Source organism: Phalangium opilio, unplaced genomic scaffold (assembly GCF_054372755.1).
Source record: "Phalangium opilio isolate 3A_F unplaced genomic scaffold, DU_Popi_V2 ptg000390l_1, whole genome shotgun sequence".
Lineage (NCBI taxonomy): Eukaryota > Metazoa > Arthropoda > Arachnida > Opiliones > Phalangiidae > Phalangium > Phalangium opilio.
In genome coordinates, this window is record NW_028324234.1 from 6,360,745 (window position 1) to 6,500,147 (window position 139,403).

A 139,403-nucleotide genomic window follows, 5' to 3' on the forward strand; every position below is an offset into this window, starting at 1 on the left:
AGTTTTTAGTATATTTAGATGAAGGACAAATTGGACTATAACATATCCTAAGGAATCCCGGTATCTCTAGTAGACACAGAGTTATGGGCCTGCAAAGTATAGTCTAATGCATTTTCTATGGAGGGGTTTGTTTGTTCACGTATTGCTTAATTACTTGACCCTGTTCTTTCGATTAAAAATAAAAACATATATTTAGTGTAGCGGTTATCGCATCCGCCTCACTCCCGGAAGGCCACAGGTTCGAAACCGCGAAGTTTTTTTTTTTGCTTGGAACATGCAAAGACCTTTATAATTATCCGAACATTTGTGTCAAGGTCACATTATTTACATCCCCGTATCTCTGGTAGAACCAGAGTTACGAGCCTGCAAACTTTATTTTCAAAAATCAAAAGTAACCTTCTAACAATAAGTGAGACAAAAAATAAGTTGACGACGATATTGAGGTAGCCTCAAGTTTAAAGTATCCTTGTATGGGGAGCAAAGAGTACTATAACATATCCAAAGGAGATCCCAGTATCTCTTGTAGAACAAGAGTTATGAGCCTCCAAAGTTTAGTGCAAAAATCATAAGTAACATAATAAAAATAAGTGAGACGATACCAAAGTTGACGAACATTTTGCTTAATATCTCGGCCCCTGTTTGTCGTAGCTCAATGTTTTTAGTATGGTTAGATGGGGGACAATTTGGACTATAACATATCCTAAGGACATCCCCGTATCTCTAGTAAACACAGAGTTATGGGCCTGCAAAGCATAGTCTAATGCATTTCCTTTGGACGGGTTGTTTGTTTACGTTTAGCTAAATTACTCGGCCCCTGTTTTTCGTAGCTCAATGTTTTTAGTATGGTTAGATGAGAGACAAATTGGAATATAACATACTCAAAGGACCTCGCCGTATCTACAGTAGAAACAGAGTTACGAGCCTGCAAAGTATAGTCTAATGCATTTTCTATTGAGGGGTTTGTTTGTTCATGTATTGCTTAATTACTTGAACCTGTTCTTTCGATTAAAAATAATAACATATCTTTAGTGTAGCGGTTATCGCATCCGCCTCACTCCCGGAAGGCCACAGGTTCGAAACCGCGAAGTTTTTTTTTTGCTTGGAACATGCAAAGACCTTTATAATTATCCGAACATTTGTGTCAAGGTCACATTATTTACATCCCCGTATCTCTGGTAGAACCAGAGTTAAGAGCCTGCAAAGTTTATTTTCAAAAATCAAAAGTAACCTTCTAACAATAAGTGAGACAAAAAATAAGTTGACGACGATATTGAGGTAGCCTCAAGTTTAAAGTATCCTTGTATGGGGAGCAAAGAGTATTATAACATATCCAAAGGAGATCCCAGTATCTCTTGTAGAACAAGAGTTATGAGCCTCCAAAGTTTAGTGCAAAAATCAAAACTAACATAATAAAAATAAGTGAGACGATACCAAAGTTGACGAACATTTTGCTTAATATCTCGGCCCCTGTTTGTCTTAGCTCAATGTTTTTAGTATGGTTAGATGGGGGACAATTTGGACTATAACATATCCTAAGGACATCCCCGTATCTCTAGTAAACACAGAGTTATGGGCCTGCAAAGCATAGCCTAATGCATTTCCTTTGGACGGGTTGTTTGTTTACGTTTAGCTTAATTACTCGGCCCCTGTTTGTCGTAGCTCAATGTTTTTAGTATGGTTAGATGGGGGACAAACTGGACTATAACATATCCTAAGGACATCCCCGTATCTCCAGTAGAAACAGAGTTACGAGCCTGCAAAGTATAGTCTAATGCATTTTCTATGGAGGGGTTTGTTTGTTCATGTATTGCTTAATTACTTGAACCTGTTCTTTCGATTAAAAATAATAACATATCTTTAGTGTAGCGGTTATCGCATCCGCCTCACTCCCGGAAGGCCACAGGTTCGAAACCGCGAAGTTTTTTTTTTGCTTGGAACATGCAAAGACCTTTATAATTATCCGAACATTTGTGTCAAGGTCACATTATTTACATCCCCGTATCTCTGGTAGAACCAGAATTAAGAGCCTGCAAAGTTTATTTTCAAAAATCAAAAGTAACCTTCTAACAATAAGTGAGACAAAAAATAAGTTGACGATATTGAGGTAGCCTCAAGTTTAAAGTATCCTTGTATGGGGAGCAAAGAGTACTATAACTTATCCAAAGGAGATCCCAGTATCTCTTGTAGAACAAGAGTTATGAGCCTCCAAAGTTTAGTGCAAAAATCAAAACTAACATAATAAAAATAAGTGAGACGATACCAAAGTTGACGAACATTTTGCTTAATATCTCGGCCCCTGTTTGTCTTAGCTCAATGTTTTTAGTATGGTTAGATGGGGGACAATTTGGACTATAACATATCCTAAGGACATCCCCGTATCTCTAGTAAACACAGAGTTATGGGCCTGCAAAGCATAGCCTAATGCATTTCCTTTGGACGGGTTGTTTGTTTACGTTTAGCTTAATTACTCGACCCCTGTTTGTCGTAGCTCAATGTTTTTAGTATGGTTAGATGGGGGACAAACTGGACTATAACATATCCTAAGGACATCCCCGTATCTCCAGTAGAAACAGAGTTACGAGCCTGCAAAGTATAGTCTAATGCATTTTCTATGGAGGGGTTTGTTTGTTCATGTATTGCTTAATTACTTGAACCTGTTCTTTCGATTAAAAATAATAACATATCTTTAGTGTAGCGGTTATCGCATCCGCCTCACTCCCGGAAGGCCACAGGTTCGAAACCGCGAAGTTTTTTTTTTGCTTGGAACATGCAAAGACCTTTATAATTATCCGAACATTTGTGTCAAGGTCACATTATTTACATCCCCGTATCTCTGGTAGAACCAGAATTAAGAGCCTGCAAAGTTTATTTTCAAAAATCAAAAGTAACCTTCTAACAATAAGTGAGACAAAAAATAAGTTGACGATATTGAGGTAGCCTCAAGTTTAAAGTATCCTTGTATGGGGAGCAAAGAGTACTATAACTTATCCAAAGGAGATCCCAGTATCTCTTGTAGAACAAGAGTTATGAGCCTCCAAAGTTTAGTGCAAAAATCAAAACTAACATAATAAAAATAAGTGAGACGATACCAAAGTTGACGAACATTTTGCTTAATATCTCGGCCCCTGTTTGTCTTAGCTCAATGTTTTTAGTATGGTTAGATGGGGGACAATTTGGACTATAACATATCCTAAGGACATCCCCGTATCTCTAGTAAACACAGAGTTATGGGCCTGCAAAGCATAGCCTAATGCATTTCCTTTGGACGGGTTGTTTGTTTACGTTTAGCTTAATTACTCGGCCCCTGTTTGTCGTAGCTCAATGTTTTTAGTATGGTTAGATGGGGGACAAACTGGACTATAACATATCCTAAGGACATCCCCGTATCTCCAGTAGAAACAGAGTTACGAGCCTGCAAAGTATAGTCTAATGCATTTTCTATGGAGGGGTTTGTTTGTTCATGTATTGCTTAATTACTTGAACCTGTTCTTTCGATTAAAAATAATAACATATCTTTAGTGTAGCGGTTATCGCATCCGCCTCACTCCCGGAAGGCCACAGGTTCGAAACCGCGAAGTTTTTTTTTTGCTTGGAACATGCAAAGACCTTTATAATTATCCGAACATTTGTGTCAAGGTCACATTATTTACATCCCCGTATCTCTGGTAGAACCAGAATTAAGAGCTTGCAAAGTTTATTTTCAAAAATCAAAAGTAACCTTCTAACAATAAGTGAGACAAAAAATAAGTTGACGACGATATTGAGGTAGCCTCAAGTTTAAAGTATCCTTGTATGGGGAGCAAAGAGTACTATAACATATCCAAAGGAGATCCCAGTATCTCTTGTAGAACAAGAGTTATGAGCCTCCAAAGTTTAGTGCAAAAATCAAAACTAACATAATAAAAATAAGTGAGACGATACCAAAGTTGACGAACATTTTGCTTAATATCTCGGCCCCTGTTTGTCTTAGCTCAATGTTTTTAGTATGGTTAGATGGGGGACAATTTGGACTATAACATATCCTAAGGACATCCCCGTATCTCCAGTAGAAACAGAGTTACGAGCCTGCAAAGTATAGTCTAACTCATTTCCTATGGAGGGGGTTTGTTTCTTTACGTTTTGCTTAAGTACTCGGCCCCTGTTTGTCGTAGCCCAAAGTTTTTAGTATATTTAGATGAAGGACAAATTGGACTATAACATATCCTAAGGACATCCCGGTATCTCTAGTAGACACAGAGTTATGGGCCTGCAAAGCATAGTCTAATGCATTTCGAGCCCACCCGGGAGAGGTGTTGTAGGGTCTCAGATGTAACGTAAAAAGTCTTAACTTATCTACAGTACCTGACAACCATTTAATTTCTGAGCTTCCGTGGCTCAAAGGTTAGCGCGTTCGGCTGTTAACCAATAGGTGTGTGGTTCGAGCCCATCCGGGAGCGGTGTTGTGACGTATCAGATGTGAAGTAAAAAGTCAAGGTTTTTTCCACAACACCTGACGACCATTTAAATTCTGAGCTTCCGTGGCTCAATGGTTAGCGAATTCGGCTGTTAACAAATAGGTTGGTGGTTCGAGCCCACCCGGGAGCGGTGTTTTGGGATCTCAAATGTAACGTTGAAAGCCAAAATTTTTCCACAATACCTCACGACCATTTAATTTTTGGGCTTCCGTGGCGCAATGGTCAGCGCGTTCAGCTGTTAACCGAAAGGTTAATGTTCGAGCCCATCCGGGAGCGGTGTTGTGACGTCTCAGATGTAACGTAAAATGTCAGAGTTTTTCCACAATACCTGACGAACATTTAATTTTTGGGCTTCCTTGGCGCAATTATTAGCGCGTTCAACTGTTAATCGAAAGGCTGGTGGTTCAAGCGCACCCGGAAGAGGTGTTGTGGGGTCTCAGATGTAGCGTAAAAAGTCAAAACTTATCCACAATACGTGACAACCATTTAATTTCTGAGCTTCCGTGGCTCAAAGGTTAGCGCGTTCGGCTGTTAACCAATAGGTTTGTGGTTCGAGCCCATCCGGGAGCGGTGTTGTGACGTCTCAGATGTAACGTAAAATGTCAGAGTTTTTCCATAAAACCTGACGAACATTTAATTTTTGGGCTTCCGTGGCGCAATGATTAGCGCGTTCAGCTGTTAATCGAAAGGTTGAAGGTTCGAGCCCACCCGGGAGAGGTGTTGTGGGGTCTCAGATGTAGCGTAAAAAGCCAAAATTTTTCCACAATACCTGACGACCATTTAATTTTTGGGCTTCCGTGGCGCAATGGTCAGCGCGTTCAGCTGTTAACCGAAAGGTTAATGTTCGAGCCCAACCGGGAGCGGTGTTGTGAGGTCTCAGATGTGACGTAAAAAGTCAAGGTTTTTACACAATACCTGACGAGCATTTAACTTTGGGCTTCCGTGGCTCAATGGTTAGCGCGTTCGGCTGTTAACCAATAGGTTGGTGGTTCGAGCCCATCCGGGAGCGGTGTTGTGAGGTCTCAGATGTGACGTAAAAAGTCAAGGTTGTTACACAATACCTGACGAGCATTTAACTTTGGGCTTCCGTGGCTCAATGGTTAGCGCGTTCGGCTGTTAACCAATAGGTTGGTGGTTCGAGCCCATCCGGGAGCGGTATTGTGACGTCTCAGATGTGACGTTAAAAGTCAAGGTTTTTCCAAAATACCTGACGACCATTTAATTTTTGGGCTTCCGTGGCGCAATGGTTAGCGCGTTCAGCTGCTATTCAAAAGACTGGTGGTTTGAGCTCTCCCGGGAGCGGTGTTGTGACGTCTCAAATGTAACATAAAATGTCAGAGTTTTTCCACAATACCTGTCGAACATTGAATTTTTGGGCTTCCGTGGCGCAATGGTTAGCGCCTTCAGCTGTTAATCGAAAGGTTGGTGGTACGAGCCCACCCGGGAGAGGTGTTGTGGGGTCTCAGATGTAGCGTAAAAAGTCAAAACATTTCCACAATACGTGACAACCATTTAATTTCTGGGCTTCCGTGGCTCAATGGTTATCGCGTTCGGCTGTTAACCAATAGGTTGGTGGTTCGAGCCCATCCGGGAGCGGTGTTGTGAGGTCTCAGATGTGACGTAAAAAGTCAAGGTTTTTACACAATACCTGACGAGCATTTAACTTTGGGCTTCCGTGGCTCAATGGTTAGCGCGTTCGGCTGTTAACCAATAGGTTGGTGGTTCGAGCCCATCCGGGAGCGGTGTTGTGAGGTCTCAGATGTGACGTAAAAAGTCAAGGTTGTTACACAATACCTGACGAGCATTTAACTTTGGGCTTCCGTGGCTCAATGGTTAGCGCGTTCGGCTGTTAACCAATAGGTTGGTGGTTCGAGCCCATCCGGGAGCGTTATTGTGACGTCTCAGATGTGACGTTAAAAGTCAAGGTTTTTCCAAAATACCTGACGACCATTTAATTTTTGGGCTTCCGTGGCGCAATGGTTAGCGCGTTCAGCTGCTATTCAAAAGACTGGTGGTTTGAGCTCTCCCGGGAGCGGTGTTGTGACGTCTCAAATGTAACATAAAATGTCAGAGTTTTTCCACAATACCTGTCGAACATTGAATTTTTGGGCTTCCGTCGCGCAATGGTTAGCGAGTTCAGCTGTTAATCGAAAGGTTGGTGGTACGAGCCCACCCGGGAGAGGTGTTGTGGGCTCTCAGATGTAGCGTAAAAAGTCAAAACTTTTCCACAATACGTGACAACCATTTAATTTCTGGGCTTCCTTGGGGCAATGGTTAGCGCGTTCGGCTGTTAACCGAAAGGTTGGTGGTTCGATCCCAACCGGGAGAGGTGTTGTAGGGTATCAGATGTAACGTAATAAGTCATAACTTATCCACAATACCTGACAACCATTTAATTTCCGAGCTTCCGTGGCTCAATGGTTATCGCGTTCGGCTGTTAACCAATAGGTTTGTGGTTCGAGCCCATCCGGGATGCGGTGTTGTGAGGTCTCAGATGTAACGTAAAATGTCAGAGTTTTTCACAATACCTGACGACCATTTAATTTTTGGGCTTCCGTGGCTCAATGGTTAGCGCGTTCGGCTGTTAACCAATAGGTTGGTGGTTCGAGGCCACCCGGGAGCGGTGTTGTGGGATCTCACATCTAACGTAGAAAACCAAAGTTTTTCCACAATACCTGACGACCATTTAATTTTTGGGCTTCCGTGGCGCAATGGTTAGCGCGTTCGGCTGTTAACCGAAAGGTTGGTGGTTCAAGCCCACCCGGGAGCAGTGTTGTGGGATCACGAATGTAACGTAGAAAGCCAAAGTTTTTCCAGAATACCTGACGACCATTTAATTTTTGGGCTTCCGTGGCGCAATAATTAGCGCGTTCAGCTGTTAATCGAAAGGTAGGTGGTTCGAGCCCACCCGAGAGAGGTGTTGTGGGGTCTCAGATGTAGCGTAAAAAGTCAAAACTTTTCCACAATACGTGACAACCATTTAATTTCTGAGCTTTCGTGGCTCAATGGTTAGCGCGTTCGGCTGTTAGCCAATAGGTTGGTGGTTCGAGCCCACCTGGGAGCGGTGTTGTGGGATCTCAAATGTAACGTAGAAAGCCAAAGTTTTTCCACAATACCTGACGACCATTTAATTTTTGGGCTTCCGGGGCGCAATGGATAGCGCGTTCAGCTGTTATTCAAAAGACTGGTGGTTTGAGCCCTTTCGGGAGCGGTGTTGTGAGGTCTCAGATGTGACGTAAAAAGTCAAGGTTTTTCCACAATACCTGACGACCATTTAATTTTTGAGCTTCCGTGGCGCAATGGTTAGCGCGTTCTTCTGTTAATCGAAAGGTTGGTGGTTCGAGCCCACCCAGGAGAGGTGTTGTGGGGTCTCAGATGTAGCGTAAAAAGTCAAAACTTTTCCACAATACGTGACAACGATTTAATTTCTGAGCTTCCGTGGCTCAATGTTTAGCGCGTTCGGCTGTTAGCCAATAGGTTGGTGGTTCGAGCCCACCCGGGAGCGGTGTTGTGGGATCTCTAATGTAACGTAGAAAGCCAAAGTTTTTCCACAATACCTGACGACCATTTAATTTCTGAGCTTCCGTGGCTCAATGGTTAGCGCGTTCGGCTGTTAACCAATAGTTTGGTAGTTCGAGCCCATCCGGGAGCGGTGTTGTGAGGTCTCAGATGTGACGTAAAAAGTCAAGGTTTTTCCAAAATACCTGACGACCATTTAATTTTTGGGCTTCCGTGGCGCAATGATTAGCGCGTTCAGCTGTTAATCGGAAGGTTGAAGGTTCGAGCCCACCCGGGAGAGGTGTTGTGGGGTCTCATATGTAGCGTAAAAAGTCAAAAATTATCCACAATACGTGACAATCGTTTAATTTCTGAGCTTCCGTGGCTCAATGGTTAGCGCGTTCGGCTGTTAACCAATAGGTTGGTGGTTCGAGCTCATCCGGGAGCGGTGTTGTGAGGTCTCAGATGTGACGTAAAAAGTCTAGGTTTTTACGCAAAACCTGACGAGCATTTAATTTTTGGGCTTCCGTGGCGCAATGGTTAGCGCGTTCTGCTGTTGACCCATAGGTTGGTGGTTCGAGCCCACCCGGGAGCGGTGTTGTGGGATCTCAAATGTAACGTAGAAAGCCAAAGTTTTTTCACAATACCTGACGACCATTTAATTTCTGAGCTTCCGTGGCTCAATGGTTAGCGCGTTCAGCTGTTAATCGAAAGGTTGGTGGTTGTGGGGTCTCAAATGTAACGTAGAAAGCCAAAGTTTTTCCACAATACCTGACAACCATTTAATTTCTGAGCTTCCGTGGCTCAATGGTTAGCGCGTTCGGCTGTTAGCCATTGGTTGGTGCTTCAAGCATACCCGGGAGCGGTGTTGTGGGATCTCGAATGTAACGTAGAAAGCCAAAGTTTTTCCACAATACCTGACGACCATTTAATTTTTGGGCTTCCGTGGCGCAATGGTTAGCGCGTTTGGCTGTTAACCGAAAGGTTGGTGGTTCAAGCCCATCCGGGAGCGGTGTTGTGACGTCTCAGATGTTACGTAAAAAGTCAAGGATTTCCACAATACCTGACGACCATTTAATTTTTGGGCTTCCGTGGCTCAATGGTTAGCGCGTTCGGCTGTTAACCAATAGGTTGGTGGTTCGAGGCCACCCGGGAGCGGTGTTGTGGGATCTCACATGTAACGTAGAAAGCCAAAGTTTTTCCACAATACCTGACGACCATTTAATTTTTGGGCTTCCGTGGCGCAATGGTTAGCGCGTTCGGCTGGTAACCGAAAGGTTGGTGGTTCAAGCCCACCCGTGAGCGGTGTTGTAGGATCACGAATGTAACGTAGAAAGCCAAAGTTTTTCCAGAATACCTGACGACCATTTAACTTTTGGTCTTCCGGGGCGCAATGGTTAGCGCGTTCAGCTGTTATTCAAAAGACTGGTGGTTTGAGCCCTTTCGGGAGCGGTGTTGTGAAGTCTCAGTGTGACGTAAAAAGTCAAGGTTTTTCCACAATACCTGACGACCATTTAATTTTTGAGCTTTCGTGGCGCAATGGTTAGCGCGTTTTTCTGTTAATCGAAGGGTTGGTGGTTCGAGCCCACCCGGGAGAGGTGTTGTGGGGTCTCAGATGTAGCGTAAAAAGTCAAAACTTTTCCACAATACGTGACAACGATTTAATTTCTGAGCTTCCGTGGGTCAATGTTTAGCGCGTTCGGCTGTTAGCCGATAGGTTGGTGGTTCGAGTTCACCCGGGAGCGGTGTTGTGGGATCTCAAATGTAACGTAGAAAGCCAAAGTTTTTCCACAATACCTGACGACCATTTAATTTTTTTTCTTCCGGGGCGCAATGGTTAGCGCGTTCAGCTGTTATTCAAAAGACTGGTGGTTTGAGCCCTTTCGGGAGCGGTGTTGTGAAGTCTCAGTGTGACGTAAAAAGTCAAGGTTTTTCCACAATACCTGACGACCATTTAATTTTTGAGCTTTCGTGGCGCAATGGTTAGCGCGTTCTTCTGTTAATCGAAAGGTTGGTGGTTCGAGCCCACCCGGGAGAGGTGTTGTGGGGTCTCAGATGTAGCGTAAAAAGTCAAAACTTTTCCACAATACGTGACAACGATTTAATTTCTGAGCTTCCGTGGGTCAATGTTTAGCGCGTTCGGCTGTTAGCCGATAGGTTGGTGGTTCGAGTTCACCCGGGAGCGGTGTTGTGGGATCTCAAATGTAACGTAGAAAGCCAAAGTTTTTCCACAATACCTGACGACCATTTAATTTCTGAGCTTCCGTGGCTCAATGGTTAGCGCGTTCTGCTGTTAACCAATAGTTTGGTAGTTCGAGCCCATCCGGGAGCGGTGTTGTGAGGTCTCAGATGTGACGTAAAAAGTCAAGGTTTTTCCACAATACCTGACGACCATTTAATTTTTGAGCTTCCGTGGCGCAATGGTTAGCGCGTTCTTCTGTTAATCGAAAGGTTGGTGGTTCGAGCCCACCCGGGAGAGGTGTTGTGGGGTCTCAGATGTAGCGTAAAAAGTCAAAACTTTTCCACAATACGTGACAACGATTTAACTTCTGAGCTTCCGTGGCTCAATGTTTAGCGTGTTCGGCTGTTAACCAATAGGTTGGTGGTTCGGGCCCACCCGGGAGCGGTGTTGTGAGTTCTCAGATGTGACGTAAAATGTCAGAGTTTTTCCACAATACCTGACGAATATTTAATATTTGGGCTTCCTTGGCGCAATGGTTAGCGCGTTTGGCTTTTAACAGAAAGGTTGGTGGTTCGAGCACACACGGGAGCGGTGCTATGAGGTCTCAGATGTTACGTAAAAAGTCAAAGTTTTTCCACAATACCGGACGACCATTTAATTTCAGAGCTTCCGTGGCTCAATGGCTAGCGCGTTCGGCTGTTAACCAATAGGTTGGTGGTTCGAGCCCACCCGGGAGCGGTGGTGTGGGATCTCAAATGTAACGTAGAAAGCCAAAGTTTTGCCACAACACCTGACGACCATTTAATTTTTGGGCTTCCGTGGCGCAATGGTTAGCGCGTTCGGCTTTTAACCAATAGGTTGGTGGTTCGAGCCCATCCGGGAGCGGTGTAGTGAGTCCTCAGATGTAACGTAAAATGTCAGAGTTTTTCCACAATACCTGACGAACATTTAATTTTTGGGCTTCCGTGCCGCAATGACTAGCGCGTTCAGCTGTTAATCGAAAGGTTGAAGGTTCGAGCCCACCCGGGAGAGGTGTTGTGGGGTCTCAGATGTAGCGTAAAAAGTCAAAACTTTTCCACAATACGTGACAACCATTTAATTTCTGAGCTTCCGTGGCTCAATGGTTGGCGCGTTCGGCTGTTAACCAATAGGTTGGTGGTTCGAGCCCATCCGGGAGCGGTGTTGTGACGTCTCAGATGTGACGTAAAAAGTCAAGGTTTTTCCACAATACCGGACGACCATTTAAATTTTGGGCTTCCGTGGCGCAATCGTTAGCGCGTTCGGCTGTTAACAGAAAGGTTGGTGGTTCGAGCACACCCGGGAGCGGTGCTATGAGGTCTCAGATGTTACGTAAAAAGTCAAAGTTTTTCCACAATACCGGACGACCATTTAATTTTTGGGCTTCCGTGGCGCAATGGTTAGCGCGTTCAGCTGCTATTCAAAAGACTGGTGGTTTGAGCCTTCCCGGGAGCAGTGTTGTGACGTCTCAGATGTAACATAAAATGTCAAAGTTTTTCCACAATACCTGACGAACATTGAAATTTTGGGCTTCCGTGGCGCAATGGTTAGCGCGTTCAGCTGTTAATCGAAAGGTTGGTGGTTCGAGCCCACCCGGGAGAGGTGTTTTGGGGTCTCAGATGTAGCGTAAAAAGTCAAAACTTTTCCACAATACGTGACAACCATTTAATTTCTGAGCTTCCGTGGCTCAATGGTTAGCACGTTCGGCTGTTAACTAATAGGTTAGTGGTTCGAGCCCACCCGGGAGCGGCGTTGTGGGATCTCAAATGTAACGTAGAAAGCCAAAGTTTTTCCACAATATCTGACGATCATTTAATTTTTGGGCTTCCGTGGCGCAATGGTTAGGGCGTTCGGCTGTTAACCAATAGGTTGGTGGTTCGAGCCCACCCGGGCGCGGTGTTGTGGGATCTCAAACGTAACGTGGAAAGCCAAAGTTTTTCCACAATACCTGACGACCATTTAATTTTTGGGCTTCCGTGGCGCAATGATTAGCGCGTTCAGCTGTTAATCGAAAGGTTGAAGGTTCGAGCCCACCCGGGAGAGGTGTTGTGGGGTCTCAGATGTAGCGTAAAAAGTCAAAACTTTTCCACAATACGTGACAACCATTTAATTTCTGAGCTTCCGTGGCGCAATGGTTAGCGCGTTCAGCAGTTAACAAATAATTTAGTGGTTCGAGCCCACCCGGGAGCGGCGTTGTGGGATCTCAAACGTAACGTAGAAAACCAAAGTTTTTCCACAATACCTGACGACCATTTAATTTTTGGGCTTCCGTGGCGCAATGGTTAACGCGTTCGGCTGTTAACCAATAGGTTGGTGGTTCGAGCCCACCCGGGAGCGGTGTTGTGGGATCTCAAATGTAACGTAGAAAGCCAAAGTTTTTCCACAATACGTGACGACCATTTAATTTCTGAGCTTTCGTGGCTCAATGGTTAGCGCGTTCGGCTGTTAACCAATAGGTTGGTGGTTAGAGCCCATCCGGGAGCGGTGTTGTGAGGTCTCAGATGTAACGTAAAAAGTCAAGGTTTTTCCAAAATACCTGACGAACATTGAATTTTTGGGCTTCCGTGGCGCAATTATTAGCGCGTTCAACTGTTAATCGAAAGGCTGGTGGTTCAGGCCCACCCGGAAGAGGTGTTGTGGGGTCTCAGATGTAGCGTAAAAAGTCAAAACTTATCCACAATACGTGACAACCATTTAATTTCTGAGCTTCCGTGGCTCAATGGTTAGCGCGTTCGGCTGTTAACCAATAGGTTGGTGGTTCGAGCCCATCCGGGAGCGGTGTTGTGAGGTCTCAGATGTGACGTAAAAAGTCAAGGTTTTTCCACAATACCTGACGAACATTGAATTTTTGGGCTTCCGTGGCGCAATGGTTAGCGCGTTCAGCTGTTAATCGGAAGGTTGGTGGTTCGAGCCCAACCGGGAGAGGTGTTGTGGGGTCTCAGATGTAGCGTAAAAAGTCAAAACTTTTCCACAATACGTGACAACCATTTAATTTCTGAGCTTCCGTGGCTGAATGGTTAGCGCGTTCGGCTGTTAACCAATAGGTTGGTGGTTAGAGCCCATCCGGGAGCGGTGTTGTGAGGTCTCAGATGTAACGTAAAATGTCAGAGTTTTTCCACAATACCTGACGAACATTTAATTTTTGGGCTTCCGTGGCGCAATTATTAGCGCGTTCAACTGTTAATCGAAAGGCTGGTGGTTCAGGCCCACCCGGAAGAGGTGTTGTGGGGTCTCAGATGTAGCGTAAAAAGTCAAAACTTATCCACAATACGTGACAACCATTTAATTTCTGAGCTTCCGTGGCTCAATGGTTAGCGCGTTCGGCTGTTAACCAATAGGTTGGTGGTTCGAGCCCATCCGGGAGCGGTGTTGTGAGGTCTCAGATGTGACGTAAAAAGTCAAGGTTTTTCCACAATACCTGATGAACATTGAATTTTTGGGCTTCCGTGGCGCAATGGTTAGCGCGTTCAGCTGTTAATCGGAAGGTTGGTGGTTCGAGCCCAACCGGGAGAGGTGTTGTGGGGTCTCAGATGTAGCGTAAAAAGTCAAAACTTTTCCACAATACGTGACAACCATTTAATTTCTGAGCTTCCGTGGCTGAATGGTTAGCGCGTTCGGCTGTTAACCAATAGGTTGGTGGTTAGAGCCCATCCGGGAGCGGTGTTGTGAGGTCTCAGATGTAACGTAAAATGTCAGAGTTTTTCCACAATACCTGACGAACATTTAATTTTTGGGCTTCCGTGGCGCAATTATTAGCGCGTTCAACTGTTAATCGAAAGGCTGGTGGTTCAGGCCCACCCGGAAGAGGTGTTGTGGGGTCTCAGATGTAGCGTAAAAAGTCAAAGCTTATCCACAATACGTGCTAACCATTTAATTTCTGAGCTTCCGTGGCTCAATGGTTAGCGCGTTCGGCTGTTAACCAATAGGTTGGTGGTTCGAGCCCACCCGGGAGCGGTGGTGTGGGATCTCAAATGTAACGTAGAAAGCCAAAGTTTTGCCACAATACCTGACGACCATTAAATTTTTGGGCTTCCTTGGCGCAATGGTTAGCGCGTTCGGCTGTTAACCGAAAGGTTGGTGGTTCGAGCCCAACCGGAAGAGGTGTTGTAGGGTCTCAGATGTAACGTAAAAAGTCATAACTTATCCACAATACCTGACAACCATTTGATTTCTGAGCTTCCGTGGCTCAAAGGTTAGCGCGTTCGGCTGATAATAAATAGGTTGGTGGTTCGAGCCCATCCGGGAGCGGTGTTGTGAGGTCTCAGATGTGACGTAAAAAGTCAAGGTTTTTTCCACAACACCTGACGACCATTTAATTTTTGGGCTTCCGTGGCGCAATGGTTAGCGCGTTCGGCTGTTAACCAATAGGTTGGTGGTTCGAGCCCATCTGGGAGCGGTGTTGTGAGGTCTCAGATGTAACGTAAAATGTCAGAGTTTTTCCACAATACCTGACGAACATTTAATTTTTGGGCTTCCGTGGCGCAGTGATTAGCGCGTTCAGCTGTTAATCGAAATTTTGAAGGTTCGAGCCCACCCGGGAGAGGTATTGTGGGGTCTCAGATGTAGCGTAAAAAGTCAAAACTTTTCCACAATACGTGACAACCATTTAAGTTCAGAGCTTCCGTAGCTCAATGGTTAGCGCGTTCGGCTGTTAACCAATAGGTTGGTGGTTCGAGCCCATCCGGGAGCGGTGTTGTGAGGTCTCAGATGTGAAGTAAAAAGTCAAAGTTTTACCTCAATACCTGACGACCATTTAATATTTGGCCTCCGTTGCGCAATGGTTAGCGCGTTCGGCTGTTAACCGAAAGGTTGGTGGTTCGAGCCCACCCGGGAGCGGTGTTGTGGGATCTCTAATGTAACGTAAAAAGCCAAAGTTTTTCCACAATACCTGACGACCATTTTTTTTTTGGGCGTCCGTGGCGCAATGGTTAGCGCGTTCGGCTGTTAACCGATAGGTTGGTGGTTCGAGCCCATCCGGGAGCGGTGTTGTGACGTCTCAGATGTTACGTAAAATGTCAGAGTTTTTCCACAATACCTGACTACCATTTAATTTTTGGGCTTCCTTGGCGCAATGGTTAGCGCGTTCGGCTGTTAACCGAAAGGATGGTGGTTCGAGCCCACCTGGGAGAAGTGTTGTAGGGTCTCAGATGTAACGTAAAAAGTCATAACTTATCCACAAAACCTAACAACCATTTAATTTCTGAGCTTCTGTGGCTCAATGGTTAGCGCGTTCGGCTGTTAACCAATTGGTTGGTGGTTCGAGCCTATCCGGGAGAAGTGTTGTGACGTCTCAGATGTAACGTAAAATGTCAGAGTTTTTCCACAATACCTGACGAACATTTAATTTTTGGGCTTGCATGGCGCAATGGTTAGCGCGGTCAGCTGTTAATCGAAAGGTTGGTGGTTCGAGCCCACCCGGGAGAGGTGTTGTTGGGTCTCATATGTAGCGTAAAAAGACAAAACTTTTCCACAATACGTGACAACCATTTATTTTCTGAGCTTTCGTGGCTCAATGGTTAGCGCGTTCGGCTGTTAACCAATAGGTTGGTGGTTCGAGCCCACCCGGGAGCGGTGTTTTTGGATCTCAAATGTAACATAAATAGCCAAAGTTTTTCCACAATACCTGACGAATACCTGACGACCATTTAATTTTTGGGCGTCCGTGGCGAATGGTTAGCGCGTTCGGCTGTTAACCGAAAGGTTGGTGGTTCGAGCCCATCCGGGAGCGGTGTTGTGAGGCCTCAGATGTGAAGTAAAATGTCAGAGTTTTTCCACAATACCTGACGAACATTTAATTTTTGGGCGTCCGTGGCGAATGGTTAGCGGGTTCGGCTGTTAACCGAAAGGTTGGTGGTTCGAGCCCTCCCGGGAGCGGTGTTGTGACGTCTCAGATGTAACGTAAAATGTCAGAGTTTTTCCACAATACCTGACGAGCATTTAATATTTGGGCTTCCGTGGCGCAATGGTTAGCGCGTTCAGCTGTTAATCGAAAGGTTGGTGGTTCGAGCCCACCCGGAAGAGGTGTTGTGGGGTCTCAGATGTAGCGTAAAAAGTCAAAACTTTTCCACAATACGTGACAACCATTTAATTTCTGAGCTTCCGTGGCTCAATGGTTAGCGCGTTCGGCTGTTAACCAATAGCTTGGTGTTTCGAGCCCACCCGGGAGCGGTGTTTTTGGATCTCAAATGTAACGTAAATAGCCAAAGTTTTTCCGCAATACCTGACGACCATTTTTTTTGGGCGTCCGTGGCGCAATGGTTAGCGCGTTCGGCTGTTAACCGAAAGGTTGGTGGTTCGAGCCCTCCCGGGAGCGGTGTTGTGTCGTCTCAGATGTAACGTAAAATGTCAGAGTTTTTCCACAATACCTGACGAGCATTTAATTTTTGGGCTTCCGTGGCGCAATGGTTAGCGCGTTCAGCTGTTAATCGAAAGGTTGGTGGTTCGAGCCCACCCGGGAGAGGTGTTGTGAGGTCTCAGATGTAGCGTGAAAAGTCAAACTTTTTCCATAATACGTGATAACCATTTCTTTTCTAATCTTTCGTGGCTCAATGGTTAGCGCGTTCGGCTGTTAACCAATAGCTTGGTGGTTCGAGCCCACCCGGGAGCGGTGTTTTTGGATCTCAAATAAAACGTATATAGCCAAAGTTTTTGTACAATACCTGACGACCATTTAATTTTTGGGCTTCCGTGGCGCAATGGTTAGTGCAATCAGCTGTTAACCGAAAGGTTGGTGGTTCGAGCCCAACCGAGAGAGGATTTGTGGGGTCTCAGATGTAGCGAGAAAAGTCGTAACTTTTCCACAATACCTGACGAACATTTAATTTTTGGGCTTCCGTGGCGCAGTAATTAGCGCGTCCAGCTCTTAATCGAAAGGTTGGTGGTTCGAGCCCACACGGAAGAGGTGTTGTGGGGTCTCAGATGTTGCGTTAAAAGTCAAATCTTTTCCACAATACGTGACAACCATTTAATTTCTGATCTTCCTTGGCTCAATGGTTAGCGCGTTCGGCTGTTAACCAATAGGTTGGTGGTTCGTGCCCACCCGGGAGCGGTGTTTTTGGATCTCAAATGTAACGTAAATAGCCAAAGTTTTTCCACAATACCTGACGACCATTTAATTTTTGGGCGTCCGTGGCGAATGGTTAGCGCGTTCGGCTGTTAACCGAAAGGTTGGTGGTTCGAGCCCATCCGGGAGCGGTGTTGTGAGGTCTCAGATGTGAAGTAAAAAGTCAAGGTTTTACCTCAATACCTGACGAAAATTTAATTTTTGGGCTTCAGTGGCGCAATGGTCAGCGCGTTCAGCTGTTAACCGAAAGGTTGGTGGTTCGAGCCCTCCCGGGAGCGGTGTTGTGACGTCTCAGATGTAACGTAAAATGTCAGAGTTTTTCCACAACACCTGACGAACATTTAACTTTTGGGCTTCCGTGGCGCAATGGTTAGCGCGTTCAGCTGTTTATCGAAAGGTTGGTGGTTCGAGCCCGCCCGGAAGAGGTATTGTGTGGTCTCAGATGTAGCGTAAAAAGTCAAAACTTTTCCACAATACGTGACAACCATTTAATTTCTGAGCTTCCGTGGCTCAATGGTTAGCGCGTTCGGCTGTTAATCGAAAGGTTGGTGGTTCGAGCCCATCCGGGAACGGTGTTGTGAGGTCTCAGATGTAGCGTGAAAAGTCAAAACTTTTCCACAATACGTGACAACCATTTAATTTCTGAGCTTCCGTGGCTCAATGGTTAGCGCGTTCGGCTGTTATCCAATAGGTTGGTGGTTCGAGCCCACCCGGGAGCGGTGTTTTGGGATCTCAAATGTAACGTAAATAGCCAAAGTTTTTCCACAATACCTGACGACCATTTAATTTTTGGGCCTCAGTGGCGCAATGGTTAGCGCGTTCAGCTGTTAACCGAAAGGTTGGTGGTTCGAGCCCAAACGAGAGAGGATTTGTGGGGTCTCAGAAGTAGCGTGAAAAGTCGTAACTTTTCAACAATACCTGACAACCATTTAATTTTTGGGCGTCCGTGGCGCAATGGTTAGCGCGTTCGGCTGTTAACCGAAAGGTTGGTGGTTCGAGCCCATCCAGGAGCGGTGTTGTGACGTCTCAGATGTGACGTAAAAAGTCAAGGTTTTTACACGATACCTGACTAGCATTTAACTTTTGGGCTTCCGTGGCGCAATGGTTAGCGCGTTCGGCTGTTAACCAATAGGTTGGTGGTTCGAGCCCATCCGGGAGCGGTGTTGTGAGGTCTCAGATGTGACGTAAAAAGTCAAGGTTTTTACACAATATCTGACGAGCATATAATTTTTGGGCTTCCGTGGCGCAATGGTTAGCGCGTTCAGCTGTTAATCGAAAGGTTGGTGGTTCGAGCCCACCCGGGAGAGGTGTTGTGGGGTCTCAAATGTAACGTAGAAAGCCAAAGTTTTTCCACAATACCTGACAACAATTTAATTTCTGAGCTTCCGTGGCTCAATGGTTAGCGCGTTCGGCTGTTAACCAATAGGTTGGTGGTTCGAGCCCATCCGGGAGCGGTGTCGTGAGGTCTCAGATGTGACGTAAAAAGTCAAGGTTTTTACACAATACCTGACGAGCATTTAACTTTTGGGCTTCCGTGGCGCAATGGTTAGCGCGTTCGGCTGTTAACCAATAGGTTGGTGGTTCGAGCCCATCCGGGAGCGGTGTTGTGGGATCTGAAATGTAACGTAGAAAGCCAAAGTTTTTGCACAATAAATGACGACCATTTAATTTTTGGGCTTCCGTGGCGCAATGGTTAGCGCGTTCGACTGTTAACCAATAGGTTGGTGGTTCGACCCCATCCGGGAGCGGTGTTGTGAGGTCTCAGATGTGACGTAAAAAGTCAAGGTTTTTACATAATACCTGACGAGCATTTAACTTTTGGGCTTCCGTGGCGCAATGGTTTGCGCGTTCGGCTGTTAACCAATAGGTTGGTGGTTCGAGCCCATCCGGGAGCGGTGTTGTGAGGTCTCAGATGTGACGTAAAAAGTCAAGGTTTTTACAAAAAATCTGACGAGCATCAAATTTTTGGGCTTCCGTGGCGCAATGGTTAGCGCGTTCAGCTGTTAATCGAAAGGTTGGTGGTTCGAGCCCACCCGGGAGAGGTGTTGTGGGGTCTCAAATGTAACGTAGAAAGCCAAAGTTTTTCCACAATACCTGACAACCGTTTAATTTCTGAGCTTCCGTGGCTCAATGGTTAGCGCGTTCAGCTGTTAACCAATAGGTTGGTGGTTCGAGCCCACCCGGGAGCGGTGTTGTGTGATCTCAAATGTAACGTAGAAAGCCAAAGTTTTTCCACAATACCTGACGACCATTTAATTTTTGGGCTTCCGTGGCGCAATGGTTAGCGCGTTCGGCTGTTAACCAATAGGTTGGTGGTTCGAGCCCATCCGGGAGCGGTGTCGTGAGGTCTCAGATGTGACGTAAAAAGTCAAGGTTTTTACACAATACCTGACGAGCATTTAACTTTTGGGCTTCCGTGGCGCAATGGTTAGCGCGTTCGGCTGTTAACCAATAGGTTGGTGGTTCGAGCCCATCCGGGAGCGGTGTTGTGAGGTCTCAGATGTGACGTAAAAAGTCAATTTTTTTCACAATACCTGACAACCATTTAATTTCTGAGCTTCCGTGGCTCAATGGTTAGCGCGTTCGGCTGTTAACCAATAGGTTGGTGGTTCGAGCCCACCCGGGAGCGGTGTTGTGGGATCTGAAATGTAACGTAGAAAGCCAAAGTTTTTGCACAATAAATGACGACCATTTAATTTTTGGGCTTCCGTGGCGCAATGGTTAGCGCGTTCGGCTGTTAACCAATAGGTTGGTGGTTCGACCCCATCCGGGAGCGGTGTTGTGAGGTCTCAGATGTGACGTAAAAAGTCAAGGTTTTTGCACAATAAATGACGACCATTTAATTTTTGGGCTTCCGTGGCGCAATGGTTAGCGCGTTCGGCTGTTAACCAATAGGTTGGTGGTTCGACCCCATCCGGGAGCGGTGTTGTGAGGTCTCAGATGTGACGTAAAAAGTCAAGGTTTTTACATAATACCTGACGAGCATTTAACTTTTGGGCTTCCGTGGCGCAATGGTTAGCGCGTTCGGCTGTTAACCAATAGGTTGGTGGTTCGAGCCCATCCGGGAGCGGTGTTGTGAGGTCTCGGATGTGACGTAAAAAGTCAAGGTTTTTACACAATACCTAACAAGCATTTAACTTTTGGGCTTCCGTGGCGCAATGGTTTGCGCGTTCGGCTGTTAACCAATAGGTTGGTGGTTCGAGCCCATCCGGGAGCGGTGTTGTGAGGTCTCAGATGTGACGTAAAAAGTCAAGGTTTTTACACAATATCTGACGAGCATCTAATTTTTGGGCTTCCGTGGCGCAATGGTTAGCGCATTCAGCTGTTAATCGAAAGGTTGGTGGTTCGAGCCCACCCGGGAGAGGTGTTGTGGGGTCTCAAATGTAACGTAGAAAGCCAAAGTTTTTCCACAATACCTGACAACCGTTTAATTTCTGAGCTTCCGTGGCTCAATGGTTAGCACGTTCAGCTGTTAACCAATAGGTTGGTGGTTCGAGCCCACCCGGGAGCGGTGTTGTGTGATCTCAAATGTAACGTAGAAAGCCAAAGTTTTTCCACAATACCTGACGACCATTTAATTTTTGGGCTTCCGTGGCGCAATGGTTAGCGCGTTCGGCTGTTAACCAATAGGTTGGTGGTTCGAGCCCATCCGGGAGCGGTGTTGTGAGGTCTCAGATGTGACGTAAAAAGTCAAGGTTTTTACACAATACCTGACGAGCATTTAATTTTTGGGCTTCCGTGGCACAATGGTTAGCGCGTTCAGCTGTTAATCGAAAGGTTGGTGGTTCGAGCCCACCCGGGAGAGGTGTTGTGGGGTCTCAAATGTAACGTAGAAAGCCAAAGTTTTTCCACAATACCTGACAACAATTTAATTTCTGAGCTTCTGTGGCTCAATGGTTAGCGCGTTCGGCTGTTAACCAATAGGTTGGTGGTTCGAGCCCATCCGGGAGCGGTGTTGTGAGGTCTCAGATGTGACGTAAAAAGTCAAGGTTTTTACACAATACCTAACGAGCATTTAACTTTTGGGCTTCCGTGGCACAATGGTTAGCGCGTTCAGCTGTTAATCGAAAGGTTGGTGGTTCGAGCCCACCCGGGAGAGGTGTTGTGGGGTCTCAAATGTAACGTAGAAAGCCAAAGTTTTACCACAATACCTGACAACAATTTAATTTCTGAGCTTCCGTGGCTCAATGGTTAGCGCGTTCGGCTGTTAACCAATAGGTTGGTGGTTCGACCCCATCCGGGAGCGGTGTTGTGAGGTCTCAGATGTGACGTAAAAAGTCAAGGTTTTTTCCACAACACCTGACGACCATTTAATTTTTGGGCTTCCGTGGCGCAATGGTTAGCGCGTTCGGCTGTTAACCAATGGGTTGGTGGTTCGAGCCCATCCGGGAGCGGTGTTGTGAGGTCTCAGATGTAACGTAAAATGTCAGAGTTTTTCCACAATACCTGACGAACATTTAATTTTTGGGCTTCCGTGGCGCAATGATTAGCGCGTTCAGCTGTTAATCGAAAGGTTGAAGGTTCGAGCCCACCCGGGAGAGGTGTTGTGGGGTCTCAGATGTAGCGTAAAAAGTCAAAACTTTTCCACAATACGTGACAACCATTTAATTTCTGAGCTTCCGTGGCTCAATGGTTAGCGCGTTCGGCTGTTAACCAATAGGTTGGTGGTTCGAGCCCATCCGGGAGCGGTGTTGTGTGGTCTCGGATGTGACGTAAAAAGTCAAGGTTTTTACACAATACCTAACAAGCATTTAACTTTTGGGCTTCCGTGGCGCAATGGTTTGCGCGTTCGGCTGTTAACCAATAGGTTGGTGGTTCGAGCCCATCCGGGAGCGGTGTTGTGAGGTCTCAGATGTGACGTAAAAAGTCAAGGTTTTTACACAATACCTAACGAGCATTTAACTTTTGGGCTTCCGTGGCACAATGGTTAGCGCGTTCAGCTGTTAATCGAAAGGTTGGTGGTTCGAGCCCACCCGGGAGAGGTGTTGTGGGGTCTCAAATGTAACGTAGAAAGCCAAAGTTTTTCCACAATACCTGACAACAATTTAATTTCTGAGCTTCCGTGGCTCAATGGTTAGCGCGTTCGGCTGTTAACCAATAGGTTGGTGGTTCGAGCCCATCCGGGAGCGGTGTTGTGTGGTCTCAGATGTGACGTAAAAAGTCAAGGTTTTTACACAATACCTGACGAGCATTTAACTTTGGGCTTCCGTGGCTCAATGGTTAGCGCGTTCGGCTGTTAACCAATAGGTTGGTGGTTCGAGCCCATCCGGGAGCGGTGTTGTGAGGTCTCAGATGTAACGTAAAATGTCAGAGTTTTTCCACAATACCTGACGAACATTTAATTTTTGGGTTTCCGTGACGCAATGATTAGCGCGTTCAGCTGTTAATCGAAAGGTTGAAGGTTCGAGCCCACCCGGGAGAGGTGTTGTGGGGTCTCAGATGTAGCGTAAAAAGTCAAGGTTTTTACACAATACCTGACGAGCATTTAATTTTTGGGCTTCCGTGGCGCAATGGTTAGCGCGTTCGGCTGTTAACCAATAGGTTGGTGGTTCGGCCCCTGTTTTTCGTAGAGCCGAGATATTAAGCAAAATGTTCGTCAACTTTGGTATCGTCTCACTTATTTTTATTATGTTACTTATGATTTTTGCACTAAACTTTGGAGGCTCATAACTCTTGTTCTACAAGAGATACTGGGATCTCCTTTGGATATGTTATAGTACTCTTTGCTCCCCATACAAGGATACTTTAAACTTGAGGCTACCTCAATATCGTCGTCAACTTACTTTTTGTCTCACTTATTGTTATAAGGTTACTTTTGATTTTTGAAAATATACTTTGCAGGCTCGTAACTCTGTTTCTACTGGAGATACGGGGATGTCCTTTGAGTATGTTATAGACCAATTTGTCCCCCATCTAGCCATACTAAGAATTAGGGCTACGACAAACAGTAGTCGAGTAATTAAGCTAATCGTATACAAACAAACCCCTCCATAGGAAATACATTAGACTAAATTCTGGAGGCTCGTAACTCTGGTTCTACCAGAGATACGGGGATGTAAATAATGTGACCTTGACACAAATGTTCGGATAATTATAAAGGTCTTTGCATGTTCCAAACAAAAAAAAAACTTCGTGGTTTCGAACCTGTGGCCTTCCGAGAGTGAGGCGGATGCGATAACCGCTACACTAAAGATATGTTATTATTTATAATCGAAAGAACAGGGTCAAGTAATTAAGCAATACGTGAACAAACAAACCCCTCCAAATGTTCGGATAATTATAAAGGTCTTTGCATGTTCCAAACAAAAAAAAAACTTCGTGGTTTCGAACCTGTGGCCTTCCGAGAGTGAGGCGGATGCGATAACCGCTACACTAAAGATATGTTATTATTTATAATCGAAAGAACAGGGTCAAGTAATTAAGCAATACGTGAACAAACAAACCCCTCCATAGAAAATGCATTAGACTATACTTTGCAGGCCCATAACTCTGTGTCTACTAGAGATACGGGGATGTCCTTAGGACATGTTATAGTCCAAATTGTCCCCCATCTAACCATACTAAAAACTTTGGGCTACGACAAACAGGGGCCGAGTACTTAAGCAAAACGTAACGAAACAAACCCCCTCCATAGGAAATGCATTAGACTATAGTTTGCAGGCTCGTAACTCTGTTTCTATTGGAGATACGGGGATGTCCTTTGAGTATGTTATAGTCCAATTTGTCCCCCATCTAACCATACTAAAAACATTGAGCTACGACAAACAGGGGCCGAGTAATTAAGCTAAAGGTAAACAAACAACCCGTCCATAGCAAATGCATTAGCCTATACTTTGCAGGCCCATAACTCTGTGTCTACTACAGATACGGGGATGTCCTTAGGATATGTTATAGTCCAAATTGTCCCCCATCTAACCATACTAAAAACATTGAGCTAGGACAAACAGGGTCCTTAATTACTCGGCCCCTGTTTGTTGTAGCTCAATGTTTTTAGTATGGTTAGATGGGAGACAAATTGGACTATAACATACTCAAAGGACATCCCCGTATCTCCAGTAGAAACAGAGTTACGAGCCTGCAAATTATAGTCTAACTCATTTCCTATGGAGGGGGTTTGTTTCTTTACGTTTTGCTTAAGTACTCGGCCCCTGTTTGTCGTAACCCAAATATTTTAGTATGGTTAGATGGGGGACAAATTGGACAATACCATACTCAAAGGACATCCCCATATCTCCAGTAGAAACAGAGTTACGAGCCGGAAAAGTATAGTCTAATGCATTTCCTATGGAGGGGTTGTTTGTTTACGTTTAGCTTAATTACTCGGCCCCTGTTTGTTGTAGCTCAATGTTTTTAGTATGGTTAGATGGGAGACAAATTGGACTATAACATACTCAAAGGACATCCCCGTATCTCCAGTAGAAACAGAGTTACGAGCCTGCAAATTATAGTCTAACTCATTTCCTATGGAGGGGGTTTGTTTCTTTACGTTTTGCTTAAGTACTCGGCCCCTGTTTGTCGTAACCCAAATATTTTAGTATGGTTAGATGGGGGACAAATTGGACAATACCATACTCAAAGGACATCCCCATATCTCCAGTAGAAACAGAGTTACGAGCCGGAAAAGTATAGTCTAATGCATTTCCTATGGAGGGGTTGTTTGTTTACGTTTAGCTTAATTACTCGGCCCCTATTTGTTGTAGCTCAATGTTTTTAGTATAGTTAGATGGGGGACAAATTGGACTATAACATACTCAAAGGACATCCCCGTATCCCCAGTAGAAACAGAGTTACGAGCCTGCAAATTATAGTCTAACTCATTTCCTATGGAGGGGGTTTGTTTCTTTACGTTTTGCTTAAGTACTCGGCCCCTGTTTGTCGTAGCCCTAATTCTTAGTATGGCTAGATGTTGGACAAATTGGTCTATAACATACTCAAAGGACATCCCCGTATCTCCAGTAGAAACAGAGTTACGAGCCTGCAAAGTATAGTCTAATGCATTATCTATGGAGGGGTTTGTTTGTTCACGTATTGCTTAATTACTTGACCCTGTTCCTTCGATTAAAAATAATAACATATCTTTAGTGTAGCGGTTATCGCATCCGCCTCACTCCCGGAAGGCCACAGGTTCGAAACCGCGAAGTTTTTTTTTTTGCTTGGAACATGCAAAGACCTTTATAATTATTCGAACATTTGTGTCAAGGTCACATTATTTACATCCCCTTATCTCTGGTAGAACCAGAGTTACGAGCCTCCAGAATTTAGTCTAATGTATTTCCTATGGAGGGGTTTGTTTGTTTACGATTAGCTTAATTACTCGACTACTGTTTGTCGTAGCCCTAATTCTTAGTATGGCTAGATGGGGGACAAATTGGACTATAACATACTCAAAGGACATCCCCGTATCTCCAGTAGAAACAGAGTTACGAGCCTGCAAAGTAGAGTCTAATGCATTTTCTATGGAGGGGTTTGTTTGTTCACTTATTGCTTAATTACTTGACCCTGTTCTTTCGATTAAAAATAATAACATATCTTAAGTGTAGAGGTTATCGCATCCGCCTCACTCCCGGAAGGCCACAGGTTCGAAACCGCGAAGTTTTTTTTTTTTTGCTTGGAACATGCAAAGACCTTTATAATTATCCGAACATTTGTGTCAAGGTCACATTATTTACATCCTCGTATCTCTGGTAGAACCAGAGTTACGAGCCTGCAAAGTATATTTTCAAAAATCAAAAGTAACCTTCTAACAATAAGTGAGACAAAAAGTAAGTTGACGACGATATTGAGGTAGCCTCAAGTTTAAAGTATCATTGTATGGGGAGCAAAGAGTACTATAACATATCCAAAGGAGATCCCAGTATCTCTTGTAGAACAAGAGTTATGAGCCTCCAAAGTTTAGTGCAAAAATCATAAATAACATAATAAAAATAAGTGAGACGATACCAAAGTTGACGAACAGTTTGCTTAATATCTCGGCCCCTGTTTGTCGTAGATCAATGTTTTTAGTATTGTTAGATGGGAGACAAATTGGACTAAAACATACTCAAAGGACATCCCCGTATCTCCAGTAGAAACAGAGTTACGAGCCTGCAAAGTATAGTATAATGCATTTTCTATGGAGGGGTTTGTTTGTTCACGTATTGCTTAATTACTTGACCCTGTTCTTTCGATTAAAAATAATAACATATCTTTAGTGTAGCGGTTATCGCATCCGCCTCACTCCCGGAAGGCCACAGGTTCGAAACCGCGAAGTTTTTTTTTATAATTATCCGAACATTTGTGTCAAGGTCACATTATTTACATCCCCGTATCTCTGGTAGAACCAGAGTTACGAGCCTCCAGAATTTAGTCTAATGGATTTCCTATGGAGGGGCTTGTTTGTTTACGATTAGCTTAATTACTCGACTACTGTTTGTCGTAGCCCTAATTCTTAGTATGGCTAGATGGGGGACAAATTGGTCTATAACATACTCTAAGGACATCCCCAATCTCCAGTAGAAACAGAGTTACGAGCCTGCAAAGTATATTTTCAAAAATCAAAAGTAACCTTCTAACAATAAGTGAGACAAAAAGTAAGTTGACGACGATATTGAGGTAGCCTCAAGTTTAAAGTATCCTTGTATGGGGAGCAAAGAGTACTATAACATATCCAACGGATATCCCAGTATCTCTTGTAGAACAAGAGTTATGAGCCTCCAAAGTTTAGTGCAAAAATCATAAGTAACATAATAAAAATAAGTGAGACGATACCAAAGTTGACGAACATTTTGCTTAATATCTCGGCCCCTGTTTGTCGTAGCTCAATGTTTTTAGTATTGTTAGATGGGAGACAAATTGGACTAAAACATACTCAAAGGACATCCCCGTATCTCCAGTAGAAACAGAGTTACGAGCCTGCAAAGTATAGTATAATGCATTTTCTATGGAGGGGTTTGTTTGTTCACGTATTGCTTAATTACTTGACCCTGTTCTTTCGATTAAAAATAATAACATATCTTTAGTGTAGCGGTTATCGCATCCGCCTCACTCCCGGAAGGCCACAGGTTCGAAACCGCGAAGTTTTTTTTTATAATTATCCGAACATTTGTGTCAAGGTCACATTATTTACATCCCCGTATCTCTGGTAGAACCAGAGTTACGAGCCTCCAGAATTTAGTCTAATGGATTTCCTATGGAGGGGCTTGTTTGTTTACGATTAGCTTAATTACTCGACTACTGTTTGTCGTAGCCCTAATTCTTAGTATGGCTAGATGGGGGACAAATTGGTCTATAACATACTCTAAGGACATCCCCAATCTCCAGTAGAAACAGAGTTACGAGCCTGCAAAGTATATTTTCAAAAATCAAAAGTAACCTTCTAACAATAAGTGAGACAAAAAGTAAGTTGACGACGATATTGAGGTAGCCTCAAGTTTAAAGTATCCTTGTATGGGGAGCAAAGAGTACTATAACATATCCAACGGATATCCCAGTATCTCTTGTAGAACAAGAGTTATGAGCCTCCAAAGTTTAGTGCAAAAATCATAAGTAACATAATAAAAATAAGTGAGACGATACCAAAGTTGACGAACATTTTGCTTAATATCTCGGCCCCTGTTTGTCGTAGCTCAATGTTTTTAGTATTGTTAGATGGGAGACAAATTGGACTAAAACATACTCAAAGGACATCCCCGTATCTCCAGTAGAAACAGAGTTACGAGCCTGCAAAGTATAGTATAATGCATTTTCTATGGAGGGGTTTGTTTGTTCACGTATTGCTTAATTACTTGACCCTGTTCTTTCGATTAAAAATAATAACATATCTTTAGTGTAGCGGTTATCGCATCCGCCTCACTCCCGGAAGGCCACAGGTTCGAAACCGCGAAGTTTTTTTTTATAATTATCCGAACATTTGTGTCAAGGTCACATTATTTACATCCCCGTATCTCTGGTAGAACCAGAGTTACGAGCCTCCAGAATTTAGTCTAATGGATTTCCTATGGAGGGGTTTGTTTGTTTACGATTAGCTTAATTACTCGACTACTGTTTGTCGTAGCCCTAATTCCTAGTGTGGCTAGATGGGGGACAAATTGGTCTATAACATACTCTAAGGACATCCCCGTATCTCCAGTAGAAACAGAGTTACAAGCCTGCAAAGTTTATTTTCAAAAATCAAAAGTAACCTTCTAACAATAAGTGAGACAAAAATAAGTTGACGACGATATTGAGGTAGCCTCAAGTTTAAAGTATCCTTGTATGGGGAGCAAAGAGTACTATAACATTTCCAACGGATATCCCAGTATCTCTTGTAGAACAAGAGTTATGAGCCTCCAAAGTTTAGTGCAAAAATCATAAGTAACATAATAAAAATAAGTGAGACGATACCAAAGTTGACGAACATTTTGCTTAATATCTCGGCCCCTGTTTGTCGTAGCTCAATGTTTTTAGTATGGTTAGATGGGGGACAATTTGGACTATATCATATCGTAAGGACATCCCCGTATCTCTAGTAGACACAGAGTTATGGGCCTGCAAAATATAGTCTAATGCATTTCCAATGGACGGGTTGTTTGTTTACGTTTAGCTTAATTACTCGGCCCCTGTTTGTCGTAGCTCAATATTTTTAGTATAGTTAGATGGGGGACAAATTGGAGTATAACATACTCAAAGGACATCCCCGTATCTCCAGTGGAAACAGAGTTACGAGCCTGCAAAGTATAGTCTAACTCATTTCCTAAGGAGGGGGTTTGTTTCTTTACGTTTTGCTTAAGTACTCGGCCCCTGTTCGTCGTAGCCCAAAGTTTTTAGTATGGTTAGATGAAGGACAAATTGGACCATAACATATCCTAAGGACATCCCGGTATCTCTAGTAGACACAGAGTTATGGGCCTTGCAAAGTATAGTCTAATGCATTTTCTATGGAGGGGTTTGTTTGTTCACGTATTGCTTAATTACTTGACCCTGTTCTTTCGATTAAAAATAATAACATATCTTTAGTGTAGCGGTTATCGCATCCGCCTCACTCCCGGAAGGCCACAGGTTCGAAACCGCGAAGTTTTTTTTTTTTTGCTTGGAACATGCAAAGACCTTTATAATTATCCGAACATTTGTGTCAAGGTCACATTATTTACATCCCCGTATCTCTGGTAGAACCAGAGTTACGAGCCTCCAGAATTTAGTCTAATGTATTTCCTATGGAGGGGTTTGTTTGTTTACGATTAGCTTAATTACTCGACTACTGTTTGTCGTAGCCCTTATTCTTAGTATGGCTAGATGTTGGACAAAATGGTCTATAACATACTCAAAGGACATCCCCGTATCTCCAGTAGAAACAGAGTTACGAGACTGCAAAGTTTATTTTCAAAAATCAAAAGTAACCTTCTAACAATAAGTGAGACAAAATGTAAGTTGACGACGATATTGCGGTAGCCTCAAGTTTAAAGTATCCTTGTAAGGGGAGCAAAGAGTACTATAACATATCCAAAGGAGATCCCAGTATCTCTTGTAGAACAAGAGTTATGAGCCTCCAAAGTTTAGTGCAAAAATCATAAGTAACATAATAAAAATAAGTGAGACGATACCAAAGTTGACGAACATTTTGCTTAATATCTCGGCCCCTGTTTGTCGTAGCTCAATGTTTTTAGTATGGTTAGATGGGGGACAAATTGGAATAAAACATACTCAAAGGACATCCCCGTATCTCCAGTAGAAACAGAGTTACGAGCCTGCAAAGTATAGTATAATGCATTTTCTATGGAGGGGTTTGTTTGTTCACGTATTGCTTAATTACTTGACCCTGTTCTTTCGAATAAAAATAATAACATATCTTTAGTGTAGCGGTTATCGCATCCGCCTCACTCCCGGAAGGCCACAGGTTCGAAACCGCGAAGTTTTTTTTTATAATTATCCGAACATTTGTGTCAAGGTCACATTATTTACATCCCCGTATCTCTGGTAGAACCAGAGTTACGAGCCTCCAGAATTTAGTCTAATGGATTTCCTATGGAGGGGTTTGTTTGTTTACGATTAGCTTAATTACTCGACTACTGTTTGTCGTAGCCCTAATTCTTAGTGTGGCTAGATGGGGGACAAATTGGTCTATAACATACTCTAAGGACATCCCCGTATCTCCAGTAGAAACAGAGTTACAAGCCTGCAAAGTTTATTTTCAAAAATCAAAAGTAACCTTCTAACAATAAGTGAGACAAAAATAAGTTGACGACGATATTGAGGTAGCCTCAAGTTTAAAGTATCCTTGTATGGGGAGCAAAGAGTACTATAACATTTCCAACGGATATCCCAGTATCTCTTGTAGAACAAGAGTTATGAGCCTCCAAAGTTTAGTGCAAAAATCATAAGTAACATAATAAAAATAAGTGAGACGATACCAAAGTTGACGAACATTTTGCTTAATATCTCGGCCCCTGTTTGTCGTAGCTCAATGTTTTTAGTATGGTAAGATGGGGGACAATTTGGACTATATCATATCGTAAGGACATCCCCGTATCTCTAGTAGACACAGAGTTATGGGCCTGCAAAATATAGTCTAATGCATTTCCAATGGACGGGTTGTTTGTTTACGTTTAGCTTAATTACTCGGCCCCTGTTTGTCGTAGCTCAATATTTTTAGTATAGTTAGATGGGGGACAAATTGGAGTATAACATACTCAAAGGACATCCCCGTATCTCCAGTGGAAACAGAGTTACGAGCCTGCAAAGTATAGTCTAACTCATTTCCTAAGGAGGGGGTTTGTTTCTTTACGTTTTGCTTAAGTACTCGGCCCCTGTTCGTCGTAGCCCAAAGTTTTTAGTATGGTTAGATGAAGGACAAATTGGACCATAACATATCCTAAGGACATCCCGGTATCTCTAGTAGACACAGAGTTATGGGCCTTGCAAAGTATAGTCTAATGCATTTTCTATGGAGGGGTTTGTTTGTTCACGTATTGCTTAATTACTTGACCCTGTTCTTTCGATTAAAAATAATAACATATCTTTAGTGTAGCGGTTATCGCATCCGCCTCACTCCCGGAAGGCCACAGGTTCGAAACCGCGAAGTTTTTTTTTTTTTGCTTGGAACATGCAAAGACCTTTATAATTATCCGAACATTTGTGTCAAGGTCACATTATTTACATCCCCGTATCTCTGGTAGAACCAGAGTTACGAGCCTCCAGAATTTAGTCTAATGTATTTCCTATGGAGGGGTTTGTTTGTTTACGATTAGCTTAATTACTCGACTACTGTTTGTCGTAGCCCTTATTCTTAGTATGGCTAGATGTTGGACAAAATGGTCTATAACATACTCAAAGGACATCCCCGTATCTCCAGTAGAAACAGAGTTACGAGACTGCAAAGTTTATTTTCAAAAATCAAAAGTAACCTTCTAACAATAAGTGAGACAAAATGTAAGTTGACGACGATATTGCGGTAGCCTCAAGTTTAAAGTATCCTTGTAAGGGGAGCAAAGAGTACTATAACATATCCAAAGGAGATCCCAGTATCTCTTGTAGAACAAGAGTTATGAGCCTCCAAAGTTTAGTGCAAAAATCATAAGTAACATAATAAAAATAAGTGAGACGATACCAAAGTTGACGAACATTTTGCTTAATATCTCGGCCCCTGTTTGTCGTAGCTCAATGTTTTTAGTATGGTTAGATGGGGGACAAATTGGAATAAAACATACTCAAAGGACATCCCCGTATCTCCAGTAGAAACAGAGTTACGAGCCTGCAAAGTATAGTATAATGCATTTTCTATGGAGGGGTTTGTTTGTTCACGTATTGCTTAATTACTTGACCCTGTTCTTTCGAATAAAAATAATAACATATCTTTAGTGTAGCGGTTATCGCATCCGCCTCACTCCCGGAAGGCCACAGGTTCGAAACCGCGAAGTTTTTTTTTATAATTATCCGAACATTTGTGTCAAGGTCACATTATTTACATCCCCGTATCTCTGGTAGAACCAGAGTTACGAGCCTCCAGAATTTAGTCTAATGGATTTCCTATGGAGGGGCTTGTTTGTTTACGATTAGCTTAATTACTCGACTACTGTTTGTCGTAGCCCTAATTCTTAGTATGGCTAGATGGGGGACAAATTGGTCTATAACATACTCTAAGGACATCCCCAATCTCGAGTAGAAACAGAGTTACGAGCCTGCAAAGTATATTTTCAAAAATCAAAAGTAACCTTCTAACAATAAGTGAGACAAAAAGTAAGTTGACGACGATATTGAGGTAGCCTCAAGTTTAAAGTATCCTTGTATGGGGAGCAAAGAGTACTATAACATATCCAACGGATATCCCAGTATCTCTTGTAGAACAAGAGTTATGAGCCTCCAAAGTTTAGTGCAAAAATCATAAGTAACATAATAAAAATAAGTGAGACGATACCAAAGTTGACGAACATTTTGCTTAATATCTCGGCCCCTGTTTGTCGTAGCTCAATGTTTTTAGTATTGTTAGATGGGAGACAAATTGGACTAAAACATACTCAAAGGACATCCCCGTATCTCCAGTAGAAACAGAGTTACGAGCCTGCAAAGTATAGTATAATGCATTTTCTATGGAGGGGTTTGTTTGTTCACGTATTGCTTAATTACTTGACCCTGTTCTTTCGATTAAAAATAATAACATATCTTTAGTGTAGCGGTTATCGCATCCGCCTCACTCCCGGAAGGCCACAGGTTCGAAACCGCGAAGTTTTTTTTTATAATTATCCGAACATTTGTGTCAAGGTCACATTATTTACATCCCCGTATCTCTGGTAGAACCAGAGTTACGAGCCTCCAGAATTTAGTCTAATGGATTTCCTATGGAGGGGTTTGTTTGTTTACGATTAGCTTAATTACTCGACTACTGTTTGTCGTAGCCCTAATTCTTAGTGTGGCTAGATGGGGGACAAATTGGTCTATAACATACTCTAAGGACATCCCCGTATCTCCAGTAGAAACAGAGTTACGAGCCTGCAAAGTTTATTTTCAAAAATCAAAAGTAACCTTCTAACAATAAGTGAGACAAAAATAAGTTGACGACGATATTGAGGTAGCCTCAAGTTTAAAGTATCCTTGTATGGGGAGCAAAGAGTACTATAACATTTCCAACGGATATCCCAGTATCTCTTGTAGAACAAGAGTTATGAGCCTCCAAAGTTTAGTGCAAAAATCATAAGTAACATAATAAAAATAAGTGAGACGATACCAAAGTTGACGAACATTTTGCTTAATATCTCGGCCCCTGTTTGTCGTAGCTCAATGTTTTTAGTATGGTAAGATGGGGGACAATTTGGACTATATCATATCGTAAGGACATCCCCGTATCTCTAGTAGACACAGAGTTATGGGCCTGCAAAATATAGTCTAATGCATTTCCAATGGACGGGTTGTTTGTTTACGTTTAGCTTAATTACTCGGCCCCTGTTTGTCGTAGCTCAATATTTTTAGTATAGTTAGATGGGGGACAAATTGGAGTATAACATACTCAAAGGACATCCCCGTATCTCCAGTGGAAACAGAGTTACGAGCCTGCAAAGTATAGTCTAACTCATTTCCTAAGGAGGGGGTTTGTTTCTTTACGTTTTGCTTAAGTACTCGGCCCCTGTTCGTCGTAGCCCAAAGTTTTTAGTATGGTTAGATGAAGGACAAATTGGACCATAACATATCCTAAGGACATCCCGGTATCTCTAGTAGACACAGAGTTATGGGCCTTGCAAAGTATAGTCTAATGCATTTTCTATGGAGGGGTTTGTTTGTTCACGTATTGCTTAATTACTTGACCCTGTTCTTTCGATTAAAAATAATAACATATCTTTAGTGTAGCGGTTATCGCATCCGCCTCACTCCCGGAAGGCCACAGGTTCGAAACCGCGAAGTTTTTTTTTTTTTGCTTGGAACATGCAAAGACCTTTATAATTATCCGAACATTTGTGTCAAGGTCACATTATTTACATCCCCGTATCTCTGGTAGAACCAGAGTTACGAGCCTCCAGAATTTAGTCTAATGTATTTCCTATGGAGGGGTTTGTTTGTTTACGATTAGCTTAATTACTCGACTACTGTTTGTCGTAGCCCTTATTCTTAGTATGGCTAGATGTTGGACAAAATGGTCTATAACATACTCAAAGGACATCCCCGTATCTCCAGTAGAAACAGAGTTACGAGACTGCAAAGTTTATTTTCAAAAATCAAAAGTAACCTTCTAACAATAAGTGAGACAAAATGTAAGTTGACGACGATATTGCGGTAGCCTCAAGTTTAAAGTATCCTTGTAAGGGGAGCAAAGAGTACTATAACATATCCAAAGGAGATCCCAGTATCTCTTGTAGAACAAGAGTTATGAGCCTCCAAAGTTTAGTGCAAAAATCATAAGTAACATAATAAAAATAAGTGAGACGATACCAAAGTTGACGAACATTTTGCTTAATATCTCGGCCCCTGTTTGTCGTAGCTCAATGTTTTTAGTATGGTTAGATGGGGGACAAATTGGAATAAAACATACTCAAAGGACATCCCCGTATCTCCAGTAGAAACAGAGTTACGAGCCTGCAAAGTATAGTATAATGCATTTTCTATGGAGGGGTTTGTTTGTTCACGTATTGCTTAATTACTTGACCCTGTTCTTTCGAATAAAAATAATAACATATCTTTAGTGTAGCGGTTATCGCATCCGCCTCACTCCCGGAAGGCCACAGGTTCGAAACCGCGAAGTTTTTTTTTATAATTATCCGAACATTTGTGTCAAGGTCACATTATTTACATCCCCGTATCTCTGGTAGAACCAGAGTTACGAGCCTCCAGAATTTAGTCTAATGGATTTCCTATGGAGGGGCTTGTTTGTTTACGATTAGCTTAATTACTCGACTACTGTTTGTCGTAGCCCTAATTCTTAGTATGGCTAGATGGGGGACAAATTGGTCTATAACATACTCTAAGGACATCCCCAATCTCGAGTAGAAACAGAGTTACGAGCCTGCAAAGTATATTTTCAAAAATCAAAAGTAACCTTCTAACAATAAGTGAGACAAAAAGTAAGTTGACGACGATATTGAGGTAGCCTCAAGTTTAAAGTATCCTTGTATGGGGAGCAAAGAGTACTATAACATATCCAACGGATATCCCAGTATCTCTTGTAGAACAAGAGTTATGAGCCTCCAAAGTTTAGTGCAAAAATCATAAGTAACATAATAAAAATAAGTGAGACGATACCAAAGTTGACGAACATTTTGCTTAATATCTCGGCCCCTGTTTGTCGTAGCTCAATGTTTTTAGTATTGTTAGATGGGAGACAAATTGGACTAAAACATACTCAAAGGACATCCCCGTATCTCCAGTAGAAACAGAGTTACGAGCCTGCAAAGTATAGTATAATGCATTTTCTATGGAGGGGTTTGTTTGTTCACGTATTGCTTAATTACTTGACCCTGTTCTTTCGATTAAAAATAATAACATATCTTTAGTGTAGCGGTTATCGCATCCGCCTCACTCCCGGAAGGCCACAGGTTCGAAACCGCGAAGTTTTTTTTTATAATTATCCGAACATTTGTGTCAAGGTCACATTATTTACATCCCCGTATCTCTGGTAGAACCAGAGTTACGAGCCTCCAGAATTTAGTCTAATGGATTTCCTATGGAGGGGTTTGTTTGTTTACGATTAGCTTAATTACTCGACTACTGTTTGTCGTAGCCCTAATTCTTAGTGTGGCTAGATGGGGGACAAATTGGTCTATAACATACTCTAAGGACATCCCCGTATCTCCAGTAGAAACAGAGTTACAAGCCTGCAAAGTTTATTTTCAAAAATCAAAAGTAACCTTCTAACAATAAGTGAGACAAAAATAAGTTGACGACGATATTGAGGTAGCCTCAAGTTTAAAGTATCCTTGTATGGGGAGCAAAGAGTACTATAACATTTCCAACGGATATCCCAGTATCTCTTGTAGAACAAGAGTTATGAGCCTCCAAAGTTTAGTGCAAAAATCATAAGTAACATAATAAAAATAAGTGAGACGATACCAAAGTTGACGAACATTTTGCTTAATATCTCGGCCCCTGTTTGTCGTAGCTCAATGTTTTTAGTATGGTAAGATGGGGGACAATTTGGACTATATCATATCGTAAGGACATCCCCGTATCTCTAGTAGACACAGAGTTATGGGCCTGCAAAATATAGTCTAATGCATTTCCAATGGACGGGTTGTTTGTTTACGTTTAGCTTAATTACTCGGCCCCTGTTTGTCGTAGCTCAATATTTTTAGTATAGTTAGATGGGGGACAAATTGGAGTATAACATACTCAAAGGACATCCCCGTATCTCCAGTGGAAACAGAGTTACGAGCCTGCAAAGTATAGTCTAACTCATTTCCTAAGGAGGGGGTTTGTTTCTTTACGTTTTGCTTAAGTACTCGGCCCCTGTTCGTCGTAGCCCAAAGTTTTTAGTATGGTTAGATGAAGGACAAATTGGACCATAACATATCCTAAGGACATCCCGGTATCTCTAGTAGACACAGAGTTATGGGCCTTGCAAAGTATAGTCTAATGCATTTTCTATGGAGGGGTTTGTTTGTTCACGTATTGCTTAATTACTTGACCCTGTTCTTTCGATTAAAAATAATAACATATCTTTAGTGTAGCGGTTATCGCATCCGCCTCACTCCCGGAAGGCCACAGGTTCGAAACCGCGAAGTTTTTTTTTTTTTGCTTGGAACATGCAAAGACCTTTATAATTATCCGAACATTTGTGTCAAGGTCACATTATTTACATCCCCGTATCTCTGGTAGAACCAGAGTTACGAGCCTCCAGAATTTAGTCTAATGTATTTCCTATGGAGGGGTTTGTTTGTTTACGATTAGCTTAATTACTCGACTACTGTTTGTCGTAGCCCTTATTCTTAGTATGGCTAGATGTTGGACAAAATGGTCTATAACATACTCAAAGGACATCCCCGTATCTCCAGTAGAAACAGAGTTACGAGACTGCAAAGTTTATTTTCAAAAATCAAAAGTAACCTTCTAACAATAAGTGAGACAAAATGTAAGTTGACGACGATATTGCGGTAGCCTCAAGTTTAAAGTATCCTTGTAAGGGGAGCAAAGAGTACTATAACATATCCAAAGGAGATCCCAGTATCTCTTGTAGAACAAGAGTTATGAGCCTCCAAAGTTTAGTGCAAAAATCATAAGTAACATAATAAAAATAAGTGAGACGATACCAAAGTTGACGAACATTTTGCTTAATATCTCGGCCCCTGTTTGTCGTAGCTCAATGTTTTTAGTATGGTTAGATGGGGGACAAATTGGAATAAAACATACTCAAAGGACATCCCCGTATCTCCAGTAGAAACAGAGTTACGAGCCTGCAAAGTATAGTCTAATGCATTTCCTATGGAGGGGTTGTTTGTTTACGTTTAGCTTAATTACTCGGCCCCTGTTTGTCGTAGCCCAAAGTTTTTAGTATGGTTAGATGGGAAACAAATTGGACTATAACATATCCTAAGGACATCCCCGTATATCAAGTAGACACAGAGTAATGGGCCTGCAAAGTATAGTCTAATGCATTTCCTATGGAGGGGTTTGTTTGTTTACGATTAGCTTAATTACTCGACTACTGTTTGTCGTAGCCCTAATTCTTAGTATGGCTAGATGGGGGACAAATTGGTCTATAACATACTCAAAGGACATCCCCGTATCTCCAGTAGAAACAGAGTTACGAGCCTGCAAAGTTTTTTTTTCAAAAATCAAAAGTAACCTTCTAACAATAAGTGAGACAAAAAATAAGTTGACGACGATATTGAGGTAGCCTCAAGTTTAAAGTATCCTTGTATGGGGAGCGAAGAGTACTATAACATATCCAAAGGATATCCCAGTATCTCTTGTAGAACAAGAGTTATGAGCCTCCAAAGTTTAGTGCAAAAATCATAAGTAACATAATAAAAATAAGTGAGACGATACCAAAGTTGACGAACATTTTGCTTAATATCTCGGCCCCTGTTTGTCGTAGCTCAATGTTTTTAGTATGGTTAGATGAGGGACAATTTGGACTATAACATATCCTAAGGACATCCCCGTATCTCTAGTAGACACAGAGTTATGGGCCTACAAAGTATAGTCTTATGCATTTCCTATGGACGGGTTGTTTGTTTACGTTTAGCTTAATTACTCGGCCCCTGTTTGTCGTAGCTCATTGTTTTTAGTATGATTAGATGGGGGACAAATTGGACTATAACATACTCAAAGGACATCGCCGTATCTCCAGTAAAAACAGAGTTACGAGCCTGCAAAGTATAGTCTAAGGCATTTTCTATGGAGGGGTTTGTTTGTTCACGTATTGCTTAACTTCGGTGATCGGACGTGAACCGGTGTATTCAGCGTGATATGGCCGTTGCCGAGAGTGCTAGTTAATAATTTGAATTTAATTAACTATCATCTTTATAAAACAATAACAAAAAGAAGATATGTTTGCTTTTTTCATATCTGGTGGAATTTGAAAGAGCAAACAAAAGTGAAAAAACAAACGGCACGCAGTATTCCCAAGTACTGTATGCGCTCGACCCTACTTAACTTCGGTGATCGGACGTGAACCGGTGTTTTCAGCGTGATATGGCCGTTGCCGAGAGTGCTAGTTAATAATTCGAATTTAAATTAAGTGAGACAAATTAACCTTCATCATTTTAAAACTATAACAAAAAGAAAACATGTTTGCTTTTTTCATATCTATTAAAATTTAAAAGAGGAAAAAAAGTGAAAAAGCCAACGGCACGCAGTGTTCCTAAGTGGTCTCTCTCCCAAGTAGTGACTGCGCTCGACGCTGCTTAACTTCGGTTATCGGACGGGAATCGGTGTATTCAGCGTGATATGGCCGTTGCCGAGAGTGCTAGTTAATAATTTGAATTTAATTAACTTTCATCTTTATAAAACAATAACAAAAAGAAGATATGTTTGCTTTTTTCATATCTGGTGGAATTTGAAAGAGGAAACAAAAGTGAAAAAGCAAACGGCACGCAGAATTCCCAAGTACTGACTGCGCTCGACGCTGCTAACGTCGGCGATCGGACGAGAACCGGTGTTCTCAGCGTGATATGGCCGTTGCCGAGAGTGCTAGATAATAATTCGAATTTAAATTAAGTGAGACAAATTAACCTTCATATTTTTCAAACAATAACAAAAAGAAAATATGTTTGCTTTTTTCATATCTATTGGAATTTAAAAGAGGAAAAAAAAGTGAAAAAGCCAACGGCACGCAGTGTTCCTAAGTGGTCGCCCTCCCAAGTACTGACTGCGCTCGACGCTGCTTAACTTCGGTTATCGGACGAGATCCGGTGTATTCAGCGTGATATGGCCGTTACCGAGAGTGCTAGTTAATAATTCGAATTTAAATTAAGTGAGACAAATTAACCTTCATCATTTTAAAACAATAACAAAAAGAAAACATGTTTGCTTTTTTCATATCTATTAAAATTTAAAAGAGGAAAAAAAAGTGAAAAAGCCAACGGCACGCAGTGTTCCTAAGTGGTCTCCCTCCAGTCGCGCCGCCAGCAGTAGGCACGGGTAGGCACGTGCCTACGTTGGAAAATTTTGGCCTACTTGGAGGGCCTCCAAATTTTTAAAAACGTGCCAATAGAGGCCTTCAAATAAAATTTTAATTCTTACTTTCACAGTTTATATTTCTATCTGTAAAAATCTAACACAACATAACACACCTGTTTGACATATTCGCTACACTATGCTTTTGTAATGTACAAGAGAGCATTTTCAAAACCCGTTTTCTTTATATTCTAAATAACAAGATCCCCCGCTAAAGTGTTGACCTTTGAACTCCAGGTTAAACCTCTCTTGCATAGAAAATAGAAAGGGCACGAGTCGGAAATTCCTCTCCCTACCTGAAAACGGTAGGCGGCGTGCGTAGAGGAGAGGAGAGGAATAAAATTTCTCAACTCTAATCAGTCGAGGAAGCTTCACACGAAGCTGCGACTCGTTGTTACGTTTGTGAAGAATCCTTCACGGCTACTATAATCAAAACATGCGACCATGACCACTACACTGGAAAATATAGAGGGGGTGCCTGTCAAAGCTGCAATTTGAAATTAAAAGCACCCAAATTCATTCCAGTCGTGATGCACAATCTCACAGGTAATTTAAATAGTCATGTCTAATTAGACTTGATTATTAACTATCAGTAGTATCAAGAACACCCAAGATTTTCCGAGAGTAACTTTTTTTTTGGGTGTACCTTGTATGAGCAGTTCCCGGTAGAGCAGTTCTCGAAATACCAACCGCAATTCCAAAAAACAGCGGCATTGTTCAAAACTGCTGTTTTAGAAATAGCGGTGGTTGTGCCGAGTTTCGAGCATTTCTTAACAATACAGTTATATTCGTTGGTTTCAAAAACTACCTTTTTCTGCGATCATTTAATCAGTAATGTGACCTACTAACCGATCGTGTTTTTGAATTTTTTTGAAGTAAACTTAAATATTGAACTATTCTTCAGGCTGTATCAGTTTACATTTCTCATACCAGGTTAGAAAAATAATTCGTGAAAGCTTATTTTATTTCCAAAGTAGATAATTGTAAACAGTAAACAGTAATTTTTTGGAAAAGGCATATTATTATTTGTGAAGTAAGTCAATGAAGATTAACAACAATACTTTGGAAAAGGCGTACCATTGTTGCACTATTTCCAAAATATTACTAACCTATGTCTAACCAAACGAAACAAAACGTAAAAACCCAACCTAACCTGATTTAATACTGTTTAGTTGAAATAATGAACTTTAACCTAACCAAATTATCCATATCTATACTAGTTCTATTTGAGTTCATTTAACCCAGCTGGGCCAGCTAAGCTTACACCATAATAAACAACTATCGTTTTTCGCATATCTGTTTTACTGCTCTTTAAAGAACTGCTGTAACGGTACGCTGCGTTTACGAGAACTGCTGTAACGGTACGCTGCGATTACGAGAACTGCTGTAACGGTACGCTGCGATTACGAGAACTGCTGTAACGGTACGCTGCGTTTACGAGAACCGCTGTATCGGCAATTGTTGTAACGGGTAAACTGCCATTTCGGGAAACCGCTATTTATTGAACTGCTGTTATGAGGACCGCTATTATGAAATCCACTCATACGGGAATCGCTCATGTGAGAGCTTCCAGTTACGAGTATTTATTGCCAATGAAAGATGGCTTTCGAGATCTAGTAAAATATTATATTGTTGTTTTGAGTATTCCCGTAGCCAATACAGTTTAAGAAAGATGTTTCAGTTCCCTGAATAGAATTGGAATACGATTACGTACTACAATGGGGGAGGAAAGGTTATCAGACCTGGCCATACTTTTATAATTAACCGAGATAAATCTAACTAAATAAGATGGTCCATGAATTCGGAAAAGCTTCGAATAGAAAAATTTCATTCTTTGACTAAATTTATAAAAAGGGCCGCTAGGACACGTTAGCCAAAAACTCCGTACTCTTAATAATCTCACAAAAAAAAGGAAATACTGAAATATAATCCATAAATCTGGAGATATTCGTCAAAATCCTGAAATATATTCCAAAATTATGCATGATAAATTTTCAAAACAAAAGGGAGGGGGCCTCTAGATCATGCTGTGCCTACGCGAGAAATTATCCTGGCGGCGCTACTGTCTCCCTCCCAAGTAGTGACTGCGCTCGACGCTGCTTAACTTCGGTTATCGAACGAGAAACGGTGTATTCAGCGTGATATGGCCGTTGCCGAGAGTGCTAGTTAATAATTTGAATTTAATTAACTTTCATCACTATAAAACAATAACAAAAAAGAAGATATGTTTGCTTTTTTCATATCTGGTGGAATTTGAAAGAGGAAACAAAAGTGAAAAGCCAACGGCACGCAGTATTCCCAAGTACTGTATGCGCTCGACGCTGCTTAACTTCGGTGATAGGACGTGAACAGGTGTTTTCAGCGTGATATGGCCGTTGGCGAGAATGCTAGTTAATAATTTGAATTTAATTAACTTTCTTCTTTGTAAAACAATAACAAAAAGAAGATAAGTTTGCTTTTTTCATATCTGGTGGAATTTGAAAGAGGAAACAAAAGTGAAAACGCCAACGGCACGCAGTATTCCCAAGTACTGTATGCGCTCGACGCTGCTTAACTTCGGTGATCGGACGTGAACCGGTGTTTTCAGCGTGATATGGCCGTTGCCGAGAATGCTAGTTAATAATTTGAATTTAATTAACTTTCTTCTTTGTAAAACAATAACAAAAAGAAGATAAGTTTGCTTTTTTCATATCTGGTGGAATTTGAAAGAGGAAACAAAAGTGAAAACGCCAACGGCACGAAGTATTCCCAAGTACTGTATGCGCTCGACGCTGCTTAACTTCGGTGATCGGACGTGAACCGGTGTTTTCAGCGTGATATGGCCGTTGCCGAGAGTGCTAGTTAATAATTCGAATTTAAATTAAGTGAGACAAATTAACCTTCATCATTTTAAAACAATAACAAAAAGAAAACCTGTTTGCTTTTTACATATCTATTAAAATTTAAAAGAGGAAAAAAAAGTGAAAAAGCCATCGGCACGCAGTGTTCCTAAGTGGTCTCCCTCCCAAGTAATGACCGCGCTCGACGCTGCTTAACTTCGGTTATCGGACGAGAACCGGTGTATTCAGCGTGATATGGCCGTTGCCGAGAATGCTAGTTAATAATTTGAATTTAATTAACTTTCTTCTTTGTAAAACAATAACAAAAAGAAGATAAGTTTGCTTTTTTCATATCTGGTGGAATTTGAAAGAGGAAACAAAAGTGAAAACGCCAACGGCACGCAGTATTCCCAAGTACTGTATGCGCTCGACACTGCTTAACTTCGGTGATCGGACGTGAACCGGTGTTTTCAGCGTGATATGGCCGTTGCCGAGAGTGCTAGTTAATAATTCGAATTTAAATTAAGTGAGACAAATTAACCTTCATCATTTTAAAACAATAACAAAAAGAAAACCTGTTTGCTTTTTACATATCTATTAAAATTTAAAAGAGGAAAAAAAAGTGAAAAAGCCATCGGCACGCAGTGTTCCTAAGTGGTCTCCCTCCCAAGTAATGACCGCGCTCGACGCTGCTTAACTTCGGTTATCGGACGAGAACCGGTGTATTCAGCGTGATATGGCCGTTGCCGAGAGTGCTAGTTAATAATTTGAATTTAATTAACTTTCATCTTTATAAAACAATAACAAAAAGAAGATATGTTTGCTTTTTTCATATCTGGTGGAATTTGAAAGAGGAAACAAAAGTGAAAAAGCAAACGGCACGCAGTATTCCCAAGTACTGACTGCGCTCGACGCTGCTAACGTCGGCGATCGGACGAGAACCGGTGTTCTCAGCGTGATATGGCCGTTGCCGAGAGTGCTATTTAATAATTCGGATTTAAATTAAGTGAGACAAATTAACCTTCATCATTTTAAAACAATAACAAAAAGAAAACCTGTTTGCTTTTTACATATCTATTAAAATTTAAAAGAGGAAAAAAATGTGAAAAAGCCAACGGCACGCAGTGTTCCTAAGTGGTCTCCCTCCCAAGTAATGACTGCGCTGGACGCTGCTTAACTTCGGTTATCGGACGAGAACCGGTGTATTCAGCGTGATATGGCCGTTGCCGAGAGTGCTAGTTAATAATTCGAATTTAAATTAAGTGAGACAAATTAACCTTCATCATTTTAAAACAATAACAAAAAGAAAACATGTTTGCTTTTTTCATATCTATTAAAATTTAAAAGAGGAAAAAAAAGTGAAAAAGCCAACGGCACGCAGTGTTCCTAAGTGGTCTCCCTCCCAAGTAAAGACTGCGCTCGACGCTGCTTAACTTCGGTTATCGGACGAGAATCGGTGTATTCAGCGTGATATGGCCGTTGCCGAGAGTGCTAGTTAATAATTTGAATTTAATTAACTTTCATCTTTATAAAACAATAACTAAAAGAAGATTTGTTTGCTTTTTTCATATCTGGTGGAATTTGAAAGAGGAAACTAAAGTGAAAAAAGCAAACGGCACGCAGTATTCCCAAGTACTGACTGCGCTCGACGCTGCTAACGTCGGCGATCGGACGAGAACCGGTGTTCTCAGCGTGATATGGCCGTTGCCGAGAGTGCTAGATAATAATTCGAATTTAAATTAAGTGAGACAAATTAACCTTCATCTTTTTCAAACAATAACAAAAAGAAAATATGTCTGCTTTTTTCATATCTATTGGAATTTAAAAGAGGAAAAAAAGTGAAAAAGCAAACGGCACGCAGTATTCCCAAGTACTGACTGCGCTCGACGCTGCTAACGTCGGCGATCGGACGAGAACCGGTGTTCTCAGCGTGATATGGCCGTTGCCGAGAGTGCTAGATAATAATTCGAATTTAAATTAAGTGAGACAAATTAACCTTCATCTTTATCAAACAATAACAAAAAGAAAATATGTTTGCTTTTTTCATATCTATTGGAATTTAAAAGAGAAAAAAAAAGTGAAAAAGCTAACGGCACGCAGTGTTCCTAAGTGGTCGCCCTCCCAAGTACTGACTGCGCTCGAAGCTGCTTAACTTCGGTTAACGGACGAGAACCGGTGTGTTCAGCGTGATATGGCCGTTGCCGAGAGTGCTAGTTAATAATTCGAATTTAAATTAAGTGAGACAAATTAACCTTCATCATTTTAAAACAATAACAAAAAGAAAACATGTTTGCTTTTTTCATATCTATTAAAATTTAAAAGAGGAAAAAAAAGTGAAAAAGCCAACGGCACGCAGTGTTCCTAAGTGATCTCCCTCCCAAGTAGTGACTGCGCTCGACGCTGCTTAACTTCGGTTATCTGACGAGAACCGGTGTATTCAGCGTGATATGGCCGTTGCCGAGAGTGCTAGTTAATAATTTGAATTTAATTAACTTTCATCTTTATAAAACAATAACTAAAAGAAGATTTGTTTGCTTTTTTCATATCTGGTGGAATTTGAAAGAGGAAACAAAAGTGAAAAAAGCAAACGGCACGCAGTATTCCCAAGTACTGACTGCGCTCGACGCTGCTAACGTCGGCGATCGGACGAGATCCGGTGTTCTCAGCGTGATATGGCCGTTGCCGAGAGTGCTAGATAATAATTCGAATTTAAATTAAGTGAGACAAATTAACCTTCATCTTTTTCAAACAATAACAAAAAGAAAATATGTTTGCTTTTTTCATATCTATTGGAATTTAAAAGAGAAAAAAAAAGTGAAAAAGCTAACGGCACGCAGTGTTCCTAAGTGGTCGCCCTCCCAAGTACTGACTGCGCTCGACGCTGCTTAACTTCGGTTATCGGACGAGAACCGGTGTATTCAGCGTGATATGGCCGTTGCCGAGAGTGCTAGTTAATAATTTGAATTTAATTAACTTTCATCTTTATCAAACAATAACAAAAAGAAAATATGTTTGCTTTTTTCATATCTATTGGAATTTAAAAGAGAAAAAAAAAGTGAAAAAGCTAACGGCACGCAGTGTTCCTAAGTGGTCGCCCTCCCAAGTACTGACTGCGCTCGAAGCTGCTTAACTTCGGTTATCGGACGAGAACCGGTGTGTTCAGCGTGATATGGCCGTTGCCGAGAGTGCTAGTTAATAATTCGAATTTAAATTAAGTGAGACAAATTAACCTTCATCATTTTAAAACAATAACAAAAAGAAAACATGTTTGCTTTTTTCATATCTATTAAAATTTAAAAGAGGAAAAAAAAGTTAAAAAGCCAACGGCACGCAGTGTTCCTAAGTGATCTCCCTCCCAAGTAGTGACTGCGCTCGACGCTGCTTAACTTCGGTTATCTGACGAGAACCGGTGTATTCAGCGTGATATGGCCGTTGCCGAGAGTGCTAGTTAATAATTTGAATTTAATTAACTTTCATCTTTATAAAACAATAACTAAAAGAAGATTTGTTTGCTTTTTTCATATCTGGTGGAATTTGAAAGAGGAAACAAAAGTGAAAAAAGCAAACGGCACGCAGTATTCCCAAGTACTGACTGCGCTCGACGCTGCTAACGTCGGCGATCGGACGAGATCCGGTGTTCTCAGCGTGATATGGCCGTTGCCGAGAGTGCTAGATAATAATTCGAATTTAAATTAAGTGAGACAAATTAACCTTCATCTTTTTCAAACAATAACAAAAAGAAAATATGTTTGCTTTTTTCATATCTATTGGAATTTAAAAGAGAAAAAAAAAGTGAAAAAGCTAACGGCACGCAGTGTTCCTAAGTGGTCGCCATCCCAAGTACTGACTGCGCTCGACGCTGCTTAACTTCGGTTATCGGACGAGAACCGGTGTATTCAGCGTGATATGGCGGTTGCCGAGAGTGCTAGTTAATAATTCGAATTTAAATTAAGTGAGACAAATTAACCTTCATCATTTTAAAACAATAACAAAAAGAAAACATGTTTGCTTTTTTCATATCTATTAAAATTTAAAAGAGGAAAAAAAAGTGAAAAAGCCAACGGCACGCAGTGTTCCTAAGTGATCTCCCTCCCAAGTAGTGACTGCGCTCGACGCTGCTTAACTTCGGTTATCTGACGAGAACCGGTGTATTCAGCGTGATATGGCCGTTGCCGAGAGTGCTAGTTAATAATTTGAATTTAATTAACTTTCATCTTTATAAAACAATAACTAAAAGAAGATTTGTTTGCTTTTTTCATATCTGGTGGAATTTGAAAGAGGAAACTAAAGTGAAAAAAGCAAACGGCACGCAGTATTCCCAAGTACTGACTGCGCTCGACGCTGCTAACGTCGGCGATCGGACGAGAACCGGTGTTCTCAGCGTGATATGGCCGTTGCCGAGAGTGCTAGATAATAATTCGAATTTAAATTAAGTGAGACAAATTAACCTTCATCTTTTTCAAACAATAACAAAAAGAAAATATGTTTGCTTTTTTCATATCTATTGGAATTTAAAAGAGAAAAAAAAAGTGAAAAAGCTAACGGCACGCAGTGTTCCTAAGTGGTCGCCATCCCAAGTACTGACTGCGCTCGACGCTGCTTAACTTCGGTTATCGGACGAGAACCGGTGTATTCAGCGTGATATGGCGGTTGCCGAGAGTGCTAGTTAATAATTCGAATTTAAATTAAGTGAGACAAATTAACCTTCATCATTTTAAAACAATAACAAAAAGAAAACATGTTTGCTTTTTTCATATCTATTAAAATTTAAAAGAGGAAAAAAAAGTGAAAAAGCCAACGGCACGCAGTGTTCCTAAGTGATCTCCCTCCCAAGTAGTGACTGCGCTCGACGCTGCTTAACTTCGGTTATCTGACGAGAACCGGTGTATTCAGCGTGATATGGCCGTTGCCGAGAGTGCTAGTTAATAATTTGAATTTAATTAACTTTCATCTTTATAAAACAATAACTAAAAGAAGATTTGTTTGCTTTTTTCATATCTGGTGGAATTTGAAAGAGGAAACTAAAGTGAAAAAAGCAAACGGCACGCAGTATTCCCAAGTACTGACTGCGCTCGACGCTGCTAACGTCGGCGATCGGACGAGAACCGGTGTTCTCAGCGTGATATGGCCGTTGCCGAGAGTGCTAGATAATAATTCGAATTTAAATTAAGTGAGACAAATTAACCTTCATCTTTTTCAAACAATAACAAAAAGAAAATATGTTTGCTTTTTTCATATCTATTGGAATTTAAAAGAGGAAAAAAAGTGAAAAAGCAAACGGCACGCAGTATTCCCAAGTAATGACTGCGCTGGACGCTGCTTAACTTCGGTTATCGGACGAGAACCGGTGTATTCAGCGTGATATGGCCGTTGCCGAGAGTGCTAGTTAATAATTTGAATTTAATTAACTTTCATCTTTATAAAACAATAACTAAAAGAAGATTTGTTTGCTTTTTTCATATCTGGTGGAATTTGAAAGAGGAAACTAAAGTGAAAAAAGCAAACGGCACGCAGTATTCCCAAGTACTGACTGCGCTCGACGCTGCTAACGTCGGCGATCGGACGAGAACCGGTGTTCTCAGCGTGATATGGCCGTTGCCGAGAGTGCTAGATAATAATTCGAATTTAAATTAAGTGAGACAAATTAACCTTCATCTTTTTCAAACAATAACAAAAAAGAAAATATATTTGCTTTTTTCATATCTATTAAAATTTAAAAGAGGAAAAAAAAGTGAAAAAGCCAACGGCACGCAGTGTTCCTAAGTGGTCTCCCTCCCAAGTAATGACTGCGCTCGACGCTGCTTAACTTCGGTTATCGGACGAGAACCGGTGTATTCAGCGTGATATGGCCGTTGCCGAGAGTGCTAGATAATAATTCGAATTTAAATTAAGTGAGACAAATTAACCTTCATCTTTTTCAAACAATAACAAAAAAGAAAATATGTTTGCTTTTTTCATATCTATTGGAATTTAAAAGAGGAAAAAAAAGTGAAAAAGTTAACGGCACGCAGTGTTCCTAAGTGGTCGCCCTCCCAAGTACTGACTGCGCTCGACGCTGCTTAACTTCGGTTATCGGAAGAGAACCGGTGTATTCAGCGTGATATGGCCGTTGCCGAGAGAGCTAGTTAATAATTTGAATTTAATTAACCTTCATCTTTATAAAACAATAACAAAAAGAAGATATGTTTGCTTTTTTCATATCTGGTGGAATTTAAAAGAGGAAACAAAAGTGAAAAAGCAAACGGCACGCAGTATTCCCAAGTACTGTATGCGCTCGACGCTGCTTTACTTCGGTGATCGGACGTGAACCGGTGTTTTCAGCGTGATATGGCCGTTGCCGAGAGTGCTAGTTAATAATTCGAATTTAAATTAAGTGAGACAAATTAACCTTCATCATTTTAAAACAATAACAAAAAGAAAACGTGTTTGCTTTTTTCATATCTATTAAAATTTAAAAGAGGAAAAAAAAGTGAAAAAGCCAACGGCACGCAGTGTTGCTAAGTGGTCTCCCTCCCAAGTAATGACTGCGCTGGACGCTGCTTAACTTCGGTTATCGGACGAGAACCGGTGTATTCAGCGTGATATGGCCGTTGCCGAGAGTGCTAGTTAATAATTCGAATTTAAATTAAGTGAGACAAATTAACCTTCATCATTTTAAAACAATAACAAAAAGAAAACATGTTTGCTTTTTTCATATCTATTAAAATTTAAAAGAGGAAAAAAAAGGGAAAAGCCAACGGCACGCAGTGTTCCTAAGTGGTCTCCCTCCCAAGTAATGACTGCGCTCGACGCTGCTTAACTTCGGTTATCGGACGAGAATCGGTGTATTCAGCGTGATATGGCCGTTGCCGAGAGTGCTAGTTAATAATTTGAATTTAATTAACTTTCATCTTTATAAAACAATAACTAAAAGAAGATTTGTTTGCTTTTTTCATATCTGGTGGAATTTGAAAGAGGAAACTAAAGTGAAAAAAGCAAACGGCACGCAGTATTCCCAAGTACTGACTGCGCTCGACGCTGCTAACGTCGGCGATCGGACGAGAACCGGTGTTCTCAGCGTGATATGGCCGTTGCCGAGAGTGCTAGATAATAATTCGAATTTAAATTAAGTGAGACAAATTAACCTTCATCTTTTTCAAACAATAACAAAAAGAAAATATGTCTGCTTTTTTCATATCTATTGGAATTTAAAAGAGGAAAAAAAGTGAAAAAGCAAACGGCACGCAGTATTCCCAAGTACTGACTGCGCTCGACGCTGCTAACGTCGGCGATCGGACGAGAACCGGTGTTCTCAGCGTGATATGGCCGTTGCCGAGAGTGCTAGATAATAATTCGAATTTAAATTAAGTGAGACAAATTAACCTTCATCTTTATCAAACAATAACAAAAAGAAAATATGTTTGCTTTTTTCATATCTATTGGAATTTAAAAGAGAAAAAAAAAGTGAAAATGCTAACGGCACGCAGTGTTCCTAAGTGGTCGCCCTCCCAAGTACTGACTGCGCTCGAAGCTGCTTAACTTCGGTTATCGGACGAGAACCGGTGTGTTCAGCGTGATATGGCCGTTGCCGAGAGTGCTAGTTAATAATTCGAATTTAAATTAAGTGAGACAAATTAACCTTCATCATTTTAAAACAATAACAAAAAGAAAACATGTTTGCTTTTTTCATATCTATTAAAATTTAAAAGAGGAAAAAAAAGTGAAAAAGCCAACGGCACGCAGTGTTCCTAAGTGATCTCCCTCCCAAGTAGTGACTGCGCTCGACGCTGCTTAACTTCGGTTATCTGACGAGAACCGGTGTATTCAGCGTGATATGGCCGTTGCCGAGAGTGCTAGATAATAATTCGAATTTAAATTAAGTGAGACAAATTAACCTTCATCTTTTTCAAACAATAACAAAAAGAAAATATGTTTGCTTTTTTCATATCTATTGGAATTTAAAAGAGGAAAAAAAGTGAAAAAGCAAACGGCACGCAGTATTCCCAAGTAATGACTGCGCTGGACGCTGCTTAACTTCGGTTATCGGACGAGAACCGGTGTATTCAGCGTGATATGGCCGTTGCCGAGAGTGCTAGATAATAATTCGAATTTAAATTAAGTGAGACAAATTAACCTTCATCTTTTTCAAACAATAACAAAAAAGAAAATATATTTGCTTTTTTCATATCTATTAAAATTTAAAAGAGGAAAAAAAAGTGAAAAAGCCAACGGCACGCAGTGTTCCTAAGTGGTCTCCCTCCCAAGTAATGACTGCGCTCGACGCTGCTTAACTTCGGTTATCGGACGAGAACCGGTGTATTCAGCGTGATATGGCCGTTGCCGAGAGTGCTAGATAATAATTCGAATTTAAATTAAGTGAGACAAATTAACCTTCATCTTTTTCAAAAAATAACAAAAAAGAAAATATGTTTGCTTTTTTCATATCTATTGGAATTTAAAAGAGAAAAAAAAAGTGAAAAAGCTAACGGCACGCAGTGTTCCTAAGTGGTCGCCATCCCAAGTACTGACTGCGCTCGACGCTGCTTAACTTCGGTTATCGGACGAGAACCGGTGTATTCAGCGTGATATGGCGGTTGCCGAGAGTGCTAGTTAATAATTCGAATTTAAATTAAGTGAGACAAATTAACCTTCATCATTTTAAAACAATAACAAAAAGAAAACATGTTTGCTTTTTTCATATCTATTAAAATTTAAAAGAGGAAAAAAAAGTGAAAAAGCCAACGGCACGCAGTGTTCCTAAGTGATCTCCCTCCCAAGTAGTGACTGCGCTCGACGCTGCTTAACTTCGGTTATCTGACGAGAACCGGTGTATTCAGCGTGATATGGCCGTTGCCGAGAGTGCTAGTTAATAATTTGAATTTAATTAACTTTCATCTTTATAAAACAATAACTAAAAGAAGATTTGTTTGCTTTTTTCATATCTGGTGGAATTTGAAAGAGGAAACTAAAGTGAAAAAAGCAAACGGCACGCAGTATTCCCAAGTACTGACTGCGCTCGACGCTGCTAACGTCGGCGATCGGACGAGAACCGGTGTTCTCAGCGTGATATGGCCGTTGCCGAGAGTGCTAGATAATAATTCGAATTTAAATTAAGTGAGACAAATTAACCTTCATCTTTTTCAAACAATAACAAAAAGAAAATATGTTTGCTTTTTTCATATCTATTGGAATTTAAAAGAGAAAAAAAAAGTGAAAAAGCTAACGGCACGCAGTGTTCCTAAGTGGTCGCCATCCCAAGTACTGACTGCGCTCGACGCTGCTTAACTTCGGTTATCGGACGAGAACCGGTGTATTCAGCGTGATATGGCGGTTGCCGAGAGTGCTAGTTAATAATTCGAATTTAAATTAAGTGAGACAAATTAACCTTCATCATTTTAAAACAATAACAAAAAGAAAACATGTTTGCTTTTTTCATATCTATTAAAATTTAAAAGAGGAAAAAAAAGTGAAAAAGCCAACGGCACGCAGTGTTCCTAAGTGATCTCCCTCCCAAGTAGTGACTGCGCTCGACGCAGCTTAACTTCGGTTATCTGACGAGAACCGGTGTATTCAGCGTGATATGGCCGTTGCCGAGAGTGCTAGTTAATAATTTGAATTTAATTAACTTTCATCTTTATAAAACAATAACTAAAAGAAGATTTGTTTGCTTTTTTCATATCTGGTGGAATTTGAAAGAGGAAACTAAAGTGAAAAAAGCAAACGGCACGCAGTATTCCCAAGTACTGACTGCGCTCGACGCTGCTAACGTCGGCGATCGGACGAGAACCGGTGTTCTCAGCGTGATATGGCCGTTGCCGAGAGTGCTAGATAATAATTCGAATTTAAATTAAGTGAGACAAATTAACCTTCATCATTTTAAAACAATAACAAAAAGAAAACATGTTTGCTTTTTTCATATCTATTAAAATTTAAAAGAGGAAAAAAAAGTGAAAAAGCCAACGGCACGCAGTGTTCCTAAGTGATCTCCCTCCCAAGTAGTGACTGCGCTCGACGCTGCTTAACTTCGGTTATCTGACGAGAACCGGTGTATTCAGCGTGATATGGCCGTTGCCGAGAGTGCTAGATAATAATTCGAATTTAAATTAAGTGAGACAAATTAACCTTCATCTTTTTCAAACAATAACAAAAAGAAAATATGTTTGCTTTTTTCATATCTATTGGAATTTAAAAGAGGAAAAAAAGTGAAAAAGCAAACGGCACGCAGTATTCCCAAGTAATGACTGCGCTGGACGCTGCTTAACTTCGGTTATCGGACGAGAACCGGTGTATTCAGCGTGATATGGCCGTTGCCGAGAGTGCTAGATAATAATTCGAATTTAAATTAAGTGAGACAAATTAACCTTCATCTTTTTCAAACAATAACAAAAAAGAAAATATATTTGCTTTTTTCATATCTATTAAAATTTAAAAGAGGAAAAAAAAGTGAAAAAGCCAACGGCACGCAGTGTTCCTAAGTGGTCTCCCTCCCAAGTAATGACTGCGCTCGACGCTGCTTAACTTCGGTTATCGGACGAGAACCGGTGTATTCAGCGTGATATGGCCGTTGCCGAGAGTGCTAGATAATAATTCGAATTTAAATTAAGTGAGACAAATTAACCTTCATCTTTTTCAAAAAATAACAAAAAAGAAAATATGTTTGCTTTTTTCATATCTATTGGAATTTAAAAGAGAAAAAAAAAGTGAAAAAGCTAACGGCACGCAGTGTTCCTAAGTGGTCGCCATCCCAAGTACTGACTGCGCTCGACGCTGCTTAACTTCGGTTATCGGACGAGAACCGGTGTATTCAGCGTGATATGGCGGTTGCCGAGAGTGCTAGTTAATAATTCGAATTTAAATTAAGTGAGACAAATTAACCTTCATCATTTTAAAACAATAACAAAAAGAAAACATGTTTGCTTTTTTCATATCTATTAAAATTTAAAAGAGGAAAAAAAAGTGAAAAAGCCAACGGCACGCAGTGTTCCTAAGTGATCTCCCTCCCAAGTAGTGACTGCGCTCGACGCTGCTTAACTTCGGTTATCTGACGAGAACCGGTGTATTCAGCGTGATATGGCCGTTGCCGAGAGTGCTAGTTAATAATTTGAATTTAATTAACTTTCATCTTTATAAAACAATAACTAAAAGAAGATTTGTTTGCTTTTTTCATATCTGGTGGAATTTGAAAGAGGAAACTAAAGTGAAAAAAGCAAACGGCACGCAGTATTCCCAAGTACTGACTGCGCTCGACGCTGCTAACGTCGGCGATCGGACGAGAACCGGTGTTCTCAGCGTGATATGGCCGTTGCCGAGAGTGCTAGATAATAATTCGAATTTAAATTAAGTGAGACAAATTAACCTTCATCTTTTTCAAACAATAACAAAAAGAAAATATGTTTGCTTTTTTCATATCTATTGGAATTTAAAAGAGAAAAAAAAAGTGAAAAAGCTAACGGCACGCAGTGTTCCTAAGTGGTCGCCATCCCAAGTACTGACTGCGCTCGACGCTGCTTAACTTCGGTTATCGGACGAGAACCGGTGTATTCAGCGTGATATGGCGGTTGCCGAGAGTGCTAGTTAATAATTCGAATTTAAATTAAGTGAGACAAATTAACCTTCATCATTTTAAAACAATAACAAAAAGAAAACATGTTTGCTTTTTTCATATCTATTAAAATTTAAAAGAGGAAAAAAAAGTGAAAAAGCCAACGGCACGCAGTGTTCCTAAGTGATCTCCCTCCCAAGTAGTGACTGCGCTCGACGCTGCTTAACTTCGGTTATCTGACGAGAACCGGTGTATTCAGCGTGATATGGCCGTTGCCGAGAGTGCTAGTTAATAATTTGAATTTAATTAACTTTCATCTTTATAAAACAATAACTAAAAGAAGATTTGTTTGCTTTTTTCATATCTGGTGGAATTTGAAAGAGGAAACTAAAGTGAAAAAAGCAAACGGCACGCAGTATTCCCAAGTACTGACTGCGCTCGACGCTGCTAACGTCGGCGATCGGACGAGAACCGGTGTTCTCAGCGTGATATGGCCGTTGCCGAGAGTGCTAGATAATAATTCGAATTTAAATTAAGTGAGACAAATTAACCTTCATCTTTTTCAAACAATAACAAAAAGAAAATATGTTTGCTTTTTTCATATCTATTGGAATTTAAAAGAGGAAAAAAAGTGAAAAAGCAAACGGCACGCAGTATTCCCAAGTAATGACTGCGCTGGACGCTGCTTAACTTCGGTTATCGGACGAGAACCGGTGTATTCAGCGTGATATGGCCGTTGCCGAGAGTGCTAGTTAATAATTTGAATTTAATTAACTTTCATCTTTATAAAACAATAACTAAAAGAAGATTTGTTTGCTTTTTTCATATCTGGTGGAATTTGAAAGAGGAAACTAAAGTGAAAAAAGCAAACGGCACGCAGTATTCCCAAGTACTGACTGCGCTCGACGCTGCTAACGTCGGCGATCGGACGAGAACCGGTGTTCTCAGCGTGATATGGCCGTTGCCGAGAGTGCTAGATAATAATTCGAATTTAAATTAAGTGAGACAAATTAACCTTCATCTTTTTCAAACAATAACAAAAAAGAAAATATGTTTGCTTTTTTCATATCTATTGGAATTTAAAAGAGGAAAAAAAAGTGAAAAAGTTAACGGCACGCAGTGTTCCTAAGTGGTCGCCCTCCCAAGTACTGACTGCGCTCGACGCTGCTTAACTTCGGTTATCGGAAGAGAACCGGTGTATTCAGCGTGATATGGCCGTTGCCGAGAGAGCTAGTTAATAATTTGAATTTAATTAACCTTCATCTTTATAAAACAATAACAAAAAGAAGATATGTTTGCTTTTTTCATATCTGGTGGAATTTAAAAGAGGAAACAAAAGTGAAAAAGCAAACGGCACGCAGTATTCCCAAGTACTGTATGCGCTCGACGCTGCTTTACTTCGGTGATCGGACGTGAACCGGTGTTTTCAGCGTGATATGGCCGTTGCCGAGAGTGCTAGTTAATAATTCGAATTTAAATTAAGTGAGACAAATTAACCTTCATCATTTTAAAACAATAACAAAAAGAAAACGTGTTTGCTTTTTTCATATCTATTAAAATTTAAAAGAGGAAAAAAAAGTGAAAAAGCCAACGGCACGCAGTGTTGCTAAGTGGTCTCCCTCCCAAGTAATGACTGCGCTGGACGCTGCTTAACTTCGGTTATCGGACGAGAACCGGTGTATTCAGCGTGATATGGCCGTTGCCGAGAGTGCTAGTTAATAATTCGAATTTAAATTAAGTGAGACAAATTAACCTTCATCATTTTAAAACAATAACAAAAAGAAAACATGTTTGCTTTTTTCATATCTATTAAAATTTAAAAGAGGAAAAAAAAGGGAAAAGCCAACGGCACGCAGTGTTCCTAAGTGGTCTCCCTCCCAAGTAATGACTGCGCTCGACGCTGCTTAACTTCGGTTATCGGACGAGAATCGGTGTATTCAGCGTGATATGGCCGTTGCCGAGAGTGCTAGTTAATAATTTGAATTTAATTAACTTTCATCTTTATAAAACAATAACTAAAAGAAGATTTGTTTGCTTTTTTCATATCTGGTGGAATTTGAAAGAGGAAACTAAAGTGAAAAAAGCAAACGGCACGCAGTATTCCCAAGTACTGACTGCGCTCGACGCTGCTAACGTCGGCGATCGGACGAGAACCGGTGTTCTCAGCGTGATATGGCCGTTGCCGAGAGTGCTAGATAATAATTCGAATTTAAATTAAGTGAGACAAATTAACCTTCATCTTTTTCAAACAATAACAAAAAGAAAATATGTCTGCTTTTTTCATATCTATTGGAATTTAAAAGAGGAAAAAAAGTGAAAAAGCAAACGGCACGCAGTATTCCCAAGTACTGACTGCGCTCGACGCTGCTAACGTCGGCGATCGGACGAGAACCGGTGTTCTCAGCGTGATATGGCCGTTGCCGAGAGTGCTAGATAATAATTCGAATTTAAATTAAGTGAGACAAATTAACCTTCATCTTTATCAAACAATAACAAAAAGAAAATATGTTTGCTTTTTTCATATCTATTGGAATTTAAAAGAGAAAAAAAAAGTGAAAAAGCTAACGGCACGCAGTGTTCCTAAGTGGTCGCCCTCCCAAGTACTGACTGCGCTCGAAGCTGCTTAACTTCGGTTATCGGACGAGAACCGGTGTGTTCAGCGTGATATGGCCGTTGCCGAGAGTGCTAGTTAATAATTCGAATTTAAATTAAGTGAGACAAATTAACCTTCATCATTTTAAAACAATAACAAAAAGAAAACATGTTTGCTTTTTTCATATCTATTAAAATTTAAAAGAGGAAAAAAAAGTGAAAAAGCCAACGGCACGCAGTGTTCCTAAGTGATCTCCCTCCCAAGTAGTGACTGCGCTCGACGCTGCTTAACTTCGGTTATCTGACGAGAACCGGTGTATTCAGCGTGATATGGCCGTTGCCGAGAGTGCTAGATAATAATTCGAATTTAAATTAAGTGAGACAAATTAACCTTCATCTTTTTCAAACAATAACAAAAAGAAAATATGTTTGCTTTTTTCATATCTATTGGAATTTAAAAGAGGAAAAAAAGTGAAAAAGCAAACGGCACGCAGTATTCCCAAGTAATGACTGCGCTGGACGCTGCTTAACTTCGGTTATCGGACGAGAACCGGTGTATTCAGCGTGATATGGCCGTTGCCGAGAGTGCTAGATAATAATTCGAATTTAAATTAAGTGAGACAAATTAACCTTCATCTTTTTCAAACAATAACAAAAAAGAAAATATATTTGCTTTTTTCATATCTATTAAAATTTAAAAGAGGAAAAAAAAGTGAAAAAGCCAACGGCACGCAGTGTTCCTAAGTGGTCTCCCTCCCAAGTAATGACTGCGCTCGACGCTGCTTAACTTCGGTTATCGGACGAGAACCGGTGTATTCAGCGTGATATGGCCGTTGCCGAGAGTGCTAGATAATAATTCGAATTTAAATTAAGTGAGACAAATTAACCTTCATCTTTTTCAAACAATAACAAAAAAGAAAATATGTTTGCTTTTTTCATATCTATTGGAATTTAAAAGAGGAAAAAAAAGTGAAAAAGTTAACGGCACGCAGTGTTCCTAAGTGGTCGCCCTCCCAAGTACTGACTGCGCTCGACGCTGCTTAACTTCGGTTATAGGAAGAGAACCGGTGTATTCAGCGTGATATGGCCGTTGCCGAGAGAGCTAGTTAATAATTTGAATTTAATTAACCTTCATCTTTATAAAACAATAACAAAAAGAAGATATGTTTGCTTTTTTCATATCTGGTGGAATTTAAAAGAGGAAACAAAAGTGAAAAAGCAAACGGCACGCAGTATTCCCAAGTACTGTATGCGCTCGACGCTGCTTTACTTCGGTGATCGGACGTGAACCGGTGTTTTCAGCGTGATATGGCCGTTGCCGAGAGTGCTAGTTAATAATTCGAATTTAAATTAAGTGAGACAAATTAACCTTCATCATTTTAAAACAATAACAAAAAGAAAACGTGTTTGCTTTTTTCATATCTATTAAAATTTAAAAGAGGAAAAAAAAGTGAAAAAGCCAACGGCACGCAGTGTTCCTAAGTGGTCTCCCTCCCAAGTAATGACTGCGCTGGACGCTGCTTAACTTCGGTTATCGGACGAGAACCGGTGTATTCAGCGTGATATGGCCGTTGCCGAGAGTGCTAGTTAATAATTCGAATTTAAATTAAGTGAGACAAATTAACCTTCATCATTTTAAAACAATAACAAAAAGAAAACATGTTTGCTTTTTTCATATCTATTAAAATTTAAAAGAGGAAAAAAAAGTGAAAAAGCCAACGGCACGCAGTGTTTCTAAGTGGTCTCCCTCCCAAGTAATGACTGCGCTCGACGCTGCTTAACTTCGGTTATCGGACGAGAATCGGTGTATTCAGCGTGATATGGCCGTTGCCGAGAGTGCTAGTTAATAATTTGAATTTAATTAACTTTCATCTTTATAAAACAATAACTAAAAGAAGATTTGTTTGCTTTTTTCATATCTGGTGGAATTTGAAAGAGGAAACTAAAGTGAAAAAAGCAAACGGCACGCAGTATTCCCAAGTACTGACTGCGCTCGACGCTGCTAACGTCGGCGATCGGACGAGAACCGGTGTTCTCAGCGTGATATGGCCGTTGCCGAGAGTGCTAGATAATAATTCGAATTTAAATTAAGTGAGACAAATTAACCTTCATCTTTTTCAAACAATAACAAAAAGAAAATATGTCTGCTTTTTTCATATCTATTGGAATTTAAAAGAGGAAAAAAAGTGAAATAGCAAACGGCACGCAGTATTCCCAAGTACTGACTGCGCTCGACGCTGCTAACGTCGGCGATCGGACGAGAACCGGTGTTCTCAGCGTGATATGGCCGTTGCCGAGAGTGCTAGATAATAATTCGAATTTAAATTAAGTGAGACAAATTAACCTTCATCTTTATCAAACAATAACAAAAAGAAAATATGTTTGCTTTTTTCATATCTATTGGAATTTAAAAGAGAAAAAAAAAGTGAAAAAGCTAACGGCACGCAGTGTTCCTAAGTGGTCGCCCTCCCAAGTACTGACTGCGCTCGAAGCTGCTTAACTTCGGTTATCGGACGAGAACCGGTGTGTTCAGCGTGATATGGCCGTTGCCGAGAGTGCTAGTTAATAATTCGAATTTAAATTAAGTGAGACAAATTAACCTTCATCATTTTAAAACAATAACAAAAAGAAAACATGTTTGCTTTTTTCATATCTATTAAAATTGAAAAGAGGAAAAAAAGTGAAAAAGCCAACGGCACGCAGTGTTCCTAAGTGATCTCCCTCCCAAGTAGTGACTGCGCTCGACGCTGCTTAACTTCGGTTATCTGACGAGAACCGGTGTATTCAGCGTGATATGGCCGTTGCCGAGAGTGCTAGTTAATAATTTGAATTTAATTAACTTTCATCTTTATAAAACAATAACTAAAAGAAGATTTGTTTGCTTTTTTCATATCTGGTGGAATTTGAAAGAGGAAACAAAAGTGAAAAAAGCAAACGGCACGCAGTATTCCCAAGTACTGACTGCGCTCGACGCTGCTAACGTCGGCGATCGGACGAGATCCGGTGTTCTCAGCGTGATATGGCCGTTGCCGAGAGTGCTAGATAATAATTCGAATTTAAATTAAGTGAGACAAATTAACCTTCATCTTTTTCAAACAATAACAAAAAGAAAATATGTTTGCTTTTTTCATATCTATTGGAATTTAAAAGAGAAAAAAAAAGTGAAAAAGCTAACGGCACGCAGTGTTCCTAAGTGGTCGCCCTCCCAAGTACTGACTGCGCTCGACGCTGCTTAACTTCGGTTATCGGACGAGAACCGGTGTATTCAGCGTGATATGGCCGTTGCCGAGAGTGCTAGTTAATAATTTGAATTTAATTAACTTTCATCTTTATCAAACAATAACAAAAAGAAAATAAGTTTGCTTTTTTCATATCTATTGGAATTTAAAAGAGAAAAAAAAAGTGAAAAAGCAAACGGCACGCAGTGTTCCTAAGTGGTCGCCCTCCCAAGTACTGACTGCGCTCGAAGCTGCTTAACTTCGGTTATCGGACGAGAACCGGTGTGTTCAGCGTGATATGGCCGTTGCCGAGAGTGCTAGTTAATAATTCGAATTTAAATTAAGTGAGACAAATTAACCTTCATCATTTTAAAACAATAACAAAAGGAAAACATGTTTGCTTTTTTCATATCTATTAAAATTTAAAAGAGGAAAAAAAAGTTAAAAAGCCAACGGCACGCAGTGTTCCGAAGTGATCTCCCTCCCAAGTAGTGACTGCGCTCGACGCTGCTTAACTTCGGTTATCTGACGAGAACCGGTGTATTCAGCGTGATATGGCCGTTGCCGAGAGTGCTAGTTAATAATTTGAATTTAATTAACTTTCATCTTTATAAAACAATAACTAAAAGAAGATTTGTTTGCTTTTTTCATATCTGGTGGAATTTGAAAGAGGAAACAAAAGTGAAAAAAGCAAACGGCACGCAGTATTCCCAAGTACTGACTGCGCTCGACGCTGCTAACGTCGGCGATCGGACGAGATCCGGTGTTCTCAGCGTGATATGGCCGTTGCCGAGAGTGCTAGATAATAATTCGAATTTAAATTAAGTGAGACAAATTAACCTTCATCTTTTTCAAACAATAACGAAAAGAAAATATGTTTGCTTTTTTCATATCTATTGGAATTTAAAAGAGAAAAAAAAAGTGAAAAAGCTAACGGCACGCAGTGTTCCTAAGTGGTCGCCCTCCCAAGTACTGACTGCGCTCGACGCTGCTTAACTTCGGTTATCGGACGAGAACCGGTGTATTCAGCGTGATATGGCCGTTGCCGAGAGTGCTAGTTAATAATTCGAATTTAAATTAAGTGAGACAAATTAACCTTCATCATTTTAAAACAATAACAAAAAGAAAACATGTTTGCTTTTTTCATATCTATTAAAATTTAAAAGAGGAAAAAAAAGTGAAAAAGCCAACGGCACGCAGTGTTCCTAAGTGATCTCCCTCCCAAGTAGTGACTGCGCTCGACGCTGCTTAACTTCGGTTATCTGACGAGAACCGGTGTATTCAGCGTGATATGGCCGTTGCCGAGAGTGCTAGTTAATAATTTGAATTTAATTAACTTTCATCTTTATAAAACAATAACTAAAAGAAGATTTGTTTGCTTTTTTCATATCTGGTGGAATTTGAAAGAGGAAACTAAAGTGAAAAAAGCAAACGGCACGCAGTATTCCCAAGTACTGACTGCGCTCGACGCTGATAACGTCGGCGATCGGACGAGAACCGGTGTTCTCAGCGTGATATGGCCGTTGCCGAGAGTGCTAGATAATAATTCGAATTTAAATTAAGTGAGACAAATTAACCTTCATCTTTTTCAAACAATAACAAAAAGAAAATATGTTTGCTTTTTTCATATCTATTGGAATTTAAAAGAGGAAAAAAAGTGAAAAAGCAAACGGCACGCAGTATTCCCAAGTAATGACTGCGCTGGACGCTGCTTAACTTCGGTAATCGGACGAGAACCGGTGTATTCAGCGTGATATGGCCGTTGCCGAGAGTGCTAGATAATAATTCGAATTTAAATTAAGTGAGACAAATTAACCTTCATCTTTTTCAAACAATAACAAAAAAGAAAATATATTTGCTTTTTTCATATCTATTAAAATTTAAAAGAGGAAAAAAAAGTGAAAAAGCCAACGGCACGCAGTGTTCCTAAGTGGTCTCCCTCCCAAGTAATGACTGCGCTCGACGCTGCTTAACTTCGGTTATCGGACGAGAACCGGTGTATTCAGCGTGATATGGCCGTTGCCGAGAGTGCTAGATAATAATTCGAATTTAAATTAAGTGAGACAAATTAACCTTCATCTTTTTCAAACAATAACAAAAAAGAAAATATATTTGCTTTTTTCATATCTATTGTAATTTAAAAGAGGAAAAAAAGTGAAAAAGTTAACGGCACGCAGTGTTCCTAAGTGGTCGCCCTCCCAAGTACTGACTGCGCTCGACGCTGCTTAACTTCGGTTATCGGAAGAGAACCGGTGTATTCAGCGTGATATGGCCGTTGCCGAGAGAGCTAGTTAATAATTTGAATTTAATTAACCTTCATCTTTATAAAACAATAACAAAAAGAAGATATGTTTGCTTTTTTCATATCTGGTGGAATTTAAAAGAGGAAACAAAAGTGAAAAAGCAAACGGCACGCAGTATTCCCAAGTACTGTATGCGCTCGACGCTGCTTTACTTCGGTGATCGGACGTGAACCGGTGTTTTCAGCGTGATATGGCCGTTGCCGAGAGTGCTAGTTAATAATTCGAATTTAAATTAAGTGAGACAAATTAACCTTCATCATTTTAAAACAATAACAAAAAGAAAAAGTGTTTGCTTTTTTCATATCTATTAAAATTTAAAAGAGGAAAAAAAAGTGAAAAAGCCAACGGCACGCAGTGTTCCTAAGTGGTCTCCCTCCCAAGTAATGACTGCGCTCGACGCTGCTTAACTTCGGTTATCGGACGAGAACCGGTGTATTCAGCGTGATATGGCCGTTGCCGAGAGTGCTAGTTAATAATTTGAATTTAATTAACTTTCATCTTTATAAAACAATAACTAAAAGAAGATTTGTTTGCTTTTTTCATATCTGGTGGAATTTGAAAGAGGAAACTAAAGTGAAAAAAGCAAACGGCACGCAGTATTCCCAAGTACTGACTGCGCTCGACGCTGCTAACGTCGGCGATCGGACGAGAACCGGTGTTCTCAGCGTGATATGGCCGTTGCCGAGAGTGCTAGATAATAATTCGAATTTAAATTAAGTGAGACAAATTAACCTTCATCTTTTTCAAACAATAACAAAAAGAAAATATGTCTGCTTTTTTCATATCTATTGGAATTTAAAAGAGGAAAAAAAGTGAAAAAGCAAACGGCACGCAGTATTCCCAAGTACTGACTGCGCTCGACGCTGCTAACGTCGGCGATCGGACGAGAACCGGTGTTCTCAGCGTGATATGGCCGTTGCCGAGAGTGCTAGATAATAATTCGAATTTAAATTAAGTGAGACAAATTAACCTTCATCTTTATCAAACAATAACAAAAAGAAAATATGTTTGCTTTTTTCATATCTATTGGAATTTAAAAGAGAAAAAAAAAGTGAAAAAGCTAACGGCACGCAGTGTTCCTAAGTGGTCGCCCTCCCAAGTACTGACTGCGCTCGAAGCTGCTTAACTTCGGTTATCGGACGAGAACCGGTGTGTTCAGCGTGATATGGCCGTTGCCGAGAGTGCTAGTTAATAATTCGAATTTAAATTAAGTGAGACAAATTAACCTTCATCATTTTAAAACAATAACAAAAAGAAAACATGTTTGCTTTTTTCATATCTATTAAAATTTAAAAGAGGAAAAAAAAGTGAAAAAGCCAACGGCACGCAGTGTTCCTAAGTGATCTCCCTCCCAAGTAGTGACTGCGCTCGACGCTGCTTAACTTCGGTTATCTGACGAGAACCGGTGTATTCAGCGTGATATGGCCGTTGCCGAGAGTGCTAGTTAATAATTTGAATTTAATTAACTTTCATCTTTATAAAACAATAACTAAAAGAAGATTTGTTTGCTTTTTTCATATCTGGTGGAATTTGAAAGAGGAAACAAAAGTGAAAAAAGCAAACGGCACGCAGTATTCCCAAGTACTGACTGCGCTCGACGCTGCTAACGTCGGCGATCGGACGAGATCCGGTGTTCTCAGCGTGATATGGCCGTTGCCGAGAGTGCTAGATAATAATTCGAATTTAAATTAAGTGAGACAAATTAACCTTCATCTTTTTCAAACAATAACAAAAAGAAAACATGTTTGCTTTTTTCATATCTATTAAAATTTAAAAGAGGAAAAAAAGTGAAAAAGCCAACGGCACGCAGTGTTCCTAAGTGATCTCCCTCCCAAGTAGTGACTGCGCTCGACGCTGCTTAACTTCGGTTATCTGACGAGAACCGGTGTATTCAGCGTGATATGGCCGTTGCCGAGAGTGCTAGTTAATAATTTGAATTTAATTAACTTTCATCTTTATAAAACAATAACTAAAAGAAGATTTGTTTGCTTTTTTCATATCTGGTGGAATTTGAAAGAGGAAACAAAAGTGAAAAAAGCAAACGGCACGCAGTATTCCCAAGTACTGACTGCGCTCGACGCTGCTAACGTCGGCGATCGGACGAGATCCGGTGTTCTCAGCGTGATATGGCCGTTGCCGAGAGTGCTAGATAATAATTCGAATTTAAATTAAGTGAGACGAATTAACCTTCATCTTTTTCAAACAATAACAAAAAGAAAATATGTTTGCTTTTTTCATATCTATTGGAATTTAAAAGAGAAAAAAAAAGTGAAAAAGCTAACGGCACGCAGTGTTCCTAAGTGGTCGCCCTCCCAAGTACTGACTGCGCTCGACGCTGCTTAACTTCGGTTATCGGACGAGAACCGGTGTATTCAGCGTGATATGGCCGTTGCCGAGAGTGCTAGTTAATAATTCGAATTTAAATTATGTGAGACAAATTAACCTTCATCATTTTAAAACAATAACAAAAAGAAAACATGTTTGCTTTTTTCATATCTATTAAAATTTAAAAGAGGAAAAAAAAGTGAAAAAGCCAACGGCACGCAGTGTTCCTAAGTGATCTTCCTCCCAAGTAGTGACTGCGCTCGACGCTGCTTAACTTCGGTTATCTGACGAGAATCGGTGTATTCAGCGTGATATGGCCGTTGCCGAGAGTGCTAGTTAATAATTTGAATTTAATTAACTTTCATCTTTATAAAACAATAACTAAAAGAAGATTTGTTTGCTTTTTTCATATCTGGTGGAATTTGAAAGAGGAAACTAAAGTGAAAAAAGCAAACGGCACGCAGTATTCCCAAGTACTGACTGCGCTCGACGCTGCTAACGTCGGCGATCTGACGAGAACCGGTGTTCTCAGCGTGATATGGCCGTTGCCGAGAGTGCTAGATAATAATTCGAATTTAAATTAAGTGAGACAAATTAACCTTCATCTTTTTCAAACAATAACAAAAAGAAAATATGTCTGCTTTTTTCATATCTATTGGAATTTAAAAGAGGAAAAAAAGTGAAAAAGCAAACGGCACGCAGTATTCCCAAGTACTGACTGCGCTCGACGCTGCTAACGTCGGCGATCGGACGAGAACCGGTGTTCTCAGCGTGATATGGCCGTTGCCGAGAGTGCTAGATAATAATTCGAATTTAAATTAAGTGAGACAAATTAACCTTCATCTTTATCAAACAATAACAAAAAGAAAATATGTTTGCTTTTTTCATATCTATTGGAATTTAAAAGAGAAAAAAAAAGTGAAAAAGCTAACGGCACGCAGTGTTCCTAAGTGGTCGCCCTCCCAAGTACTGACTGCGCTCGAAGCTGCTTAACTTCGGTTATCGGACGAGAACCGGTGTGTTCAGCGTGATATGGCCGTTGCCGAGAGTGCTAGTTAATAATTCGAATTTAAATTAAGTGAGACAAATTAACCTTCATCATTTTAAAACAATAACAAAAAGAAAACATGTTTGCTTTTTTCATATCTATTAAAATTTAAAAGAGGAAAAAAAAGTGAAAAAGCCAACGGCACGCAGTGTTCCTAAGTGATCTCCCTCCCAAGTAGTGACTGCGCTCGACGCTGCTTAACTTCGGTTATCTGACGAGAACCGGTGTATTCAGCGTGATATGGCCGTTGCCGAGAGTGCTAGTTAATAATTTGAATTTAATTAACTTTCATCTTTATAAAACAATAACTAAAAGAAGATTTGTTTGCTTTTTTCATATCTGGTGGAATTTGAAAGAGGAAACAAAAGTGAAAAAAGCAAACGGCACGCAGTATTCCCAAGTACTGACTGCGCTCGACGCTGCTAACGTCGGCGATCGGACGAGATCCGGTGTTCTCAGCGTGATATGGCCGTTGCCGAGAGTGCTAGATAATAATTCGAATTTAAATTAAGTGAGACAAATTAACCTTCATCTTTTTCAAACAATAACAAAAAGAAAACATGTTTGCTTTTTTCATATCTATTAAAATTTAAAAGAGGAAAAAAAGTGAAAAAGCCAACGGCACGCAGTGTTCCTAAGTGATCTCCCTCCCAAGTAGTGACTGCGCTCGACGCTGCTTAACTTCGGTTATCTGACGAGAACCGGTGTATTCAGCGTGATATGGCCGTTGCCGAGAGTGCTAGTTAATAATTTGAATTTAATTAACTTTCATCTTTATAAAACAATAACTAAAAGAAGACTTGTTTGCTTTTTTCATATCTGGTGGAATTTGAAAGAGGAAACAAAAGTGAAAAAAGCAAACGGCACGCAGTATTCCCAAGTACTGACTGCGCTCGACGCTGCTAACGTCGGCGATCGGACGAGATCCGGTGTTCTCAGCGTGATATGGCCGTTGCCGAGAGTGCTAGATAATAATTCGAATTTAAATTAAGTGAGACAAATTAACCTTCATCTTTTTCAAACAATAACAAAAAGAAAATATGTTTGCTTTTTTCATATCTATTGGAATTTAAAAGAGAAAAAAAAAGTGAAAAAGCTAACGGCACGCAGTGTTCCTAAGTGGTCGCCCTCCCAAGTACTGACTGCGCTCGACGCTGCTTAACTTCGGTTATCGGACGAGAACCGGTGTATTCAGCGTGATATGGCCGTTGCCGAGAGTGCTAGTTAATAATTCGAATTTAAATTAAGTGAGACAAATTAACCTTCATCATTTTAAAACAATAACAAAAAGAAAACATGTTTGCTTTTTTCATATCTATTAAAATTTAAAAGAGGAAAAAAAAGTGAAAAAGCCAACGGCACGCAGTGTTCCTAAGTGATCTTCCTCCCAAGTAGTGACTGCGCTCGACGCTGCTTAACTTCGGTTATCTGACGAGAATCGGTGTATTCAGCGTGATATGGCCGTTGCCGAGAGTGCTAGTTAATAATTTGAATTTAATTAACTTTCATCTTTATAAAACAATAACTAAAAGAAGATTTGTTTGCTTTTTTCATATCTGGTGGAATTTGAAAGAGGAAACTAAAGTGAAAAAAGCAAACGGCACGCAGTATTCCCAAGTACTGACTGCGCTCGACGCTGCTAACGTCGGCGATCGGACGAGAACCGGTGTTCTCAGCGTGATATGGCCGTTGCCGAGAGTGATAGATAATAATTCGAATTTAAATTAAGTGAGACAAATTAACCTTCATCTTTTTCAAACAATAACAAAAAGAAAATATGTTTGCTTATTTCATATCTATTGGAATTTAAAAGAGGAAAAAAAGTGAAAAAGCAAACGGCACGCAGTATTCCCAAGTACTGACTGCGCTCGACGCTGCTAACGTCGGCGATCGGACGAGAACCGGTGTTCTCAGCGTGATATGGCCGTTGCCGAGAGTGCTAGGTAATAATTCGAATTTAAATTAAGTGAGACAAATTAACCTTCATCTTTTTCAAACAATAACAAAAAGAAAATATGTTTGCTTTTTTCATATCTATTGGAATTTAAAAGAGAAAAAAAAAAGTGAAAAAGCTAACGGCACGCAGTGTTCCTAAGTGGTCGCCCTCCCAAGTACTGACTGCGCTCGAAGCTGCTTAACTTCGGTTATCGGACGAGAACCGGTGTGTTCAGCGTGATATGGCCGTTGCCGAGAGTGCTAGTTAATAATTCGAATTTTAATTAAGTGAGACAAATTAACCTTCATCATTTTAAAACAATAACAAAAAGAAAACATGTTTGCTTTTTTCATATCTATTAAAATTTAAAAGAGGAAAAAAAAGTGAAAAAGCCAACGGCACGCAGTGTTCCTAAGTGATCTCCCTCCCAAGTAGTGACTGCGCTCGACGCTGCTTAACTTCGGTTATCTGACGAGAACCGGTGTATTCAGCGTGATATGGCCGTTGCCGAGAGTGCTAGTTAATAATTTGAATTTAATTAACTTTCATCTTTATAAAACAATAACTAAAAGAAGATTTGTTTGCTTTTTTCATATCTGGTGGAATTTGAAAGAGGAAACAAAAGTGAAAAAAGCAAACGGCACGCAGTATTCCCAAGTACTGACTGCGCTCGACGCTGCTAACGTCGGCGATCGGACGAGATCCGGTGTTCTCAGCGTGATATGGCCGTTGCCGAGAGTGCTAGTTAATAATTCGAATTTAAATTAAGTGAGACAAATTAACCTTCATCATTTTAAAACAATAACAAAAAGAAAACATGTTTGCTTTTTTCATATCTATTAAAATTTAAAAGAGGAAAAAAAAGTGAAAAAGCCAACGGCACGCAGTGTTCCTAAGTGATCTTCCTCCCAAGTAGTGACTGCGCTCGACGCTGCTTAACTTCGGTTATCTGACGAGAATCGGTGTATTCAGCGTGATATGGCCGTTGCCGAGAGTGCTAGTTAATAATTTGAATTTAATTAACTTTCATCTTTATAAAACAATAACTAAAAGAAGATTTGTTTGCTTTTTTCATATCTGGTGGAATTTGAAAGAGGAAACTAAAGTGAAAAAAGCAAACGGCACGCAGTATTCCCAAGTACTGACTGCGCTCGACGCTGCTAACGTCGGCGATCGGACGAGAACCGGTGTTCTCAGCGTGATATGGCCGTTGCCGAGAGTGCTAGATAATAATTCGAATTTAAATTAAGTGAGACAAATTAACCTTCATCTTTTTCAAACAATAACAAAAAGAAAATATGTTTGCTTTTTTCATATCTATTGGAATTTAAAAGAGGAAAAAAAGTGAAAAAGCAAACGGCACGCAGTATTCCCAAGTACTGACTGCGCTCGACGCTGCTAACGTCGGCGATCGGACGAGAACCGGTGTTCTCAGCGTGATATGGCCGTTGCCGAGAGTGCTAGATAATAATTCGAATTTAAATTAAGTGAGACAAATTAACCTTCATCTTTTTCAAACAATAACAAAAAGAAAATATGTTTGCTTTTTTCATATCTATTGGAATTTAAAAGAGAAAAAAAAAAGTGAAAAAGCTAACGGCACGCAGTGTTCCTAAGTGGTCGCCCTCCCAAGTACTGACTGCGCTCGAAGCTGCTTAACTTCGGTTATCGGACGAGAACCGGTGTGTTCAGCGTGATATGGCCGTTGCCGAGAGTGCTAGTTAATAATTCGAATTTTAATTAAGTGAGACAAATTAACCTTCATCATTTTAAAACAATAACAAAAAGAAAACATGTTTGCTTTTTTCATATCTATTAAAATTTAAAAGAGGAAAAAAAAGTGAAAAAGCCAACGGCACGCAGTGTTCCTAAGTGATCTCCCTCCCAAGTAGTGACTGCGCTCGACGCTGCTTAACTTCGGTTATCTGACGAGAACCGGTGTATTCAGCGTGATATGGCCGTTGCCGAGAGTGCTAGTTAATAATTTGAATTTAATTAACTTTCATCTTTATAAAACAATAACTAAAAGAAGATTTGTTTGCTTTTTTCATATCTGGTGGAATTTGAAAGAGGAAACAAAAGTGAAAAAAGCAAACGGCACGCAGTATTCCCAAGTACTGACTGCGCTCGACGCTGCTAACGTCGGCGATCGGACGAGATCCGGTGTTCTCAGCGTGATATGGCCGTTGCCGAGAGTGCTAGATAATAATTCGAATTTAAATTAAGTGAGACAAATTAACCTTCATCTTTTTCAAACAATAACAAAAAGAAAACATGTTTGCTTTTTTCATATCTATTAAAATTTAAAAGAGGAAAAAAAAGTGAAAAAGCCAACGGCACGCAGTGTTCCTAAGTGATCTCCCTCCCAAGTAGTGACTGCGCTCGACGCTGCTTAACTTCGGTTATCTGACGAGAACCGGTGTATTCAGCGTGATATGGCCGTTGCCGAGAGTGCTAGTTAATAATTTGAATTTAATTAACTTTCATCTTTATAAAACAATAACTAAAAGAAGATTTGTTTGCTTTTTTCATATCTGGTGGAATTTGAAAGAGGAAACAAAAGTGAAAAAAGCAAACGGCACGCAGTATTCCCAAGTACTGACTGCGCTCGACGCTGCTAACGTCGGCGATCGGACGAGATCCGGTGTTCTCAGCGTGATATGGCCGTTGCCGAGAGTGCTAGATAATAATTCGAATTTAAATTAAGTGAGACAAATTAACCTTCATCTTTTTCAAACAATAACAAAAAGAAAATATGTTTGCTTTTTTCATATCTATTGGAATTTAAAAGAGAAAAAAAAAGTGAAAAAGCTAACGGCACGCAGTGTTCCTAAGTGGTCGCCCTCCCAAGTACTGACTGCGCTCGACGCTGCTTAACTTCGGTTATCGGACGAGAACCGGTGTATTCAGCGTGATATGGCCGTTGCCGAGAGTGCTAGTTAATAATTCGAATTTAAATTAAGTGAGACAAATTAACCTTCATCATTTTAAAACAATAACAAAAAGAAAACATGTTTGCTTTTTTCATATCTATTAAAATTTAAAAGAGGAAAAAAAAGTGAAAAAGCCAACGGCACGCAGTGTTCCTAAGTGATCTTCCTCCCAAGTAGTGAATGCGTTCGACGCTGCTTAACTTCGGTTATCTGACGAGAATCGGTGTATTCAGCGTGATATGGCCGTTGCCGAGAGTGCTAGTTAATAATTTGAATTTAATTAACTTTCATCTTTATAAAACAATAACTAAAAGAAGATTTGTTTGCTTTTTTCATATCTGGTGGAATTTGAAAGAGGAAACTAAAGTGAAAAAAGCAAACGGCACGCAGTATTCCCAAGTACTGACTGCGCTCGACGCTGCTAACGTCGGCGATCGGACGAGAACCGGTGTTCTCAGCGTGATATGGCCGTTGCCGAGAGTGCTAGATAATAATTCGAATTTAAATTAAGTGAGACAAATTAACCTTCATCTTTTTCAAACAATAACAAAAAGAAAATATGTTTGCTTTTTTCATATCTATTGGAATTTAAAAGAGGAAAAAAAGTGAAAAAGCAAACGGCACGCAGTATTCCCAAGTACTGACTGCGCTCGACGCTGCTAACGTCGGCGATCGGACGAGAACCGGTGTTCTCAGCGTGATATGGCCGTTGCCGAGAGTGCTAGATAATAATTCGAATTTAAATTAAGTGAGACAAATTAACATTCATCTTTTTCAAACAATAACAAAAAGAAAATATGTTTGCTTTTTTCATATCTATTGGAATTTAAAAGAGAAAAAAAAAAGTGAAAAAGCTAACGGCACGCAGTGTTCCTAAGTGGTCGCCCTCCCAAGTACTGACTGCGCTCGAAGCTGCTTAACTTCGGTTATCGGACGAGAACCGGTGTGTTCAGCGTGATATGGCCGTTGCCGAGAGTGCTAGTTAATAATTCGAATTTAAATTAAGTGAGACAAATTAACCTTCATCATTTTAAAACAATAACAAAAAGAAAACATGTTTGCTTTTTTCATATCTATTAAAATTTAAAAGAGGAAAAAAAAGTGAAAAAGCCAACGGCACGCAGTGTTCCTAAGTGGTCTCCCTCCCAAGTAGTGACTGCGCTCGACGCTGCTTAACTTCGGTTTTCTGACGAGAACCGGTGTATTCAGCGTGATATGGCCGTTGCCGAGAGTGCTAGTTAATAATTTGAATTTAATTAACTTTCATCTTTATAAAACAATAACTAAAAGAAGATTTGTTTGCTTTTTTTATATCTGGTGGAATTTGAAATAGGAAACAAAAGTGAAAAAAGCAAACGGCACGCAGTATTCCCAAGTACTGACTGCGCTCGACGCTGCTAACGTCGGCGATCGGACGAGATCCGGTGTTCTCAGCGTGATATGGCCGTTGCCGAGAGTGCTAGATAATAATTCGAATTTAAATTAAGTGAGACAAATTAACCTTCATCTTTTTCAAACAATAACAAAAAGAAAATATGTTTGCTTTTTTCATATCTATTGGAATTTAAAAGAGGAAAAAAAGTGAAAAAGTTAACGGCAAGCAGTGTTCCTAAGTGGTCGCCCTCCCAAGTACTGACTGCGCTCGACGCTGCTTAACTTCGGTTATCGGACGAGAACCGGTGTATTCAGCGTGATATGGCCGTTGCCGAGAGTGCTAGTTAATAATTTGAATTTAGTTAACCTTCATCTTTATAAAACAATAACAAAAAGAAGATATGTTTGCTTTTTTCATATCTGGTGGAATTTAAAAGAGGAAACAAAAGTGAAAAAGCAAACGGCACGCAGTATTCCCAAGTACTGTGTGCGCTCGACGCTGCTTTACTTCGGTGATCGGACGTGAACCGGTGTTTTCAGCGTGATATGGCCGTTGCCGAGAGTCCTAGTTAATAATTCGAATTTAAATTAAGTGAGACAAATTAACCTTCATCATTTTAAAACAATAACAAAAAGAAAACGTGTTTGCTTTTTTCATATCTATTAAAATTTAAAAGAGGAAAAAAAAGTGAAAAAGCCAACGGCACGCAGTGTTCCTAAGTGGTCTCCCTTCCAAGTAGTGACTGCGCTCGACGCTGCTTAACTTCGGTTATCTGACGAGAACCGGTGTATTCAGCGTGATATGGCCGTTGCCGAGAGTGCTAGTTAATAATTTGAATTTAATTAACTTTCATCTTTATAAAACAATAACTAAAAGAAGATTTGTTTGCTTTTTTCATATCTGGTGGAATTTGAAAGAGGAAACAAAAGTGAAAAAGCCAACGGCACGCAGTATTCCCAAGTACTCTATGCGCTCGACGCTGCTTAACTTCGGTGATCGGACGCGAACCGGTCTTTTCAGTGTGATATGGCCGTTGCCGAGAGTGCTAGTTAATAATTCGAATTTAAATTAAGTGAGACAAATTAACCTTCATCATTTTAAAACAATAACAAAAAGAAAACATGTTTGCTTTTTTCTTATCTATTAAAATTTAAAAGAGGAAAAAAAAGTGAAAAAGCCAACGGCACGCAGTGTTCCTAAGTGGTCTCCCTCCCAAGTAGTGACTGCGCTCGACGCTGCTTAACTTCGGTATTCGGACGAGAATCGGTGTATACAGCGTGATATGGCCGTTGCCGAGAGTGTTAGTTAATAATTTGAATTTAATTAACTTTCATCTTTATAAAACAATTACAAAAAGAAGATATGTTTGCTCTTTTCATATCTGGTGGAATTTGAAAGAGGAAACAAAAGTGAAGAAGCAATCGGCACGCAGTATTCCCAAATACTGACTGCGCTCGACGCTGCTAACGTCGGCGATCGGACGAGAACCGGTGTTCTCAGCGTGATATGGCCGTTGCCGAGAGTGCTAGATAATAATTCGAATTTAAATTAAGTGAGACAAATTAACCTTCATCTTTTTCAAACAATAGCAAAAAGAAAATATGTTTGCTTTTTTCATATCTATTGGAATTTAAAAGAGGAAAAAAAGTGAAAAAGCTTACGGCACGCAGTGTTCCTAAGTGGTCGCCCTCCCAAGTACTGACTGCGCTCGACGCTGCTTAACTTCGGTTATCGGACGAGAAACGGTGTATTCAGCGTGATATGGCCGTTGCCGAGAGTGCTAGTTAATAATTTGAATTTAATTAACGTTCATCTTTATAAAACAATAACAAAAAGAAGATATGTTTGCTTTTTTCATATCTGGTGGAATTTAAAAGAAGAAACAAAAGTGAAAAAACAAAGGGCACGCAGTATTTCCAAGTACTGTATGCGCTCGACGCTGCTTATTTTCGGTGATCGGACGTGAACCGGTGTTTTCAGCGTGATATGGCCGTTGCCGAGAGTGCTAGTTAATAATTCGAATTTAAATTGAGTGAGACAAATTAACCTTCATCATTTTAAAACAATAACAAAAAGAAAACATGTTTGCTTTTTTCATATCTATTAAAATTTAAAAGAGGAAAAAAAAGTGAAAAAGCCAACGGCACGCAGTGTTCCTAAGTGGTCTCCCTCCCAAGTAGTGACTGCGCTCGACGCTGCTTAACTTCGGTTATCGGACGAGAACCGGTGTATTCAGCGTGATATGGCCGTTGCCGAGAGTGCTTGTTAATAATTTGAATTTAATTAACTTTCATCATTATAAAACAATAACAAAAAGAAGATATGTTTGCTTTTTTCATATCTGGTAGAATTTGAAAGAGGAAACAAAAGTGAAAAAGCAAACTTCACGCAGTATTCCCAAGTACTGACTGCGCTCGACGCTGCTAACGTCGGCGATCGGACGAGAACCGGTGTTCTCAGCGTGATATGGCCGTTGCCGAGAGTGCTAGATAATAATTCGAATTTAAATTAAGTGAGACAAATTAACCTTCATCTTTTTCAAACAATAACAAAAAGAAAATATGTTTGCTTTTTTCATATCTTTTGGAATTTAAAGGAGGAAAAAAAAGTGAAAAAGCTAACGGCACGCAGTGTTCCTAAGTGGTCGCCCTCCCAAGTACTGACTGCGCTCGACGCTGCTTAACTTTGGTTATCGGACGAGAACTGGTGTATCCAGCGTGATATGGCCGTTGCCGAGAGTGCTAGTTAATAATTTGAATTTAATTAACCTTCATCTTTATAAAACAATAACAAAAAGAAGATATGTTTGCTTTTTTCATATCTGGTGGAATTTAAAAGAGGAAACAAAAGTGAAAAAACAAACGGCACGCAGTATTCCCAAGTACTGTATGCGCTCGACGCTGCTTAACTTCGGTGATCGGACGTGAACCGGTCTTTTCAGCGTGATATGGCCGTTGCCGAGAGTGCTAGTTAATAATTCGAATTTAAATTAAGTGAGACAAATTAACCTTCATCATTTTAAAACAATAACAAAAAGAAAACATGTTTGCTTTTTTCATATCTATTAAAATTTAAATGGGGAAGAAAAATTGAAAAAGCCAACGGCACGCAGTGTTCCTAAGTGGTCTCCCTCCCAAGTAGTGACTGCGCTCGACGCTGCTTAACTTCGGTTATCGGACGAGAACCAGTGTATTCAGCGTGATATGGCCGTTGCCGAGAGTGCTAGTTAATAATTTGAATTTAATTAACTTTCATCATTATAAAACAATAACAAAAAGAAGATATGTTTGCTTTTTTCATATCTGGTAGAATTTGAAAGAGGAAACAAAAGTGAAAAAGCAAACGGCACGCAGTATTCCCAAGTACTGACTGCGCTCGACGCTGCTAACGTCGGCGATCGGACGAGAACCGGTGTTCTCAGCGTGATATGGCCGTTGCCGAGAGTGGTAGATAATAATTCGAATTTAAATTAAGTGAGACAATTTAACCTTCATCTTTCTCAAACAATAACAAAAAGAAAATATGTTTGCTTTTTTCATATCTATTGGAATTTAAAAGAGGAAAAAAAAGTGAAAAAGTTAACGGCACGCAGTGTTCCTAAGTGGTCGCCCTCCCAAGTACTGACTGCGCTCGACGCTGCTTAACTTTGGTTATCGGACGAGAACTGGTGTATTCAGCGTGATATGGCCGTTGCCGAGAGTGCTAGTTAATAATTTGAATTTAATTAACCTTCATCTTTATAAAACAATAACAAAAAGAAGATATGTTTACTTTTTTCATATCTGGTGGAATTTAAAAGAGGAAACAAAAGTGAAAAAACAAACGGCACGCAGTATTCCCAAGTACTGTATGCGCTCGACGCTGCTTAACTTCGGTGATCGGACGTGAACCGGTCTTTTCAGCGTGATATGGCCGTTGCCGAGAGTGCTAGTTAATAATTCGAATTTAAATTAAATGAGACAAATTAACCTTCATCATTTTAAAACAATAACAAAAAGAAAACATGTTTGCTTTTTTCATATCTTTTAAAATTTAAAAGAGGAAAAAAAAGTGAAAAAGCCAACGGCACGCAGTGTTCCTAAGTGGTCTCCCTCCCAAGTAGTGACTGCGCTCGACGCTGCTTAACTTCGGTTATCGGACGAGAACCGGTGTACTCAGCGTGATATGGCCGTTGCCGAGAGTGCTAGTTAATAATTTGAATTTAATTAACCTTCATCTTTATAAAACAATAACAAAAAGAAGATATGTTTGCTTTTTTCATATCTGGTGGAATTTAAAAGAGGAAACAAAAGTGAAAAAACAAACGGCACGCAGTATTCCCAAGTACTGTATGCGCTCGACGCTGCTTAACTTCGGTGATCGGACGTGAACCGGTGTTTTCTGCGTGATATGGCCGTTGTCGAGAGTGCTAGTTAATAATTCGAATTTAAATTAAGTGAGACAAATTAACCTTCATCATTTTAAAACAATAACAAAAAGAAAACATGTTTGCTTTTTTCATATCTATTAAAATTTAAATGGGGAAAAAAAGTGAAAAAGCCAACGGCACGCAGTGTTCCTAAGTGGTCTCCCTCCCAAGTAGTGACTGCGCTCGACGCTGCTTAACTTCGGTTATCGGACGAGAACCGGTGTATTCAGCGTGATATGGCCGTTGCCGAGAGTGATAGTTAATAATTTGAATTTAATTAACTTTCATCATTATAAAACAATAACAAAAAGAAGATATGTTTGCTTTTTTCATATCTGGTGGAATTTGAAAGAGGAAACAAAAGTGAAAAAGCAAACGGCACGCAGTATTCCCAAGTACTGACTGCGCTCGACGCTGCTAACGTCGGCGATCGGACGAGAACCGGTGTTTTCAGCGTGATATGGCCGTTGCCGAGAGTGCTAGTTAATAATTCGAATTTAAATTAAGTGAGACAAATTAACCTTCATCATTTTAAAACAATAACAAAAAGAAAACATGTTTGCTTTTTTCTTATCTATTAAAATTTAAAAGAGGAAAAAAAAGTGAAAAAGCTAACGGCACGCAGTGTTCCTAAGTGGTCTCCCTCCCAAGTAGTGACTGCGCTCGACGCTGCTTAACTTCGGTTAACGGACGAGAACCGGTGTATTCAGCGTGATATGGCCGTTGCCGAGAGTGCTAGTTAATAATTTGAATTTAATTAACCTTCATCTTTATAAAACAATAACAAAAAGAAGATATGTTTGCTTTTTTCATATCTGGTGGAATTTAAAAGAGGAAACAAAAGTGAAAAAACAAACGGCACGCAGTATTCCCAAGTACTGTATGCGCTCGACGCTGCTTAACTTCGGTGATCGGACGTGAACCGGTGTTTTCTGCGTGATATGGCCGTTGTCGAGAGTGCTAGTTAATAATTCGAATTTAAATTAAGTGAGACAAATTAACCTTCATCATTTTAAAACAATAACAAAAAGAAAACATGTTTGCTTTTTTCATATCTATTAAAATTTAAATGGGGAAAAAAAGTGAAAAAGCCAACGGCACGCAGTGTTCCTAAGTGGTCTCCCTCCCAAGTAGTGACTGCGCTCGACGCTGCTTAACTTCGGTTATCGGACGAGAACCGGTGTATTCAGCGTGATATGGCCGTTGCCGAGAGTGATAGTTAATAATTTGAATTTAATTAACTTTCATCATTATAAAACAATAACAAAAAGAAGATATGTTTGCTTTTTTCATATCTGGTGGAATTTGAAAGAGGAAACAAAAGTGAAAAAGCAAACGGCACGCAGTATTCCCAAGTACTGACTGCGCTCGACGCTGCTAACGTCGGCGATCGGACGAGAACCGGTGTTTTCAGCGTGATATGGCCGTTGCCGAGAGTGCTAGTTAATAATTCGAATTTAAATTAAGTGAGACAAATTAACCTTCATCATTTTAAAACAATAACAAAAAGAAAACATGTTTGCTTTTTTCTTATCTATTAAAATTTAAAAGAGGAAAAAAAAGTGAAAAAGCTAACGGCACGCAGTGTTCCTAAGTGGTCTCCCTCCCAAGTAGTGACTGCGCTCGACGCTGCTTAACTTCGGTTAACGGACGAGAACCGGTGTATTCAGCGTGATATGGCCGTTGCCGAGAGCTACGACATTGAGCTACGACAAACAAGGGCCGAGATATTAAGCAAAATGTTCGTCAACTTTGGTATCGTCTCACTTATTTTTATTATGTTACTTATGATTTTTGCACTAAACTTTGGAGGCTCATAACTCTTGTTCTACAAGAGATACTGGGATCTCCTTTGGAAATGTTATAGTACTCTTTGCTCCCCATACAAGGATACTTTAAACTTGAGGCTACCTCAATATCGTCGTCAACTTATTTTTTGTCTCACTTATTGTTAAAAGGTTACTTTTGATTTTTGAAAATAAACTTTGCAGGCTCGTAACTCTGGTTCTACCAGAGATACGGGGATGTAAATAATGTGACCTTGACACAAATGTTCGGATAATTATAAAGGTCTTTGCATGTTCCAAGCAAAAAAAAAAAACTTCGCGGTTTCGAACCTGTGGCCTTCCGGGAGTGAGGCGGATGCGATAACCGCTACACTAAAGATATGTTATTATTTTTAATCGAAAGAACAGGGTCAAGTAATTAAGCAATACGTGAACAAACAAACCCCTCCATAGAAAATGCATTAGACTATACTTTGCAAGGCCCATAACTCTGTGTCTACTAGAGATACCGGGATGTCCTTAGGATATGTTATAGTCCAATTTGTCATACATCTAACCATACTAAAAACTTTGGGCTACGACAAACAGGGGCCGAGTACTTAAGCGAAACGTAAAGAAACAAACCCCCTCCATAGGAAATGAGTTAGACTATACTTTGCAGGCTCGTAACTCTGTTTCCACTGGAGATACGGGGATGTCCTTTGAGTATGTTATAGTCCAATTTGTCCCCCATCTAACCATACTAAAAACATTGAGCTACGACAAACAGGGGCCGAGTAATTAAGCTAAACGTAAACAAACAACCCGTCCTTAGGAAATGCATTAGACTATACTTTGCAGGCCCATAACTCTGTGTCTACTAGAGATACGGGGATGTCCTTAGGATATGTTATAGGCCAAATTGTCTTCCATCTAACCATACTAAAAACATTGAGCTACAACAAACAAGGGCCGAGATATTAAGCAAAATGTTCGTCAACTTTGGTATCGTCTCACTTATTTTTATTATGTTACTTATGATTTTTGCACTAAACTTTGGAGGCTCAAAACTCTTGTTCTACAAGAGATACTGGGATCTCCTTTGGAAATGTTATAGTACTCTTTGCTCCCCATACAAGGATACTTTAAACTTGAGGCTACCACAATATCGTCGTCAACTTATTTTTTGTCTCACTTATTGTTAGAAGGTTACTTTTGATTTTTGAAAATAAACTTTGCAGGCTCGTAACTCTGGTTCTACCAGAGATACGGGGATGTAAATAATGTGACCTTGACACAAATGTTCGGATAATTATAAAGGTCTTTGCATGTTCCAAGCAAAAAATAAAACTTCGCGGTTTCGAACCTGTGGCCTTCCGGGAGTGAGGCGGATGCGATAACCGCTACACTAAAGATATGTTATTATTTTTAATCGAAAGAACAGGGTCAAGTAATTAAGCAATACGTGAACAAACAAACCCCTCCATAGAAAATGCATTAGACTATACTTTGCAAGGCCCATAACTCTGTGTCTACTAGAGATACCGGGATGTCCTTAGGATATGTTATAGTCCAATTTGTCATTCATCTAACCATACTAAAAACTTTGGGCTACGAAAAACAGGGGCCGAGTACTTAAGCGAAACGTAAAGAAATAAACCCCCTCCTTAGGAAATGAGTTAGACTATACTTTGCAGGCTCGTAACTCTGTTTCTACTGGAGATACGGGGATGTCCTATGAGTATGTTATAGTCCAATTTGTCCCCCATCTAATTATACTAAAAACATTGAGCTACGACAAACAGGGGCCGAAAAATTAAGCTAAACGTAAACAAACAACCCCTCCATAGAAAATGCATTAGACTATACTTTGCAAGGCCCATAACTCTGTGTCTACTAGAGATACCGGGATGTCCTTAGGATATGTTATGGTCCAATTTGTCCTTCACCTAACTATACTAAAAACTTTGGGCTACGACAAACAGGGGCCGAGTACTTAAGCAAAACGTAAAGAAACAAACCCCCTCCCTAGGAAATGAGTTAGACTATACTTTGCAGGCTCGTAACTCTGTTTCCACTGGAGATACGGGGATGTCCTTTGAGTATGTTATACTGCAATTTGTCCCCCATCTAACTATACTAAAAATATTGAGCTACGACAAACAGGGGCCGAGTAATTAAGCTAAACGTAAACAAACAACCCGTCCATAGGAAATGCATTAGACTATATTTTGCAGGCCCATAACTCTGTGTCTACTAGAGATACGGGGATGTCCTTACGATATGATATAGTCCAAATTGTCCCCCATCTTACCATACTAAAAACATTGAGCTACGACAAACAGGCGCCGAGATATTAAGCAAAATGTTCGTCAACTTTGGTATCGTCTCACTTATTTTTATTATGTTACTTATGATTTTTGCACTAAACTTTGGAGGCTCATAACTCTTGTTCTACAAGAGATACTGGGATCTCCTTTGGATATGTTATAGTACTCTTTGCTCCCCATACAAGCATACTTTAAACTTGAGGCTACCTCAATATCGTCGTCAACTTATTTTTTGTCTCACTTATTGTTAGAAGGTTACTTTTGATTTTTGAAAATAAACTTTGCAGGCTCGTAACTCTGTTTCTACTGGAGATACCGGGATGTCCTTAGGATATGTTATAGTCCAATTTGTCCTTCATCTAACCATACTAAAAACTTTGGGCTACGACAAACAGGGGCCGAGTACTTAAGCAAAACGTAAAGAAACAAACCCCCTCCATAGGAAATGAGTTAGACGATACTTTGCAGGCCCGTAACTCTGTTTCTACTGTAGATACGGGGATGTCCTTTGAGTATGTTATAGTCCAATTTGTCCCCCATCTAACCATACTAAAAACATTGAGCTACGACAAACAGTAGTCGAGTAATTAAGCTAATCGTAAACAAACAAACCCCTCCATAGGAAATCCATTAGACTAAATTCTGGAGGCTCGTAACTCTGGTTCTACCAGAGATACGGGGATGTAAATAATGTGACCTTGACACAAATGTTCGGATAATTATAAAAAAAAACTTCGCGGTTTCGAACCTGTGGCCTTCCGGGAGTGAGGCGGATGCGATAACCGCTACACTAAAGATATGTTATTGTTTTTAATCGAAAGAACAGGGTCAAGTAATTAAGCAATACATGAACAAACAAACCCCTCCATAGAAAATGCATTAGACTATACTTTGCAGGCTCGTAACTCTGTTTCTACTGGAGATACGGGGATGTCCTTTGAGTATGTTATAGTCCAATTTGTCCCCCATCTAACCATACTAAAAACATTGAGCTACGACAAACAAGGGCCGAGATATTAAGCAAAATGTTCGTCAACTTTGGTATCGTCTCACTTATTTTTATTAAGTTACTTATGATTTTTGCACTAAATTTTGGAGGCTCATAACTCTTGTTCTACAAGAGATACTGGGATCTCCTTTGGATATGTTATAGTACTCTTTGCTCCCCATACAAGGATACTTTAAACTTGAGGCTACCTCAATATCGTCGTCAACTTATTTTTTGTCTCACTTATTGCTTGAAGGTTACTTTTGATTTTTGAAAATAAACTTTGCAGGCTCGTAACTCTGTTTCTACTGGAGATACCGGGATGTCCTTAGGATATGTTATAGTCCAATTTGTCCTTCATCTAACCATACTAAAAACTTTGGGCTACGACAAACAGGGGCCGATTACTTAAGCAAAACGTAAAGAAACAAACCCCCTCCATAGGAAATGAGTTAGACGATACTTTGCAGGCCCGTAACTCTGTTTCTACTGTAGATACGGGGATGTCCTTTGAGTATGTTATAGTCCAATTTGTCCCCCATCTAACCATACTAAAAACATTGAGCTACGACAAACAGGGGCCGAGTAATTAAGCTAAACGTAAACAAACAACCCGTCCATAGGAAATGCATTAGACTATACTTTGCAGGCCAATAACTCTGTGTCTACAAGAGATACGGGGATGTCCTTAGGATATGATATAGTCCCCATCTAACCATACTAAAAACACTGAGCTACGACAAACAGGGGCCGAGATATTAAGCAAAATGTTCGTCAACTTTGGTATCGTCTCACTTATTTTTATTATGTTACTTATGATTTTTGCACTAAACTTTGGAGGCTCATAACTCTTGTTCTACAAGAGATACTGGGATCTCCTTTGGATATGTTATAGTACTCTTTGCTCCCCATACAAGGATACTTTAAACTTGAGGCTACCTCAATATCGTCGTCAACTTACTTTTTGTCTCACTTATTGTTAGAAGGTTACTTTTGATTTTTGAAAATATACTTTGCAGGCTCGTAACTCTGTTTCTACTGGAGATACGGGGATGTCCTTTGAGTATGTTATAGACCAATTTGTCCCCCATCTAGCCATACTAAGAATTAGGGCTACGACAAACAGTAGTCGAGTAATTAAGCTAATCGTATACAAACAAACTCCTTCATAGGAAATACATTAGACTAAATTCTGGAGGCTCGTAACTCTGGTTCTACCAGAGATACGGGGATGTAAATAATGTGACCTTGACACAAATGTTCGGATAATTATAAAGGTCTTTGCATGTTCCAAGCAAAAAAAAAAAACTTCGTGGTTTCGAACCTGTGGCCTTCCGAGAGTGAGGCGGATGCGATAACCGCTACACTAAAGATATGTTATTATTTTTAATAGAAAGAACAGGGTCAAGTAATTAAGCAATACGTGAACAAACAAACCCCTCCATAGAAAATGCATTAGACTATACTTTGCAGGCCCATAACTCTGTGTCTACTAGAGATACGGGGATGTCCTTAGGATATGTTATAGTCCAATTTGTCCCCCATATAACCATACTAAAAATTTTGAGCTACGACAAACAGTGGCCGAGTAATTAAGCTAAACGTAAACAAACAACCCGTCCATAGGAAATGCATTAGACTATATTTTGCAGGCCCATAACTCTGTGTCTACTAAAGATACGGGGATGTCCTTAGGATATGCTATAGTCCAAATTGTCCCCCATCTAACCATACTAAAAACATTGAGCTACGACAAACAAGGGCCGAGATATTAAGCAAAATGTTCGTCAACTTTGGTATCGTCTCACTTATTTTTATTATGTTACTTATGATTTTTGCACTAAATTTTGGAGGCTCATAACTCTTGTTCTACAAGAGATACTGGGATCTCCTTTGGATATGTTATAGTACTCTTTGCTCCCCATACAAGGATACTTTAAACTTGAGGCTACCTCAATATCGTCGTCAACTTATTTTTAGTCTCACTTATTGCTTGAAGGTTACTTTTGATTTTTGAAAATAAACTTTGCAGGCTCGTAACTCTGTTTCTACTGGAGATACCGGGATGTCCTTAGGATATGTTATAGTCCAATTTGTCCTTCATCTAACCATACTAAAAACTTTGGGCTACGACAAACAGGGGCCGATTACTTAAGCAAAACGTAAAGAAACAAACCCCCTCCATAGGAAATGAGTTAGACGATACTTTGCAGGCCCGTAACTCTGTTTCTACTGTAGATACGGGGATGTCCTTTGAGTATGTTATAGTCCAATTTGTCCCCCATCTAACCATACTAAAAACATTGAGCTACGACAAACAGGGGCCGAGTAATTAAGCTAAACGTAAACAAACAACCCGTCCATAGGAAATGCATTAGACTATACTTTGCAGGCCAATAACTCTGTGTCTACAAGAGATACGGGGATGTCCTTAGGATATGATATAGTCCCCATCTAACCATACTAAAAACACTGAGCTACGACAAACAGGGGCCGAGATATTAAGCAAAATGTTCGTCAACTTTGGTATCGTCTCACTTATTTTTATTATGTTACTTATGATTTTTGCACTAAACTTTGGAGGCTCATAACTCTTGTTCTACAAGAGATACTGGGATCTCCTTTGGATATGTTATAGTACTCTTTGCTCCCCATACAAGGATACTTTAAACTTGAGGCTACCTCAATATCGTCGTCAACTTACTTTTTGTCTCACTTATTGTTAGAAGGTTACTTTTGATTTTTGAAAATATACTTTGCAGGCTCGTAACTCTGTTTCTACTGGAGATACGGGGATGTCCTTTGAGTATGTTATAGACCAATTTGTCCCCCATCTAGCCATACTAAGAATTAGGGCTACGACAAACAGTAGTCGAGTAATTAAGCTAATCGTATACAAACAAACTCCTTCATAGGAAATACATTAGACTAAATTCTGGAGGCTCGTAACTCTGGTTCTACCAGAGATACGGGGATGTAAATAATGTGACCTTGACACAAATGTTCGGATAATTATAAAGGTCTTTGCATGTTCCAAGCAAAAAAAAAAAACTTCGTGGTTTCGAACCTGTGGCCTTCCGAGAGTGAGGCGGATGCGATAACCGCTACACTAAAGATATGTTATTATTTTTAATAGAAAGAACAGGGTCAAGTAATTAAGCAATACGTGAACAAACAAACCCCTCCATAGAAAATGCATTAGACTATACTTTGCAGGCCCATAACTCTGTGTCTACTAGAGATACGGGGATGTCCTTAGGATATGTTATAGTCCAATTTGTCCCCCATATAACCATACTAAAAATTTTGAGCTACGACAAACAGTGGCCGAGTAATTAAGCTAAACGTAAACAAACAACCCGTCCATAGGAAATGCATTAGACTATATTTTGCAGGCCCATAACTCTGTGTCTACTAAAGATACGGGGATGTCCTTAGGATATGCTATAGTCCAAATTGTCCCCCATCTAACCATACTAAAAACATTGAGCTACGACAAACAAGGGCCGAGATATTAAGCAAAATGTTCGTCAACTTTGGTATCGTCTCACTTATTTTTATTATGTTACTTATGATTTTTGCACTAAACTTTGGAGGCTCATAACTCTTGTTCTACAAGAGATACAGGGATCTCCTTTGGATATGTTATAGTACTCTTTGCTCCCCATACAAGGATACTTTAAACTTGAGGCTACCTCAATATCGTCGTCAACTTATTTTTTGTTTCACTTATTGTTAGAAGGTTACTTTTGATTTTTGAAAATAAACTTTGCAGGCTCGTAACTCTGGTTCTACCAGAGATACGGGGATGTAAATAATGTGACCTTGACACAAATGTTCGGATAATTATAAAGGTCTTTGCATGTTCCAAGCAAAAAAAAAACTTCGCGGTTTCGAACCTGTGGCCTTCCGAGAGTGAGGCGGATGCGATAACCGCTACACTAAAGATATGTTATTATTTTTAATAGAAAGAACAGGGTCAAGTAATTAAGCAATACGTGAACAAACAAACCCCTCCATAGAAAATGCATTAGACTATACTTTGCAGGCTCGTAACTCTGTTTCTACTGGAGATACGGAGATGTCCTTTGAGTATGTTATAGTCCGATTTGTCCCCCATCTAACCATACTAAAAACATTGAGCTACGACAAACAGTAGTCGAGTAATTAAGCTAATCGTAAACAAACAAACCCCTCCATAGGAAATGCATTAGACTATATTTTGCAGGCCCATAACTCTGTGTCTACTAGAGATACGGGGATGTCCTTAGGATATGTTATAGTCCAAATTGTCCCCCATCTAACCATACTAAAAACTTTGGGCTACGACAAACAGGGGCCGAGTACTTAAGCAAAACGTAAAGAAACAAACCCCCTCCATAGGAAATGCATTAGACTATACTTTGGAGGCTCTTAACTCTGTTTCTACTGGAGATACGGGGAAGTCCTTTGAGTATGTTATAGTCCAATTTGTCCCCCATCTAACCATACTAAAAATTTTGAGCTACGACAAACAGTGGCCGAGTAATTAAGCTAAACGTAAACAAACAACCCGTCCATAGGAAATGCATTAGACTATATTTTGCAGGCCCATAACTCTGTGTCTACTAAAGATACGGGGATGTCCTTAGGATATGCTATAGTCCAAATTGTCCCCCATCTAACCATACTAAAAACATTGAGCTACGACAAACAAGGGCCGAGATATTAAGCAAAATGTTCGTCAACTTTGGTATCGTCTCACTTATTTTTATTATGTTACTTATGATTTTTGCACTAAACTTTGGAGGCTCATAACTCTTGTTCTACAAGAGATACTGGGATCTCCTTTGGATATGTTATAGTACTCTTTGCTCCCCATACAAGGATACTTTAAACTTGAGGCTACCTCAATATCGTCGTCAACTTATTTTTTGTTTCACTTATTGTTAGAAGGTTACTTTTGATTTTTGAAAATAAACTTTGCAGGCTCGTAACTCTGGTTCTACCAGAGATACGGGGATGTAAATAATGTGACCTTGACACAAATGTTCGGATAATTATAAAGGTCTTTGCATGTTCCAAGCAATCAAAAAACTTCGCGGTTTCGAACCTGTGGCCTTCCGGGAGTGAGGCGGATGCGATAACCGCTACACTAAAGATTATGTTATTATTTTTAATCGAAAGAACAGGGTCAAGTAATTAAGCAATACGTGAACAAACAAACGCCTCCATAGGAAATGCATTAGACTATGCTTTGCAGGCCCATAACTCTGTGTCTACTAGAGATACCGGGATGTCCTTAAGATATGTTATAGTCCAATTTGTCCTTCATCTAACCATACTAAAAACATTGAGCTAGGACAAAAAGGGGCCGAGATATTAAGCAAAATGTTCGTCAACTTTGGTATCGTCTCACTTATTTTTATTATGTTACTTATGATTTTTGCACTAAACTTTGGAGGCTCATAACTCTTGTTCTACAAGAGATACTGGGATCTCCTTTGCATATGTTATAGTACTCTTTGCTCCCCATACAAGGATACTTTAAACTTGAGGCTACCTCAATATCGTCGTCAACTTACTTTTTGTCTCACTTATTGTTAGAAGGTTACTTTTGATTTTTGAAAATATACTTTGCAGGCTCGTAACTCTGTTTCTACTGGAGATAAGGGGATGTCCTTTGAGTATGTTATAGACCAATTTGTCCCCCATCTAGCCATACTAAGAATTAGGGCTACGACAAACAGTAGTCGAGTAATTAAGCTAATCGTATACAAACAAACCCCTCCATAGGAAATACATTAGACTAAATTCTGGAGGCTCGTAACTCTGGTTCTACCAGAGATACGGGGATGTAAATAATGTGACCTTGACACAAATGTTCGGATAATTATAAAGGTCTTTGCATGTTCCAAGCAAAAAAAAAACTTCGTGGTTTCGAACCTGTGGCCTTCCGAGAGTGAGGCGGATGCGATAACCGCTACACTAAAGATATGTTATTATTTTTAATAGAAAGAACAGGGTCAAGTAATTAAGCAATACGTGAACAAACAAACCCCTCCATTGAAAATGCATTAGACTATACTTTGCAGGCTCGTAACTCTGTTTCTACTGGAGATACGGGGATGTCCTTTGAGTATGTTATAGTCCAATTTGTCCCCCATCTAACCATACTAAAAACATTGAGCTACGACAAACAGTAGTCGAGTAATTAAGCTAATCGTAAACAAACAAACCCCTCCATAGGAAATGCATTAGACTATACTTTGCAGGCCCATAACTCTGTGTCTACTAGAGATACGGGGATGTCCTTAGGATATGTTATAGTCCAAATTGTCCCCCATCTAACCATACTAAAAACTTTGGGCTACGACAAACAGGGGCCGAGTACTTAAGCAAAACGTAACGAAACAAACCCCCTCCATAGGAAATGCATTAGACTATACTTTGGAGGCTCGTAACTCTGTTTCTACTGGAGATACGGGGAAGTCCTTTGAGTATGTTATAGTCCAATTTGTCCCCCATCTAACCATACTAAAAATATTGAGCTACGACAAACAGGGGCCGAGTAATTAAGCTAAACGTAAACAAACAACCCGTCCATAGGAAATGCATTAGACTATATTTTGCAGGCCCATAACTCTGTGTCTACTAAAGATACGGGGATGTCCTTAGGATATGTTATAGTCCAAATTGTCCCCCATCTAACCATACTAAAAACATTGAGCTACGACAAACAAGGGCCGAGATATTAAGCAAAATGTTCGTCAAATTTGGTATCGTCTCACTTATTTTTATTATGTTTCTTATGATTTTTGCACTAAACTTTGGAGGCTCATAACTCTTGTTCTACAAGAGATACTGGGATCTCCTTTGGATATGTTATAGTACTCTTTGCTCCCCATACAAGGATACTTTAAACTTGAGGCTACCTCAATATCGCCGTCAACTTATTTTTTGTCTCACTTATTGTTAGAAGGTTACTTTTGATTTTTGAAAATAAACTTTGCAGGCTCGTAACTCTGGTTCTACCAGAGATACGGGGATGTCCTTTGAGTATGTTATAGACCAATTTGTCCCCCATCTAGCCATACTAAGAATTAGGGCTACGACAAACAGTAGTCGAGTAATTAAGCTAATCGTATACAAACAAACCCCTCCATAGGAAATACATTAGACTAAATTCTGGAGGCTCGTAACTCTGGTTCTACCAGAGATACGGGGATGTAAATAATGTGACCTTGACACAAATGTTCGGATAATTATAAAGGTCTTTGCATGTTCCAAGCAAAAAAAAAACTTCGTGGTTTCGAACCTGTGGCCTTCCGAGAGTGAGGCGGATGCGATAACCGCTACACTAAAGATATGTTATTATTTTTAATAGAAAGAACAGGGTCAAGTAATTAAGCAATACGTGAACAAACAAACCCCTCCATTGAAAATGCATTAGACTATACTTTGCAGGCTCGTAACTCTGTTTCTACTGGAGATACGGGGATGTCCTTTGAGTATGTTATAGTCCAATTTGTCCCCCATCTAACCATACTAAAAACATTGAGCTACGACAAACAGTAGTCGAGTAATTAAGCTAATCGTAAACAAACAAACCCCTCCATAGGAAATGCATTAGACTATACTTTGCAGGCCCATAACTCTGTGTCTACTAGAGATACGGGGATGTCCTTAGGATATGTTATAGTCCAAATTGTCCCCCATCTAACCATACTAAAAACTTTGGGCTACGACAAACAGGGGCCGAGTACTTAAGCAAAACGTAACGAAACAAACCCCCTCCATAGGAAATGCATTAGACTATACTTTGGAGGCTCGTAACTCTGTTTCTACTGGAGATACGGGGAAGTCCTTTGAGTATGTTATAGTCCAATTTGTCCCCCATCTAACCATACTAAAAATATTGAGCTACGACAAACAGGGGCCGAGTAATTAAGCTAAACGTAAACAAACAACCCGTCCATAGGAAATGCATTAGACTATATTTTGCAGGCCCATAACTCTGTGTCTACTAAAGATACGGGGATGTCCTTAGGATATGTTATAGTCCAAATTGTCCCCCATCTAACCATACTAAAAACATTGAGCTACGACAAACAAGGGCCGAGATATTAAGCAAAATGTTCGTCAAATTTGGTATCGTCTCACTTATTTTTATTATGTTTCTTATGATTTTTGCACTAAACTTTGGAGGCTCATAACTCTTGTTCTACAAGAGATACTGGGATCTCCTTTGGATATGTTATAGTACTCTTTGCTCCCCATACAAGGATACTTTAAACTTGAGGCTACCTCAATATCGCCGTCAACTTATTTTTTGTCTCACTTATTGTTAGAAGGTTACTTTTGATTTTTGAAAATAAACTTTTCAGGCTCGTAACTCTGGTTCTACCAGAGATACGGGGATGTCCTTTGAGTATGTTATAGACCAATTTGTCCCCCATCTAGCCATACTAAGAATTAGGGCTACGACAAACAGTAGTCGAGTAATTAAGCTAATCGTATACAAACAAACCCCTCCATAGGAAATACATTAGACTAAATTCTGGAGGCTCGTAACTCTGGTTCTACCAGAGATACGGGGATGTAAATAATGTGACCTTGACACAAATGTTCGGATAATTATAAAGGTCTTTGCATGTTCCAAGCAAAAAAAAAACTTCGTGGTTTCGAACCTGTGGCCTTCCGAGAGTGAGGCGGATGCGATAACCGCTACACTAAAGATATGTTATTATTTTTAATAGAAAGAACAGGGTCAAGTAATTAAGCAATACGTGAACAAACAAACCCCTCCATTGAAAATGCATTAGACTATACTTTGCAGGCTCGTAACTCTGTTTCTACTGGAGATACGGGGATGTCCTTTGAGTATGTTATAGTCCAATTTGTCCCCCATCTAACCATACTAAAAACATTGAGCTACGACAAACAGTAGTCGAGTAATTAAGCTAATCGTAAACAAACAAACCCCTCCATAGGAAATGCATTAGACTATACTTTGCAGGCCCATAACTCTGTGTCTACTAGAGATACGGGGATGTCCTTAGGATATGTTATAGTCCAAATTGTCCCCCATCTAACCATACTAAAAACTTTGGGCTACGACAAACAGGGGCCGAGTACTTAAGCAAAACGTAACGAAACAAACCCCCTCCATAGGAAATGCATTAGACTATACTTTGGAGGCTCGTAACTCTGTTTCTACTGGAGATACGGGGAAGTCCTTTGAGTATGTTATAGTCCAATTTGTCCCCCATCTAACCATACTAAAAATATTGAGCTACGACAAACAGGGGCCGAGTAATTAAGCTAAACGTAAACAAACAACCCGTCCATAGGAAATGCATTAGACTATATTTTGCAGGCCCATAACTCTGTGTCTACTAAAGATACGGGGATGTCCTTAGGATATGTTATAGTCCAAATTGTCCCCCATCTAACCATACTAAAAACATTGAGCTACGACAAACAAGGGCCGAGATATTAAGCAAAATGTTCGTCAAATTTGGTATCGTCTCACTTATTTTTATTATGTTTCTTATGATTTTTGCACTAAACTTTGGAGGCTCATAACTCTTGTTCTACAAGAGATACTGGGATCTCCTTTGGATATGTTATAGTACTCTTTGCTCCCCATACAAGGATACTTTAAACTTGAGGCTACCTCAATATCGCCGTCAACTTATTTTTTGTCTCACTTATTGTTAGAAGGTTACTTTTGATTTTTGAAAATAAACTTTGCAGGCTCGTAACTCTGGTTCTACCAGAGATACGGGGATGTCCTTTGAGTATGTTATAGACCAATTTGTCCCCCATCTAGCCATACTAAGAATTAGGGCTACGACAAACAGTAGTCGAGTAATTAAGCTAATCGTATACAAACAAACCCCTCCATAGGAAATACATTAGACTAAATTCTGGAGGCTCGTAACTCTGGTTCTACCAGAGATACGGGGATGTAAATAATGTGACCTTGACACAAATGTTCGGATAATTATAAAGGTCTTTGCATGTTCCAAGCAAAAAAAAAACTTCGTGGTTTCGAACCTGTGGCCTTCCGAGAGTGAGGCGGATGCGATAACCGCTACACTAAAGATATGTTATTATTTTTAATAGAAAGAACAGGGTCAAGTAATTAAGCAATACGTGAACAAACAAACCCCTCCATTGAAAATGCATTAGACTATACTTTGCAGGCTCGTAACTCTGTTTCTACTGGAGATACGGGGATGTCCTTTGAGTATGTTATAGTCCAATTTGTCCCCCATCTAACCATACTAAAAACATTGAGCTACGACAAACAGTAGTCGAGTAATTAAGCTAATCGTAAACAAACAAACCCCTCCATAGGAAATGCATTAGACTATACTTTGCAGGCCCATAACTCTGTGTCTACTAGAGATACGGGGATGTCCTTAGGATATGTTATAGTCCAAATTGTCCCCCATCTAACCATACTAAAAACTTTGGGCTACGACAAACAGGGGCCGAGTACTTAAGCAAAACGTAACGAAACAAACCCCCTCCATAGGAAATGCATTAGACTATACTTTGGAGGCTCGTAACTCTGTTTCTACTGGAGATACGGGGAAGTCCTTTGAGTATGTTATAGTCCAATTTGTCCCCCATCTAACCATACTAAAAATATTGAGCTACGACAAACAGGGGCCGAGTAATTAAGCTAAACGTAAACAAACAACCCGTCCATAGGAAATGCATTAGACTATATTTTGCAGGCCCATAACTCTGTGTCTACTAAAGATACGGGGATGTCCTTAGGATATGTTATAGTCCAAATTGTCCCCCATCTAACCATACTAAAAACATTGAGCTACGACAAACAAGGGCCGAGATATTAAGCAAAATGTTCGTCAAATTTGGTATCGTCTCACTTATTTTTATTATGTTTCTTATGATTTTTGCACTAAACTTTGGAGGCTCATAACTCTTGTTCTACAAGAGATACTGGGATCTCCTTTGGATATGTTATAGTACTCTTTGCTCCCCATACAAGGATACTTTAAACTTGAGGCTACCTCAATATCGCCGTCAACTTATTTTTTGTCTCACTTATTGTTAGAAGGTTACTTTTGATTTTTGAAAATAAACTTTGCAGGCTCGTAACTCTGGTTCTACCAGAGATACGGGGATGTCCTTTGAGTATGTTATAGACCAATTTGTCCCCCATCTAGCCATACTAAGAATTAGGGCTACGACAAACAGTAGTCGAGTAATTAAGCTAATCGTATACAAACAAACCCCTCCATAGGAAATACATTAGACTAAATTCTGGAGGCTCGTAACTCTGGTTCTACCAGAGATACGGGGATGTAAATAATGTGACCTTGACACAAATGTTCGGATAATTATAAAGGTCTTTGCATGTTCCAAGCAAAAAAAAAACTTCGTGGTTTCGAACCTGTGGCCTTCCGAGAGTGAGGCGGATGCGATAACCGCTACACTAAAGATATGTTATTATTTTTAATAGAAAGAACAGGGTCAAGTAATTAAGCAATACGTGAACAAACAAACCCCTCCATTGAAAATGCATTAGACTATACTTTGCAGGCTCGTAACTCTGTTTCTACTGGAGATACGGGGATGTCCTTTGAGTATGTTATAGTCCAATTTGTCCCCCATCTAACCATACTAAAAACATTGAGCTACGACAAACAGTAGTCGAGTAATTAAGCTAATCGTAAACAAACAAACCCCTCCATAGGAAATGCATTAGACTATACTTTGCAGGCCCATAACTCTGTGTCTACTAGAGATACGGGGATGTCCTTAGGATATGTTATAGTCCAAATTGTCCCCCATCTAACCATACTAAAAACTTTGGGCTACGACAAACAGGGGCCGAGTACTTAAGCAAAACGTAACGAAACAAACCCCCTCCATAGGAAATGCATTAGACTATACTTTGGAGGCTCGTAACTCTGTTTCTACTGGAGATACGGGGAAGTCCTTTGAGTATGTTATAGTCCAATTTGTCCCCCATCTAACCATACTAAAAATATTGAGCTACGACAAACAGGGGCCGAGTAATTAAGCTAAACGTAAACAAACAACCCGTCCATAGGAAATGCATTAGACTATATTTTGCAGGCCCATAACTCTGTGTCTACTAAAGATACGGGGATGTCCTTAGGATATGTTATAGTCCAAATTGTCCCCCATCTAACCATACTAAAAACATTGAGCTACGACAAACAAGGGCCGAGATATTAAGCAAAATGTTCGTCAAATTTGGTATCGTCTCACTTATTTTTATTATGTTTCTTATGATTTTTGCACTAAACTTTGGAGGCTCATAACTCTTGTTCTACAAGAGATACTGGGATCTCCTTTGGATATGTTATAGTACTCTTTGCTCCCCATACAAGGATACTTTAAACTTGAGGCTACCTCAATATCGCCGTCAACTTATTTTTTGTCTCACTTATTGTTAGAAGGTTACTTTTGATTTTTGAAAATAAACTTTGCAGGCTCGTAACTCTGGTTCTACCAGAGATACGGGGATGTCCTTTGAGTATGTTATAGACCAATTTGTCCCCCATCTAGCCATACTAAGAATTAGGGCTACGACAAACAGTAGTCGAGTAATTAAGCTAATCGTATACAAACAAACCCCTCCATAGGAAATACATTAGACTAAATTCTGGAGGCTCGTAACTCTGGTTCTACCAGAGATACGGGGATGTAAATAATGTGACCTTGACACAAATGTTCGGATAATTATAAAGGTCTTTGCATGTTCCAAGCAAAAAAAAAACTTCGTGGTTTCGAACCTGTGGCCTTCCGAGAGTGAGGCGGATGCGATAACCGCTACACTAAAGATATGTTATTATTTTTAATAGAAAGAACAGGGTCAAGTAATTAAGCAATACGTGAACAAACAAACCCCTCCATTGAAAATGCATTAGACTATACTTTGCAGGCTCGTAACTCTGTTTCTACTGGAGATACGGGGATGTCCTTTGAGTATGTTATAGTCCAATTTGTCCCCCATCTAACCATACTAAAAACATTGAGCTACGACAAACAGTAGTCGAGTAATTAAGCTAATCGTAAACAAACAAACCCCTCCATAGGAAATGCATTAGACTATACTTTGCAGGCCCATAACTCTGTGTCTACTAGAGATACGGGGATGTCCTTAGGATATGTTATAGTCCAAATTGTCCCCCATCTAACCATACTAAAAACTTTGGGCTACGACAAACAGGGGCCGAGTACTTAAGCAAAACGTAACGAAACAAACCCCCTCCATAGGAAATGCATTAGACTATACTTTGGAGGCTCGTAACTCTGTTTCTACTGGAGATACGGGGAAGTCCTTTGAGTATGTTATAGTCCAATTTGTCCCCCATCTAACCATACTAAAAATATTGAGCTACGACAAACAGGGGCCGAGTAATTAAGCTAAACGTAAACAAACAACCCGTCCATAGGAAATGCATTAGACTATATTTTGCAGGCCCATAACTCTGTGTCTACTAAAGATACGGGGATGTCCTTAGGATATGTTATAGTCCAAATTGTCCCCCATCTAACCATACTAAAAACATTGAGCTACGACAAACAAGGGCCGAGATATTAAGCAAAATGTTCGTCAAATTTGGTATCGTCTCACTTATTTTTATTATGTTTCTTATGATTTTTGCACTAAACTTTGGAGGCTCATAACTCTTGTTCTACAAGAGATACTGGGATCTCCTTTGGATATGTTATAGTACTCTTTGCTCCCCATACAAGGATACTTTAAACTTGAGGCTACCTCAATATCGCCGTCAACTTATTTTTTGTCTCACTTATTGTTAGAAGGTTACTTTTGATTTTTGAAAATAAACTTTGCAGGCTCGTAACTCTGGTTCTACCAGAGATACGGGGATGTCCTTTGAGTATGTTATAGACCAATTTGTCCCCCATCTAGCCATACTAAGAATTAGGGCTACGACAAACAGTAGTCGAGTAATTAAGCTAATCGTATACAAACAAACCCCTCCATAGGAAATACATTAGACTAAATTCTGGAGGCTCGTAACTCTGGTTCTACCAGAGATACGGGGATGTAAATAATGTGACCTTGACACAAATGTTCGGATAATTATAAAGGTCTTTGCATGTTCCAAGCAAAAAAAAAACTTCGTGGTTTCGAACCTGTGGCCTTCCGAGAGTGAGGCGGATGCGATAACCGCTACACTAAAGATATGTTATTATTTTTAATAGAAAGAACAGGGTCAAGTAATTAAGCAATACGTGAACAAACAAACCCCTCCATTGAAAATGCATTAGACTATACTTTGCAGGCTCGTAACTCTGTTTCTACTGGAGATACGGGGATGTCCTTTGAGTATGTTATAGTCCAATTTGTCCCCCATCTAACCATACTAAAAACATTGAGCTACGACAAACAGTAGTCGAGTAATTAAGCTAATCGTAAACAAACAAACCCCTCCATAGGAAATGCATTAGACTATACTTTGCAGGCCCATAACTCTGTGTCTACTAGAGATACGGGGATGTCCTTAGGATATGTTATAGTCCAAATTGTCCCCCATCTAACCATACTAAAAACTTTGGGCTACGACAAACAGGGGCCGAGTACTTAAGCAAAACGTAACGAAACAAACCCCCTCCATAGGAAATGCATTAGACTATACTTTGGAGGCTCGTAACTCTGTTTCTACTGGAGATACGGGGAAGTCCTTTGAGTATGTTATAGTCCAATTTGTCCCCCATCTAACCATACTAAAAATATTGAGCTACGACAAACAGGGGCCGAGTAATTAAGCTAAACGTAAACAAACAACCCGTCCATAGGAAATGCATTAGACTATATTTTGCAGGCCCATAACTCTGTGTCTACTAAAGATACGGGGATGTCCTTAGGATATGTTATAGTCCAAATTGTCCCCCATCTAACCATACTAAAAACATTGAGCTACGACAAACAAGGGCCGAGATATTAAGCAAAATGTTCGTCAAATTTGGTATCGTCTCACTTATTTTTATTATGTTTCTTATGATTTTTGCACTAAACTTTGGAGGCTCATAACTCTTGTTCTACAAGAGATACTGGGATCTCCTTTGGATATGTTATAGTACTCTTTGCTCCCCATACAAGGATACTTTAAACTTGAGGCTACCTCAATATCGCCGTCAACTTATTTTTTGTCTCACTTATTGTTAGAAGGTTACTTTTGATTTTTGAAAATAAACTTTGCAGGCTCGTAACTCTGGTTCTACCAGAGATACGGGGATGTAAATAATGTGACCTTGACACAAATGTTCGGATAATTATAAAGGTCTTTGCATGTTCCAAGCAAAAAAAAAAACCTCGCGGTTTCGAACGTGTGGCCTTCCGGGAGTGAGGCGGATGCGATAACCGCTACACTAAAGATATGTTATTATTTTTAATCGAAAGAACAGGGTCAAGTAATTAAGCAATACATGAACAAACAAACCCCTCCATAGAAAATGCATTAGACTATACTTTGCAGGCTCGTAACTCTGTTTCTACTGTAGATACGGCGATGTCCTATGAGTATGTTATAGACCAATTTGTCCCCCATCTAGCCATACTAAGAATTAGGGCTTCGACAAACAGTAGTCGAGTAATTAAGCTAATCGTAAACAAACAAACCCCTCCATAGGAAGTACATTAGACTAAATTCTGGAGGCTGGTAACTCTGGTTCTACCAGACATACGGGGATGTAAATAATGTGACCTTGACACAAATGTTCGGATAATTATAAAAAAAAACTTCGCGGTTTCGAACCTGTGGCCTTCCGGGAGTGAGGCGGATGCGATAACCGCTACACTAAAGATATGTCATTATTTTTAATCGAAAGAACAGGGTCAAGTAATTAAGCAATACGTGAACAAACAAACCCCTCCATAGAAAATGCATTAGACTATACTTTGCAGGCTCGTAACTCTGTTTCTACTGTAGATACGGGGATGTCCTTTGAGTATGTTACAGTCCAATTTGTCCCCCATCTAACCATACTAAAAACATTGAGCTACGACAAACAGGGGCCGAGTAATTCAGCTAAACGTAAACAAACAACCCGTCCATAGGAAATGCATTAGACTATACTTTGCAGGCCCATAACTCTGTGTCTACTAGAGATACGGGGATGTCCTTAGGATATGATATAGTCCAAATTTTCCCCCATCTAACCATACTAAAAACTTTTGGCTACGACAAACAGGGGCCGAGTAATTAAGCTAAACGTAAACAAACAACCCCTCCATAGGAAATGCATTAGACTATACTTTGCAGGCTTGTAACTCTGTTTCTACTGGAGATACGGGGATGTCCTTTGAGTATGTTTTAGTCCAATTTGTCCCCCATCTAACCATACTAAAAACATTGAGCTACGACAAGAGTTATGAGCCGCCAAAGTTTAGTGCAAAAATCATAAGTAACATAATAAAAATAAGTGAGACGATACCAAAGTTGACGAACATTTTGCTTAATATCTCGGCCCCTGTTTGTCGTAGCTCAATGTTTTTAGTATGGTTAGATGGGAGACAAATTGGACTAAAACATACTCAAAGGACATCCCCGTATCTCCAGTAGAAACAGAGTTACGAGCCTGCAAAGTATAGTCTAATGCATTTCCTATGGAGGGGTCGTTTGTTTACGTTTAGCTTAATTACTCGGCCCCTGTTTGTCGTAGCTCAATGTTTTTAGTATGGTTAGATGGGGGACAATTTGGACTATATCATATCCTAAGTACATCCCCGTATCTCTAGTAGACACAGAGTTATGGGCCTGCAAAGTATAGTCTAATGCATTTCCTATGGACGGGTTGTTTGTTTACGTTTAGCTTAATTACTCGGCCCCTGTTTGTCGTAGCTCAATGTTTTTAGTATGGTTAGATGGGGGACAAATTGGACTGTAACATACTCAAAGGACATCCCCGTATCTACAGTAGAAACAGAGTTACGAGCCTGCAAAGTATAGAATAATGCATTTTCTATGGAGGGGTTTGTTTGTTCACGTATTGCTTAATTACTTGACCTTGTTCTTTCGATTAAAAATAATAACATATCTTTAGTGTAGCGGTTATCGCATCCGCCTCACTCCCGGAAGGCCACAGGTTCGAAACCGCGAAGTTTTTTTTTATAATTATCCGAACATTTGTGTCAAGGTCACATTATTTACATCCCCGTATCTCTGGTAGAACCAGAGTTACCAGGCTCCAGAATTTAGTCTAATGTATTTCCTATGGAGGGGTTTGTTTGTTTACGATTAGCTTAATTACTCGACTACTGTTTGTCGAAGCCCTAATTCTTAGTATGGCTAGATGGGGGACAAATTGGTCTATAACATACTCAAAGGACATCCTTGAATCTCCAGTAGAAACAGAGTTACGAGCCTGCAAAGTTTATTTTCAAAATCAAAAGTAGCCTTCTAACAATAAGTGAGACAAAAAATAAGTTGACGACGATATTGAGGTAGCCTCAAGTTTAAAGTATCCTTGTATGGGGAGCAAAGAGTACTATAACATATCCAAAGGAGATCCCAGTATCTCTTGTAGAACAAGAGTTATGAGCCTCCAAAGTTTAGTGCAAAAATCATAAGTAACATAATAAAAATAAGTGAGACGATACCAAAATTGACGAACATTTTGCTTAATATCTCGGCCCCTGTTTGTCGTAGCCTAATGTTTTTAATATGGTTAGATGGGGGACAATTTGGACTATAACATATCCTAAAGACATCCCCGTATCTCTAGTAGACACAGAGTTATGGGCCTGCAAAATATAGTCTAATGCATTTCCTATGGACGGGTTGTTTGTTTACGTTTAGCTTAAATACTCGGCCCCTGTTTGTCGTAGCTCAATGTTTTTAGTATGGTTAGATGGGGGACAATTTGGACTATAACATACTCAAAGGACATCGCCGTATCTACAGTAGAAACAGAGTTACGAGCCTGCAAAGTATAGTCTAATGCATTTTCTATGGAGGGGTTTGTTTGTTCATGTATTGCTTAATTACTTGACCCTGTTCTTTCGATTAAAAATAATAACATATCTTTAGTGTAGCGGTTATCGCATCCGCCTCACTCCCGGAAGGCCACAGGTTCGAAACAGCGAAGTTTTTTTTATAATTATCCGAACATTTGTGTCAAGGTCACATTATTTACATCCCCGTATCTCTGGTAGAACCAGAGTTACGAGCCTCCAGAATTTAGTCTAATGTATCTCCTATGGAGGGGTTTGTTTGTTTACGATTAGCTTAATTACTCGACTACTGTTTGTCGTAGCTCAATGTTTTTAGTATGGTTAGATGGGGGACAAATTGGACTATAACATACTCAAAGGACATCCCCGTATCTACAGTAGAAACAGATTTACGAGCCTGCAAAATATAGTCTAATGCATTTTCTATGGAGGGGTTTGTTTGTTCACGTATTGCTTAATTACTTGACCCTGTTCTTTCGATTAAAAATAATAACATATCTTTAGTGTAGCGGTTATCGCATCCGCCTCACTCCCGGAAGGCCACAGGTTCGAAACCGCGAAGTTTTTTTTTATAATTATCCGAACATTTGTGTCAAGGTCACATTATTTACATCCCCGTATCTCTGGTAGAACCAGAGTTACGAGCCTCCAGAATTTAGTCTAATGGATTTCCTATGGAGGGGTTTGTTTGTTTACGATTAGCTTAATTACTCGACTACTGTTTGTCGTAGCTCAATGTTTTTAGTATGGTTAGATGGGGGACAATTTGGACTATAACATATCCTAAAGACATCCCCGTATCTCTAGTAGACACAGAGTTATGGGCCTGCAAAATATAGTCTAATGCATTTCCTATGGACTGGTTGTTTGTTTACGTTTAGCTTAAATACTCGGCCCCTGTTTGTCGTAGCTCAATGTTTTTAGTATAATTAGATGGGGGACAATTTGGACTATAACATATCCTAAGGACATCCCCGTATCTCTAGTAAACACAGAGTTATGGGCCTGCAAAGCATAGTCTAGTGCATTTCCTTTGGACGGGTTGTTTGTTTACGTTTAGCTTAATTACTCGGCCCCTGTTTTTCGTAGCTCAATGTTTTTAGTATGGTTAGATGGGGGACAAATTGGAATATAACATACTCAAAGGACATCGCCGTATCTACAGTAGAAACAGAGTTACGAGCCTGCAAAGTATAGTCTAATGCATTTCCTATGGAGGGGTCGTTTGTTTACGTTTAGCTTAATTACTCGGCCCCTGTTTGTCGTAGCCCAAAGTTTTTAGTATGGTTAGATGGGGGACAATTTGGACTATATCATATCCTAAGGACATCCCCGTATCTCTAGTAGACACAGAGTTATGGGCCTGCAAAGTATAGTCTAATGCATTTCCTATGGACGGGTTGTTTGTTTACGTTTAGCTTAATTACTCGGCCCCTGTTAGTCGTAGCTCAATGTTTTTAGTATGGTTAGATGGGGGACAAATTGGACTGTAACATACTCAAAGGACATCCCCGTATCTACAGTAGAAACAGAGTTACGAGCCTGCAAAGTATAGAATAATGCATTTTCTATGGAGGGGTTTGTTTGTTCACGTATTGCTTAATTACTTGACCTTGTTCTTTCGATTAAAAATAATAACATATCTTTAGTGTAGCGGTTATCGCATCCGCCTCACTCCCGGAAGGCCACAGGTTCGAAACCGCGAAGTTTTTTTTTATAATTATCCGAACATTTGTGTCAAGGTCACATTATTTACATCCCCGTATCTCTGGTAGAACCAGAGTTACCAGCCTCCAGAATTTAGTCTAATGTATTTCCTATGGAGGGGTTTGTTTGTTTACGATTAGCTTAATTACTCGACTACTGTTTGTCGAAGCCCTAATTCTTAGTATGGCTAGATGGGGGACAAATTGGTCTATAACATACTCAAAGGACATCCTTGAATCTCCAGTAGAAACAGAGTTACGAGCCTGCAAAGTTTATTTTCAAAATCAAAAGTAGCCTTCTAACAATAAGTGGGACAAAAAATAAGTTGACGACGATATTGAGGTAGCCTCAAGTTTAAAGTATCCTTGTATGGGGAGCAAAGAGTACTATAACATATCCAAAGGAGATCCCAGTATCTCTTGTAGAACAAGAGTTATGAGCCTCCAAAGTTTAGTGCAAAAATCATAAGTAACATAATAAAAATAAGTGAGACGATACCAAAATTGACGAACATTTTGCTTAATATCTCGGCCCCTGTTTGTCGTAGCCTAATGTTTTTAATATGGTTAGATGGGGGACAATTTGGACTATAACATATCCTAAAGACATCCCCGTATCTCTAGTAGACACAGAGTTATGGGCCTGCAAAATATAGTCTAATGCATTTCCTATGGACGGGTTGTTTGTTTACGTTTAGCTTAAATACTCGGCCCCTGTTTGTCGTAGCTCAATGTTTTTAGTATGGTTAGATGGGGGACAATTTGGACTATAACATATCCTAAGGACATCCCCGTATCTCTAGTAAACACAGAGTTATGGGCCTGCAAAGCATAGTCTAATGCATTTCCTTTGGACGGGTTGTTTGTTTACGTTTAGCTTAATTACTCGGCCCCTGTTTTTCGTAGCTCAATGTTTTTAGTATGGTTAGATGGGGGACAAATTGGAATATAACATACTCAAAGGACATCGCCGTATCTACAGTAGAAACAGAGTTACGAGCCTGCAAAGTATAGTCTAATGCATTTTCTATGGAGGGGTTTGTTTGTTCATGTATTGCTTAATTACTTGACCCTGTTCTTTCGATTAAAAATAATAACATATCTTTAGTGTAGCGGTTATCGCATCCGCCTCACTCCCGGAAGGCCACAGGTTCGAAACAGCGAAGTTTTTTTTTATAATTATCCGAACATTTGTGTCAAGGTCACATTATTTACATCCCCGTATCTCTGGTAGAACCAGAGTTACGAGCCTCCAGAATTTAGTCTAATGGATTTCCTATGGAGGGGTTTGTTTGTTTACGATTAGCTTAATTACTCGACTACTGTTTGTCGTAGCTCAATGTTTTTAGTATAATTAGATGGGGGACAAATTGGACTATATCATACTCAAAGGACATCCCCGTATCTACAGTAGAAACAGATTTACGAGCCTGCAAAATATAGTCTAATGCATTTTCTATGGAGGGGTTTGTTTGTTCACGTATTGCTTAATTACTTGACCCTGTTCTTTCGATTAAAAATAATAACATATCTTTAGTGTAGCGGTTATCGCATCCGCCTCACTCCCGGAAGGCCACAGGTTCGAAACCGCGAAGTTTTTTTTTATAATTATCCGAACATTTGTGTCAAGGTCACATTATTTACATCCCCGTATCTCTGGTAGAACCAGAGTTACGAGCCTCCAGAATTTAGTCTAATGGATTTCCTATGGAGGGGTTTGTTTGTTTACGATTAGCTTAATTACTCGACTACTGTTTGTCGTAGCTCAATGTTTTTAGTATGGTTAGATGGGGGACAAATTGGACTATATCATACTCAAAGGACATCCCCGTATCTACAGTAGAAACAGATTTACGAGCCTGCAAAATATAGTCTAATGCATTTTCTATGGAGGGGTTTGTTTGTTCACGTATTGCTTAATTACTTGACCCTGTTCTTTCGATTAAAAATAATAACATATCTTTAGTGTAGCGGTTATCGCATCCGCCTCACTCCCGGAAGGCCACAGGTTCGAAACCGCGAAGTTTTTTTTATAATTATCCGAACATTTGTGTCAAGGTCACATTATTTACATCCCCGTATCTCTGGTAGAACCAGAGTTACGAGCCTCCAGAATTTAGTCTAATGGATTTCCTATGGAGGGGTTTGTTTGTTTACGATTAGCTTAATTACTCGACTACTGTTTGTCGTAGCTCAATGTTTTTAGTATGGTTAGATGGGGGACAAATTGGACTATAACATACTCAAAGGACATCCCCGTATCTACAGTAGAAACAGATTTACGAGCCTGCAAAATATAGTCTAATGCATTTTCTATGGAGGGGTTTGTTTGTTCACGTATTGCTTAATTACTTGACCCTGTTCTTTCGATTAAAAATAATAACATATCTTTAGTGTAGCGGTTATCGCATCCGCCTCACTCCCGGAAGGCCACAGGTTCGAAACCGCGAGGTTTTTTTTTTGCTTGGAACATGCAAAGACCTTTATAATTATCCGAACATTTGTGTCAAGGTCACATTATTTACATCCCCGTATCTCTGGTAGAACCAGAGTTACGAGCCTCCAGAATTTAGTCTAATGTATTTCCTATGGAGGGGTTTGTTTGTTTACGATTAGCTTAATTACTCGACTACTTTTTGTCGTAGCCCTAATTCTTAGTATGGCTAGATGGGGGACAAATTGGTCTATAACATACTCAAAGGACATTCCCGTATCTCCAGTAGAAACAGAGTTACGAGCCTGCAAAGTTTATTTTCAAAAATCAAAAGTAACCTTCTAACAATAAGTGAGACAAAAAGTAAGTTGACGACGATATTGAGGTAGCCTCAAGTTTAAAGTATCCTTGTATGGGGAGCAAAGAGTACTATAACATATCCAAAGGAGATCCCAGTATCTCTTGTAGAACTCTGTTTCTACTGGAGATACGGGGATGTCCTTTGAGTATGTTATAGTCCAATTTGTCCCCCATCTAACCATACTAAAAACATTGAGCTGCGACAAACAGGGGCCGAGTAATTAAGCTAAACGTAAACAAACAACCCGTCCATAGCAAATGCATTAGACTGTACTTTGCAGGCCCATAACTCTGTGTCTACTAGAGATACGGGGATGTCCATAGGATATGTTATAGTACAAATTGTCCCCCATCTAACCATACTAAAAACATTGAGCTACGACAAACAGGGGCCGAGATATTAAGCAAAATGTTCGTCAACTTTGGCATCGTCTCACTTCTTTTTATTATGTTACTTATGATTTTTGCACTAAACTTTGGAGGCTCATAACTCTTGTTCTACAAGAGATACTGGGATCTCCTTTGGATATGTTATAGTACTCTTTGCTCCCCATACAAGGATACTTTAAACTTGAGGCTACCGCAATATCGTCGTCAACTTATTTTTTGTCTCACTTATTGTTAGAAGGTTACTTTTGATTTTTGAAAATAAATTTTGCAGGCTCGTAACTCTGTTTCTACTGGAGATACGGGGATGTCCTTTGAGTATGTTATAGACCAATTTGTCCCCCATCTAGCCATACTAAGAATTAGGGCTACGACAAACAGTAGTCGAGTAATTAAGCTAATCGTAAACAAACAAACCCCCTCCATAGGAAATACATTAGACTAAATTCTGGAGGCTCGTAACTCTGGTTCTACCAGAGATACGGGGATGTAAATAATGTGACCTTGACACAAATGTTCGGATAATTATAAAAAAAAACTTCGCGGTTTCGAACCTGTGGCCTTCCGGGAGTGAGGCGGATGCGATAAATGCTACACTAAAGATATGTTATTATTTTTAATCGAAAGAACAGGGTCAAGTAATTGAGCAATACATGAACAAACAAATCCCTCCATAGAAAATGCATAAGACTATAGTTTGCAGGCTCGTAACTCTGTTTCTACTGGAGATACGGGGATGTCCTTTGAGTATGTTATAGTCCAATTTGTCCCCCATCTAACCATACTAAAAACATTGAGCTACGACAAACAGGGGCCGAGTAATTAAGCTAAACGTAAACAAACAACCCGTCCATAGCAAATGCATTAGACTGTACTTTGCAGGCCCATAACTCTGTGTCTACTAGAGATACGGGGATGTCCTTAGGATATGTTATAGTCCAATTTGTCCTTCATCTAACCATACTGAAAACATTGAGCTACGACAAACAGGGGCCGAGATATTAAGCAAAATGTTCGTCAACTTTGGTATCGTCTCACTTATTTTTATTATGTTACTTATGATTTTTGCACTAAACTTTGGAGGCTCATAACTCTTGTTCTACAAGAGATACTGAGATCTCCTTTGCATATGTTATAGTACTCTTTGCTCCCCATACAAGGATACATTAAACTTGAGGCTACCTCAATATCGTCGTCAACTTACTTTTTGTCTCACTTATTGTTAGAAGGTTACTTTTGATTTTTGAAAATAAACTTTGCAGGCTCGTAACTCTGTTTCTACTGGAGATAAGGGGATGACCTTTGAGTATGTTATAGACCAATTTGTCCCCCATCTAGCCATACTAAGAATTAGGGCTACGACAAACAGTAGTCGAGTAATTAAGCTAATCGTATACAAAGAAACCCCTCCATAGGAAATACATTAGACTAAATTCTGGAGGCTCGTAACTCTGGTTCTACCAGAGATACGGGGATGTAAATAATGTGACCTTGACACAAATGTTCGGATAATTATAAAGGTCTTTGCATGTTCCAAGCAAAAAAAAACTTCGTGGTTTCGAATCTGTGGCCTTCCGAGAGTGAGGCGGATGCGATAGCCGCTACACTAAAGATATGTTATTATTTTTAATCGAAAGAACAGGGTCAAGTAATTAAGCAATACGTGAACAAACAAACCCCTCCATAGAAAATGCATTAGACTATACTTTGCCGGCTCGTAACTCTGTTTCTACTGGAGATACGGGGATGTCCTTTGAGTATGTTATAGTCCAATTTGTCCTCCATCTAACCATACTAAAAACATTGAGCTACGACAAACAGTAGTCGAGTAATTAAGCTAATCGTAAACAAACAAACCCCTCCATAGGAAATGCATTAGACTATACTTTGCAGGCCCATAACTCTGTGTCTACTAGAGAAACGGGGATGTCCTTAGGATATGTTATAGTCCAAATTGTCCCCCATCTAACCATACTAAAAACTTTGGGCTACGACAAACAGGGGCCGAGTACTTAAGCAAAACGTAACGAAACAAACCCCCTCCATAGGAAATGCATTAGACTATACTTTGGAGGCTCGTAACTCTGTTTCTACTGGAGATACGGGGAAGTCCTTTGAGTATGTTATAGTCCAATTTGTCCCCCATCTAACCATACTAAAAATATTGAGCTACGACAAACAGGGGCCGAGTAATTAAGCTAAACGTAAACAAACAACCCGTCCATTGGAAATGCATTAGACTATATTTTGCAGGCCCATAACTCTGTGTCTACTAAAGATACGGGGATGTCCTTAGGATATGCTATAGTCCAAATTGTCCCCCATCTAACCATACTAAAAACATTGAGCTACGACAAACAGTAGTCGAGTAATTAAGCTAATCGTAAACAAACAAACCCCTCCATAGGAAATCCATTAGACTAAATTCTGGAGGCTCGTAACTCTGGTTCTACCAGAGATACGGGGATGTAAATAATGTGACCTTGACACAAATGTTCGGATAATTATAAAAATAAAACTTCGCGGTTTCGAACCTGTGGCCTTCCGGGAGTGAGGCGGATGCGATAACCGCTACACTAAAGATATGTTATTATTTTTAATCGAAAGAACAGGGTCAAGTAATTAAGCAATACATGAACAAACAAACCCCTCCATAGAAAATGCATTAGACTATACTTTGCAGGCTCGTAACTCTGTTTCTACTGTAGATACGGCGATGTCCTTTGAGTATGTTATATTCCAATTTGTCCCCCATCTAACCATACTAAAAACATTGAGCTACGAAAAACAGGGGCCGAGTAATTAAGCTAAACGTAAACAAACAACCCGTCCAAAGGAAATGCATTAGACTATGCTTTGCAGGCCCATAACTCTGTGTTTACTAGAGATACGGGGATGTCCTTAGGATATGTTATAGTCCAAATTGTCCCCCATCTAACCATACTAAAAACTTTGGGCTACGACAAACAGGGGCCGAGTACTTAAGAAAAACGTAACGAAACAAACCCCCTCCATAGGAAATGCATTAGACTATACTTTGCAGGCTCGTAAATCTGTTTCTACTGGAGATACGGGGATGTCCTTTGAGTATGTTATAGTCCAATTTGTCCCCCATCTAACCATACTACAAATAATGAGCTACGTCAAACAAGGGCCGAGTAATTAAGCTAAACGTAAACAAACAACCCGTCCATAGGAAATGTATTAGACTATATTTTGCAGGCCCATAACTCTGTGTCTACTAGAGATAGGGGATGTCCTTAGGATATGTTATAGTCCAAATTGTCACCCATCTAACCATACTAAAAACATTGAGCTACGACAAACAGGGGCCGAAATATTAAGCAAAATGTTCGTCAACTTTGGTATCGTCTCACTTATTTTTATTATGTTACTTATGATTTTTGCACTAAACTTTGGAGGCTCATAACTCTTGTTCTACAAGAGATACTGGGATCTCCTTTGGATATTTTATAGTACTCTTTGCTCCCCATACAAGGATACTTTAAACTTGAGGCTACCTCAATATCGTCGTCAACTTACTTTTTGTCTCACTTATTTTTAGAAGGTTACTTTTGATTTTTGAAAATAAACTTTGCAGGCTCGTAACTCTGTTTCTACTGGAGATACGGGGATGTCCTTTGAGTATGTTATAGACCAATTTGTCCCCCATCTAGCCATACTAAGAATTAGGGCTACGACAAACAGTAGTCGAGTAATTAAGCTAATCGTAAACAAACAAACCCCTCCATAGGAAATACATTAGACTAAATTCTGGAGGCTCGTAACTCTGGTTCTACCAGAGATACGGGGATGTAAATAATGTGACCTTGACACAAATTTTCGGATAATTATAAAGGTCTTTGCATGTTCCAAGCAAAAAAAAAACTTCGCGGTTTCGAACCTGTGGCCTTCCGGGAGTGAGGCGGATGCGATAACCGCTACACTAAAGATATGTTATTATTTTTAATCGAAAGAACAGGGTCAATTAATTAAGCAATACGTGAACAAACAAACCCCTCCATAGAAAATGCATTAGACTATACTTTGCAGGCTCGTAACTCTGTTTCTACTGGAGATACGGGGATGTCCTTTGAGTATGATATAGTCCAATTTGTCCCCCATCTAACCATACTAAAAACATTGAGCTACGACAAACAGTAGTCGAGTAATTAAGCTAATCGTAAACAAACAAACCCCTCCATAGGAAATACATTAGACTAAATTCTGGAGGCTCGTAACTCTGGTTCTACCAGAGATACGGGGATCTAAATAATGTGACCTTGACACAAATGTTCGGATAATTATAAAAAAAAACTTCGCGGTTTCGAACCTGTGGCCTTCGGGGAGTGAGGCGGATGCGATAACCGCTACACTAAAGATATGTTATTATTTTTAATCGAAAGAACAGGGTCAAGTAATTAAGCAAAACGTAACGAAACAAACCCCCTCCATAGGAAATGCATTAGACTATACTTTGCAGGCTCGTAACTCTGTTTCTACTGGAGATACGGGGATGTCCTTTGAGTATGTTATTGTCCAATTTGTCCCCCATCTAACCATACTAAAAACATTGAGCTACGACAAACATTGGCCGAGATATTAAGCAAAATGTTCGTCAACTTTGGTATCGTCTCACTTATTTTAATTATGTTATTTATGATTTTTGCACTAAACTTTGGAGGCTCATAACTCTTGTTCTACAAGAGATACTGGGATCTCCTTTGGATATGTTATAGTACTCTTTGCTCCCCATACAAGGATACTTTAAACTTGAGGCTACCTCAATATCGTTGTCAACTTACTTTTTGTCTCACTTATTGTTAGAAGGTTACTTTTGATTTTTGAAAATATACTTTGCAGGCTAGTAACTCTGGTTCTACCAGAGATACGGGGATGTAAATAATGTGACCTTGACACAAATGTTCGGATAATTATAAAGGTCTTTGCATGTTCCAAGCAAAAAAAAACTTTGCGGTTTCGAACCTGTGGCCTTCCGGGAGTGAGGCGGATGCGATAACCGCTACACTAAAGATATGTTATTATTTTTAATCGAAGGAACAGGGTCAAGTAATTAAGCAATACGTGAACAAACAAACCCCTCCATAGAAAATGCATTAGACTATACTTTGCAGGCTCGTAACTCTGTTTCTACTGGAGATACGGGGATGTCCTTTGAGTATGTTATAGACCAATTTGTCCCCCATCTAGCCATACTAAGAATTAGGGCTACGACAAACAGTAGTCGAGTAATTAAGCTAACCGTAAACAAACAAACCCCTCCATAGGAAATACATTAGACTAAATTCTGGAGGCTCGTAAATCTGGTTCTACCAGAGATACGGGGATGTAAATAATGTGACCTTGACACAAATGTTCGGATAATTATAAAGGTCTTTGCATGTTCCAAGCAAAAAAAAAAAAAAAACTTCGCGGTTTCGAACCTGTGGCCTTCCGGGAGTGAGGCGGATGCGATAACCGCTACACTAAAGATATGTTATTATTTTTAATCGAAAGAACAGGGTCAAGTAATTGAGCAATACGTGAACAAACAAACCCCTCCATAGAAAATGCATTAGACTATACTTTGCAGGCTCGTAACTCTGTTTCTACTGTAGATACGGGGATGTCCTTTGAGTATGTTACAGTCCAATTTGTCCCCCATCTAACCATACTAAAAACTTTGGGCTACGACAAACAGGGGCCGAGTAATTAAGCTAAACGTAAACAAACAACCCCTCCATAGGAAATGCATTAGACTATACTTTGCAGGCTCGTAACTCTGTTTCTACTGGAGATACGGGGATGTCCTTTGAATATGTTTTAGTCCAATTTGTCCCCCATCTAACCATACTAAAAACATTGAGCTACGACAAGAGTTATGAGCCGCCAAAGTTTAGTGCAAAAATCATAAGTAACATAATAAAAATAAGTGAGACGATACCAAAGTTGACGAACATTTTGCTTAATATCTCGGCCCCTGTTTGTCGTAGCTCAATGTTTTTGTATGGTTAGATGGGGGACAAATTGGACTAAAACATACTCAAAGGACATACCCGTATCTCCAGTAGAAACAGAGTTACGAGCCTGCAAAGTATAGTCTAATGCATTTCCTATGGAGGGGTTGTTTGTTTACGTTTAGCTTAATTACTCGGCCCCTGTTTGTCGTAGCCCAAAGTTTTTAGTATGGTTAGATGGGGGACAATTTGGAATATATCATATCCTAAGGACATCCCCGTATCTCTAGTAGACACAGAGTTATGGGCCTGCAAAGTATAGTCTAATGCATTTCCTATGGACGGGTTGTTTGTTTACGTTTAGCTTAATTACTCGGCCCCTGTTTGTCGTAGCTCAACGTTTTTAGTATGGTTAGATGGGGGACAAATTGGACTGTAACATACTCAAAGGACATCTACGTATCTACAGTAGAAACAGAGTTACGAGCCTGCAAAGTATAGTCTAATGCATTTTCTATGGAGGGGTTTGTTTGTTCACGTATTGCTTAATTACTTGACCCTGTTCTTTCGATTAAAAATAATAACATATCTTTAGTGTAGCGGTTATCGCATCCGCCTCACTCCCGGAAGGCCACAGGTTCGAAACCGCGAAGTTTTTTTTATAATTATCCGAACATTTGTGTCAAGGTCACATTATTTACATCCCCGTATCTCTGGTAGAACCAGAGTTACCAGCCTCCAGAATTTAGTCTAATGTATTTCCTATGGAGGGGTTTGTTTGTTTACGATTAGCTTAATTACTCGACTACTGTTTGTCGAAGCCCTAATTCTTAGTATGGCTAGATGGGGGACAAATTGGTCTATAACATACTCAAAGGACATCCCCGTATCTCCAGTAGAAACAGAGTTACGAGTCTGCAAAGTTTATTTTCAAAAATCAAAAGTAACCTTCTAACAATAAGTGAGACAAAAAATAAGTTGACGACGATATTGAGGTAGCCTCAAGTTTAAAGTATCCTTGTATGGGGAGCAAAGAGTACTATAACATATCCAAAGGAGATCCCAGTATCTCTTGTAGAACAAGAGTTATGAGCCTCCAAAGTTTAGTGCAAAAATCATAAGTAACATAATAAAAATAAGTGAGACGATACCAAAAATGACGAACATTTTCCTTAATATCTCGGCCCTTGTTTGTCGTAGCTCAATGTTTTTAGTATGGTTAGATGGGGGACAATTTGGACTATAACATATCCTAAGTACATCCTCGTATCTCTAGTAGACACAGAGTTATGGGCCTGCAAAGTATAGTCTAATGCATTTCCTAAGGACGGGTTGTTTGTTTACGTTTGGCTTAATTACTCGGCCCCTGCTTGTCGTAGCTCAATGTTTTTAGTATGGTTAGATGGGGGAGAAATTGGACTATAACATACTCAAAGGACATTCCCGTATCTCCAGTGGAAACAGAGTTACGAGCCTGCAAAGTATAGTCTAACTCATTTCCTATGGAGGGGGTTTGTTTCTTTACGTTTTGCTTAAGTACTCGGCCCCTGTTTGTCGTAGCCCAAAGTTTTTAGTATGGTTAGATGAAGGACAAATTGGACCATAACATATCCTAAGGACATCCCCGTATCTCCAGTAGAAACAGAGTTACGAGCCTGCAAAATATAGTCTAATGCATTTTCTATGGAGGGGTTTGTTTGTTCACGTATTGCTTAATTACTTGACCCTGTTCTTTCGATTAAAAATAATAACATATCTTTAGTGTAGCGGTTATCGCATCCGCCTCACTCCCGGAAGGCCACAGGTTCGAAACCGCGAAGTTTTTTTTATAATTATCCGAACATTTGTGTCAAGGTCACATTATTTACATCCCCGTATCTCTGGTAGAACCAGAGTTACCAGCCTCCAGAATTTAGTCTAATGTATTTCCTATGGAGGGGTTTGTTTGTTTACGATTAGCTTAATTACTCGACTACTGTTTGTCGAAGCCCTAATTCTTAGTATGGCTAGATGGGGGACAAATTGGTCTATAACATACTCAAAGGACATCCCCGTATCTCCAGTAGAAACAGAGTTACGAGTCTGCAAAGTTTATTTTCAAAAATCAAAAGTAACCTTCTAACAAAAAGTGAGACAAAAAATAAGTTGACGACGATATTGCGGTAGCCTCAAGTTTAAAGTATCCTTGTATGGGGAGCAAAGAGTACTATAACATATCCAAAGGAGATCCCAGTATCTCTTGTAGAACAAGAGTTATGAGCCTCCAAAGTTTAGTGCAAAAATCATAAGTAACATAATAAAAATAAGTGAGACGATATCAAAAATGACGAACATTTTCCTTAATATCTCGGCCCTTGTTTGTCGTAGCTCAATGTTTTTAGTATGGTTAGATGGGGGAAAATTTGGACTATAACATATCCTAAGTACATCCCCGTATCTCTAGTAGACACAGAGTTATGGGCCTGCAAAGTATAGTCTAATGCATTTCCTAAGGACGGGTTGTTTGTTTACGTTTGGCTTAATTACTCGGCCCCTGTTTGTCGTAGCTCAATGTTTTTAGTATGGTTAGATGGGGGACAAATTGGACTATAACATACTCAAAGGACATTCCCGTATCTCCAGTGGAAACAGAGTTACGAGCCTGCAAAGTATAGTCTAACTCATTTCCTATGGAGGGGGTTTGTTTCTTTACGTTTTGCTTAAGTACTCGGCCCCTGTTTGTCGTAGCCCAAAGTTTTTAGTATGGTTAGATGAAGGACAAATTGGACCATAACATATCCTAAGGACATCCCCGTATCTCCAGTAGAAACAGAGTTACGAGCCTGCAAAATATAGTCTAATGCATTTTCTATGGAGGGGTTTGTTTGTTCACGTATTGCTTAATTACTTGACCCTGTTCTTTCGATTAAAAATAATAACATATCTTTAGTGTAGCGGTTATCGCATCCGCCTCACTCCCGGAAGGCCACAGGTTCGAAACCGCGAAGTTTTTTTTATAATTATCCGAACATTTGTGTCAAGGTCACATTATTTACATCCCCGTATCTCTGGTAGAACCAGAGTTACCAGCCTCCAGAATTTAGTCTAATGTATTTCCTATGGAGGGGTTTGTTTGTTTACGATTAGCTTAATTACTCGACTACTGTTTGTCGAAGCCCTAATTCTTAGTATGGCTAGATGGGGGACAAATTGGTCTATAACATACTCAAAGGACATCCCCGTATCTCCAGTAGAAACAGAGTTACGAGTCTGCAAAGTTTATTTTCAAAAATCAAAAGTAACCTTCTAACAATAAGTGAGACAAAAAATAAGTTGACGACGATATTGCGGTAGCCTCAAGTTTAAAGTATCCTTGTATGGGGAGCAAAGAGTACTATAACATATCCAAAGGAGATCCCAGTATCTCTTGTAGAACAAGAGTTATGAGCCTCCAAAGTTTAGTGCAAAAATCATAAGTAACATAATAAAAATAAGTGAGACGATATCAAAAATGACGAACATTTTCCTTAATATCTCGGCCCTTGTTTGTCGTAGCTCAATGTTTTTAGTATGGTTAGATGGGGGAAAATTTGGACTATAACATATCCTAAGTACATCCCCGTATCTCTAGTAGACACAGAGTTATGGGCCTGCAAAGTATAGTCTAATGCATTTCCTAAGGACGGGTTGTTTGTTTACGTTTGGCTTAATTACTCGGCCCCTGTTTGTCGTAGCTCAATGTTTTTAGTATGGTTAGATGGGGGACAAATTGGACTATAACATACTCAAAGGACATCCCCGTATCTCCAGTGGAAACAGAGTTACGAGCCTGCAAAGTATAGTCTAACTCATTTCCTATGGAGGGGGTTTGTTTCTTTACGTTTTGCTTAAGTACTCGGCCCCTGTTTGTCGTAGCCCAAAGTTTTTAGTATGGTTAGATGAAGGACAAATTGGACCATAACATATCCTAAGGACATCCCCGTATCTCCAGTAGAAACAGAGTTACGAGCCTGCAAAGTATATTCTAATGCATTTTCTATGGAGGGGTTTGTTTGTTCACGTATTGCTTAATTACTTGACCCTGTTCTTTCGATTAAAAATAATAACATATCTTTAGTGTAGCGGTTATCGCATCCGCCTCACTCCCGGAAGGCCACAGGTTCGAAACCGCGAAGTTTTTTTTATAATTATCCGAACATTTGTGTCAAGGTCACATTATTTACATCCCCGTATCTCTGGTAGAACCAGAGTTACCAGCCTCCAGAATTTAGTCTAATGTATTTCCTATGGAGGGGTTTGTTTGTTTACGATTAGCTTAATTACTCGACTACTGTTTGTCGAAGCCCTAATTCTTAGTATGGCTAGATGGGGGACAAATTGGTCTATAACATACTCAAAGGACATCCCCGTATCTCTAGTAGAAACAGAGTTACGAGTCTGCAAAGTTTATTTTCAAAAATCAAAAGTAACCTTCTAACAATAAGTGAGACAAAAAATAAGTTGACGACGATATTGAGGTAGCCTCAAGTTTAAAGTATCCTTGTATGGGGAGCAAAGAGTACTATAACATATCCAAAGGAGATCCCAGTATCTCTTGTAGAACAAGAGTTATGAGCCTCCAAAGTTTAGTGCAAAAATCATAAGTAACATAATAAAAATAAGTGAGACGATACCAAAAATGACGAACATTTTCCTTAATATCTCGGCCCTTGTTTGTCGTAGCTCAATGTTTTTAGTATGGTTAGATGGGGGACAATTTGGACTATAACATATCCTAAGTACATCCCCGTATCTCTAGTAGACACAGAGTTATGGGCCTGCAAAGTATAGTCTAATGCATTTCCTAAGGACGGGTTGTTTGTTTACGTTTGGCTTAATTACTCGGCCCCTGCTTGTCGTAGCTCAATGTTTTTAGTATGGTTAGATGGGGGAGAAATTGGACTATAACATACTCAAAGGACATTCCCGTATCTCCAGTGGAAACAGAGTTACGAGCCTGCAAAGTATAGTCTAACTCATTTCCTATGGAGGGGGTTTGTTTCTTTACGTTTTGCTTAAGTACTCGGCCCCTGTTTGTCGTAGCCCAAAGTGTTTAGTATGGTTAGATGAAGGACAAATTGGACCATAACATATCCTAAGGACATCCCCGTATCTCCAGTAGAAACAGAGTTACGAGCCTGCAAAGTATAGTCTAATGCATTTTCTATGGAGGGGTTTGTTTGTTCACGTATTGCTTAATTACTTGACCCTGTTCTTTCGATTAAAAATAATAACATATCTTTAGTGTAGCGGTTATCGCATCCGCCTCACTCCCGGAAGGCCACAGGTTCGAAACCGCGAAGTTTTTTTTATAATTATCCGAACATTTGTGTCAAGGTCACATTATTTACATCCCCGTATCTCTGGTAGAACCAGAGTTACCAGCCTCCAGAATTTAGTCTAATGTATTTCCTATGGAGGGGTTTGTTTGTTTACGATTAGCTTAATTACTCGACTACTGTTTGTCGAAGCCCTAATTCTTAGTATGGCTAGATGGGGGACAAATTGGTCTATAACATACTCAAAGGACATCCCCGTATCTCTAGTAGAAACAGAGTTACGAGTCTGCAAAGTTTATTTTCAAAAATCAAAAGTAACCTTCTAACAATAAGTGAGACAAAAAATAAGTTGACGACGATATTGAGGTAGCCTCAAGTTTAAAGTATCCTTGTATGGGGAGCAAAGAGTACTATAACATATCCAAAGGAGATCCCAGTATCTCTTGTAGAACAAGAGTTATGAGCCTCCAAAGTTTAGTGCAAAAATCATAAGTAACATAATAAAAAGAAGTGAGACGATGCCAAAGTTGACGAACATTTTGCTTAATATCTCGGCCCCTGTTTGTCGTAGCTCAATGTTTTTAGTATGGTTAGATGGGGGACAATTTGTACTATAACATATCCTATGGACATCCCCGTATCTCTAGTAGACACAGAGTTATGGGCCTGCAAAGTACAGTCTAATGCATTTGCTATGGACGGGTTGTTTGTTTACGTTTGGCTTAATTACTCGGCCCCTGTTTGTCGTAGCTCAATGTTTTTAGTATGGTTAGATGGGGGACAAATTGGACTATAACATACTCAAAGGACATCCCCGTATCTCCAGTGGAAACAGAGTTACGAGCCTGCAAAGTATAGTCTAACTCATTTCCTATGGAGGGGGTTTGTTTCTTTACGTTTTGCTTAAGTACTCGGCCCCTGTTTGTCGTAACCCAAAGTTTTTAGTATGGTTAGATGAAGGACAAATTGGACCATAACATATCCTAAGGACATCCCCGTATCTCCAGTAGAAACAGAGTTACGAGCCTGCAAAGTAGAGTCTAATGCATTTTCTATGGAGGGGTTTGTTTGTTCACGTATTGCTTAATTACTTGACCCTGTTCTTTCGATTAAAAATAATAACATATCTTTAGTGTAGCGGTTATCGCATCCGCCTCACTCCCGGAAGGCCACAGGTTCGAGACCGCGAAGTTCTTTTTATAATTATCCGAACATTTGTGTCAAGGTCACATTATTTACATCCCCGTATCTCTGGTAGAACCAGAGTTACCAGCCTCCAGAATTTAGTCTAATGTATTTCCTATGGAGGGGTTTGTATGTTTACGATTAGCTTAATTACTCGACTACTGTTTGTCGAAGCCCTAATTCTTAGTATGGCTAGATGGGGGACAAATTGGTCTATAACATACTCAAAGGACATCCCCGTATCTCCAGTAGAAACAGAGTTACGAGTCTGCAAAGTTTATTTTCAAAAATCAAAAGTAACCTTCTAACAATAAGTGAGACAAAAAATAAGTTGACGACGATATCGAGGTAGCCTCAAGTTTAAAGTATCCTCGTATGGGGAGCAAAGAGTACTATAACATATCCAAAGGAGATCCCAGTATCTCTTGTAGAACAAGAGTTATGAGCCTCCAAATTTTAGTGCAAAAATCATAAGTAACATAATAAAAATAAGTGAGACGATACCAAAAATGACGAACATTTTCCTTAATATCTCGGCAATTGTTTGTCGTAGCTCAATGTTTTTAGTATGGTTAGATGGGGGACAATTTGGACTATAACATATCCTAAGTACATCCCCGTATCTCTAGTAGACACAGAGTTATGGGCCTGCAAAGTATAGTCTAATGCATTTCCTAAGGACGGGTTGTTTGTTTACGTTTGGCTTAATTACTCGGCCCCTGTTTGTCGTAGCTCAATGTTTTTAGAATGGTTAGATGGGGGACAAATTGGACTATAACATACTCAAAGGACATCCCCGTATCTCCAGTGGAAACAGAGTTACGAGCCTGCAAAGTATAGTCTAACTCATTTCCTATGGAGGGGGTTTGTTTCTTTACGTTTTGCTTAAGTACTCGGCCCCTGTTTGTCGTAGCCCAAAGTTTTTAGTATGGTTAGATGAAGGACAAATTGGACCATAACATATCCTAAGGACATCCCCGTATCTCCAGTAGAAACAGAGTTACGAGCCTGCAAAGTATAGTCTAATGCATTTTCTATGGAGGGGTTTGTTTGTTCACGTATTGCTTAATTACTTGACCCTGTTCTTTCGATTAAAAATAATAACATATCTTTAGTGTAGCGGTTATCGCATCCGCCTCACTCCCGGAAGGCCACAGGCTCGAAACCGCGAAGTTTTTTTTATAATTATCCGAACATTTGTGTCAAGGTCACATTATTTACATCCCCGTATCTCTGGTAGAACCAGAGTTACCAGCCTCCAGAATTTAGTCTAATGTATTTCCTATGGAGGGGTTTGTTTGTTTACGATTAGCTTAATTACTCGACTACTGTTTGTCGAAGCCCTAATTCTTAGTATGGCTAGATGGGGGACAAATTGGTCTATAACATACTCAAAGGACATCCCCGTATCTCTAGTAGAAACAGAGTTACGAGTCTGCAAAGTTTATTTTCAAAAATCAAAAGTAACCTTCTAACAATAAGTGAGACAAAAAATAAGTTGACGACGATATTGAGGTAGCCTCAAGTTTAAAGTATCCTTGTATGGGGAGCAAAGAGTACTATAACATATCCAAAGGAGATCCCAGTATCTCTTGTAGAACAAGAGTTATGAGCCTCCAAAGTTTAGTGCAAAAATCATAAGTAACATAATAAAAATAAGTGAGACGATACCAAAAATGACGAACATTTTCCTTAATATCTCGGCCCTTGTTTGTCGTAGCTCAATGTTTTTAGTATGGTTAGATGGGGGACAATTTGGACTATAACATATCCTAAGTACATCCCCGTATCTCTAGTAGACACAGAGTTATGGGCCTGCAAAGTATAGTCTAATGCATTTCCTAAGGACGGGTTGTTTGTTTACGTTTGGCTTAATTACTCGGCCCCTGTTTGTCGTAGCTCAATGTTTTTAGTATGGTTAGATGGGGGACAAATTGGACTATAACATACTCAAAGGACATCCCCGTATCTCCAGTGGAAACAGAGTTACGAGCCTGCAAAGTATAGTCTAACTCATTTCCTATGGAGGGGGTTTGTTTCTTTACGTTTTGCTTAAGTACTCGGCCCCTGTTTGTCGTAGCCCAAAGTTTTTAGTATGGTTAGATGAAGGACAAATTGGACCATAACATATCCTAAGGACATCCCCGTATCTCCAGTAGAAACAGAGTTACGAGCCTGCAAAGTATAGTCTAATGCATTTTCTATGGAGGGGTTTGTTTGTTCACGTATTGCTTAATTACTTGACCCTGTTCTTTCGATTAAAAATAATAACATATCTTTAGTGTAGCGGTTATCGCATCCGCCTCACTCCCGGAAGGCCACAGGTTCGAAACCGCGAAGTTTTTTTTATAATTATCCGAACATTTGTGTCAAGGTCACATTATTTACATCCCCGTATCTCTGGTAGAACCAGAGTTACCAGCCTCCAGAATTTAGTCTAATGTATTTCCTATGGAGGGGTTTGTTTGTTTACGATTAGCTTAATTACTCGACTACTGTTTGTCGAAGCCCTAATTCTTAGTATGGCTAGATGGGGGACAAATTGGTCTATAACATACTCAAAGGACATCCCCGTATCTCTAGTAGAAACAGAGTTACGAGTCTGCAAAGTTTATTTTCAAAAATCAAAAGTAACCTTCTAACAATAAGTGAGACAAAAAATAAGTTGACGACGATATTGAGGTAGCCTCAAGTTTAAAGTATCCTTGTAAGGGGAGCAAAGAGTACTATAACATATCCAAAGGAGATCCCAGTATCTCTTGTAGAACAAGAGTTATGAGCCTCCAAAGTTTAGTGCAAAAATCATAAGTAACATAATAAAAATAAGTGAGACGATACCAAAAATGACGAACATTTTCCTTAATATCTCGGCCCTTGTTTGTCGTAGCTCAATGTTTTTAGTATGGTTAGATGGGGGACAATTTGGACTATAACATATCCTAAGTACATCCCCGTATCTCTAGTAGACACAGAGTTATGGGCCTGCAAAGTATAGTCTAATGCATTTCCTAAGGACGGGTTGTTTGTTTACGTTTGGCTTAATTACTCGGCCCCTGTTTGTCGTAGCTCAATGTTTTTAGTATGGTTAGATGGGGGACAAATTGGACTATAACATACTCAAAGGACATCCCCGTATCTCCAGTGGAAACAGAGTTACGAGCCTGCAAAGTATAGTCTAACTCATTTCCTATGGAGGGGGTTTGTTTCTTTACGTTTTGCTTAAGTACTCGGCCCCTGTTTGTCGTAACCCAAAGTTTTTAGTATGGTTAGATGAAGGACAAATTGGACCATAACATATCCTAAGGACATCCCCGTATCTCCAGTAGAAACAGAGTTACGAGCCTGCAAAGTAGAGTCTAATGCATTTTCTATGGAGGGGTTTGTTTTTTCACGTATTGCTTAATTACTTGACCCTGTTCTTTCGATTAAAAATAATAACATATCTTTAGTGTAGCGGTTATCGCATCCGCCTCACTCCCGGAAGGCCACAGGTTCGAAACCGCGAAGTTCTTTTTATAATTATCCGAACATTTGTGTCAAGGTCACATTATTTACATCCCCGTATCTCTGGTAGAACCAGAGTTACCAGCCTCCAGAATTTAGTCTAATGCATTTCCTATGGAGGGGTTTGTATGTTTACGATTAGCTTAATTACTCGACTACTGTTTGTCGAAGCCCTAATTCTTAGTATGGCTAGATGGGGGACAAATTGGTCTATAACATACTCAAAGGACATCCCCGTATCTCCAGTAGAAACAGAGTTACGAGCCTGCAAAGTTTATTTTCAAAAATCAAAAGTAACCTTCTAACAATAAGTGAGACAAAAAATAAGTTGACGACGATATTGAGGTAGCCTCAAGTTTAAAGTATCCTTGTATGGGGAGCAAAGAGTACTATAACATATCCAAAGGAGATCCCAGTATCTCTTGTAGAACAAGAGTTATGAGCCTCCAAAGTTTAGTGCAAAAATCATAAGTAACATAATAAAAATAAGTGAGACGATACCAAAAATGACGAACATTTTGCTTAATATCTCGGCCCTTGTTTGTCGTAGCTCAATGTTTTTAGTATGGTTAGATGGGGGACAATTTGGACTATAACATATCCTAAGTACATCCCCGTATCTCTAGTAGACACAGAGTTATGGGCCTGCAAAGTATAGTCTAATGCATTTTCTATGGACGGGTTGTTTGTTTACGTTTAGCTTAATTACTCGGCCCCTGTTTGTCGTAGCTCAATGTTTTTAGTATGGTTAGATGGGGGACAAATTGGACTATAAAATACTCAAAGGACATCCCCGTATCTCCAGTAGAAACAGAGTTACGAGCCTGCAAAGTATAGTCTAACTCATTTCCTATGGAGGGGGTTTGTTTCTTTACGTTTTGCTTAAGTACTCGGCCCCTGTTTGTCGTAGCCCAAAGTTTTTAGTATGGTTAGATGAAGGACAAATTGGACTATAACATATCCTAAGGACATCCCGGTATCTCTAGTAGACACAGAGTTATGGGCCTGCAAAGTATAGTCTAATGCATTTTCTATGGAGGGGTTTGTTTGTTCACGTATTGCTAAATTACTTGACCCTGTTCTTTCGATTAAAAATAATAACATATCTTTAGTGTAGCGGTTATCGCATCCGCCTCACTCCCGGAAGGCCACAGGTTCGAAACCGCGAAGTTTTTTTTTTGCTTGGAACATGCAAAGACCTTTATAGTTATCCGAACAATTGTGTCAAGGTCACATTTTTACATCCCCGTATCTCTGGTAGAACCAGAGTTACGAGCCTGCAAAGTTTATTTTCAAAAATCAAAAGTAACCTTCTAACAATAAGTGAGACAAAAAATAAGTTGACGACGATATTGAGGTAGCCTCAAGTTTAAAGTATCCTTGTATGGGGAGCAAAGAGTACTATAACATATCCAAAGGAGATCCCAGTATCTCTTGTAGAACAAGAGTTATGAGCCTCCAAAGTTTAGTGCAAAAATCATAAGTAACATAATAAAAATAAGTGAGACGATACCAAAAATGACGAACATTTTGCTTAATATCTCGGCCCTTGTTTGTCGTAGCTCAATGTTTTTAGTATGGTTAGATGGGGGACAATTTGGACTATAACATATCCTAAGTACATCCCCGTATCTCTAGTAGACACAGAGTTATGGGCCTGCAAAGTATAGTCTAATGCATTTCCTATGGACGGGTTGTTTGTTTACGTTTAGCTTAATTACTCGGCCCCTGTTTGTCGTAGCTCAATGTTTTTAGTATGGTTAGATGGGGGACAAATTGGACTATAAAATACTCAAAGGACATCCCCGTATCTCCAGTAGAAACAGAGTTACGAGCCTGCAAAGTATAGTCTAACTCATTTCCTATGGAGGGGGTTTGTTTCTTTACGTTTTGCTTAAGTACTCGGCCCCTGTTTGTCGTAGCCCAAAGTTTTTAGTATGGTTATATGAAGGACAAATTGGACTATAACATATCCTAAGGACATCCCGGTATCTCTAGTAGACACAGAGTTATGGGCCTGCAAAGTATAGTCTAATGCATTTTCTATGGAGGGGTTTGTTTGTTCACGTATTGCTTAAATACTTGACCCTGTTCTTTCGATTAAAAATAATAACATATCTTTAGTGTTGCGGTTATCGCATCCGCCTCACTCCCGGAAGGCCACAGGTTCGAAACCGCGAAGTTTTTTTTTTGCTTGGAACATGCAAAGACCTTTATAATTATCCGAACATTTGTGTCAAGGTCACATTTTTACATCCCCGTATCTCTGGTAGAACCAGAGTTACGAGCCTGCAAAGTTTATTTTCAAAAATCAAAAGTAACCTTCTAACAATAAGTGAGACAAAAAATAAGTTGACGACGATATTGAGGTAGCCTCAAGTTTAAAGTATCCTTGTATGGGGAGCAAAGAGTACTATAACATATCCAAAGGAGATCCCAGTATCTCTTGTAGAACAAGAGTTATGAGCCTCCAAAGTTTAGTGCAAAAATCATAAGTAACATAATAAAAATAAGTGAGACGATACCAAAAATGACGAACATTTTGCTTAATATCTCGGCCCTTGTTTGTCGTAGCTCAATGTTTTTAGTATGGTTAGATGGGGGACAATTTGGACTATAACATATCCTAAGTACATCCCCGTATCTCTAGTAGACACAGAGTTATGGGCCTGCAAAGTATATTCTAATGCATTTCCTATGGACGGGTTGTTTGTTTACGTTTAGCTTAATTACTCGGCCCCTGTTTGTCGTAGCTCAATGTTTTTAGTATGGTTAGATGGGGGACAAATTGGACTATAAAATACTCAAAGGACATCCCCGTATCTCCAGAAGAAACAGAGTTACGAGCCTGCAAAGTATAGTCTAACTCATTTCCTATGGAGGGGGTTTGTTTCTTTACGTTTTGCTTAAGTACTCGGCCCCTGTTTGTCGTAGCCCAAAGTTTTTAGTATGGTTAGATGAAGGACAAATTGGACTATAACATATCCTAAGGACATCCCGGTATCTCTAGTAGACACAGAGTTATGGGCCTGCAAAGTATAGTCTAATGCATTTTCTATGGAGGGGTTTGTTTGTTCACGTATTGCTAAATTACTTGACCCTGTTCTTTCGATTAAAAATAATAACATATCTTTAGTGTAGCGGTTATCGCATCCGCCTCACTCCCGGAAGGCCACAGGTTCGAAACCGCGAAGTTTTTTTTTTGCTTGGAACATGCAAAGACCTTTATAATTATCCGAACATTTGTGTCAAGGTCACATTTTTACATCCCCGTATCTCTGGTAGAACCAGAGTTACGAGCCTGCAAAGTTTATTTTCAAAAATCAAAAGTAACCTTCTAACAATAAGTGAGACAAAAAATAAGTTGACGACGATATTGAGGTAGCCTCAAGTTTAAAGTATCCTTGTATGGGGAGCAAAGAGTACTATAACATATCCAAAGGAGATCCCAGTATCTCTTGTAGAACAAGAGTTATGAGCCTCCAAAGTTTAGTGCAAAAATCATAAGTAACATAATAAAAATAAGTGAGACGATACCAAAAATGACGAACATTTTGCTTAATATCTCGGCCCTTGTTTGTCGTAGCTCAATGTTTTTAGTATGGTTAGATAAGGGACAATTTGGACTATAACATATCCTAAGTACATCCCCGTATCTCTAGTAGACACAGAGTTATGGGCCTGCAAATTATATTCTAATGCATTTCCTATGGACGGGTTGTTTGTTTACGTTTAGCTTAATTACTCGGCCCCTGTTTGTCGTAGCTCAATGTTTTTAATATGGTTAGATGGGGGACAAATTGGACTATAAAATACTCAAAGGACATCCCCGTATCTCCAGAAGAAACAGAGTTACGAGCCTGCAAAGTATAGTCTAACTCATTTCCTATGGAGGGGGTTTGTTTCTTTACGTTTTGCTTAAGTACTCGGCCCCTGTTTGTCGTAGCCCAAAGTTTTTAGTATGGTTAGATGAAGGACAAATTGGACTATAACATATCCTAAGGACATCCCGGTATCTCTAGTAGACACAGAGTTATGGGCCTGCAAAGTATAGTCTAATGCATTTTCTATGGAGGGGTTTGTTTGTTCACGTATTGCTTAATTACTTGACCCTGTTCTTTCGATTAAAAATAATAACATATCTTTAGTGTAGCGGTTATCGCATCCGCCTCACTCCCGGAAGGCCACAGGTTCGAAACCGCGAAGTTTTTTTTTTGCTTGGAACATGCAAAGACCTTTATAATTATCCGAACATTTGTGTCAAGGTCACATTTTTACATCCCCGTATCTCTGGTAGAACCAGAGTTACGAGCCTGCAAAGTTTATTTTCAAAAATCAAAAGTAACCTTCTAACAATAAGTGAGACAAAAAATAAGTTGACGACGATATTGAGGTAGCCTCAAGTTTAAAGTATCCTTGTATGGGGAGCAAAGAGTACTATAACATATCCAAAGGAGATCCCAGTATCTCTTGTAGAACAAGAGTTATGAGCCTCCAAAGTTTAGTGCAAAAATCATAAGTAACATAATAAAAATAAGTGAGACGATACCAAAAATGACGAACATTTTGCTTAATATCTCGGCCCTTGTTTGTCGTAGCTCAATGTTTTTAGTATGGTTAGATGGGGGACAATTTGGACTATAACATATCCTAAGTACATCCCCGTATCTCTAGTAGACACAGAGTTATGGGCCTGCAAAGTATATTCTAATGCATTTCCTATGGACGGGTTGTTTGTTTACGTTTAGCTTAATTACTCGGCCCCTGTTTGTCGTAGCTCAATGTTTTTAGTATGGTTAGATGGGGGACAAATTGGACTATAAAATACTCAAAGGACATCCCCGTATCTCCAGAAGAAACAGAGTTACGAGCCTGCAAAGTATAGTCTAACTCATTTCCTATGGAGGGGGTTTGTTTCTTTACGTTTTGCTTAAGTACTCGGCCCCTGTTTGTCGTAGCCCAAAGTTTTTAGTATGGTTAGATGAAGGACAAATTGGACTATAACATATCCTAAGGACATCCCGGTATCTCTAGTAGACACAGAGTTATGGGCCTGCAAAGTATAGTCTAATGCATTTTCTATGGAGGGGTTTGTTTGTTCACGTATTGCTAAATTACTTGACCCTGTTCTTTCGATTAAAAATAATAACATATCTTTAGTGTAGCGGTTATCGCATCCGCCTCACTCCCGGAAGGCCACAGGTTCGAAACCGCGAAGTTTTTTTTTTGCTTGGAACATGCAAAGACCTTTATAGTTATCCGAACAATTGTGTCAAGGTCACATTTTTACATCCCCGTATCTCTGGTAGAACCAGAGTTACGAGCCTGCAAAGTTTATTTTCAAAAATCAAAAGTAACCTTCTAACAATAAGTGAGACAAAAAATAAGTTGACGACGATATTGAGGTAGCCTCAAGTTTAAAGTATCCTTGTATGGGGAGCAAAGAGTACTATAACATATCCAAAGGAGATCCCAGTATCTCTTGTAGAACAAGAGTTATGAGCCTCCAAAGTTTAGTGCAAAAATCATAAGTAACATAATAAAAATAAGTGAGACGATACCAAAAATGACGAACATTTTGCTTAATATCTCGGCCCTTGTTTGTCGTAGCTCAATGTTTTTAGTATGGTTAGATGGGGGACAATTTGGACTATAACATATCCTAAGTACATCCCCGTATCTCTAGTAGACACAGAGTTATGGGCCTGCAAAGTATAGTCTAATGCATTTCCTATGGACGGGTTGTTTGTTTACGTTTAGCTTAATTACTCGGCCCCTGTTTGTCGTAGCTCAATGTTTTTAGTATGGTTAGATGGGGGACAAATTGGACTATAAAATACTCAAAGGACATCCCCGTATCTCCAGTAGAAACAGAGTTACGAGCCTGCAAAGTATAGTCTAACTCATTTCCTATGGAGGGGGTTTGTTTCTTTACGTTTTGCTTAAGTACTCGGCCCCTGTTTGTCGTAGCCCAAAGTTTTTAGTATGGTTATATGAAGGACAAATTGGACTATAACATATCCTAAGGACATCCCGGTATCTCTAGTAGACACAGAGTTATGGGCCTGCAAAGTATAGTCTAATGCATTTTCTATGGAGGGGTTTGTTTGTTCACGTATTGCTTAAATACTTGACCCTGTTCTTTCGATTAAAAATAATAACATATCTTTAGTGTAGCGGTTATCGCATCCGCCTCACTCCCGGAAGGCCACAGGTTCGAAACCGCGAAGTTTTTTTTTTGCTTGGAACATGCAAAGACCTTTATAATTATCCGAACATTTGTGTCAAGGTCACATTTTTACATCCCCGTATCTCTGGTAGAACCAGAGTTACGAGCCTGCAAAGTTTATTTTCAAAAATCAAAAGTAACCTTCTAACAATAAGTGAGACAAAAAATAAGTTGACGACGATATTGAGGTAGCCTCAAGTTTAAAGTATCCTTGTATGGGGAGCAAAGAGTACTATAACATATCCAAAGGAGATCCCAGTATCTCTTGTAGAACAAGAGTTATGAGCCTCCAAAGTTTAGTGCAAAAATCATAAGTAACATAATAAAAATAAGTGAGACGATACCAAAAATGACGAACATTTTGCTTAATATCTCGGCCCTTGTTTGTCGTAGCTCAATGTTTTTAGTATGGTTAGATGGGGGACAATTTGGACTATAACATATCCTAAGTACATCCCCGTATCTCTAGTAGACACAGAGTTATGGGCCTGCAAAGTATATTCTAATGCATTTCCTATGGACGGGTTGTTTGTTTACGTTTAGCTTAATTACTCGGCCCCTGTTTGTCGTAGCTCAATGTTTTTAGTATGGTTAGATGGGGGACAAATTGGACTATAAAATACTCAAAGGACATCCCCGTATCTCCAGAAGAAACAGAGTTACGAGCCTGCAAAGTATAGTCTAACTCATTTCCTATGGAGGGGGTTTGTTTCTTTACGTTTTGCTTAAGTACTCGGCCCCTGTTTGTCGTAGCCCAAAGTTTTTAGTATGGTTAGATGAAGGACAAATTGGACTATAACATATCCTAAGGACATCCCGGTATCTCTAGTAGACACAGAGTTATGGGCCTGCAAAGTATAGTCTAATGCATTTTCTATGGAGGGGTTTGTTTGTTCACGTATTGCTAAATTACTTGACCCTGTTCTTTCGATTAAAAATAATAACATATCTTTAGTGTAGCGGTTATCGCATCCGCCTCACTCCCGGAAGGCCACAGGTTCGAAACCGCGAAGTTTTTTTTTTGCTTGGAACATGCAAAGACCTTTATAATTATCCGAACATTTGTGTCAAGGTCACATTTTTACATCCCCGTATCTCTGGTAGAACCAGAGTTACGAGCCTGCAAAGTTTATTTTCAAAAATCAAAAGTAACCTTCTAACAATAAGTGAGACAAAAAATAAGTTGACGACGATATTGAGGTAGCCTCAAGTTTAAAGTATCCTTGTATGGGGAGCAAAGAGTACTATAACATATCCAAAGGAGATCCCAGTATCTCTTGTAGAACAAGAGTTATGAGCCTCCAAAGTTTAGTGCAAAAATCATAAGTAACATAATAAAAATAAGTGAGACGATACCAAAAATGACGAACATTTTGCTTAATATCTCGGCCCTTGTTTGTCGTAGCTCAATGTTTTTAGTATGGTTAGATAAGGGACAATTTGGACTATAACATATCCTAAGTACATCCCCGTATCTCTAGTAGACACAGAGTTATGGGCCTGCAAATTATATTCTAATGCATTTCCTATGGACGGGTTGTTTGTTTACGTTTAGCTTAATTACTCGGCCCCTGTTTGTCGTAGCTCAATGTTTTTAATATGGTTAGATGGGGGACAAATTGGACTATAAAATACTCAAAGGACATCCCCGTATCTCCAGAAGAAACAGAGTTACGAGCCTGCAAAGTATAGTCTAACTCATTTCCTATGGAGGGGGTTTGTTTCTTTACGTTTTGCTTAAGTACTCGGCCCCTGTTTGTCGTAGCCCAAAGTTTTTAGTATGGTTAGATGAAGGACAAATTGGACTATAACATATCCTAAGGACATCCCGGTATCTCTAGTAGACACAGAGTTATGGGCCTGCAAAGTATAGTCTAATGCATTTTCTATGGAGGGGTTTGTTTGTTCACGTATTGCTTAATTACTTGACCCTGTTCTTTCGATTAAAAATAATAACATATCTTTAGTGTAGCGGTTATCGCATCCGCCTCACTCCCGGAAGGCCACAGGTTCGAAACCGCGAAGTTTTTTTTTTGCTTGGAACATGCAAAGACCTTTATAATTATCCGAACATTTGTGTCAAGGTCACATTTTTACATCCCCGTATCTCTGGTAGAACCAGAGTTACGAGCCTGCAAAGTTTATTTTCAAAAATCAAAAGTAACCTTCTAACAATAAGTGAGACAAAAAATAAGTTGACGACGATATTGAGGTAGCCTCAAGTTTAAAGTATCCTTGTATGGGGAGCAAAGAGTACTATAACATATCCAAAGGAGATCCCAGTATCTCTTGTAGAACAAGAGTTATGAGCCTCCAAAGTTTAGTGCAAAAATCATAAGTAACATAATAAAAATAAGTGAGACGATACCAAAAATGACGAACATTTTGCTTAATATCTCGGCCCTTGTTTGTCGTAGCTCAATGTTTTTAGTATGGTTAGATGGGGGACAATTTGGACTATAACATATCCTAAGTACATCCCCGTATCTCTAGTAGACACAGAGTTATGGGCCTGCAAAGTATATTCTAATGCATTTCCTATGGACGGGTTGTTTGTTTACGTTTAGCTTAATTACTCGGCCCCTGTTTGTCGTAGCTCAATGTTTTTAGTATGGTTAGATGGGGGACAAATTGGACTATAAAATACTCAAAGGACATCCCCGTATCTCCAGAAGAAACAGAGTTACGAGCCTGCAAAGTATAGTCTAACTCATTTCCTATGGAGGGGGTTTGTTTCTTTACGTTTTGCTTAAGTACTCGGCCCCTGTTTGTCGTAGCCCAAAGTTTTTAGTATGGTTAGATGAAGGACAAATTGGACTATAACATATCCTAAGGACATCCCGGTATCTCTAGTAGACACAGAGTTATGGGCCTGCAAAATATAGTCTAATGCATTTTCTATGGAGGGGTTTGTTTGTTCACGTATTGCTTAATTACTCGACTACTGTTTGTCGAAGCCCTAATTCTTAGTATGGCTAGATGGGGGACAAATTGGTCTATAACATACTCAAAGGACATCCTTGAATCTCCAGTAGAAACAGAGTTACGAGCCTGCAAAGTTTATTTTCAAAATCAAAAGTAGCCTTCTAACAATAAGTGAGACAAAAAATAAGTTGACGACGATATTGAGGTAGCCTCAAGTTTAAAGTATCCTTGTATGGGGAGCAAAGAGTACTATAACATATCCAAAGGAGACCCCAGTATCTCTTGTAGAACAAGAGTTATGAGCCTCCAAAGTTTAGTGCAAAAATCATAAGTAACATAATAAAAATAAGTGAGACGATACCAAAGTTGACGAACATTTTGCTTAATATCTCGGCCCCTGTTTGTCGTAGCTCAATGTTTTTAGTATGGTTAGATGGGGGACAATTTGGACTATAACATATCCTAAGGACATCCCCGTATCTCTAGTAGACACAGAGTTATGGGCCTGCAAAATATAGTCTAATGCATTTCCTATGGACGGGTTGTTTGTTTACGTTTAGCTTAATTACTCGGCCCTTGTTTGTCGTAGCTCATTATTTGTAGTATGGTTAGATGGGGGACAAATTGTACTATAACATACTCAAAGGACATCCCCGTATCGCCAGTAGAAACAGATTTACGAGCCTGCAAAGTATAGTCTAATGCATTTTCTATGGAGGGGGTTTGTTTCGTTACGTTTTGCTTAAGTACTCGGTCCCTGTTTGTCGTAGCCCAAAGTTTTTAGTATGGTTAGATGGGGGACAATTTGGACTATAACATAGCCTAAGGATATCCCCGTATCTCTAGTAGACACAGAGTTATGGGCCTGCAAAGTATAGTCTAATGCATTTCCTATGGAGGGGTTTGTTTGTTTACGATTAGCTTAATTACTCGACTGCTGTTTGTCGTAGCTCAATGTTTTTAGTATGGTTAGATGGGGGACAAATTGGACTATAACATACTCAAAGGACATCCACGTATCTCCAGTAGAAACAGAGTTACGAGCCTGCAAAGTATAGTCTAATGCATTTTCTATGGAGGGGTTTGTTTGTTCACGTATTGCTTAATTACTTGACCCTGTTCTTTCGATTAAAAATAATAACATATCTTTAGTGTAGCGGTTATCGCATCCGCCTCACTCCCGGAAGGCCACAGGTTCGAAACCGCGAAGTTTTTTTTTATAATTATCCGAACATTTGTGTCAAGGTCACATTATTTACATCCCCGTATCTCTGGTAGAACCAGAGTTACGAGCCTCCAGAATTTAGACTAATGTATTTCCTATGGAGGGGGTTTGTTTGTTTACGATTAGCTTAATTACTCGACTACTGTTTGTCGTAGCCCTAATTCTTGGTATGGCTAGATGAAGGACAAATTGGTCTATAACATACTCAAAGGACATCCCCGTATCTCCAGTAGAAACAAAGTTACGAGCCTGCAAAATTTATTTTCAAAAATCAAAAGTAACCTTCTAACAATAAGTGAGACAAAAAATAAGTTGACGACGATATTGCGGTAGCCTCAAGTTTAAAGTATCCTTGTATGGGGAGCAAAGAGTACTATAACATATCCAAAGGAGATCCCAGTATCTCTTGTAGAACAAGAGTTATGAGCCTCCAAAGTTTAGTGCAAAAATCATAAGTAACATAATAAAAAGAAGTGAGACGATGCCAAAGTTGACGAACATTTTGCTTAATATCTCGGCCCCTGTTTGTCGTAGCTCAATGTTTTTAGTATGGTTAGATGGGGGACAATTTGGACTATAACATATCCTAAGGACATCCCCGTATCTCTAGTAGACACAGAGTTATGGGCCTGCAAAATATAGTCTACTGCATTTCCTATGGACGGGTTGTTTGTTTACGTTTAGCTTAATTACTCGGCCCCTGTTGGTCGTAGCTCAATGTTTTTAGTATGGTTAGATGGGGGACAAATTGGACTATAACATACTCAAAGGACATCCCCGTATCTCCAGTAGAAACAGAGTTAGGAGCCTGCAAAGTATAGTCTAATGCATTTTCTATGGAGGGGTTTGTTTTTTCACGTATTGCTTAATTACTTGACCCTGTTCTTTCGATTAAAAATAATAACATATCTTTAGTGTAGCGGTTATCGCATCCGCCTCACTCCCGGAAGGCCACAGGTTCGAAACCGCGAAGTTTTTTTTTTATAATTATCCGAACATTTGTGTCAAGGTCACATTATTTACATCCCCGTATCTCTGGTAGAACCAGAGTTACCAGCCTCCAGAATTTAGTCTAATGTATTTCCTATGGAGGGGTTTGTTTGTTTACGATTAGCTTAATTACTCGACTACTGTTTGTCGAAGCCCTAATTCTTAGTATGGCTAGATGGGGGACAAATTGGTCTATAACATACTCAAAGGACCTCCTTGAATCTCCAGTAGAAACAGAGTTACGAGCCTGCAAAGTTTATTTTCAAAATCAAAAGTAGCCTTCTAACAATAAGTGAGACAAAAAATAAGTTGACGACGATATTGAGGTAGCCTCAAGTTTAAAGTATCCTTGTATGGGGAGCAAAGAGTACTATAACATATCCAAAGGAGATCCCAGTATCTCTTGTAGAACAAGAGTTATGAGCCTCCAAAGTTTAGTGCAAAAATCATAAGTAACATAATAAAAATAAGTGAGACGATACCAAAAATGACGAACATTTTGCTTAATATCTCGGCCCTTGTTTGTCGTAGCTCAATGTTTTTAGTATGGTTAGATGGGGGACAATTTGGACTATAACATATCCTAAGTACATCCCCGTATCTCTAGTAGACACAGAGTTATGGGCCTGCAAAGTATAGTCTAATGCATTTCCTATGGACGGGTTGTTTGTTTACGTTTAGCTTAATTACTCGGCCCCTGTTTGTCGTAGCTCAATGTTTTTAGTATGGTTAGATGGGGGACAAATTGGAATATAAAATACTCAAAGGACATCCCCGTATCTCCAGTAGAAACAGAGTTACGAGCCTGCAAAGTATAGTCTAACTCATTTCCTATGGAGGGGGTTTGTTTCTTTACGTTTTGCTTAAGTACTCGGCCCCTGTTTGTCGTAGCCCAAAGTTTTTAGTATGGTTAGATGGGGGACAATTTGGACTATAACATATCCTAAGGACATCCCCGTATCTCTAGTAGACACAGAGTTATGGGCCTGCAAAGTATAGTCTAATGCATTTCCTATGGACGGGTTGTTTGTTTACGTTTAGCTTAATTACTCGGCCCTTGTTTGTCGTAGCTCATTATTTGTAGTATGGTTAGATGGGGGACAAATTGGACTATAACATACTCAAAGGACATCCCCGTATCTCCAGTAGAAACAGATTTACGAGCCTGCAAAGTATAGTCTAATGCATTTCCTATGGACGGGTTGTTTGTTTACGTTTAGCTTAATTACTCGGCCCTTGTTTGTCGTAGCTCATTATTTGTAGTATGGTTAGATGGGGGACAAATTGGACTATAACATACTCAAAGGACATCCCCGTATCTCCAGTAGAAACAGATTTACGAGCCTGCAAAGTATAGTCTAATGCATTTCTTATGGAGGGGGTTTGTTTCGTTACGTTTTGCTTAAGTACTCGGCCCCTGTTTGTCGTAGCCCAAAGTTTTTAGTATGGTTAGATGGGGGAAAATTTGGACTATAACATATCCTAAGGACATCCCCGTATCTCTAGTAGACACAGAGTTATGGGCCTGCAAAGTATAGTCTAATGCATTTCCTATGGAGGGGTTTGTTTGTTTACGATTAGCTTAATTACTCGACTGCTGTTTGTCGTAGCTCAATGTTTTTAGTATGGTTAGATGGGGGACAAATTGGACTATAACATACTCAAAGGGCATCCCCGTATCTCCAGTAGAAACAGAGTTACGAGCCTGCAAAGTATAGTGTAATGCATTTTCTATGGAGGGGTTTGTTTGTTCACGTATTGCTTAATTACTTGACCCTGTTCTTTCAATTAATAATAATAACATATCTTTAGTGTAGCGGTTATCGCATCCGCCTCACTCTCGGAAGGCCACAGGTTCGAAACCGCGAAGTTTTTTTTTTGCTTGGAACATGCAAAGACCTTTATAATTATCCGAACATTTGTGTCAAGGTCACATTATTTACATCCCCGTATCTCTGGTAGAACCAGAGTTACGAACCTGCAAAGTTTATTTTCAAAAATCAAAAGTAACCTTCTAACAATAAGTGAGACAAAAAATAAGTTGACGACGATATTGAGGTAGCCTCAAGTTTAAAGTATCCTTGTATGGGGAGCAAAGAGTACTATAACATATCCAAAGGAGATCCCAGTATCTCTTGTAGAACAAGAGTTATGAGCCTCCAAAGTTTAGTGCAAAAATCATAAGTAACATAATAAAAATAAGTGAGACGATACCAAAGTTGACGAACATTTTGCTTAATATCTCGGCCAATGTTTGTCGTAGCTCAATGTTTTTAGTATGGTTATATGGGGGACAATTTGGACTATAACATATCCTAAGGACATCCCCGTATCTCTAGTAGACACAGAGTTATGGGCCTGCAAAATATAGTCTACTGCATTTCCTATGGAGGGGGTTTGTTTCGTTACGTTTTGCTTAAGTACTCGGCCCCTGTTTGTCGTAGCCCAAAGTTTTTAGTATGGTTAGATGGGGGACAATTTGGACTATAACAAATCCTAAGGACATCCCCGTATCTCTAGTAGACACAGAGTTATGGGCCTGCAAAATATAGTCTACTGCATTTCCTATGGACGGGTTGTTTGTTTACGTTTAGCTTAATTACTCGGCCCCTGTTGGTCGTAGCTCAATATTTTTAGTATGGTTAGATGGGGGACAAATTGGACTATAACATACCCAAAGGACATCCCCGTATCTCCAGTAGAAACAGAGTTAGGAGCCTGCAAAGTATAGTCTAATGCATTTTCTATGGAGGGGTTTGTTTTTTCACGTATTGCTTAATTACTTGACCCTGTTCTTTCGATTAAAAATAATTACATATCTTTAGTGTAGCGGTTATCGCATCCGCCTCACTCCCGGAAGGCCACAGGTTCGAAACCGCGAAGTTTTTTTTTATAATTATCCGAACATTTGTGTCAAGGTCACATTATTTACATCCCCGTATCTCTGGTAGAACCACAGTTACGAGCCTCCAGAATTAAGTCTAATGTATTTCCTATGGAGGGGGTTTGTTTGTTTACGATTAGCTTAATTACTCGACTACTGTTTGTCGTAGCCCTAATTCTTGGTATGGCTAGATGAAGGACAAATTGGTCTATAACATACTCAAAGGACATCCCCGTATCTCCAGTAGAAACAGAGTTACGAGCCTGCAAAATTTATTTTCAAAAATCAAAAGTAACCTTCTAACAATAAGTGAGACAAAAAATAAGTTGACGACGATATTGCGGTAGCCTCAAGTTTAAAGTATCCTTGTATGGGGAGCAAAGAGTACTATAACATATCCAAAGGAGATCCCAGTATCTCTTGTAGAACAAGAGTTATGAGCCTCCAAAGATTAGTGCAAAAATCATAAGTAACATAATAAAAATAAGTGAGACGATACAAAAGTTGACGAACATTTTGCTTAATATCTCGGACCCTGTTTGTCCTAGCCAAATGTTTTTAGTATGGTTAGATGGGGGACAATTTGGACTATAACATATCCTAAGGACATCCCCGTATCTCTAGTAGACACAGAGTTATGGGCCTGCAAAGTATAGTCTAATGCATTTGCTATGGACGGGTTGTTTGTTTATTTTTAGCTTAATTACTCGGCCCCTGTTTGTCGTAGCTCAATGTTTTTAGTATGGTTAGATGGGGGACAAATTGGACTATAACATACTCAAAGGACATCCCCGTATCTCCAATAGAAACAGAGTTACGAGCCTGCAAACTATAGTCTAATGCATTTCCTATGGAGGGGGTTTGTTTCGTTACGTTTTGCTTAAGTACTCGGCCCCTGTTTGTCGTAGCCCAAAGTTTTTAGTATGGTTAGATGGGGGACAATTTGGACTATAACATATCCTAAGGACATCCCCGTATCTCTAGTAGACACAGAGTTATGGGCCTGCAAAATATAGTCTAATGCATTTCCTATGGACGGGTTGTTTGTTTACGTTTAGCTTAATTACTCGGCCCTTGTTTGTCGTAGCTCATTATTTGTAGTATGGTTAGATGGGGGACAAATTGGACTATAACATACTCAAAGGACATCCCCGTATCTCCAGTAGAAACAGATTTACGAGCCTGCAAAGTATAGTCTAATGCATTTCCTATGGAGGGGGTTTGTTTCGTTACGTTTTGCTTAAGTACTCGGCCCCTGTTTGTCGTAGCCCAAAGTTTTTAGTATGGTTAGATGGGGGACAATTTGGACTATAACAAATCCTAAGGACATCCCCGTATCTCTAGTAGACACAGAGTTATGGGCCTGCAAAATATAGTCTACTGCATTTCCTATGGACGGGTTGTTTGTTTACGTTTAGCTTAATTACTCGGCCCCTGTTGGTCGTAGCTCAATATTTTTAGTATGGTTAGATGGGGGACAAATTGGACTATAACATACCCAAAGGACATCCCCGTATCTCCAGTAGAAACAGAGTTAGGAGCCTGCAAAGTATAGTCTAATGCATTTTCTATGGAGGGGTTTGTTTTTTCACGTATTGCTTAATTACTTGACCCTGTTCTTTCGATTAAAAATAATAACATATCTTTAGTGTAGCGGTTATCGCATCCGCCTCACTCCCGGAAGGCCACAGGTTCGAAACCGCGAAGTTTTTTTTTATAATTATCCGAACATTTGTGTCAAGGTCACATTATTTACATCCCCGTATCTCTGGTAGAACCACAGTTACGAGCCTCCAGAATTAAGTCTAATGTATTTCCTATGGAGGGGGTTTGTTTGTTTACGATTAGCTTAATTACTCGACTACTGTTTGTCGTAGCCCTAATTCTTGGTATGGCTAGATGAAGGACAAATTGGTCTATAACATACTCAAAGGACATCCCCGTATCTCCAGTAGAAACAGAGTTACGAGCCTGCAAAATTTATTTTCAAAAATCAAAAGTAACCTTCTAACAATAAGTGAGACAAAAAATAAGTTGACGACGATATTGCGGTAGCCTCAAGTTTAAAGTATCCTTGTATGGGGAGCAAAGAGTACTATAACATATCCAAAGGAGATCCCAGTATCTCTTGTAGAACAAGAGTTATGAGCCTCCAAAGATTAGTGCAAAAATCATAAGTAACATAATAAAAATAAGTGAGACGATACAAAAGTTGACGAACATTTTGCTTAATATCTCGGACCCTGTTTGTCCTAGCTAAATGTTTTTAGTATGGTTAGATGGGGGACAATTTGGACTATAACATATCCTAAGGACATCCCCGTATCTCTAGTAGACACAGAGTTATGGGCCTGCAAAGTATAGTCTAATGCATTTGCTATGGACGGGTTGTTTGTTTATTTTTAGCTTAATTACTCGGCCCCTGTTTGTCGTAGCTCAATGTTTTTAGTATGGTTAGATGGGGGACAAATTGGACTATAACATACTCAAAGGACATCCCCGTATCTCCAATAGAAACAGAGTTACGAGCCTGCAAACTATAGTCTAATGCATTTCCTATGGAGGGGGTTTGTTTCGTTACGTTTTGCTTAAGTACTCGGCCCCTGTTTGTCGTAGCCCAAAGTTTTTAGTATGGTTAGATGGGGGACAATTTGGACTATAACATATCCTAAGGACATCCCCGTATCTCTAGTAGACACAGAGTTATGGGCCTGCAAAATATAGTCTAATGCATTTCCTATGGACGGGTTGTTTGTTTACGTTTAGCTTAATTACTCGGCCCTTGTTTGTCGTAGCTCATTATTTGTAGTATGGTTAGATGGGGGACAAATTGGACTATAACATACTCAAAGGACATCCCCGTATCTCCAGTAGAAACAGATTTACGAGCCTGCAAAGTATAGTCTAATGCATTTCCTATGGAGGGGGTTTGTTTCGTTACGTTTTGCTTAAGTACTCGGCCCCTGTTTGTCGTAGCCCAAAGTTTTTAGTATGGTTAGATGGGGGACAATTTGGACTATAACAAATCCTAAGGACATCCCCGTATCTCTAGTAGACACAGAGTTATGGGCCTGCAAAATATAGTCTACTGCATTTCCTATGGACGGGTTGTTTGTTTACGTTTAGCTTAATTACTCGGCCCCTGTTGGTCGTAGCTCAATATTTTTAGTATGGTTAGATGGGGGACAAATTGGACTATAACATACCCAAAGGACATCCCCGTATCTCCAGTAGAAACAGAGTTAGGAGCCTGCAAAGTATAGTCTAATGCATTTTCTATGGAGGGGTTTGTTTTTTCACGTATTGCTTAATTACTTGACCCTGTTCTTTCGATTAAAAATAATAACATATCTTTAGTGTAGCGGTTATCGCATCCGCCTCACTCCCGGAAGGCCACAGGTTCGAAACCGCGAAGTTTTTTTTTATAATTATCCGAACATTTGTGTCAAGGTCACATTATTTACATCCCCGTATCTCTGGTAGAACCACAGTTACGAGCCTCCAGAATTAAGTCTAATGTATTTCCTATGGAGGGGGTTTGTTTGTTTACGATTAGCTTAATTACTCGACTACTGTTTGTCGTAGCCCTAATTCTTGGTATGGCTAGATGAAGGACAAATTGGTCTATAACATACTCAAAGGACATCCCCGTATCTCCAGTAGAAACAGAGTTACGAGCCTGCAAAATTTATTTTCAAAAATCAAAAGTAACCTTCTAACAATAAGTGAGACAAAAAATAAGTTGACGACGATATTGCGGTAGCCTCAAGTTTAAAGTATCCTTGTATGGGGAGCAAAGAGTACTATAACATATCCAAAGGAGATCCCAGTATCTCTTGTAGAACAAGAGTTATGAGCCTCCAAAGATTAGTGCAAAAATCATAAGTAACATAATAAAAATAAGTGAGACGATACAAAAGTTGACGAACATTTTGCTTAATATCTCGGACCCTGTTTGTCCTAGCTAAATGTTTTTAGTATGGTTAGATGGGGGACAATTTGGACTATAACATATCCTAAGGACATCCCCGTATCTCTAGTAGACACAGAGTTATGGGCCTGCAAAGTATAGTCTAATGCATTTCCTATGGAGGGGGTTAGTTTCGTTACGTTTTGCTTAAGTACTCGGCCCCTGTTTGTCGTAGCCCAAAGTTTTTAGTATGGTTAGATGGGGGACAATTTGGACTATAACATATCCTAAGGACATCCCCGTATCTCTAGTAGACACAGAGTTATGGGCCTGCAAAGTATAGTCTAATGCATTTGCTATGGACGGGTTGTTTGTTTATTTTTAGCTTAATTACTCGGCCCCTGTTTGTCGTAGCTCAATGTTTTTAGTATGGTTAGATGGGGGACAAATTGGACTATAACATACTCAAAGGACATCCCCGTATCTCCAATAGAAACAGAGTTACGAGCCTGCAAACTATAGTCTAATGCATTTCCTATGGAGGGGGTTTGTTTCGTTACGTTTTGCTTAAGTACTCGGCCCCTGTTTGTCGTAGCCCAAAGTTTTTAGTATGGTTAGATGGGGGACAATTTGGACTATAACATATCCTAAGGACATCCCCGTATCTCTAGTAGACACAGAGTTATGGGCCTGCAAAATATAGTCTAATGCATTTCCTATGGACGGGTTGTTTGTTTACGTTTAGCTTAATTACTCGGCCCTTGTTTGTCGTAGCTCATTATTTGTAGTATGGTTAGATGGGGGACAAATTGGACTATAACATACTCAAAGGACATCCCCGTATCTCCAGTAGAAACAGATTTACGAGCCTGCAAAGTATAGTCTAATGCATTTCCTATGGAGGGGGTTTGTTTCGTTACGTTTTGCTTAAGTACTCGGCCCCTGTTTGTCGTAGCCCAAAGTTTTTAGTATGGTTAGATGGGGGACAATTTGGACTATAACATATCCTAAGGACATCCCCGTATCTCTAGTAGACACAGAGTTATGGGCCTGCAAAATATAGTCTACTGCATTTCCTATGGACGGGTTGTTTGTTTACGTTTAG

The 139,403-nt window shown here is 39.9% G+C and overlaps 2 non-coding genes and 87 pseudogenes across 2 annotated transcripts; 2 read left to right on the forward strand and 87 right to left on the reverse strand.

Annotated features, from left to right (window-relative positions):
• Positions 1-7,151: 7,151 nt before the first annotated feature.
• Positions 7,152-7,224, forward strand: TRNAN-GUU (transfer RNA asparagine (anticodon GUU)). Its single transcript has one exon. It is a non-coding gene; the product is annotated as a tRNA-Asn (tRNA).
• Positions 7,225-9,184: 1,960 nt separating this feature from the next.
• On the forward strand, positions 9,185-9,257 carry TRNAT-GGU (transfer RNA threonine (anticodon GGU)). Its single transcript has one exon. It is a non-coding gene; the product is annotated as a tRNA-Thr (tRNA).
• Positions 9,258-38,930: 29,673 nt separating this feature from the next.
• Positions 38,931-39,049, reverse strand: LOC149596594 (5S ribosomal RNA; annotated as a pseudogene).
• Positions 39,050-39,410: 361 nt separating this feature from the next.
• LOC149596595 (5S ribosomal RNA) lies at positions 39,411-39,529 on the reverse strand (annotated as a pseudogene).
• A 2,739-nt stretch (positions 39,530-42,268) lies between these two features.
• LOC149596596 (5S ribosomal RNA) lies at positions 42,269-42,371 on the reverse strand (annotated as a pseudogene).
• A 122-nt stretch (positions 42,372-42,493) lies between these two features.
• On the reverse strand, positions 42,494-42,596 carry LOC149596597 (5S ribosomal RNA; annotated as a pseudogene).
• A 137-nt stretch (positions 42,597-42,733) lies between these two features.
• On the reverse strand, positions 42,734-42,852 carry LOC149596598 (5S ribosomal RNA; annotated as a pseudogene).
• Positions 42,853-42,974: 122 nt separating this feature from the next.
• On the reverse strand, positions 42,975-43,077 carry LOC149596599 (5S ribosomal RNA; annotated as a pseudogene).
• A 137-nt stretch (positions 43,078-43,214) lies between these two features.
• LOC149596600 (5S ribosomal RNA) lies at positions 43,215-43,333 on the reverse strand (annotated as a pseudogene).
• A 361-nt stretch (positions 43,334-43,694) lies between these two features.
• Positions 43,695-43,813, reverse strand: LOC149596601 (5S ribosomal RNA; annotated as a pseudogene).
• A 137-nt stretch (positions 43,814-43,950) lies between these two features.
• On the reverse strand, positions 43,951-44,069 carry LOC149596602 (5S ribosomal RNA; annotated as a pseudogene).
• Positions 44,070-44,669: 600 nt separating this feature from the next.
• LOC149596603 (5S ribosomal RNA) lies at positions 44,670-44,788 on the reverse strand (annotated as a pseudogene).
• A 137-nt stretch (positions 44,789-44,925) lies between these two features.
• LOC149596604 (5S ribosomal RNA) lies at positions 44,926-45,044 on the reverse strand (annotated as a pseudogene).
• Positions 45,045-45,406: 362 nt separating this feature from the next.
• Positions 45,407-45,525, reverse strand: LOC149596605 (5S ribosomal RNA; annotated as a pseudogene).
• A 122-nt stretch (positions 45,526-45,647) lies between these two features.
• Positions 45,648-45,766, reverse strand: LOC149596606 (5S ribosomal RNA; annotated as a pseudogene).
• Positions 45,767-45,903: 137 nt separating this feature from the next.
• On the reverse strand, positions 45,904-46,022 carry LOC149596607 (5S ribosomal RNA; annotated as a pseudogene).
• Positions 46,023-46,384: 362 nt separating this feature from the next.
• LOC149596608 (5S ribosomal RNA) lies at positions 46,385-46,503 on the reverse strand (annotated as a pseudogene).
• Positions 46,504-46,640: 137 nt separating this feature from the next.
• Positions 46,641-46,759, reverse strand: LOC149596609 (5S ribosomal RNA; annotated as a pseudogene).
• Positions 46,760-47,121: 362 nt separating this feature from the next.
• On the reverse strand, positions 47,122-47,240 carry LOC149596610 (5S ribosomal RNA; annotated as a pseudogene).
• A 137-nt stretch (positions 47,241-47,377) lies between these two features.
• LOC149596611 (5S ribosomal RNA) lies at positions 47,378-47,496 on the reverse strand (annotated as a pseudogene).
• An 827-nt stretch (positions 47,497-48,323) lies between these two features.
• Positions 48,324-48,442, reverse strand: LOC149596612 (5S ribosomal RNA; annotated as a pseudogene).
• A 138-nt stretch (positions 48,443-48,580) lies between these two features.
• On the reverse strand, positions 48,581-48,699 carry LOC149596613 (5S ribosomal RNA; annotated as a pseudogene).
• A 362-nt stretch (positions 48,700-49,061) lies between these two features.
• Positions 49,062-49,180, reverse strand: LOC149596614 (5S ribosomal RNA; annotated as a pseudogene).
• Positions 49,181-49,316: 136 nt separating this feature from the next.
• LOC149596615 (5S ribosomal RNA) lies at positions 49,317-49,435 on the reverse strand (annotated as a pseudogene).
• Positions 49,436-50,035: 600 nt separating this feature from the next.
• Positions 50,036-50,154, reverse strand: LOC149596616 (5S ribosomal RNA; annotated as a pseudogene).
• A 137-nt stretch (positions 50,155-50,291) lies between these two features.
• Positions 50,292-50,410, reverse strand: LOC149596617 (5S ribosomal RNA; annotated as a pseudogene).
• A 377-nt stretch (positions 50,411-50,787) lies between these two features.
• Positions 50,788-50,906, reverse strand: LOC149596618 (5S ribosomal RNA; annotated as a pseudogene).
• A 138-nt stretch (positions 50,907-51,044) lies between these two features.
• On the reverse strand, positions 51,045-51,163 carry LOC149596619 (5S ribosomal RNA; annotated as a pseudogene).
• Positions 51,164-51,300: 137 nt separating this feature from the next.
• Positions 51,301-51,419, reverse strand: LOC149596620 (5S ribosomal RNA; annotated as a pseudogene).
• Positions 51,420-51,781: 362 nt separating this feature from the next.
• On the reverse strand, positions 51,782-51,900 carry LOC149596621 (5S ribosomal RNA; annotated as a pseudogene).
• Positions 51,901-52,037: 137 nt separating this feature from the next.
• Positions 52,038-52,156, reverse strand: LOC149596622 (5S ribosomal RNA; annotated as a pseudogene).
• A 362-nt stretch (positions 52,157-52,518) lies between these two features.
• Positions 52,519-52,637, reverse strand: LOC149596623 (5S ribosomal RNA; annotated as a pseudogene).
• A 377-nt stretch (positions 52,638-53,014) lies between these two features.
• LOC149596624 (5S ribosomal RNA) lies at positions 53,015-53,133 on the reverse strand (annotated as a pseudogene).
• Positions 53,134-53,271: 138 nt separating this feature from the next.
• On the reverse strand, positions 53,272-53,390 carry LOC149596625 (5S ribosomal RNA; annotated as a pseudogene).
• Positions 53,391-53,527: 137 nt separating this feature from the next.
• Positions 53,528-53,646, reverse strand: LOC149596626 (5S ribosomal RNA; annotated as a pseudogene).
• A 362-nt stretch (positions 53,647-54,008) lies between these two features.
• LOC149596627 (5S ribosomal RNA) lies at positions 54,009-54,127 on the reverse strand (annotated as a pseudogene).
• Positions 54,128-54,264: 137 nt separating this feature from the next.
• On the reverse strand, positions 54,265-54,383 carry LOC149596628 (5S ribosomal RNA; annotated as a pseudogene).
• An 827-nt stretch (positions 54,384-55,210) lies between these two features.
• On the reverse strand, positions 55,211-55,329 carry LOC149596629 (5S ribosomal RNA; annotated as a pseudogene).
• A 362-nt stretch (positions 55,330-55,691) lies between these two features.
• On the reverse strand, positions 55,692-55,810 carry LOC149596630 (5S ribosomal RNA; annotated as a pseudogene).
• A 136-nt stretch (positions 55,811-55,946) lies between these two features.
• LOC149596631 (5S ribosomal RNA) lies at positions 55,947-56,065 on the reverse strand (annotated as a pseudogene).
• Positions 56,066-56,665: 600 nt separating this feature from the next.
• On the reverse strand, positions 56,666-56,784 carry LOC149596632 (5S ribosomal RNA; annotated as a pseudogene).
• Positions 56,785-56,921: 137 nt separating this feature from the next.
• Positions 56,922-57,040, reverse strand: LOC149596633 (5S ribosomal RNA; annotated as a pseudogene).
• A 377-nt stretch (positions 57,041-57,417) lies between these two features.
• Positions 57,418-57,536, reverse strand: LOC149596634 (5S ribosomal RNA; annotated as a pseudogene).
• Positions 57,537-57,674: 138 nt separating this feature from the next.
• LOC149596635 (5S ribosomal RNA) lies at positions 57,675-57,793 on the reverse strand (annotated as a pseudogene).
• A 362-nt stretch (positions 57,794-58,155) lies between these two features.
• On the reverse strand, positions 58,156-58,274 carry LOC149596636 (5S ribosomal RNA; annotated as a pseudogene).
• A 137-nt stretch (positions 58,275-58,411) lies between these two features.
• Positions 58,412-58,530, reverse strand: LOC149596637 (5S ribosomal RNA; annotated as a pseudogene).
• Positions 58,531-59,130: 600 nt separating this feature from the next.
• Positions 59,131-59,249, reverse strand: LOC149596638 (5S ribosomal RNA; annotated as a pseudogene).
• Positions 59,250-59,385: 136 nt separating this feature from the next.
• Positions 59,386-59,504, reverse strand: LOC149596639 (5S ribosomal RNA; annotated as a pseudogene).
• A 362-nt stretch (positions 59,505-59,866) lies between these two features.
• LOC149596640 (5S ribosomal RNA) lies at positions 59,867-59,985 on the reverse strand (annotated as a pseudogene).
• A 122-nt stretch (positions 59,986-60,107) lies between these two features.
• On the reverse strand, positions 60,108-60,226 carry LOC149596641 (5S ribosomal RNA; annotated as a pseudogene).
• Positions 60,227-60,363: 137 nt separating this feature from the next.
• On the reverse strand, positions 60,364-60,482 carry LOC149596642 (5S ribosomal RNA; annotated as a pseudogene).
• A 362-nt stretch (positions 60,483-60,844) lies between these two features.
• On the reverse strand, positions 60,845-60,963 carry LOC149596643 (5S ribosomal RNA; annotated as a pseudogene).
• Positions 60,964-61,100: 137 nt separating this feature from the next.
• LOC149596644 (5S ribosomal RNA) lies at positions 61,101-61,219 on the reverse strand (annotated as a pseudogene).
• Positions 61,220-61,821: 602 nt separating this feature from the next.
• Positions 61,822-61,940, reverse strand: LOC149596645 (5S ribosomal RNA; annotated as a pseudogene).
• A 137-nt stretch (positions 61,941-62,077) lies between these two features.
• LOC149596646 (5S ribosomal RNA) lies at positions 62,078-62,196 on the reverse strand (annotated as a pseudogene).
• A 362-nt stretch (positions 62,197-62,558) lies between these two features.
• On the reverse strand, positions 62,559-62,677 carry LOC149596647 (5S ribosomal RNA; annotated as a pseudogene).
• A 600-nt stretch (positions 62,678-63,277) lies between these two features.
• Positions 63,278-63,396, reverse strand: LOC149596648 (5S ribosomal RNA; annotated as a pseudogene).
• Positions 63,397-63,533: 137 nt separating this feature from the next.
• On the reverse strand, positions 63,534-63,652 carry LOC149596649 (5S ribosomal RNA; annotated as a pseudogene).
• Positions 63,653-64,013: 361 nt separating this feature from the next.
• On the reverse strand, positions 64,014-64,132 carry LOC149596650 (5S ribosomal RNA; annotated as a pseudogene).
• Positions 64,133-64,494: 362 nt separating this feature from the next.
• Positions 64,495-64,613, reverse strand: LOC149596651 (5S ribosomal RNA; annotated as a pseudogene).
• A 137-nt stretch (positions 64,614-64,750) lies between these two features.
• LOC149596652 (5S ribosomal RNA) lies at positions 64,751-64,869 on the reverse strand (annotated as a pseudogene).
• A 600-nt stretch (positions 64,870-65,469) lies between these two features.
• On the reverse strand, positions 65,470-65,588 carry LOC149596653 (5S ribosomal RNA; annotated as a pseudogene).
• Positions 65,589-65,725: 137 nt separating this feature from the next.
• On the reverse strand, positions 65,726-65,844 carry LOC149596654 (5S ribosomal RNA; annotated as a pseudogene).
• Positions 65,845-66,205: 361 nt separating this feature from the next.
• LOC149596655 (5S ribosomal RNA) lies at positions 66,206-66,324 on the reverse strand (annotated as a pseudogene).
• Positions 66,325-66,686: 362 nt separating this feature from the next.
• Positions 66,687-66,805, reverse strand: LOC149596656 (5S ribosomal RNA; annotated as a pseudogene).
• Positions 66,806-66,942: 137 nt separating this feature from the next.
• LOC149596657 (5S ribosomal RNA) lies at positions 66,943-67,061 on the reverse strand (annotated as a pseudogene).
• A 601-nt stretch (positions 67,062-67,662) lies between these two features.
• LOC149596658 (5S ribosomal RNA) lies at positions 67,663-67,781 on the reverse strand (annotated as a pseudogene).
• Positions 67,782-67,918: 137 nt separating this feature from the next.
• Positions 67,919-68,037, reverse strand: LOC149596659 (5S ribosomal RNA; annotated as a pseudogene).
• Positions 68,038-68,399: 362 nt separating this feature from the next.
• LOC149596660 (5S ribosomal RNA) lies at positions 68,400-68,518 on the reverse strand (annotated as a pseudogene).
• Positions 68,519-69,119: 601 nt separating this feature from the next.
• Positions 69,120-69,238, reverse strand: LOC149596661 (5S ribosomal RNA; annotated as a pseudogene).
• A 137-nt stretch (positions 69,239-69,375) lies between these two features.
• On the reverse strand, positions 69,376-69,494 carry LOC149596662 (5S ribosomal RNA; annotated as a pseudogene).
• A 362-nt stretch (positions 69,495-69,856) lies between these two features.
• Positions 69,857-69,975, reverse strand: LOC149596663 (5S ribosomal RNA; annotated as a pseudogene).
• A 362-nt stretch (positions 69,976-70,337) lies between these two features.
• Positions 70,338-70,456, reverse strand: LOC149596664 (5S ribosomal RNA; annotated as a pseudogene).
• A 137-nt stretch (positions 70,457-70,593) lies between these two features.
• On the reverse strand, positions 70,594-70,712 carry LOC149596665 (5S ribosomal RNA; annotated as a pseudogene).
• Positions 70,713-71,313: 601 nt separating this feature from the next.
• LOC149596666 (5S ribosomal RNA) lies at positions 71,314-71,432 on the reverse strand (annotated as a pseudogene).
• A 137-nt stretch (positions 71,433-71,569) lies between these two features.
• On the reverse strand, positions 71,570-71,688 carry LOC149596667 (5S ribosomal RNA; annotated as a pseudogene).
• Positions 71,689-72,049: 361 nt separating this feature from the next.
• LOC149596668 (5S ribosomal RNA) lies at positions 72,050-72,168 on the reverse strand (annotated as a pseudogene).
• Positions 72,169-72,530: 362 nt separating this feature from the next.
• LOC149596669 (5S ribosomal RNA) lies at positions 72,531-72,649 on the reverse strand (annotated as a pseudogene).
• A 362-nt stretch (positions 72,650-73,011) lies between these two features.
• LOC149596670 (5S ribosomal RNA) lies at positions 73,012-73,130 on the reverse strand (annotated as a pseudogene).
• A 360-nt stretch (positions 73,131-73,490) lies between these two features.
• LOC149596671 (5S ribosomal RNA) lies at positions 73,491-73,609 on the reverse strand (annotated as a pseudogene).
• A 362-nt stretch (positions 73,610-73,971) lies between these two features.
• LOC149596672 (5S ribosomal RNA) lies at positions 73,972-74,090 on the reverse strand (annotated as a pseudogene).
• Positions 74,091-74,451: 361 nt separating this feature from the next.
• Positions 74,452-74,570, reverse strand: LOC149596673 (5S ribosomal RNA; annotated as a pseudogene).
• Positions 74,571-74,932: 362 nt separating this feature from the next.
• LOC149596674 (5S ribosomal RNA) lies at positions 74,933-75,051 on the reverse strand (annotated as a pseudogene).
• A 361-nt stretch (positions 75,052-75,412) lies between these two features.
• Positions 75,413-75,531, reverse strand: LOC149596675 (5S ribosomal RNA; annotated as a pseudogene).
• Positions 75,532-75,893: 362 nt separating this feature from the next.
• LOC149596676 (5S ribosomal RNA) lies at positions 75,894-76,012 on the reverse strand (annotated as a pseudogene).
• A 361-nt stretch (positions 76,013-76,373) lies between these two features.
• Positions 76,374-76,492, reverse strand: LOC149596677 (5S ribosomal RNA; annotated as a pseudogene).
• Positions 76,493-76,853: 361 nt separating this feature from the next.
• Positions 76,854-76,972, reverse strand: LOC149596678 (5S ribosomal RNA; annotated as a pseudogene).
• Positions 76,973-77,333: 361 nt separating this feature from the next.
• On the reverse strand, positions 77,334-77,452 carry LOC149596679 (5S ribosomal RNA; annotated as a pseudogene).
• Positions 77,453-77,813: 361 nt separating this feature from the next.
• LOC149596680 (5S ribosomal RNA) lies at positions 77,814-77,932 on the reverse strand (annotated as a pseudogene).
• Positions 77,933-139,403: the final 61,471 nt, after the last annotated feature.